Consider the following 123,486-nt stretch of genomic DNA (forward strand, 5'->3'; position numbering starts at 1 on the left):
CTGAGAACAAACTGAGGGTTGATGGGGGTGGGAGGGAGGGGAAGGTAGGTGATGGGTATTGAGGAAGGCACCTGTTGGGATGAGCACTGGGTGTTGTATGGAAACCAATTTGACAATAAATTTCATATTAAAAAAAATAAAGTGATCGGGAGCACTTGGAGGTTATTTAAGTCATTGGATCATGATATATATAAAACCTGGTTAGAAAAATAAAGCAAAATTCTTTTGGAGCTTGATTTACATACTTGTTTCCACACCATCTAAATAATTCTCTTTAACTACAATTTTGGATGAGCATAACACTATAAAAAACACTTTTATATATGGTATCTTGTTTGATCCCAAGAGCATTCCTGTGAATCATGAATATACACTCCATGACTTTCCTAAACACAGCAGTAGTATGTGGTAGAATCTCACATTCATTGCACCATGCCCTAATGCACCTTGAGAAAGCTCTGGAATTCCTGGATGCCTCCCAGACTTTTTTTTATTTTTTTATTTTTTTATTTTTAATTTTTTTGTTTTTCTGATAAATGTTTTTATTATTTTAAAACAACTTTTTCTTATTTGGCTTTTCTTTAACTAGAAGGCAAAGGTTTTCTTTCTTTTTTTTCAGTAATATAAGTAAAACAGTGGAATAATGTCACTATCAAAATAAAACGGTTTATGCACGGCACGTGGGTGGCTCGGTTGAGCATCTAACTCTTGATTTTGGCTCATGTCATGATCCCAGGGTCATGGGATCAAGTGCTGTGTTAGGCTCTGAGCTGAGCATGGAGCCTACTTTAAGATTCTCTTTCTTTGCCTGTCTTTAACTCTCCCCTGCTTGCACTTGCTCTCTCTCTCTCTCTCTCTCTCTCTCAAAAAAAAAAAAAAAATTATGCCTCCTAAATAAGTTAGATTTAGGCAACTCTAAGTGTAGCCTTTTTTTTTGGGGGGGGGGTGGCCCTGGAGACATAGCCTCAATAAATAAAGATGTAGTAACAAATGTAAAATTATATTTTTAAAAATTGATATTTCACTTCACCATATGATATGAACAGGTTTTGAAAATGAAAACAAACTTGGGATTTTAAAGACTTACAAAACTATAATCAATCAGTGGTGTGAATGAAGCTTTCTTCTTGATGAATCCCTCCCTTTTAGGATATTTGCTTTTGCTAAAATACCTGGACTTAAGACATGTCAATGCAAAACATAAGTGAAGAATTTAGAGAAACTTACTGTCACCAGTGGAAGAGATGAGGAATGGAGATTAAGGAAGCAAAGAAGTCTTTGACAAAGTTAGGCAGAGCTAGGGAGGGACTTAATGTAGGTTGAGGGTGATGGGCTTTTAAGAAAGGTCTGAGGTTTCCCTTTCTCCGCATCTTTGCCAACATCTCGTTTCCTGCGTTGTTAATGTCAGCTATTCTGACAGGTGTGAGGTGGTATCTCGTTGTGGTTTTGATTTGTATTTCCCTGATGATGAGCGATGTTGAGCATTTTTTTCATGTGTCTTTTAGCCATCTGTCTTCTTTAGAAAAATGTCTCCTCATGGCTGCTGCCCATTTCTTTGCTGGATTATTTGTTTTTTGGGTGTTGAGTTTGATAAGTTCTTTATAGATTTTGGATACTAACCCTTTATCAGATATGCTGTTTGCAAATATCTTCTCCCATCCCTTCAGCTGCCTTTTGGTTTTGTTCATTATGTCCTTTGCCGTGCAGCAGCCTTTGATCTTGATGAACTTTGATGAGTGGAAACAAAACATTTTACAAGAACTGTGAGGAAGGGTCAGCCATTACTTATTAAACTGTGTTCTTGCAAGACCCAGTGCTTGGTCTCATTAACTAGTAGAGGGAGTTCTCAGGAATCTTGAGGTTTGGAAGAACATGATTGCATTGTATAGGGAGATATGATGAGCTAGGAGGTAGAAAAGAGACCCTGACAGGTGGGGTAGAAACTTGAGATTCAGAACTGTTACTGTTAATGTCGGATTATGGGCAACCTTGTGAGGCTTATTAGGGTGAAAATAAACTTTTTAGCTTTTTAATAAAAATTACTATAAAGGAAAAAATAACTGACCGTAAACTGAGACCCAAGCGTAACTCTTGGTGTGCTATCCTCTTATCAGAACATAGATTGCAGAGAGGGGAGAGCAATGAAGCTACTCTTGTCAACTTCAAAATGCCACAGAGCTGGCAATCAGTGATAGTGACATGTATCAATATTTTAAGAAAACCATCTTAACTGTTTTACCAGTATAATCCCAGGATTTTCACTTTAAGGCAGCATTAATTCTTTGCCCTAGCAGGAGATCACACAAAGCGTTTATTTCTTCTTGATTTAAAAACAGTTGATTTTTTTTCAGGTAGATTTAGTTGAACATGTACTAAGTGAAAAAACAATATCTGGTCTGTCAATCCTAGAATTCTCCACACCGTAACCACTAGAGGCTGCTGTTTTAGTGCACCAACTAAGGCAGTCAATCTTGAGTAGCAAAATAATCCAGGGCAAAATGAATTAGTAAAAGATTTCTGGGACTAAGTTATTTTTTTTTTATTGCTGTATAATTTGTACCCAATGAAATGTACCATTGAGTACCCTCTTTATGAGTTTTTTTTTTCCCTTGAATTCCATGAAACCATATGTTGCTGGTCTTCCTTCTACATCTCTGATCTTCCTTCTACATCTCTGTTGTTACTCCTATGTCATCTGCCTGGTAATTTCTTCTCTTTTCAGGTTGCATGTTCTCTTTGTATTATGTTGGCCTTCAGTTAGCATTTGTATGCTCGTTTATCACTGCTTCCACATATCTAGACTCTTTCTCCCATCTGCCTCATTCCTACATATCCAATAAGCAATGGGACATTTTCACTTAGTGCTCCTATAAGAACTTTACATTTATCATGTGTACAACTGAACTTAATTGTCTTTTGCTACAAATATGCTTTTAATTATGTTTTCATTATTTTCACTAGTACAAGCTATTCAAAACAATTCAAGCAATTGAGCACCTTCATGTGACTAGAGATGTGCCAAACATTACAGATTGGGTGACCCTGCTTTTAAGGAACTAATAGATTAGCCATATATTCAAGACAAACATGCACATCATTCTGGAGTTTTGTTTTTTCCTCATTGCACCCATCCCAAATCTCCCCAAAATGCTACCTCCCTCCAAATCATCATGGACCCTTTATTCTTCCTCTGGAATTTCCTGATTCTGTGCTTTTCTTCAATCACTATGTTGTAAAAATCTTTTTCCTTTATTTCCAGGATTCCTGTGCAGAGAGTAGTGTTATAATAGATTCAGACTCTGTACTTTGGCCATAGAGGTAAGGAAAATATGAATTCTGATTGGAGGATCTTAGACTTTATTCATCAACCATGTATTGCTTTTTTACTAGGCATAAAGTAAATCTAATGAAGTAGCAGGACACAAATATAATTGAACAATAAAGTAGACAACTCATTATGGGAAAATCTTCTAAATAATGCCTATTTTTAATCCTTAGATTTTCCTTTTATCAGTTAATTCTCTGCTAATCTTCTAAATAGATTACTGTTTGAATACTCACTTCTGATTCACCTTGAATCCTGTCTCAGGCTTAGATTCTCCTGAGACTATTATTTTCTTGGTTTTAGGCTATTTTGGCAGAGACATTTTCTGGGCTGCCTTTTCCAGCTGCTATTGTCTTATCTCTGTCTTTCTGTCATGGTGCCTGCCTGCCCACAGGCCTAAATTGCTACACTTGAAAATCTGTTCACCCTATTTAGTTTAAATTAAAGGGATTGCTTTATTTATTGCTTTTCAAGCCCACTGCATCACAAAAATCTTAGTTAAAAGAAGGTTTGAGGACATCTAGTTAAATTTTCCAATCAGCACTGGAAATGCTCTGAGCTCTGAGTTGCTATCTTTCTGCTCACATGGCAAAAGAGGCAAAAATAGCTGAATGATACAGCTGAGAAACATGTGTACATCACCTAGCTATAAAAGGCACTCAGAATAAGCCTTATGCTTTCTCTGGCATTCTCTTTCCCTGTTTGTTCATTTCTGTTTCTCATCTCATATCACTGTGGGCAGTGATATGCCCAGAGCATCCATCCATGCATTTTCATGGAAAGGATAGAATTTTCACTCTTTCCCATTGGAGAGAAGACATCTGTCTCATCCCTGAATTCTACTCCTCGTAATTCTTTCCCTGGTGAAAGAGGAATGGATAATACTGCTACAGAACCATTCAGTGGTCTCTCTGAAGATACTTTCATTGGTTTCCTCTGTCTCTTGCCTTCACTCGTCTTGGTACCAAAGTACCTAAAGGTAGACTTGATTCAGCCTCATGTCTGTCTTCTAGCAGCCTTTAGATCCACTCCTCCACAAAGGAATACCAGGATTCTGGGTTTGAGGGTAAAGAAAAAGGATCAAGTTCAATTTAAATGCTCCAAGGATTCTCAAATCCAGCTTTACAAGTAATGAAGTTCCTGTTTTGGCAATGGGGCACTCTCTCTCCATAACTCATTGTTTCGCTAGTTTGGGATTTCATAAGCAAGTCAGCAAATGGGAGAGAAAGAGATAAAGAGAGAAGCAATTAATCAAGGTAAACATCCCTACATGCAACATCCTATCAAACACATTAACCAATTCCCAGTTTGGAGCCATGGATGACCTGTCATCAATGGTTTATATTGATTTAGTATGCATTTACCTGAGCCATAACTCTATGACAAGCATTGTGCTAGGCACCAGAGTTTCGACAGTGAACACAGGAATACATTCCTTAGTTTCATGGGACTTACACATTTACGATCTAAAAGGAAAGACAAATATAAAGCTTATTCCATATTACTTAAACGTCCAGACCTGAAATCAAATTCTGATAGTATAAAGTATTAACTGTGGTAAAATACCTTTGGTTGGTTATTTTCTTAACTATTTATTATAATAGGTAGCCATAGGTATTTTGTAAGTATCATTTCCTATTAGAGAGTCAGACAAGAAGTCGTAAAAAGAGAACTGGATTAGGACTCAAAAGACATGAGTGTTGGTGCACTTGGCTAGCTCAGTTGGTAGAGTGTGGGACTCTTGATCTCATGGTCATAAGGTTGAACCTCATATTGGGTGTAGAAATCATTTAAAAATAAAATCTTTAAAAAATCCTTAAAAAAATATTTGAGTGCCAATTCAGGCCCATGAACTACTTGTCTTTGCCCCTGCAAAAGTCATTAATTTTTCTGAAGCTCTCTTCCTTTGTCTGCATTGTAGAGAAATTCACAGTATTCTGGTGAAAACTACAGGAGATTGTGAAGTTAAGAACGAAACCGTGGTATACCCTAGGTGTGTAGTAATTGTCAGCTCCAGCTTGTACTGTTTAGGCATCTCCATTCTTACACAACTAGCCCTGGGACTTTTCAGGAGGTAGGAGTCAGCATAGAGATGTGATGCTTTGAAGTTTTATTATTTATTTTATTTTATTTTATTGTATTGTATTTAAAAAAATTAACATTTATTTATTTTTGAGAGACAGAGAGAGACAGAGCTTAAAGAGGAGAGGGAGGTACAGAATCCAAAGCAGGCTCTAGGCTCCAAGCTGTCAGCAGAGAGCCTGACGGGGGGCTTGAACTTAGAAATTGTGAGGTCATGACCTGAACTAAAGTTGGTCACCCAACTGACTGAGCCACCTGGGCGCCCCTGATGTTTTTTTAATTTTTAAATTTTTAATGTCTTTTATATAAGTTGCCACTAGAGAGGAAAATGAAACCATTCTTCCAGAGGGAAATGGATCTCATGACATCTTCTACTTGTATCCATATGCCTGACCATGTTTTCACATACACAGCTTCTACGGTTGAAAATATAAGCTTTCCCTAGATTATTTGGGTACTTTGCAAACTGTAATTTATATTTAAACTAAATATACTAAGTCTTTATAGAATGTGGGGACTATAATTTCATAACCAAACTATTTGATATTCTAAATAAGAGAAGATATTTCTAACATGCAAATTGCTGGCATTTGCCAATATATTTGCAAAATACCAGGGTAGCCAGAGGGAATTTTTCTATAAATGTTCCACACGCTGTTCAAGTAATGGATTCCTTGTTTTAAGCAAGTCTAAAACATAGTTAGTTCCTAGTTCTAGGATCCCAACGTTTTGCCTATCTGTTTTAACAAATACTTCTTGATCCCCAATGTGGAAAGAGGAAAGAATCTATTTCAGTTGGAATTATTCATGATGCTTACCCAATTCATAATTCCAAAAACCTATTGAGAAGCCTAAACTTTTGGATATAATAGAACATTATCCTAAGGTGTTTCATAGATTAAGTTATAAAGATATATATTTGTTCAGATCATCCCTAGCACTCTTAAAATCATACTTACTGAGAATATATTCCAGACCTTGTTGTAGGGTCTGTAACATAATTTAGTCCTTCCAAAAATCATATGTGTATAAAATAGCAAGCTCTTTCGGCCCACCATATCTTGTTGTTAGGTATTTACGGTAGTGGACCCCTGAGGTAAGTCAGTCCTAGAGGGCGGTTTAAGTGTAAAATTTCAATTTACCGAAACTATATATTATTATAATGGTCTCTTCTCTCCACTTTCCAGATTCTCACTGATATATTCTGAGAATTCTGTCAGTGCCCACTATGTGCCAGGGAGACAAAGAGTCCACTTGAGACAGAGGTAAGTAATCTTTATTACTTACAAATGTTTATTTACAAATGTCCCTGACTTAAAACAGTTAAACTTGGGATTTTTCAACTTTATGGTGGTGTGAAAGTAAATGTATTTAGTAGAACCAGAATTTGAATTTTTGACCTTTTCCTAGCCTAGTGATATACAACAGGATCCTCTCTCCTAATGCTGGACAGTGGCAATGAGCCACAGTTCCATCAGCCCTGCAGTCGCTAGGGTAAACAACTGATGTACTTAGAACTATTATATATCCCCAGAACATTATTTTCACTTTCAGTACAAGCAGTCAATAAATTACATGAGATATTCAACACTTTATTATAATATAGGTTTGTTAGATGATTTTTCCCAACTGTAGGCTAAAAAGAACATGTTTAAGGTAGCATAGGCTAAGCTATGGTGTTTCATAAGTTAAGTGTATTAAATGCATTTCCACCTTAGGGCATTTTCATCTTACGATGGGTTTGTTGAGATGTAACCCCATTGTAAGTCAAGGAAGATCTGTATTTTCTTATTTGCATAAGCAAGGTCTGAAATGTATGAACAATATTAGTAATTTTTTAAATAGAGGGTTTTTTTTTTACTTTTTTGTATTTTTGTGATTATAATTTTTTCCTTTAGTATTTTTACAAAATAAAGTTTTTTTAAAAAATACATAAAAATAAAGCTATATTTTAAAAAAGTAATGGTTCCAAAGTATATAGATGAACACTTCAAAGATAAAAAAAAAAAATCAATTTAAGGGCTCCATGCTAAAAATTAACTTAAGAGCCCATGCTGATAGCACAGAGCCTGCTTGTGATCCTCTCTCTCCCTCCCTCTCTCCCCTTCCCCACTCATTCTCTTTCTCTTTCTCAGAATAAATAAATAATCTTAAAAAATCAACTTAAAATGATTTCGAATCATTTAAAACTTTTAAAATTTAAAACTTTTTTGAATTAATGAAATGTATAGAATATGCATTTCACATATAAGAAAAAAAAATTCTCAAGACCTGAATGGATTACAAACCAGACTACATATAGATAGCATGTGTAAAATAAGAACAAATAAATGCAAAATATACAGTATAACTCATCCCAAGTAACACTACAGCTTTAGAATTTCTGTGTTGAGACACTATATGTTATAATGAGAAAGTATGTACCTAGTGGATCAAAATGAGGTTTTAATAAGTTATCAAAACTAAGCCAGTACACTATTAATGAGCAAGGCTTTTGCTTAAGAAAGAAATCCTAAATAATTCCAGATGACATTTTCCTCACTCAGAGCAACACATTATATAGATGTCAAATTATATAGATGTCAAAATAGATGTTATTATCAAGTAGAAAGATGTCTACATATTTGTTCTTAATAATTTCTACTATTTATTGAGCATTTACTATTAGGCACAATGCCTCACTCTTCATAAGAACTTTTTTCAGGTAATCTGTTCATCAACTGTTGCCATTTTCACTGGAGGAAAACAAGTTTTAAAAGTTGCAAGAAATTGATTCAAGTTTATACAAACTTGAAAATTGAAGAAGAGTGGTCTGAAGCCAGTGTTTGTCCTCTCTCTAATCTATTCCTGTTTCAAAAAATTATAATACCATCCTAAGGATATGTGTTGGTTACATTTTATGTGTCAACTTGCCTAGGCTATAGTGCTCAGTTGTTTGGTCAAACAAGAGTCTAGATGTTGTCAAGATATTTTGTAGATTTGATTGACATCTACAGTCATTTGTCTTTAAATAAACAGATTACCTTTTAGAATGTGAGTGGGCCTCATTCAATCAGTCAAAGGCCATAAGAACAAAAACTGAGGTTTCCAGAGAAAAAATTGTGTTTTAAGATTGTAACAGAAATCCTCACTGAATATCTTGCCAGCCAGCCCTACAGCCTTCAAACTCAAGACTATAATAGCAACTTCTCTCTGAGTATCTAGACTGTTGGCTTGCCCTATGTATTTTAGACTTGCCAGCTCCCACAATTGAATGAGCCAATTCCTTAAACTTTATAGTGTACACACACACACAAACACACACACACACCCTATTTGTTCTGTTTCTCTGGGAACCCCTAACTGTCATAGAGTCTATACAGTATCTTTTTATTAGGATAGCTTACTTTAACTTCCTCAAGGTATTATTTTACTAATTATTATTTATTTATTGATTTATTACAAAATTAATGATAACGTTACTTTTACTTTATGTTATAATGTTATAACATTTGTTATAATTAAATGTTATAATTACTTTTGTAATAAGTACATATAATCACTTGTAATTAACAAATAGAAGTATAAGAAACCTTACTCTCCCTCATCCAAAATATAAATATTCTGTTTATTTTGGGTGTATAGTTGAAGCTAGCTTCTGAACAGTTTTTCACTTCTATTTTGTTGCTAACTGACTTGTGTTACATATTATTTACATTGGAAATTGTTAAGACTGGGGCCAATAGAAATGTTTCTTACCCACCCCCAAAACCTGTAGAATACTATACTACACTTGGAGCTATTTGATTTCAGAATAAGCTAATCTACTTATAATCTACTTCAACATTTTCCAAACTTCACTATTTGAATACTACTTTATATTTTTTTTCTATAACTGTTGCCACTATACTCTCATTTACTTAATATTTTTAAGTCATTTCACATTTTATGCACATAAACTTATTTAAACAGTAAACTTTATATCCTATCATAAATGAAAATTTAAAATGATTTCCATAAATAAAAGGTAACGATGAAAATGAATATGAAGGTAACAAAACAACAAACAGGTACACCTTGTTTTGTTGTGCTTTGTAGAATATAGTGTTTTTTACAAATGGAAGCTTTGTGGCAACCCTGTATCAAGCAAGTATATTGGTGCCATTTTTCTAACAGCATTTACTCACTTCATATCTCTGTGTCACATTTTGGTAATTCTTGCAATATTTCAAACTGTTTTCATTATTATTATGGTCTGCTCTGTGTTCATTGCTATGACTTGCTGAAAGCTCAGATGATTATCAGCATTTTTAGCAGTATTTTTAAATTAAGGTATGTACATTGCTTTTTAGACCTAATGCTTTGGCACACTTAACGGATGACCATATAGAGTAAACATAAGTTTTATATGCACTAAGAAATCAAAATATTTATTTGTCTCACTTTATTGCAATATTTGCTTTCTTGCAGTAGTCTAGAACCGAACCATAGTAACTCTGAAGTATGCCTGTAATTATGTCCTAGTGAATTATAATTATCCCTTAAATACTCTGAGTCTGAGGCCTGCATTCTTCCAGTTAAAAATATTATGAATTGTTGGAGTCATACTAGCCCTAAATGGAATTTTTCTCTCCTTGGGACCTAGGAAGAGTGAAGAATAACTTTGTTATATAGTTAAAGTTTTTAATGCTACCAACTAAAATTATCTCATATTGTCTTCCCCATTGCTGACTTTCACTTGAACCTACTTGATAAGTGACTACCTATTCTAAGAACTTGATATTCCCAGAGTCAAAGGTTTCATGAGACATCACATTCCCTTTTACTAAATTAGTTTAGTTGTGAGAACACTTCTGCTAGCGAACTAACGTCTTTTCCTTTATCTATCAGTCTTAGATCAGCCATCTGTATCCAGAGCAAAGAGACTAATCTCTTATTCATAAAAGATTTTTTTCTTCATTATCACCTCCATTTTCTACCTTATAATTTCTCACATGCCGTGATTTCCCTCTTACTGAACTCATATGCACATGTACCACAGCATTCAAAATGGTTAAGAGGGCAGCTTCCTTGGCAAAGAGAAATTCTTTCAGGAGGTAAAAGTTAAAGAAGTTTCATTGTTGTTGTTGTTGTTGTTGTTGTTACTTTCCCCTAGAAGAGATACCATGTTTACTGTTTCATAGCATTATTTTTAAGGTTTTAATTTTAAGAAGATGCAAAATAATAAACACAAAAAGGTAAAAAATACATACTTATGCTACAAGTAAAGGTAAGATAGGTCAGCAGGTGATATGATGGTATTTGTTATTCTGGAGTAGACATATCTTTGCTGTGGTGAGTAAATTAGGCAAGATTTAGTGTTTAATCCTTGCCACATTGCCTAGTATAGAAAACATGCTCAGTAAATTATGCTCTAAAGCACTCATCAAATGAGTTTTCTTTTAATTTTTTTTAAAGTTTATTTATTTTTGAGACAGAGAGAGACAGAGCATGAACGGGGAGGGGCAGAGAGAAAGGGAGACACAGAATCTGAAACAGGCTCCAGGCTCTGAGTGGTCAGCACAGAGCCCGATGCGGGGCTCGAACTCACGGACCGTGAGATGATGACCCTAACCGAAGTTGGACACTTAACCGACCAAGCCACCCAGGCGCCCCTAAATGAGTTTTGTTTTATTTAATGAAGAATTTTACAATTTCCTTGTGTGAAATACTCTTAAATTTATCCTGTCAAACCCAAAGTCTAAGGTAAGTCATATATAGTTTTTTACTGTAGAAAACATGGCAACAGTGGACAGGTTTTCTCATGGATATAAGAAAAAAAAATTCACTGTGGAATCATTAGTCAAGAATTCTTGTAGTCTTATTAAGAGAGGAAGGAAAGAGTGAAGGAACGGCCTTAATATTAGTGGACACTAGGGAGTTGATACAGACGAACTTGAATATCTATTTGAAGATAATTTCTGAAACAAATCTCTAAGGTACAATTTGTTTATGTTTTCAAATGCTCTTGTCAAAATATGTAACTAATATAATTAGAATTATGGTGATGATTTTTAGATACAACACCAAAGGTGCAGTACAAAAAAGAAATAATTGATGAGCTAGATTTCATTAAAAAACAAAAACAAGGACACCTTGGTGGCTCAGTGGGTTAAGCTTCTGACTTTGGCTCAGGTCATGATGTGGTTTGTGGGTTCAGCCCCATGTTGGGCTCTGTGCTGACAGCTCAGAGCCTGGAGTCTGCTTTGGATTCTGTGTTTCCCTCTCTCTCTGCCCCTCCCCGACTCACGATCTGTCTCTTCTCTCTCTCTCTCTCTCTCAAAAATAAACTTAAAAGAAACAAAAACAATAACACCAAACTTCTGCTCTGCAAAAGACAATGTCAAGGAAGGAGAAGCCACTTATTAACAGGAGAGAATGTTTGCAAAAGACACAAAAAGGTGCTCCTATCATATGTCATCAGGGAAATGCAAATTAAAACAATAGTGAGATACTACTATACATCTGTTACAATGGCCAAAATCCAGAACACTGAAAACACAAAATGCTGATTAAGATGTGGAGCAATAAGAATTTTCATTCAGTGCTGGTGGGAATGCAAAATATCCTTCAGTAGGTGAATATGCAAGCTGTGGTCCATCTAGACAATGGAGTATAATTCAGTGCTAAAAAGAAATAAACTATCAAGCCATGAAAAGACATGGAAGAACCTAAAATGCATATTACTAAATTACTCAATGAAAGAAGCCAATCTGAAAGGCTACAAATTTTATGATATTCTGGAAAGCTTAAAACAGTCAAAAGAGACACTGAAATGATCAGTGGGTGCCAAGGGTGAGGGTGGGGAGAGGGATGAACAATTGGAGCACAGAGAATTTTTAGGGCAGTGGATATACTCTTTATGACCCTATAATGATGATGCATGTCAATGTATATTTCTCCAAACCCAAAGAAATTACAACACCCAAGTGAACTGTAATGTGGACTTGGAGGTGACAATGATATGTCAATATAGGTTCATCAGTTCCAACAATTGTACTACCCTATGAGAGGTTATTAATGGAGGATGCTGTGCCTTTGTGGAGGCAGATGTCAAAAGGATAATAAATTTTTCTCTCAATTTTTCTGTGAACCTAAGAATGCTCTAAATTTTTTTTCTTTAAAAAAATATAAGGGACCCTTACAATTTGAGTTACAACCTAATAGTTTTGTCTTGGTTTCAAGCTAATTATTTGCGTCAAATAAAAACTTGGTTTGTTGATCTATTTGTACCTAGTGAATACAGCAGTACTGACTTGAAGCAAAGTGTTTTGTCCTGGAATAGAGGATGTTAATCACTTACTCTGTGATCCCTTTGGGTCCTACAAGTGTGAAATCAACAAAAGGAGTCTTGAAAAGTGCAGTTGGTAGATGTAGCTTAAACAAGGCCTCTTACAACTCTTTTTGAGTTGAAGATGTCCAGGGCCCCAGGGAGCTCTCTGTACCACTCTATACAGGCACAAATAGTGACTAGCTGTGCTTTAAGACAGTCTCTAACACAGACCACTTTACTTCCCATTGGACAGGGGGCTCTTTCAATTGGACATGAGACCTCTTGTCTTAGTTTTTGTTAGTCACATTTCTAATGTCATGAAACCCCTCTTGTTTAATACCTATGCTCATGCACTATCACCCTGTCTTTGAAGTGAAATACAAACCCTGATCATAATAATTTACATAGTGTTTGTGATGTAGACATACAGGGAAAAAGTAGTTTTCTTAATAGCAAGGCTGGTTTCTTTCAAGGATACAAATTTTCCTTGATCAATGCCAAAGATTTTTCTAAAGGGTTTCTTATTTCTGTGACACCTTTAAAGAATCTTAGTAGGGCTTCACACGGGGGAGGTCAGCAGCAAATTTTGAAGGTTTTGATGTCTAGGTGCAAATAGTATAACACAAGTGTTTTAAGGTGGGAAACTAATTAGGACAGGACAAAGTTCCTAATATAGTAGTTTATCATGGGTGATCACAGCAAAGTGAGAGCCTTGAAGTGAATTTGACAAATGAGCTGTTTGCCCACATGAACAGTCTAATGTCCCAATAGGAAGTCTATTTGCCCAGGTGAGCAAAGTGTTTGTTCAAGTATATTGGTTTATAGGAATTTACAGAAGCAAACAAGGAAGGTATCTCTTGATTTACAGTCTTATCTTTCTGGGCAACATTGCCCTGGAACAAATAGTTATGCTGATGGAGGTCTCCTCATTTCTCAGGTTTGTTTGGTTAAACTGTGTAGATGCAGGTGGCCCCAGTTCTGTTACCTCTGCAATTTCTTCTCTGTCACTGCTCCCCATTCCAACAAAACATTTCTGCTGTTGGGCAGTGACTTTTTTTTTTTAGTAACAAGTTTCTTATCTTCTCTTACAGTTTGCTTATGTGTCAAGCATTAGGTACACTTAGATTGTGTCTTCTTAGAGGATAGGGATAACGATTATTATTATTTTTTTGATCTCCACCTTTTAGATCAAAGTTCAACCTAATTCACAGAAGATTCTTCAAAAATTTCCTATTGTATTTAAACTTGGTTACTTTTTTACTTCCTTATCAGTCCTTATCTTATGGTTGTCTCATATTCTTAAGCTAGGCTTTCGTTCATACAACAAATGCTTCTTGAGCATCTGTTTTATGCCAAATATTAGGTGAAGTCAGATTTTTTTCAACCTTGAATTCCATTTGAAATGTGCTAAAAGCTTTACAAATAAAATAGTAAGAAACTTTAAGTAAAAGCAAAAACAAAAACAACTGATAGCCAGATCAGCACTCCGGGTTTCTGATTTATTTCATCCTGGGGCATGGCCCAGACACCAGGATTTTAAAAGTCTCTCCAGGTTATTTTAATTCGTAGCCAAGAGTAAGTACCATGTGATGAAAAACACACATGTGGGTTCAGGGAACTTGATGGAGAAGAAACACATCACACAGATATTCACAGTTATAACTTTGAATAAAATTGTGGTAAGTGAGACGAAAGAAAACTTCAGAGTGCTATGAGAGCTTATAACATGGCTACCTGACTTGTTAGGGAAGTCAGAAGAGGATGCCCTGGAATAGAGACGTGTAGGGTAGACTTGAGGATGAGCTGGAATTAACTGGAAGACAAAGAAAAGGAAGGAACAACATGCTTTGAGACTGAAAAGGTCTTATGAGTTAAAGGATCACTATGAGTGAATACGGAGCTGGTTGTAGTATAATGATCATGATAAGATAAATCTTTCAGGGGATTGCAGTGCAGTGAATGATTTTTGACTTTATTCTAAGAGTAATGGGCAGCTGAAGGTGGATAGTTGATTCAGAATATACTTTATAAAACTCCCATAATCAATGAACGATATAAGTGGTAGGTTTCAGTGAGGGGAGATGGAACAGGAGGGGCTATGGAGCTAGAATTTGAAGATTGGAGGCTATTACGGACCGTGTGGAAACTGCCAGATTTGGGTAGGAGTGGTAGAAGTGGTTATTGAGACAAATGGAAAGATTTGAGCTATTCTTTGGTGATGTAATCATTAGGACTTTTCAATGTCTTGGATATGGCTTTTGTTAATAATTGTGTTAATAATGTGAACACCACTAATTCTAGCACTCCTTTCTATAATTACATCATTTTAATTTAGTCAAAAAAAATTTGAGTCCAACATACTAAGGCATGTTGAGCTAGGTATTTAGAAGTTCTTGAGGGGTGCCTGGGTGTCTCAGTCCGTTAAGCCTCCATCTCTTGATTTCAGCTCAGGTCATGATCTTGCCCTTTGTGAGTTCAAGCCCTGTACTGGGCTCTGTACTGACAGTATGGAGCCTGCTTAGGATTCTTTATCTCTCTTTCTCTGTCTCTGTCGCAAAATAAATAAATGAACTTAAAAAAATTAAAAAGTTCTTGAGCATTCCATATATTCCAAGCACTGGGTGAGTAAGTCAGTACAATTTTTTAGATGTATTAGGGGAAAAAAAGGAGCTTGAGAAATTAAAACTCCTTATAAATATCTGATAAAATTCTAAACTGTTCTTTTTAAAGCAAGCCAGTATCAAGAAAGTTGTCTTTTTTGGTACATTCATATATTCAAAGTGAGCTCACCAGTGTGAGCTAGATTGCTTAGGTGCGTAAGTGGCGTAGCACAAGAGATTTTAAAATAATAAAGATCATTTTGCTACAAATTAATCTCCTTAGTTGAATAATAAGAATGAAAAGGTCATTCTTCCATTTGGAATAAATACAAAATTTGATCTTTACCTTGCTACATTAATGTTCATAGGTCTGTAGTAAACAAGGTAATAATTACAAAAAAAATTAAAACTTAGCATAGAAACAATAGAAACAATTTAGACTCACTCTGGACTCCCATGAAAAATTCATTATTTGTATGTTTAAGTATGTGTACTTAATACTGGAACATCATATACATTTCCTGAAGCAGATTTTAAGACAGTATTTAGAAATGTTGTGAAGGTTGTCAAAGCTACACTGTTGCCTAGTACCTACTGCTTTTATGCCTTTTTATGAATTCCTACTCAAACATTTCATTAACTGTATGGTGGCCCAAGATTTCTATAGCATGTGAAGATGCTTTGTTTTCTAAAACAAACTCTAGTTTGATTTGCAATTGCTATCAAAATCTGACTCCGAGTCAGATTTGCAATTGGTAACTCAGAATCTAGATGCAGGCAGTAACTATAATGATAGATATGTGCCATTATATATTTGTGAAAAGTCACAAAAATATATAATAACAGTGAGCTCTAATGAAAACTATGGACTTTGGGTGATAATGATGTGTCACTGTTGGCCCATCAGTCATAACATATGTACCATTCTGGTGGGGGATAGTAGGGGAGGCCGTGGGGGTGATAGGTTGAGTATACAGAAAATCTCTATACTCTCTGCTCAGTTTTGTCATGAACCTAAAACTTCTCTAAAAAGTAAAATCTATTAAAAATGCAGGAAATATTCAAATTCAAGTGCTCTATTGAAAAGAACAAACTGTATACAATGTATGTTACCTAACTTGATAATAAATTATATTAACAAAAAAAAAAAAAAAAAAGAAAAGAAAAATTTGCTTAATGAAGCAGAAGTCAAGACTAGAAAACACGTAACAGAATGCGGGTATCCCAGTCAAGAAGTTACAGGCTAACCTTGGTGTTATTTTATGGTATTGAAGCCTCATATAAATCTGTGTGAGAATGGTGCTCCTAGCCTATCCCTAGTTGTTTATTTTTTGTCTTTGCACTGGATTTGTATTTAAAACTCTGCAAATTAATAAAAAAGATGAATCTTGCCATTTGCAACATGGATGGGCTAGAGAGTATAACAGTAAGCGAAATAAGCTAGTCACAAAAAGACAAATACCATATGATTTTTTTTAAATTTTTTTTTTTTTCAACGTTTTTTATTTATTTTTGGGACAGAGAGAGACAGAGCATGAACGGGGGAGGGGCAGAGAGAGAGGGAGACACAGAATCGGAAACAGGCTCCAGGCTCCGAGCCATCGGCCCAGAGCCTGACGCGGGGCTCGAACTCACGGACCGCGAGATCGTGACCTGGCTGAAGTCGGAGGCTTAACCGACTGCGCCACCCAGGCGCCCCAGAATACCATATGATTTAAATGTAGAACTTAAGAAACAAAACAAATGAGGAAAAAAGAGTGAAACAAATAAACAGACTCTTAACTATAGAGAACAAACTGATGGTTACCAGAAGGGAGGTGAGTGGTGGGAATGTGTGAAATAGGTGAAGGAGATTAAGAGCACACTTATGATCAGAACTGAGTAATGTATAGAATTGTTGAATCACCTTTCATACTGTTACAGAACCAGGCTGGAACGCTGGCAGAAAAACCAAGCGGCACTCGGAGATCTTGGTGGATTGGAGATTTATTTAACATCTGTGGGCTCAGAGGAGACCATTTCTCCAAATATCTGGGCCCCGAATGAAGCAGGGGGAGGGTAATTTATAGCTGTCAGCTTCCATATCTGTGGCAGGTTTTCATGCGTGCGGCAAACAGGGCAAGAAGAACCTGGAGGAGGGGTCTCTAAGCTAGAGACCAGAGCTTGTTTTAGTCCTGTTGGCCATCTTTGGCACAGTACTTTATTCATTTTTCCAACATTCCCCCCTTTGATGCCTTTTAAAAAAACTTTTAGTAGGCATCACCTTTCAATTTTAAAGGTTGGTACTCTCGGAGGGCTAATATATGTGCTGTAGTTTGGTGAGAAACAGTGTTTTCAATACAACGTACCAGGGTATTTAGTATACAGGGGCCAATGGTCACAAGTAAAATTATGGAAAGGAGGGGCCCTGCCAGGTCAGGGAGCCAGGATGCCCAGTCTGTGAGATCCCATCCTCTCCATTGACTGATATTTTCCTGTTGTCTACGTTGAATTCTTTCCTTGAGTTCCTTAACCTTAGTCCTGACTATTCCTGATTGGTTTACAAAATAGTAACATTCCTCCCCCAGAAAGATACAAGTCCCTCCTTTTTCTGAAGTGAGGAGCTTGAGAGCTTGCCTATTTTGGAGGAACACTGCTGCCAGGGAGTTTATTTGGCTTTGTCAGGTTAACAGGGAGTCTGCCATCCATTCCATGTCCTAGTTTGTTGGTGCAGTCTCTATTAGCCCAACAGCAAGAAGTGAGATCAGGGCTATGACACCAGTGAGGGGTAAGGGCTGGCAGAGTTGCATCTGAACCTCTGACGGAAGTTGATTCTTCATGTTGATTCCTCAAGCTTCTGCCATGCACAGGCCAGCCAACTTCCAGGTTCTGGCTGGAGCAGGTCTGGAGATCTCAGGGGCTACTGTCTTTTTGAGGGTCAGTTTAAGTGGGTTGACTGGATCTGGGTCACTTCGCCAGGTTGAGGGTTCCTCTGAGTTGGCCTTCTTAACTCTGGAGTGATGGACCCATAGGGTGATACCTGAAACTGAGTCCTCTATTTGGTTGTATATCTGTAAAGTCCACCTCCAAGTCTTCGAAAGGGGTGGGTTTCTGGTAACTGTCAGATTAGGTTTAGGGAAGACATGGTTTGCATATATGGAGATCCATCCTATTTTCCAGTTGTTTAAATAACCATATGCCCATGGGGTCTTAATATTATCCCCACAGAATAACAAGCACAGAAGATTGTCTATACATGAAATACTGTGACAATTTTTCTGAAATTTACCTCAAGTTGTCTAGTTGAGGTAAACAAGAAACATTTAAAGACAATCATAACTAGAATTTAACATCCATCATGGTGGATTGTTGAAACATAGTTTTTTTTTTCCCTCTAAAAACTCTCCTTTCTTGAGATAGCCAAATTGAGACCAGTGCATTTGTAGAACAAGTCCAGTGTTAATAAACCTTGCCTAATTTACATAAGCTCAGCAAGAATCGTGATTGATCATGAGGATCTTTTAAAGTTTGCTTTGCTGGAACCTTTTATAAGGAATCTCCGGGTTGAACTTATAGTAGCCTTTCCAGGCCAGAAGCCAAGCCAAATACTTGCCATCAGACAGGCCTGCAATACCTGTAGAATTGGGCAAATTCCTCTTCATGAGGTCCCCAAGATATCCTGAGGTTCCTGCACCTGCCAGGAAGTGACCTTGTTTACTCACCTGGTGAGGCTGCTGGGAACTCTGTAAGCAAGACATCAGGCCAACATTTACAAGGGGCTTTATGGCTCCACATTTTATAAAGCCAACCCTAGTTCCTTAAAGCTGTCTGGTCATATCTGAGTCTATGAATATCACTCTCACATATGACATTCCAGTCAAAGCATTGGTAACATAACCAGTATTTCCAACAGGTGACCTGTTACAAGATGAACAGATTCTTATTGAATTTATGCAAACAATTATAATTGCCATGAAAGAAAGAATACTCACTGAGAGTTTTGGAATTTCAAGGGAGTTGTGTAGAGAAAAAAGATAAGTGCTTCAGTTTACAAATGAATACTTTGTGACATTTCTGTATATCATAGATGTCTTAAGAGAAAGTTTCCTTAATTTGGAAGAGCAAACATTAGAGAGCCAGCAATAGTTTCAATAAGAATCACAAAACTGTAATCTTCCTCGGTTCATTTAATCCCATGTTCCTAATTCTTGTTCAATTTGAATGCAGCTTTTTAGTACCAGAAATTCTTACCCATTTTAGTATTAATTTTAAAGATGTCGAATACCTGTATTTGTCCTCAAAGTCCTTTTTATAAATCTTCTTGAAGAAGAAACATGTTTTGTGAGAGAATAAGAACAATTATAAATGACAAAATCTCACAAATAGACATTGTTAAAGATCTGATGAGAGTTCATTATGATGCAATTGACAAAGAAATTCAGTTATTTCTGTGACACATAACACTTCAAGTAATCAGAATACTAAGTGATGACCTTATCCCAAAACATTAAAACTTCAGGAATTGCATATATATTTGGGCAGTTACAGCATTTACCTTTGCAGTACAACCTAAGGTTTACCACTGTACAACAATGCTTTTCTAAGTAACTTAGCATCCCAAATAAAAGGGCCTAATTGGTCAAAAAGACTTCATTTACCATTTAAATCCTGGGAAGTTTGTTAAAACCTGAGGAAGTTATAAGTACATCCTAAATAGGATTACAGATCATTACAAATCTTAAAACTTTATTTATTCAACCAAGGTGGCAATGAAAAATCCTAAAGGTGAATGTATAGCATTATATAGTTGTTACCAAAACCTAGCTCCTTTAACATTGAGAAGTTTTAACTAAGTAATCAAAGACCTGATAAAGATGAAACCTAAGACTTTGGTTTTCCCAGAAGACAAAGCTTTGTTTGCATTGTTTTATCAAGAGCAGATCAACAGTCCAAGAAAACTTTGTCATTTGAGGGAGAAAAGCAGAATTTCAACCTTATACCAGTGTACTTTAAAATTCCATTCATCTCAACCTTAGTCCGTCCTGAGCACACATAAAATTCCTTTCCAAAGATTTCCCTTCATGAACCTTTTACAACTTTACTTTGCCTTCAAACTTTGTCCCCAAACCATTTCTCTCTAAATAACCAGTCTCATTTAGTATAAAATTACTTTCTTCTACCCTCAACAAAAATGTATTTCCATTCCTTCTATCTTTCTTACATACCTCCTATTTTCCTACATACAGGGTTGCTTTCCTTATTTCCATCAGTCTTAAGTACACTTAACAGAATTTTAACTCTTAGGAAACCTTAGTCTCCAATTGAGGACCTAGTAACCAACTGAGAGGTGTTTACACCAGAATTTTTTAGATGGTAAATTCATGAACCAATTAAGTACAAATCATGTTTTCCAATAGGTCCATATTGCCTTAATTTCTCTGCAATAAGAAGTTAAAAACACAAACTTATGTTCAGTAATCAAAGCTTTAGCAATTTATTCTATTTGGAAAAGACTTAGATGTCCAAGGGGGTGCACTTTACTCCTTGACCTTGAGGATGGGAGGAGGAGCCAATGGTGCCTGAGGCACTGAGGAAGGTAGAGGAACCAGTTATATAGACCACACCCAAGTTGGTGCAGAAACAGTAGGGGGAAGGGAAGGCAGAAGAGGCAAGGTGCCAGTAGAAGGCAGAGAAGGAAAACCTAATTCAAAACCTTAACTCAGACAGAAGAACAGACACCATGTTTTTTTCCTGCAAAGTGGAAATATGGAGTCCACATTATGCCAGAGAAGACCGGGAATTTCCCCAAAACAAATGAGTTTCAGCAACTGCTTGGGAGCACACCTTAAAGTCCCCATCCTGAGGTAGACTAACCACAGTTGGCTCCAATTATAGCTGTTAACCTGGGAAATGAGGGAGAATCCCTCACATCTATTAGGCAGAGGAACAGGGAGAGATAGTCAGTGTCCCCTTCAGTCTGATTCTATCTCGGCCAGACCAATAAGGTCCCCTTCTCGAGGTTCCTCCTGATATCATCTGGGTTTCTGGGACTTTCCCTGGTTGGGATATTTATTCTTTTAATGTCCTTTTTCCTTGCAGTAGGCTCATTGACCCCTTGCTAAGGAGGTTCTGGGCCTCCTCCCTTTTGGTGGCTAGACCTTCCCTGTCCTTTTGTCATGGCTCTCTTATACCTCTGGAGCAAATAGGGTGTAAGCCTTGCATCTCATAATAATCATCGGGGGTATCCCTTGCTGCTGGTCATATTCATGGGCTTCTCAGTCCCTGCTCTGATCCCCTGGAGGAGAGCCTCTTGGTACGGGCGGATGTGGACTGGCATCTGGAGAGTACCTGCGCCTGGCCGAGGGTGCAATCTGGCTGCTGGTTCTTGTGGGGGAGGGTTCTCTGGGTCCAAGAGGGGAGGAGAGATGGCGGTGGTGGTGGCAGTAGTGGTGGAGGAGAAACAGACGGGGGAGGAGTTTCAAGCTCAGGGGCAGGGGTGAGGGAGCTCCGTGAGTCATAAAGTGGTAGAAAGAAGGGATCTTCCTCCGGGTCTGCTGCAAACACTAGGGGAGCGGTGGGTTGCTTCTTTGGCTCCCTGGGTGAGTCTCTGGATAAAGTGGCTAAAACCTTTGCCTGGCTCTGCTTGCTATGGATGAATTGCACCCAAGTCGGTGGGTTTCGGGCAATTTCAAGCCAGGAGTCGATGTATGAAAATTGATCAGGGTGACCTGGGTCTCTGGAGACAACATGCCAGATGCAGCAGACCATTGGGACATCCACGGTTCCCTCAGAGAGCTCTCCTACACCAAAAGTGGGTCATTCTGACTCACATAGGGTCCTTAACGTGCTGGGGGTTATCTTAATTCCATAGTCTCCCCCAAAACCCTTCTTTGCTCTGTCTTGACCCCATAATGTTCCCATGAGGCAGAGTTGCAAAGACAGACAGAAGGATAGGGATGCCCCCTCTCATGAGGAGACCAGTCAGATGCCCATCTGGCCGTGTCCCAAAGGAATATTGGTGATGCTTAGCCATAGCAGTCTCAGCTTTGTGACTTACGATTGGAAACTATTCCAATGCCACCATAGACTGTGTGCCATTCACCTTGGAATCACAGACGGGCCCACTCAGACTCTGTAGGCTTTTGGGGACCTTAAGGGTGCCTGCCTGTGGAGCCACAGAACTGAACTTGGCAGGCAAGCTAGACCGAGTGGCACATTCACACTCACATACACACCAGAGGTTATTACATTCCCTCCCACAGAATTCCTATCTCTGAGACCTCTGAGGTCTCCAGGGAGTGACCAGGTCCGTCTTCCACTTTTGCTAGTAGGCCTGACTAGATTGTGCCCTAGCCTTACTGGTTCCGATGTCAGGTCCAGGTCCTCACCTGCCAAGTCTTCTCGATTCCAGCAGGAACAGTGGAGCAGGGCTGGCCCAACATAACCGAGAGGGAGACTGCCAAAATTCAGTCAGGGCACACCTTCTCCCTTGCGATTCTTTGTTCTGTCACTGCCTTGCAATTCTCCCAAGCTGGTGGCAACAATGGGCCAGCGTAGTTGGGTTTCCCAGTCAGGGAACCAAATATGTTACAGAACTAGGCTGGAATGCTGGTGGAAAAATCAAGTGCTCGGAGATCTTGGTGAGTCTGAGATTTATTTAACACTGGGGGGCTCAGAGGAGACCGTTTCTCCAAAGATCTGAGCCCTGAATGAAGGGTGGGAGGGTAATTTATAGTTGTCAGCTTCCATATCTGTGGCGGGTTTTCGCGTTTGTGAAACAGGGCAAGAAGAACCCGGAGGAGGGGTCTCCAAGCTAGAGACCAGAGCTTGTTTTAGTCCCATCAGCCATCTTTGGCACAGTACTTTATTCGTTTCTCCAACAATACTGGAATTAAAATTTAAAAGCTTAAAAAAAATAATGCTCAACTGAAAAGAAATCCATAGTTCTTTTAACCCCTTCAGTGATACATTATGTAGTAGAACTATTTTATGTTCATGGGGAGTTTGATATCGGGTGTGTGTGTGGCATATGCATGTGTACATGCATTCACATGTGTGCATATGTTTCTGTGTGTATGGTATGTGTATGCATGTATGTGTGTGTATGTGTAAGACAGAGAGATTTTGAAAAAATTAAGAGAGAATGGACTCAGAATTCAGAGAGTTTCATTTCAAATCATACCTGTGCTATTTTCTACTCTGCTTCCTCAAGCAAAATTAGTTCACTTCACTTAGACACTTCTCTTACATATAAGATTGTGATAATAACATGACCTACCGGGGTTGTGTTGAGGAATTAGTGATAAGTGCTTTTATTTGACTAAGCACAGTGGGTGGTGCAGAATCAGTGTCATTCACTGTGTGACCTTTGATAAGCCCCCTAACTACTTGGGGTCTCCATTTCTACATCTGAAAAGAAGGTCATTGTATGAAATTATGGTTTGATCCCTTTCAGATGTAAAATGTCATGATTCTTTTCATTGCTAACTGGACCTTCAGGGAAACAATCCCGTGACCTACTTTCTCATTAATATCATTTGGTGAACAACAGGACTAAATATTCTACTAGGCTGGAAAAATCAAAACATCATTATTTTACGGGTAGGTTTTCATTCTCCTTCTGAAAGTCTGGCAGATATTGGAATACTGGGAATATAGAGAAGGCAATTTCTGTTACATTTCCTGTGTGGTAGTAGGAGAGCTTATTTTACTCTCAGATAATTGTGCAGGTATAGCTTCCCAAATCCCAAAACCAGACATGGTCCAAGACTTGGGCTTCTGGATTAAATTCAGTATGCTCAGTTAAATTTGAATTTCAGATAAACAACACATCATTTTTTAGTATAAATACTTTCCACATAGTGCATGGGACATAAGTTAAATTTATAATTTGCTTATCTGAAATGAAAATATAACTAGGAATTCTTATTTTTATTTGCTAAATCTGACAGCCTTATAACAAGAAAATTCACATGACTATTTTATTAAACTTCTGCCAGAAGTAAAAAATTTACAACTACCCTCAAATCTGTCCCCTTCTCAGTATCTCTACTATGCCTCCTGGTTGAGACTTTTTGGATTGAATGTTTGTACTCCACTCCCATTCATATGTTGAAGCAATACCTGCCCCCACAGTTGTGATGGTATTTAGAGATGGGGCCTTTTAGAGATAATTAGGGTTAGATTAGGTCACGAAGTTGGGCTCTTCAGATGAAATTAGTACTTTAGAAAAAGAGTCCAAAGAGCTAGCTCTCTCTCTTTCCTGTTTGTGAAGCTCCAAGAAAGGAGGTTACTGCAAAACAGAAGGAGGGTACTCACCAGGAACTTAATCAACTCACATACTCATCTTGGACTTCCAGCTTTCAGAACCATGAAAAATAAATGTCTGTTGTTGAAGCCACACAGTTATGGTATTTTGTTATAGCAGCCTGAGCAGACTAAAGCTCACAGTATCATCTCTGAGGCTAAAATAGCCAGTGGCTTCCTAATCTCTTTACTTTCATTTTGTCTTCTGTTTGCTTTGATGGAAGTTTCTAATAAAAAAATGCTAAGAGGATGAATTTTTTCACACCTCAGTAAAGCCATATGTTTTTGCGGTTTGGTATCCTCCAGTTCTTCATTGTCCTCTGGATTCATTAACATAGCCTAAAGGTAGTAAATGGTTATGGGAGACAATCACATTTTGCAGTTTTATAAGATAGTCTCTGAAATGACAAGGTTTTTTTCCAGGGTCTGCCACTTCCTACCTCTGGGGACTCTTTAATTTTTCTGAGCCTCAGTTTCCTTATTTGTAAAATAAAAACAACTGATACTGTCTGACATATATTCCTGTTACAGTGGTTGAATACATGAAATACATTGGTAGGTTGGAAATACTGAACACAGGGCTTGATAGAGAGTGAAGCGTTAGAAAATATTAGCTGTGATGTCATTTTCTTGATGCCCCTTCCTTTTCTCCCACCACATGACTGTACTCTCCAAGTTTATCTGTCATCTTATCTCCACTCCTGGAACAATTATACTTCTGCTATTCCTCTCATCCTTTTCACATGTTCTTCTTTCTGTCTGACATGCTCCTTCTTGTAGAATTCACTTTTCTAGGCTGGTAAAATATAATTTATTTGGGAGATCTTTCCTTGATCTTAATGAATATTAGTCTCTGTCTAGAAGTACACTACTCAAAATGTCTTATTGATCTCTAAAATCATACATGAGAGGAATAATTTGTTAAGTCTTTCCTCTAAAATGCTCATTCTGGCAAATCATCAGCAAGGTATAGCATCCTCATTTGAGTTCCTTAGGAGCAGAGCTAGAGGCAGCCAGAGGCTGAGATTTGGGTGCATTATTACTATTGAGGAAGTGCTTTCCAGGAAGTGAGGAGTGAAGGAAGCAGGACAGGGAAGAAGTAAATCCAAAAAATTATGTGGACTCAAAGTGTGGGTTTAGTGTGATACTGTGGGAGTGAGGGGGTATACTGGGACATAATTTGTACCAGAGTTGTCCCTCCATCTGGTAAGAGGCTAGCTTGTTGTGTGCGACCATCACAGGCTGCCTCAATAGGTGAGGATCAGGACTTGTATACAATGGGACTTGTATAACCTCTCAAGGAGTGTCTCCCTTTCTTGGCCAAGGGTGATTTTCCAAAGAAGGTCACAGAATTACCTGCAGGTCATCTGGAGGATGAGTACATTGGTCTGAAAAGAGGATCTGGGCAAGGCACCAGACATCTACTAGAGTCTCTTAACTGGAGAGAACTTAAGACCCTCCAATTTAATACCTTTATTTTACTACCAAAGAAGTGAAAAACTAGAAAATGATTTGTCCAGGTCCATTGTATATTAAATCTGAGCTGGGACTAGAATTTGGGTCCTCTGTTTTCTAAATTAGAGTTCTTTCCACTACAAAAAAGAACATTTATTTCTACAGTATTTTCTATTAATGAACGGGACTTCATATCCACTTACTTATTGCCATACTTTTACCCAGACTCTAGGTCCTCAAGGCATGCTAGCTGACCTATTTGAAAGGTATAACCTTTGATCAAGGCAAGGAAACTAACCTGCCTGCCTTGAATGAGTCAAGTTCACAATGCTCATGGAGGATAGTTTCAACTTGTTGTTATTCCAAGGTTAATACCAACCAGGTTAATGAGGTCAAAATTGCATTTGTTGGGCCAGAGAATGAAGTGGTGTTTAGATGAAAAGAAAATTGTTAAAACTGACAAAGAGAGCTAGTGATAATGAGATGCTTAATGGTGTGATGGAGGAGAGAGACAGCTGTAATGCTCTCCTAATGGAAGTTCAACTGATTTTTGCTGAACTTTCTCTTAATTCCTTTGCTCTTGCATAATGTATGATTTATCACAACTAAAACTGAGCAAGTGGATAAGTCAGGATTTTGAGATATGCCTTCAGACAGTCTTTAATCAGTTTCAAGGTTTTGTGATGTATAAGCTCCTTTTCCTCTTGAAAGTAAACTTAGGTAGTACTTATAAGCAAGTACTGAGGAAATGTATTTGTGGAAGATATAGTGGAAAATGACCAATCCTGATTGTGATTATTAGATTCGTTGAAAAAAATTACTTTTCTAAATTATTGCATTGGTGGGCAGAAATATCCAAAACCAAACAATATAATATTTATTGGGAATTAATTTGTCTTGCAGTGTCTCCTTTCTTCATAAAATGGCACAAACTGTCACTTATTTCCATTAATTACCACCTCAGTCTTATAAATTTATTCTTCTGTGTGCTTTCTAGGAAGCCAGCATCTTAATGCATTTAAGTACTCCAGAATTAAAGGTAGGCTATGTTCATGGCTCTGCCACATTGCTGCTTAATAACTCTTTGACCTTATAGCAGTTACTTACCTTCTCTGACCCTCAATTTCCATTTTTACAATGAACATATATATAATCTGCACCTTGGTATTGTAGTGAGGACTAAATGGGTTGTTCACATACAGTTCTTTGTACATAGTAAATTTGCATTATCATGCAAGAACATAATTGTTAGTATTGGTTTAAATGTGAAATATAAAATAATACTAGTATTAGGAAAAATGGGTAAATTCTACTATAATCTTGGAGGGGGAAAATTGTCTAACTGTGACCCAAAGTCAAAAATAAGAAAAAGGAGGGGCACCTGGGTCGCTTAGTTGGTTAGGCATCTGACTCTTCATCTCAGCCCAGGTCTTGGTCTCAGGTTGTGAGTTCAAGTTCTGTGTAGGATTCTGTGCTGAGCATGTAGCCCACTTAAACAAAACACCACCACCACCAACAACAACAAAACAAAAACAACAAGAAGAGATAAGTTGAACTTAAAAAAACAAACAAACTGGGGTGCCTGGGTGGCTCAGTCAGTTAAGCATATGACTGGGTCTGATGATCTGGCTTGGTCAGATGAAAGCATCTGATAATTTCAGCTGTGGTCATGGTCTCACACTTCGAGAGTTCGAGCTCCTTGTAAGGCTCTTTGCTGACAATGCAGAGCCTGCTTGGGATTCTTTCTCTTTCCCTCTCTCTCTCCTTCTCTCTCTGCCCCTCTCTTCCTTATACTCTCTTTCTCTCTCTCTCTAAAAATAAATAAATAAGCTCAAAAACAAACAAAACAAGCCAGCCTTTGCTTTGCTTAGCAATAATCAGCATAACTAAAGTTAAAACAAACAAACACCAATATCCCTGATGAGTATGGATGCAAAAATTCTCAATAAGATACTAGCAAATCAAATTCAACAGCATATAAAAAGAACTATTCACCATGATCAAGTGGGATTCATTCCTGGGCTGCAGGGCTGGTTCAACATTCACAAATCAATCAATGTGATACATGACATTAATAAAAGAAAAGATAAGAACCTGATATGATCCTGTCAATCGATGCAGAAAAAGCATTTGACAAAATTCAGCATCCTTAATAAAAACCCTCGAGAAAGTTGGGATAGGAGGAACATACTTAAACATCCTAAAAGCCATTTATGAAAAGCCCACAGCTAACATCATCCTCAATGGGGAAAAACTGAGAGCTTTTTCCCTGAGATCAGGAACACGACAGGGATGTCCACTCTTACCGCTGTTGTTTAACATAGTGTTGGAAGTTCTAGCATCAACAATCAGACAGCAAAAGGAAATCAAAGGCATCAAAATTGGCAAAGATGAAGTCAAGCTTTCACTTTTTGCAGATGACATGATATTATACATGGAAAACCCAACAGACTCCACTGAAAGTCTGCTAGAACTGATACATGAATTCAGCAAAGTCGCAGGATACAAAATCAATGTACAGAAATCAGTTGCACTCTTATACACTAACAATGAAGCAACAGAAAGACAAAGAAACTGATCCCATTCACAACTGCACCAAGAAGCATAAAATACCTAGGGATAAATCTAACCAAAGATGTACAAGATCTGTATGCTGAAAAGTATAGAAAGCTTATGAAGGTAATTGAAGGAGATACAAAGAAATGGAAAAACATTCTGTGCCCATGGATTGGAAGAATAAATATTGTTAAAATGTCAGTACTACCCAAACCAATCTACACATTCAATGCAATCCCAATCAAAATTGCACCAACATTCTTCTCGAAGCTAGAACAAGCAATCCTAAAATTTGTATGGAACCACAAAAGACCCTGAATAGTCAAAGTAATTTTGAAGAAGAAGACCAAAGCAGGAGGCATCACTGTCCCAGACTTTAGCCTCTACTACAAAGCTGTCATCATCAAGACAGCATGGTATTGGCACAAAAAGAGACACATAGACCAATGGAATAGAATAGAAACCCCAGAATTAGACCCACAAAAGTATGGCCAACTAATCCTTGACAAAGCAGCAAAGAATATCCAATGGGAAAAAGACAGTCTCTTTAACAAATGGTGCTAGGAGAGCTGGACCACAACATGCAGAAGAATGAAACTAGACCACTTTCTTATACCATTCACAAAAATAAACTCAAAATGGATAAAGGACCTGAATGTGAGACAGGAAACCATCAAAACCCTAGAGGAGAAAGCAGGAAAAAACCTCTCTGACCTCAGCCGCAGCAGTTTCTTACTTGACACATCCTCAAAGGCAAGGGAGTTAAAAGCAAAAATGAACTATTGGGACCTCATGGAGGTAAAAAGCTTCTGCACTGTAAAGGAAACAGTCAACAAAACTAAAAGGCAATCAATGGAAAGGGAAAAAGATATTTGCAAGTGACATATTGGAACAAGGGCTAGTATGCAAAATCTATAAAGAACTCACCAAACTCCACACCCAAAAAACAAATAATGCAGTGAAGAAATGGGCAGAAGACATGAATAGACACTTTTCCAAAGAAGACATCCACATGGCCAACAGACACATGAAAAGATGCTCAATGTCACTCGTCATCAGGGACATGCAAATCAAAACCACACTGAGATATTCCCTCACATCAGTCAGAGTGGCTAAAATGAACAAATTAGGAGACTATAGATGCTGGCGAGGATGTGGAGAAATAGGAACCCTCTTGCACTGTTGGTGGGAATGCAAATTGGTGCAACCACTCTGGAAAACAGTGTGGAGGTTCCTCAAAAAATTAAAAATAGATCTACCCTATGACCCAGCAATAGCACTGCTAGGAATTGACCGAAGAGATACAGGAGTGCTGATGCATAGGGGCACTTGTACCCTAATGTTTATAGCAGCACTTTCAACAATGGCCATATTATGGAAACAGCCTAAATGTCCATCAACTGATGAATGGATAAAGAAATTGTGGTTTAGATACACAATGGAATACTACATGGCGATGAGAATGAAATATGGCCTTTTGTAGCAACGTGGATGGAACTGGAGAGTGTTGTGCTAAGTGAAATAAGTCATACAGAGAAAGACAGATACCATATGTTTTCACTCCTGTGTGGATTCTGAGAAACTTAACAGAAAACCATGGGGGAGGGGAAGGAGAAAAAAAAAGTTAGAGGGAGGAAGCCAAACCATAAGAGACTCTTAAAAACTGAAAACAAACTGAGGGTTGTTGGGGAGTGGGAGGGAGGGGAGGGTGGGTGATGGGTACTGAGGAGGGTACGTGTTGGGATGAGCGCTGGGTGTTGTATGGAAACCAATTTGACAATCAATTTCATATTAAAAAACAAACAAACAAATGAAAAACTGTCAAACTAGAAAAAATTTGAGTTCTGCTGAGCGAATACCTCTAGGTAGGCACATGCTTCACTTTCCTCTACTTCAGGCTTCTTCCTAACATCCGCATGATTCCCTCTTTCTTGTTCTGTCTACCTAGAGCAGTCCTGTACATTATATCCTTCTCTTTCTAGAAGATACTTGTATCCACCCCTGCTTTTTCTCTTTCTAAACCTCACCAGAATGCATCTCCCAGCTCCCCAAAAAAGAAAAACCTAAATGGGAGGTATGTATTTTATAAATAGCATACCCTTTGTCCTTGGCTCAGTAAATTTCCAAGAATATGACCACTCTGTGTCAGAACCTATTATCAGGGGTTGTGTGTCTTTCTTCTCATCCTGAGCATATTTACAGAGAAGTAAGAAAATGGTTAGAGGAAACGGGAGACAGACCCTAAGAATCCTCCTCCTTCCAGAAGTGGAATTTCCTGAAATGAAAGAGTAGTGAGCTCCCTGGGTGGATTCTAGCAACTATCTCCTTAATCTCAGTTGCTCATGGGTTGTCTTTCTGACTCACAGGATAATAAAAATTGGGGGCTCAGCTTAAATACTGATCAGATAGCATTTGTATCTATCCCATTTTAACTTTTTGTAAGTTGACCTCCCCATGTAACAGTTGCATTTACATTCATATTCCAGCATGACTATCCTGTGAAGTAATCATGCTGACTATTTCCAAGAACTAGTACCTACCCTTCACCCAGTCATGTGGGATTTTGTTTGCCCAAACATCAAAGATGGACAATGGTTTTAAATCAGTTAGGTACATTCTCCATGTCACATGGCAAGAAAGTAGAAAGATTGGAATTTAAATAAAAATTTCTTGACTCCCTAAAGGAAGCTCTTTCTACAAAGTTGAATCCTAAATATAATGTTACTCTTTTGTGTCAAGGAATTTGTTGATTCTAGGTTAGTGTTTGAGTGGGAAAAAGATGGAAATACTCTCACCAGACTGAACCTACCTTCAGATTCCTTTTATCTTGCTGCCACCCTCTCCTTTTCTCTGACTTGATTCAAAGACAGAGCCATTGATATCTCTGGAGTTGCTTCTAAATGGATATAAAATTACACTGTAAGTGAGATCTTGAGTTCAATTATCTTAGTCTTTTCCATTTCAGTCTGTGCTTTGGATGGCTATCAAAAACTTCCCAACCTGGCTGTATGTAATTACGATTTATATTCAAGTATTGAACTTTCTATCAATTCAATTGATTTTGTGGAGCCAAATCTATAGATCATTCCCAATGAGAGAAAAGTGGTCTGACTGGTATCAGGGTCACTTCCTTTGCTGTTATCCTTAGTGTTATGAAATAATTTAAAGAGAAATGTAAATGAAGCTCAGAGGAAAACATGGAACGTTTCAGCAGAACATCTCTAATTAAAGCATTAATTGTAATGAAGCTTTGACTCAGTTCTACTATAGCTTAGATGTGGGAGTTTGCTAATAGGATATATTCAGTAGAGGAAGTCACAGAACTCACAGGTGGTTAACATAGTATATGGTTCTTAACCTCCTTGGTGACTCATGGGCCCATGGACCACAAATTAAGAACCAGTTCTAGGAGAGCAGTCATGGAGAGATCATAAATGTCCTGTGAAGTTTGTTTATTACCTCCTTGAAATTATGTGAAAATTGCATACATGTGTATAGTCAGTATTTGGGGGGATAAGGTCCAAGGATTTTATCAGTTTCTTGACCTCGAAGCAAGTATCACAGATCAAATAGTTTCCTTAAACTCACAGTTTTATGAAAAATAGCATTTTAGATTTTGCAGTTTACAGTTTATTATTTAGAAAATAAATAAAGAGATATATTTATTTACCTCAGTGTTCAAAGAACCCTTTTCAGACACCATATGCATATTGTTTTGGAGTGGGATAAATTATGAGTAGTAGAGGAAAGCCATGCAATACATGGCTACTTAGAGGTTTTCTTGAGACTGAAATGTTTGTTACTATGCTTAGGCTTCCCAAAATAGAAAACCAGACTCAAAGTAGTTTTAAAAATGTAGAGAATTCGTTCATACAACTGAAAAGTACAGGGATAAGGTTTCACTGAGGTATAACGTTATCCAAAAGTTTATTTTGTGATTAGGGCTTTAGCTCAGCTACAATTAGTGGATCAGCTTTGTCCTCAAGCTGGCTTCTGTGTATGGACACAAATGGACATGGCAGGTCTATGTATCATGTTGTGTCAGCACAGTGAAGAGAAAGAGACCTCTTGATTGTAGCATTCCCTGGATAGTCCCAAGACTGTCTCTTTTGGGCTAGCTCATTAGTTCACATCCCAACCACAGAACTCACTCATTATGGACAGAGGTACCAAATATGCTCATTGTTTTAGCTTAGTCTGGAGGAGCTGAGAGTAGAGTCACCCTCCCTGGGGCCTCCTGGACATCAAAATGGAAAACTGGTGGTCTTAGAAGAGGAAGGGAAATGTATGAATGGTAGAGAAGCAGGAAGGTGATCATGACACTGAGACCATAGGCACATGGAAGAGACAAAGGCGTTGACAACAAGAACAAGGAAAAAAATCTGGTGACATAAGTGGTAACAAGGCTATTTAAAATGAAGATGCAGAGGCTGAGAGTATTGGAATAGTAGCCAAAATGCATGCATCTGGTCAGTGGAGGATCTGGGGCTCAAACCCAGAACTTCTAACTCCAAATCTATTGTACTCTCTACCATATACTGTTACTTTTACAGAGAACCTTTGAGTAATAATTTGCAAAGCCACTTTGGCTGTACCCCTGGCAATAAGGTGTGGAGTAATGTATTGTATAGACAAATGGCAGCTGCTAATTTTAGTTTCAGTTCCAAATCCAGAGAGTTCGGGGAGTGGCATGATTTTCACTTGCAGGGCACAGTAATGCTTTGCACTTCTCAGAGGCTTTTCAGCTGAGACTGTCAAAGGTCTCTGTAGAGATGAATCATCTCCTACTCGGTAATTGAGGAGCCAGAGGCAAAGGGTGGTGAATTAGCCAAGCCACCCCTCGAGCTACCCAGATGGCCTTGGTCTCCAATGAACGGTTTATGGTTGTTTTCTACTATAAATAAGTACACGCACTCAGGAGCCTTGAGAGTCCAAAGACCAAGGGTGACCCAGAGAACCTGTGATTAACTTTTCCCTGGCTGGAGAGAGAAAATGGAAAAATTAAGTAGGAAAGTATATCTTTGCTAACATGAAAGTGCCATGACTCAAGGCAGCAGATTGAATTCTGCTCCTGGCTCAGGAAGAACATGACCTTGGGCATATTACTATTCCCCTCACTTTAAGATGATGTGGCTGGGCTAGACCACCAGGGAGGGCCATTTTAGCTTTAATAACCTCTGTTCTTCATTTTGGATCTCTTTTCCTATCTCAGCAGCTGGGGTATGGAACAAAGTATCATTCAAAGCGAAGCAGACAGTGCTTAGATCAGTGCTGCTCATACCTAATGTGAAAATGGATCACTCAGAAATCTTGTAAAAATGCAGACTCTGATTGATCAGGGTGCAGAGGGAGCCCAAGAGTCTGCATTCCTAAGAAACTTCTGGTTGATACCACTGTGGCCCATTCCCAGCCCATATTTTGCACACTAGGAATAAAAAGTCTTTAGAGTTTAGTATGCTTACAGCATATCCATCCAGAGAAAAAAACAGAAGATGAGAAAGGGGATAGAAGAAGTGGTGACTATCAACACAAAATTAAAGCATGTATAAGTCAAATAAGAGTTTGAGACCTATAGATGAAAAAACAAAACTATACTTTGATAAAAGTATTAATCCAAACCAAAAAACTCCATCGGAAGAAGTTAAATGAATTATTAATGTCTTCAGGGTTGCTTGTAGTGATAGCTGATGAGGAGAACTGCATTTGGTTCTCTCTTCTTTATTTTTTATTTTTTATTTTTTTAATTTTTTTTTTCAACGTTTTTTATTTATTTTTGGGACAGAGAGAGACAGAGCATGAACGGGGGAGGGGCAGAGAGAGAGGGAGACACAGAATCGGAAACAGGCTCCAGGCTCCGAGCCATCAGCCCAGAGCCTGACGCCGGGCTCGAACTCACAGACCGCGAGATCGTGACCTGGCTGAAGTCGGACGCTTAACCGACTGCGCCACCCAGGCGCCCCGGTTCTCTCTTCTTTAATTGGCATGACACTGAGAAATATGAAATAGGTTTTATTTTTTTTTATTTTTAAAAAAAATTTTAATGTTTATTTTTGAGACAGAGAGAGACAGAGCATGAATGGGGGAGGGTCAGAGAGAGAGGGAGACACAGAATCCAAAGAAGGCTCCAGGCTCTGAGCTGTCAGCAAAGAGCCTGACGCGGGGCTCGAACTTACAGACCGTGAGATCATGGCCTGAGCCGAAGTCGGAAGCTCAACTGACTGAGCCACCCAGGTGCCCCTGAAATAGGTTTTAAAGGCTGCCTGCACTGAGCAGATGAGGGCATTCCCCATTATAGAGGTTTTATTTTATTTCTTAAGTGGCCTGGGGTTGTACTGCCAGGTAGACATGTATGGAAACTCCTACCAGGATCTCTAATTCCTGGTCCAGGATGATTCCTATTACATGGCACTGTTCCACAAGCCGAGTCATTTCCTCTATGCCCTACATTCTTTTTTTCTTTTTGTGTTAATGGAATTATTATATCCCTGCAATGAAATGCAAATCATTTTTTTTAAGTAATGACCGTGGTGATCTTGAAGCTTTTTGTGTGGACACCCTTCATTTATCTTTCACTGTAATTTCACTAATGAGCAGAAAAGGATCTGGACAAAAATTTGTGTGAAAATACCCAACATAAGATCTCGCAGTGACTCATTTCACAAGCTATCTTTTATTTCTCCTATTCTTGCTCCCTGGGTCATTGATGATCTCACAATGAGCCTAGTTGCAGGCCTTGCTTCATATGCTCCCTCTTGCATGTCTTTCAATAATAATAATTAGAGCTTCAAATAAATGCATATCCTAGAATGAATGGACTGTCCTTTATTCACCAAACCAAATGTAATTCAAGATTCTCAATTTTTTCATCACCATTTTTATTCTGCACATCCTCTTTGTTCTCTGCAGTGCTTTATCGACCCCTGTCAGGTTGAAAAGAAGCAGATAAGACAGGCAGCCAATCAGGATTTGGGAAGCATGTGCTGTGTGAATGCCACCTGGCTCTGAAGGAGCAGTAGGCTGCAAGCCTGGGCATTGCTTTCTCCCTGGTTTCAGTAGATTGCACAAGTACATTAGGTTATGTATTTACTGATAATAATATCACACTCACGCCCTTAATTTAGAAGGACACTGGGAAGAACATCATTCTGTTGGCCATTTTTGGGTATCCTGGTTACCTATTTCAAGTAAGTTTGATTCCAGGAGAATATTTTTGGTTATTAAAACCATAACATTTATAAGTCATAGGAAGATGGTTGGTAGTTCTCAAATACAACTCAACTCCTTAAGCATACACATGTTATTAAATCCAGTCCCTAACAATAAAAGTATTACCTCATTTAGTATTCTTGGTGAAAGTATAAAGCAGTTACTAATCATTCATCATCATATAATAATAGCAATAATAATTATTATTATTGTTATTATTATCAGCAGCAACAACAGCATCCCTTGTCTATAGGTGAAAAATTTATAGCCTGAGGAAGAGTAAGTAACTCATCAAAAAGTCAGGCACTTATTGGTTCTAAAGCCAGTACTGAAACTCAGCTCCAGAAATTTTGCTCTTAACTCCTATAGTTGGGCTTCCCTGGCTAAAGCCTAGTATTGCTTTTTCTGTTAAACGTTCTTCCTCATTAGAGGGACTCCCTGAGAACAGAGGTCCTGACTATCCTATTCCTGTAGTGATACCAGCAGTTAGAATTGTGCTTACCACATAGCAAGGACTTAATGACTAACTGGAGAGACTGAGTTAAGAGGGTGAGATGAAGAGGAGGAGAAGGAAGGGGAAGAAGAAGAAACCAAACAAGAAAACATGTGAAGCCTTGAAAGACTTCACTGTTTTCTGTTTAATCTGCATCTCTCAGGAAGCCACTGAAGGAAGGGCAGAAAGAGGACATGATAATGATGTTTGAGGAAAATTAAATCAACCTGGCAATACTGTAGGTAAAACTTTCTGCAATATTAGGTTTAATGCAAAATAGTATTTTATAAAATATTCATTTAAAATCTGTCACACAGGGGCACCTGAGTGTCTCAGTCAGTTGAGCGTCTGACTTGGGCTCAGGTCATTATCTCACGGTCCATGAGTTTGAGCCCTGCATGGGGCTCTGTGCTGACAGCTCAGAGCCTGGAGCCTGCTTCAGATTCTGTCTCCTTCTCTCTGTGCCCCTCCCTGCTTGCCTTCTCTCTCTCTCTCTCTCTCTCTCTCTCTCTGTCTATTTCTCTAACATAAATAAACCTCAAAATGGGGCGCCTGGGTGGCGCAGTCGGTTAAGCGTCCGACTTCAGCCAGGTCACGATCTCGCGGTCTGTGAGTTCGAGCCCCGCGTCAGGCTCTGGGCTGATGGCTCGGAGCCTGGAGCCTGTTTCCGATTCTGTGTCTCCCTCTCTCTCTGCCCCTCCCCCGTTCATGCTCTGTCTCTCTCTGTCCCAAAAATAAATAAAAAAATTTAAAAAAAAAAAAAAAAAAAATAAACCTCAAAAAAAAATCTGTCACAAAAATTGGGAAGATACTTCAAAATGCTTTATGTGGTATAAATATATTTATAAGTAGTATAAATATATTTGCAGATATATGTATATACACACACACAGATATATATTATATACATATATATACAGATATATATGTATATACAGATATATATAATATATGATATATATATTATATATATCATATATATATATAATATATATATATATCTCACCAAGAAATTTTGATTAATTGATATTTTAGAAGGGCAGATGAGTCAGTTTATGTCATCAGTAGTTGCAGTTGTTCTTTTAAAAATATAATTAAGGGGCACCTGGGTAGCTCAGTTGGTTAAGCATCCTATTTCAGCTCAGGTCATGAGCTCACTGGTTGTTAGCTCGAGCATCGCGTCGGGCTCTGTGCTGACAGCTCAGAGCCTGGAGCCTGCTTCGGGTTCTGTGTCTCCCTCTCTGTCCCCTCTCCCCTGCTCATGCTCTGTCTCTCTCTCTCTCAAAACTAAAATAAACATTAAAAAAATTTAAAAATAAAGATGGTAACTAAGTAAAGTTATTTTATGTGACATAAAAGTACTTTTATTATTTGATTATAATGGTTTATACAAATGTTTTTTTTAACTTATTTTCTCTCGCTCTCTCTTCATAAATTTTAGTGTCAATATAAAAGATGCTGAAGAAAATATACCATTTGACAATACATATTGTATTTCATTAAGTTATAATTGCTTCTTACCTCCCTGTTCCTCTTCCCCTTTACCTCCAAAATTCCAATAACCAGTGTTGGCATAAAGATTTGGATTTATCATCACCTAAAGCAAAGTGCAGTGAGATTGCCTACAATGATCCAGGAGCTTGGAAAAAGGAAAGGGGGAGAAGCATGCATATTTATATATTAAACCCTTCCCTTCTTTATGCCATTAAAATGTAATCTTTTATGTTTGTAAATTCACCAGAGAGGGTGATATTAACTTAGCTCCTCTCCCTGGGAATGTGATATCCAGCTGTGTTTTCATGATGAACTTCCATCACAGTAAACACTCCAGATGCCCTAAAGGTTTAGATGTAATGGGATTTGATCCATATCAATTTTTCATAATGTATTCCATGTTGAATTTTTAATCCTTCCCTCTTCAAAAACATTGGGATGTACTCCACCCTATATGGCTCCCTTCTGAGCCACTCTTTTGATAATTATAGAAAAAATTACTCATCATGTTTTCATTAACATAAATCTATCTCTGTTTTCATTACCACAACCAAGTGAAATTTGTCAGCAGTAAGAATATAGGTAAATAGAAACTTTTAAAGTCCTCCCAAAACCATATACATTGTAATTTTGAGTTAAAGCCACATACAAAGTCAGTTTGAGATAATTCGATATAAAAAATAAAGAACTAGATTTAGCTGGAGAGCTTGAACTCAAAAGACACCTAGTCCTGCTAACTCAGAATGAATATATTATAATAGTCTGTATTTTTATTCAATTTAACCTTTCATTGTTCAACAAATATACATTGTTCCAAGTGCTGGGAACCTAGGAGTGAACAAGAAAACAAAAAACAAAAAAAAAACACAAAAAACAAAAACAAAAGACAACTTGTGCCTGCATAGAACTTATATTAATATTTGATATTATCTAAGAAGGGTGTGTGTGCATATAGATGGTCAGTAATGTTTGCACTCACTCTGCCCATGCACACACACACAAATCCATTTGATGTAAAAATCTCCTTTGTATCTTCAGATGATATTTAAAGTATAATTCATAGTAGAAATATGGTTTCCAAAATTAACTCCAGAAAATATATTTTTTTCCCTCATATTTGTCAGGCAGAAAAGCAATAGGGTTATAAGAAAGGGAATGAAAAGGAAGTTTTGATAAAATTGTATCAGGTAACATAATTTGAGGAAAACTTATTTGGAGGCTTTATTAGTTTTTTTATTAGTGCTACAACAAATTACCACAAATTTAGGGCTTGAAACAAGATAAATCTAGTAACTTAACATTTCTGGAGGTCAGATGTTTTAAAATCAAGGTGTTGGCAAGGCTGTGTTCCTCCTAGGGACTGTAGGGGAAAATCTATTTCTTTGCCTTTCCAGCTTCTAGAGGCTGCCTGCTTTCCTTCGCTTGTGATCTCTCCCTCATATAACACCAGTCCTACTTCTGTCATTATCTTTTGTGACCCTGCCTGAGAAGCTAGGCTAATTTCTATATTTTAAGATCTTTAACATAATAATGTGTACAAAGTCCCTTTTGCCATAAAATAATATACAGATTTGTGGGTGAGGATACAGACATCTTTTGGGACCCATCATTCAACCTGGTACAGAATCTGATGCATTCTATGAAATATTCAGGTTCTGGCTTGAATATTTGTTCCTACGGTGCAAGTTTCTGGGGTCATAGATGCTACCTCTGAATCCTCAGGCTCCCTGGGTGTTATATATCATCTTTTAAACCACCTTCTGTTTGCATTGCTGCAGATAACATGACAATCAGAATTTCCTTGTTTCATCATTAGCAGGAATGCCATGACATTCATCAGTTAAAATCAACAGATGCCTGCTATTCCTTTAAATTTACTATTGGGAGTTGTATCTCTATAAACACACACATGCACATGCACACATTTTATTTTCTTAAATTTTTTTTCTATATAGTCCTTTCTGGTAGTGCTCTCAAATGAAATTTCTTAGGTTGCTTAGCTATGGCTATCTTTTAGAGTTAGTTAGAATTGTCAGTAATATAGGAATTAGTTGCATTTTATTTTGTATGTCACATTAACTTGTTACACACATTCATGTGTTTTCTTCTTTTATCTGAATTATTCTTTTAGCATCACTCATCTGAGACAATGCAATGCATATAGAGTTACATAATGACAGCGTTAAGTGCTTTTTGTAAAGAACTTAAAGATTCTGAATTGTGAAGTTAATTAAATAAATGGCCCTTTCTCTTGACAGCCCTAAATTATGATGGAAATGACTGAGAAAAATGATGCTATATAGTTTTTCCTATCCAACTTACATATCATGTTTATTGACATTCAATTTTAAATACTGAGAACAGTTTTCAGACTGGAAAAAGTAGTTTTGAAAAACATATTATAGATTTGTTAAGGTCAGGACAAGATGGTATAGAACCATGTCTTCCTGCTCATCCCCTAAATTAAAGAAAAAATAGGTGCAACTAAATATAATTATCAACTCTCAATGTAGCACAAGGGACAACCATCAAAGACCTATGAAATGTGGTAAGAAGGTAAACTAAAATTAGGGACCTTAGGACTAGAGAATAAACACAGCTGCAGAGTATTTTATGACCCCCATTCAACAGGAGGAGGGTACTTAGATTGAATGTTTCCTGACACCCAAACCAGGAACAGAAAGTAGCCCAGATAGCCCTATCCCCCATTCAAACTGAGCCAGAACCCCATGGAAAATACAGAACTTGCAGGATTGGAAAGAGGATCAATTTGGAGGTCCACTAACAATAAGCCAGAGAAACACTCTCCTTTTCATCAGACCCGAGGTGAGACTCACTCTTCCAAAGAGAGATGCTAAAGCTGCTGTTGGCATTTGAAAGAGAAACATAAGAGATTTTACTCGGAGAGGGACCAACATGGCAGAGAAGTAGGGGTATCTGTACTTCCTGCATCTCTCAAACAAAGAAGGGCTAAAGCCAAAGGACTTTGAACCCCAAGAGTCTGGGAGGAAAAGAGACTGAGTCTATCAGGGAGAAACTGGGACAACCTTAAGGGGCATAGGGTTACTTCAAGGAACAAATCAAAGCACACCTGGTGGAGGGTCCAAAACATCACTAGGAGTAGGGAAATAAAATAACCAAAGTCACAACAACAGAGAGCAAGTAACACTCTCCAAAAAAACACCTCCTGAAGGTGCAGGCCTTAGACAGTGTACGATCCCCCCTTTAATATAGCAGTGCTAGCAGGTTCAGAGTATACAACAAGTTTTTAAAACTCATAAAGGACAGAAAACTAGCCAAAATGACAAACGGAAGAATTCTCCTCAAAAGAAATTCCAGGAAAAAGTGACAGCTAAAATATTGATCAAAACAGATATAAGCAACATAACTGAACAAGAATTTAGAATAATAGTCACAAAATTAATCACTGGGCTTGAAAAAAGCATAGAAGACAGCAGATAATCAATTGCTACAGAGATCAAGGGGCTAAAAAATAGTCATGATGAATTAAAAAGTGCTATAAATGACGTGCAACATAAAATGGAGGTGGCCACAGTGCAGATTGAAGAAGCAGAAGGGAGAGTAGGTGAATTAGAAGATAAAATAATGGAAACAGAGGAAGCTGAGAAAAATAAAGATAAAAAAATTCCAGGATCACGAGGGTAGAATTAGCGAACTAAGTAATTCAATCAAATGGAACAATGTCTGTATCATAGAAATTCCAGAAGAAGAGAGAGAGAAACGGGCTGAAGGTGTACTTGAACAAATCATAGCTGAGAACTTCCTCAATGTGGGGAAGGAAACAGGCATTGAAATCGAAGAGGCAGAGAGAACTCCTGCAGACATAACTTGAATTGATCTTATGCACAACATATCATAGTGAAACTGGCAAATACAAGGATAAGGAGAGAATTCTGAAAGCAACTAGGGATAAACAAGCATTAACACACAAAGGTAGACACATAAGGGTACTACAGACCTATCTATGGAAACTTGGCAGGCCAGAAAGGAATGGCAGGAAATCTTTGATGTGATGAACAGGAAAAGTATGCAGCCAAGAATCCTTCATCCAACAAGCCTGTCATTCAGAATAGAAGGAGAGATAAAGGTTTTCCCAAACAGAAAAACCGAAGGAATTCATCACCACTAAACCACCCCTACAAGACATCCTAAGGGGGAGTCTGTGAGTGAAACGTTGCAAGGACCACAAAGGACCAGAGACATCACTATAAGCATGAAACCTACAGACATCTCAATGACTCTAAACCCATATCTTTCAGTAATAACACTGAATGTAATGGACTAAACGCTCCAATCAGAGGACGTAGGGTATCAGAATGGATTAAAAAAAACAAGACCCATCTACTTGCTGTCTATGAGAGACTCATTTTAGACCTGAGGACACCTTCAGATTGAAAGTGAGGGGATGGAGAACTATCTATCATGCTACTGGAAGTTAAAAGAAAGCTGGAGTAGACATACTTATATCAGACAAACTAGACTTTAAAAACTGTAACAAGAAATGATTACAGGGTCTATTCATCATGAAGAGCTAACAATTATAAATGTCTATGCACCGAATTCGGAGCACCCAAATATATAAAACAATCACAAACATAAGCAGTCTTATTGATAAGAATGTGGTGATTGCAGGGGACTTTAATACTCCACGTACAACAATGGACAGATCATCTAGACAGAGAATGTGCAAAGAAACAATGGCCCTGAACTATACATTGGACCAGATGAACTTGACAGATATATTTAGAACTCTACATCCCAAAGCAGCAGAATATACCTTCTTCTTGAGTACACACAGAACATTCTTCAAGATAGACCACATACGGGGCCACAAAACAGCCCTCAATAAATATAAAAGAATTGAGATCATACCATGCACACTTTGAGATCACAGTGCTATGAAACTTGAAATCAACCACAGAAAAAGTCTGGAAAACCTCCAAAAGCATGGAAGTTAAAGAAAATCCTGCTAAGGAATGAACAGGTCAACCAAGCAATTAGAGAAGAAATTTAAAAAAAATACGGAAACATACAGAAATGAAAATACAACAATCCAGACCCTTTGAGATGCAGCAAAGGCAGTCTTAAGTGGAAAATACATTGCAATCCAAGCCTATCTCAAAAAACAAGAAAAATCCAAAATGCAAAATCTAACAGTACATGTAAAGGAACTAGAAGCAGAACAGCAGAGACACCCCAAACCCAGCAGAAGAAGAGACGTAATAATGATCAGAGCACTAATAAACAACATAGAATCCGAAAACAAAACAAAACAAAACAGAACAGATCAATGAGACCAAGAATTGTTTTTTTTTTTGAAAAAATAAACAAAATTGATAAACCTCTAGCCAGGCTTCTTGAAAATAAAAGAGAGAGGACCCACACAGATAAAATCATGAATTAAAATTGATTTATTACAACAAATCCCTCAGAAATACAAGCAATTATCAGGGAATCCTATGAAAAATTATATGCCAACAAACTGGACAACCTCAAAGAAATGGACATATTCCTAAACCCACACAGTACCAAAACTCAAATGGGAAGAAATAGAAAAATTGAACATTCAGACCCATAACTAATGAAGAAATTGAATCAGTTATCAAAAATTTCCCCAAAAATAAGAGTCTTGGACCAGACCACATGGCTTCCCTGGGGAATTCTACCAGACATTTAAAGCAGAGTTAATACCTATCCTTCTCATGCTGTTCCAAGAAATAGAAATGGAAGGAAGACTCCTGGACTTATTCTTTGAATCCAGCATTACTTTGATTCCCAAACCAGACAGAGGCCCAGCAAAAAAAGAGAGCTACAGGCCAATATCCCGGATGAATATGCATGTAAAAATTCTGAACAAGATACTAGCAAATCGAATTCAACATCATATAAAAAGAATTACTCACCATGATCAAGTGGGATTCATTCCTGGGCTGCAGGGCTGGTTCAGTATTCACAAAGAAATCAATGTGATTCATCACATTAATAAAAGAAAAGATAAAAACCATATGATCCTGTCAATAGATACAGGAAAAGCATTTGACAAAATACAGCATCTTTCTTAATAAAAACCCCCAAGAAAGTCAGTATAGAAGGAACATACTTAAACATCATGAAAGCCATTTATGAAAAGCCCACAGCTAATATCATCCTCAATGGGGAAAAACTGAGAGTGTTTCCTGTGAGATCAGGAACACAACAGGGATGTCCACTCTCACTTCTGTTGCTTAACATAGTGTTGGAAGTCCTAGCATCAGTAATCAGACAAGAAAAGGAAATCAAAAGCATCAAAATTGGCAAAGATGAAGTCAAACTTTCACTTTTTGCAGACAACCTGATACTCTACATGGAAAACCTGACAGACTCCACCAAAAGTCTGCCAGAATTGATACATGATTTCAACAAAGTCACAGGGTACAAAATCAATGTACAGAAATCTGTTGCATTTGTGTGCACCAATACTGAAGCAACAGAAAGATAAATAAAGAAACTGATCCCCTTCACAATTGCACCAAGAACCATAAAATACCTAGGAATAAACCTAGCCAAAGATGTAAAAAATCTGTATGCTATAGAAAGCTTATGAAGGAAATGGAAGAAGACACAAAGAAATGGAAAACATTCCATGCTCATGGATTGGAAGAATAATTATTGTTGAAATGTCAATACTACCCAAAGTAATCTACACATTCAATGCAATCCCAATCAAAATTGCACCAACATTCTTCTCGAAGCTAGAACAAACAATCCTAAAATTTGTATGGAACCACAAAAGACCCCAAATAGCCAAGGTAATATTGAAGAAGAAAACCAAAGCAGGAGACATCACAATCCCAGACTTTAGCCTCTACTACAAAGCTTTCATCATCAAGACAGTATGGTATTGGCACAAAAACAGACACTTAGACCAATGGAATAGAATATAGAACCCAGAATTGGACTTGCAAATGTATGGCCAAGTAATCTTTGACAAAGCAGGAAAGAATATCCAGTGGAAAAAAGACAGTCTCTTTAACAAATGGTGCTGTGAGAGCCAGACTGCAACATGCAGAAGAATGAAACTAGACCACTTTCTTACACTATTCACAAATATAAACTTAAAATGGATGAAGGACCTGAATGTGAGATAGGAAACCATCATAACCCTAGAGGAGAAATCAGAAAAAAACCTCTCTGACCGCAACCACAGCAATTTCTTACTTGACACATCTGCAAAGGCAAGGGAATTAAAAGCAAAAATGGACTATTGGGACCTCATGAAGATAAAAAGCTTCTGCACTGCAAAGGAAACAATCAACAAAACTAAAAGGCAACCGATGGAATGGGAAAAGATATTTACAAATGACATATCAGACAAAGGGCTAGTATCCAAAATCTATAAAGAACTCACCAAACTCCACACCTGAAAAATAATGCGGTGAAGAAATGGGTAGAAGACATGAATAGACACTTTTCCAAAGAAGACATCCACATGGCCAACAGACACATGAAAAGATGCTAAACGTCACTCATCATCAGGGAAATAAAAACCACACTCAGATACCACCTCACGCCGGTAAGAGTGACTAAAATGAACATATCAGGAGACTATAGATGCTGTCGAGGATGTGGAGAAATAGGCACCCTCTTGCACTGTTGGTGGGAATGCAAATGGTGCAGCCGCTCTGGAAAACAGTGTGGAGGTTCCTCAAAAAATTAAAAATAGATCTACCCTATGACCCAGCAATAGCACTGCTAGGAATTGACCCAAGAGATACAGGAGTGCTGATGCATAGGGGCACTTGTACCCTAATGTTTATAGCAGCACTTTCAACAATAGCCAAATTATGGAAACAGCCTAAATGTCCTCAACTGACAAATGGATAAAGAAATTGTGGTTTATATATACAATGGAATATAACTTGGCAATAAGAAAGAATGAAGTCTGGCCATTTTGCAGCAACATGGATGGAACTGGAGGGTATTATGCTAAGTGAAATAAGTCAGTCAGAGAATGACAGATACCATATGTTTTCACTCATATGTGGATCTTGAGAAACTTAACAGAAGACCATGGGGGAGAGGAAGGGGGAAAAAAGCTACAGAGAAGGATGGAGGCAAACCCTGAGACTCTTGGGTATTGAGAACAAACTGAGGGTTGATGGGGGGTGGAGGAGAGCAGAAAGTGGGTGATGAGCATTGGAGGAGGGCACCTGTTGGGATGAGCACTGGGTGTTGCATGGAAACCAATTTGACAATAAATTATATTAAAGAAAATAGAAATATTGAGAGACATAACCAGCTCACTAGTTAGAAGAGCCTTCTTGTTACCATGGGCCTGAGATACCTTCTTCCAGTGACATCAGAGCATCACACCACCTGTTCTAGGAAGCTCTCTCCAGATCCCTGCAGGCAGGGGGTCCTTGCTATATAGCAAATCCCAAAAGAATGCCCCCTGCAGGCCTAAGAATGCCTACCTGTCCTGGGAAACACCAGTGCAGGCAGATAGACTGAGAGGAGAGACCCAGCCATGGAAGGTGTCCTGACCTACAAGGTCTTCTTTTCTATCCACAACAGAGACACTGGAGCATTTGGAGGTAGAGAAGCACAGATAGAGTGATCCAATCACAAATGGGCATCTGGCCACGGAACATCTCCCTGCTAGATCTGGCAATTCTTTCTTCACTAAGGGGATACCCAGTTCTCCCACCTGAGTAATTATCCTAAATTCCTCCTGAGGCAGCACCATTAAGAGCCAGTGGGACCCCTAGGGGCATCAGACCAAAACAACAATAAAAGTAAAATAGTAACACCACAATGGCTATGAAAATTAAACTATTAAGGAACTCCAGTCCTCAAAATAGACTAGGATTAACATGTTACAGTGAGACAGGGTGACTGCCTGCTCAAATGAAACACTTAAATAGGCTCCAGCATCTCCTAACCCAATAGACATTATGTCTAGGATACAACTGAAAATTACCCATCATACTAGGAACCAAGAAAATGAAAACTTGAATGAGAAAAATACAGTCAAATGACAGATGTCATCATTGAGATGAATCAGATGTTAAAATTATCTGATGAGAACTTTAAAGTAGCTGTCATAAAAATCCTCAGCAATCAATTACAAAGTCTCTGGAAACAAATGAAAAAAAGAAAACAAAAATTTCATGTAAAATACAGAAGTTGTTTAAAAAAAAGGAAAAAAAATACAATGCTAGAAATAAATAATTCAATGGGCAGGTTCAATAGTAGAGTGGATATAATAAGGGTTAGAATCAGTGAACCTGAAGATAAATCAATATAGTTCACCCCTTGAAAAATAGAAAGAGATGAAGAAGCAAAAGCAGAGAAGAAGGAAGAGGAAGAAGAATAAAAGGAGGAGGAGAAGAGTTAATCAGTATAACCCACCATATTGACACACCATATTGAAGAAGAAAAATTACATGATCCTATTTGTTGGCACAGAAAAAAGAAATTGACAAAATTCTACACCCCATTCATGTTAAGGAGACAAGCAAGTCAAAGGTAGAGGGGAATTACCTCAATTAATTCCCTATAACAAATTACTTACAGCTCATGTCATATTTAATGGTAAAAGGCTGAATGTTTTCCCCTTAAGATTGGGAATGAGGCTAGCATGTTCACTATCACCATTCTTACTCAATATAGTACTGGAGTCTTTAGGTATTATAGTGAGGCATACAGATGAAAAAGGAATACATAAAAATGTCCCTGGTTGTAAATGACATAACTGTTTACATAGAAGATCCCAAATAATCTACGAAAAAAAAAACCCATCCCACACCTCCTATAATTAATATGTGAGTTCAGCAAGGTTTCAGGATATAAGATCAACACATTAAAGGAATCATTTCTGTATACTAACAGTGAATGTGCAGAAACTGAAATAAAAGGAAATACCATTTACAGCCACTCAAAGATAAGAAAATAGGTATACCCTAAAACAGGTTCAGGTTCTGTTTGTTGGTTTTTACAAAATGTTGCTAAAAGAAATTAAAGAAGACCTAAACAAATGGAGAAACACTTTCTGTTTAAGGATTGGAAGATTCAACATAGTAAAGACAAGTTATTCCCAAGTTTAGGTACAGGCTTAATGCAATCCCAACAAGTTTTGTTTTGTTTTGTTTTGTTTTGTTTTGTTTTGTTTTGTTTTGTTTTGTTTTTACAGGCATAGAGAAGTTTGTTCTAAAACGTATATGGAAAGGTAAAATTCCTAGAATACCTAAAACAGTCTTAGCAAAGAAGAAAGTGGGAGAAATCACTTTACCTGATATGTAGGGTTATTACATAACTACAATATTCAAGGCAGTTTGCTACTGGCAGAGGGATTGATGTATAGATCAATATAAGAGAATAGAGAATCCAGAAATAGCTCCTCACAAATATGCCCAACTGATTTTTTACACAAGTGCAAAAGCAAATCAATGGAGGATAGATGAGTTTTTAAACAAATGGTGTTAGTGTAATTAGACATCCATAGACAAAATAATAATCCTCAACTTAAGTGTCACATCTTATACAAAAGTTAAAAAATGGATTGTGTACTTAAATATAAAACATAAAATACAAACCTTTTTAGAAAAAATATAGGAGAAAATATTCAGGATTTGAATTCAGGCAAAAAGTTCATGGTCTCGGTAATAAAATTATAATCCATCAAAGGAAAAATTCACACATATGACTCGATAAAAATTAAAAGCTTTTGTGCTATGAAGATTCATATGAAGAGGATGAAAAAACAAGCTACAGACAAGGGGAATATATTTGTAAAACTCATATTTGAAAGAGAACTAGTATCTAGAATGTGTAAAAAACCCTTAAAACTCAACATTAAGACACAACAAAACCACTACAACAGAACAGTCTAATTAAAAAAAAAATACTGAGACATTTCACTGAAGAGAACATATAGGGGCCAAATAAGAACATAAAAAAATTGTCAACACCACTAGCCATCAAATAAATGCATACTGAAACATTAATGAGATATCAGTACAGACCTAAGGAGATAGCTAATTTTTTTTTTTTTTTAGATGACAATAATGTTGGCAAGAATGCAAGGAAACTGGATCACTCTATATTGCTAGTGGGAAAGCAAAATGGTACAGCCATTTTGGAAAACAGTTTCTAAGTTTGTTACAAAAATAAACATATAACCATACAATCCAATAATTGTACTCTTGGCATTTATTATAGAGAAGTAAAAACTTGCCTTCACACCAAAGCTTATACACAAATATTCACAGCAGTTTAATTTTTAATAGCCTCAAACTGGAAACAGCCCCGATGTCCTTCAGCATGTGAGTGGTTTAAAACAATATGGTACAGGGGCGCCTGGGTGGCTCAGTCGGTTAGGCGTCCGACTTCGGCTCAGGTCATGATCTCACAGTCCGTGAGTTCGAGCCTCACGTCGGGCTCTGTACTGACAGCTCAGAGCCTGGAGACTGCTTCACATTCTGTGTCTCCCTCTCTCTCTGCCCCTTCCCTGCTCATGCTCTGTCTCTCTCTGTCTCAAAAATAAATAAACATTAAAAAAAATGTATGGTACGTACATTCCATGCAGTACTACTCAGCAGTGAGCAAGTGAGTTGTTTAACAACGTAGATGATTCTCCAGGGAATTGCACTGAATGGAAAAGGCCAATCCCAGAAGATTGGAAAAGTATGGTTTTATTTATATAAGATTTTTGAAATGACAAAATTTTTTTTAAATGGATAGAAAATGAGTAGTTTCCAGGAGTTGAAAATATTGGGGGGAGGGTGAATAAGGAGGGTAGTATTATACATACAAGATATTTGGTGGTGATGGAACTCTTCATTGTCTTGACGTTGGTTGTGGATAGACCTTCGTTAGTGATGAAGTTGTATAGAATTAAACATATACATGACGATAAGTAGAACTGTGGAAATCTGAATAAGATTGGTGAGTTATATTAATGCCGATGATCTGGTTGTAATATTATAGTATGGTTTTGCAAAATGTTATCATTGGGGAACATCAGGTTTAGTAGGCATAAAAATGTCCCCTGCCCATATCTGTGTCCTAATCCTGGAACCTGAATATGTCCCCTGAATGACAAAAGGGACTTTGCTTATGTGATTAAGGCTGTAGGAGAGGGATATTTTACTGAATTAATTACCTAGGCCCAATGTAATCACAGTGTTCCTTATAAGGGAAAGAAGGAGATGGAAGAAGCAGAGATTAGAGTGATGTAATTACTCTCTGGGGGTCCCTAAGCTAAGGAACGTGTACAGTCTCTAGAAGCTAGAAAAAGCAAACAGATTGTGCCCCAGAGTCTTCAGGAGGAATGCAGTTATACCATTATTTTGTTTTTTATCCCAATGAATCTTCTTTTAGACTTCTGACCCCCAGAATGATCAGGTAATGTTTGTGCTGTCTTTAAGCCACTAAGTATGTGGTCATTTGTTACAAGAGCAATAGGAAATTCATATACTGGGTGCAGTGCATATATTCTCATGTTATTCCTCTGTACTATTCCTTATAACTTCATGTTAATCTATAATTATCTGAGTACAATTTTCAGTGAAGATAGTATGAATCAGATCCCTCTATTTTGAGCAATGCCACTTTGAGTTGTCTTCAACTTATGAAGGTTGGTTGTCATAAAACCAGGACAAAAAGATAATGAAGAGGCAGAAAAGAAATTTCTCCTGTTGTTTGATAAGATTTATAATATTTAAGCTTTTTTGGGGGGGGTATGTATTATTGGCAGTTGAATAGCTCCCTTTCTATAACACTTCCTGCCTTCTTCCGTCCAGTACAATAATTATGTTGATAAAATAAGGGTTTTGGGGTTCAAATGCCTCTGTTCATACTTCAGCATCACCCAAAGGCTGTGACTTCTTGGACGAATTCCAGGTTTGTTCATTGTAAATTGGAAATGATAGGAGTATCTCTTTCAAAGGACAGTTTTAAGCAAATATTTCTCGGAATGTGATTGTGGTATGTTGGTGGCCAGTTCTGTGTATTTTCCTAAATTCTCCACCAAGACTCCACAACCATTCTTCTCCCTCTAGGTCCATATCCTGCAAAAGGTAACCATTTCTGTAGTAGAAGGCTCTGAAATGGCTTTCAGTGATACTCTCTCCTAATATCCATGCCTTTTTTGTAGTCCACTCCACCAGAGTGTATGTCAGAGTTACTAAATTTTGTTGAATAGAATATAGCAAAATAGCAGGATGTCACTTGAAATATTAAGTTACAAAACAAACAAACAACAACAAAAAAAACCCTGGTGGCTTAAAACTTCGGTGCCCTCTCTCTGGATCTTCTCACCTGCTTGGTCTGGTAATTCAGGCTGCCATGATATGAGCTGCTGAGACATGCATCTAAGAGCAGTCTTCAGCCAGAAGCCAGCATGCACCTGAAGCCCTCAGTCCAAAAGTCCATAGGGAACTGAATCCTGCCAAAAATGACATAAGTGAGCTTGGAAGGAGACCTTTTGCAGTGGAACATTAGGATGAGGTGATTGCCATGGCCACCTCCTTGACTGCAGCCTTGCAAATGATCCTGAGCCAAAAGACCCAGCTGAACCACATCAAGATTGCTGATGTACACAAACTATAAGATAATACCTATTGTTGTTTTAGGTTTCAACAGTTTGGGGTAATTGGTTATGCAGCAATAGATAGCTAATACAATCTCCATCTCTGTATTATTCACAGGCATTAAAAAAACAAATAATGACAAAACCAGTTATTTTCCTCATGGAGTAGAGAGAAGAGTAGCAGTCTGAATGAGTCACTTCTTGTCCTGTGTAGAAGCTGGAGGTTTCAGAAGTCTACATAAGCATTTATGGTAAGTAGCATGAATATGTGAACAAATGCCTGACAAAACTGCTGAAAGTGTTGTTTTTATTTTAAGAAACTCTTATTAACCCTTATTAAGTCTATTTTTGGTGGGTGTTTATTAAGAGTAACACAATAAAATATTTGAGGCAAGTTTGATGATTGGGAAGGATTGAAGGATAACTAAGAACTGGCACATATTTACAGATCTGCCCAGAATAAGCCTCTTTATTCCAGCTTTCTTCACATTCTCAACTCTTTTTTTTAAACTTAATAAATTATAGATATTTTCAAAAGGATAAGTTACTTTTCCTTGTGTATGGTAGTGGTATCTGTATTGGGTGTGGGGTATGGTATGTTCCTGAAGCAAGAACATTGGCTGCCTTGTGTGTAAAATGCATGCTGAAGTTAAATATGAGAGAGATTAAAATGTGCATTTTTTCATCTCCTTTGCTGTGTAACAAGATTTGCCACTGAAATACATAATGGCATTTGCTATAGGTATGTTCTCCTTTATCATGGGGGGAGAAAACAAGGTGATGTTTTTAGATGTCTAAACTACGGTAATTCTGATAGACCATTATTTTCTACCTAGGATCCCACAGACCTAAGTCTGAGAGCTGGACAGGAACTCACTTCATTCACAGTTCATAGTGGTATCTACCTCCTTCAGGAAAAAAAATTTACAAAAAGAAAAAGAAGGTTATTCACCCAAGATCCTTCTTTCTTTATTTGTTTTCTTTATGTTGTTAATATATCACTGATACCACTCAACAAGATGTCTTCTGAAAATAATAATGCCTACCAGTGCAGCAAACACTGATTGCCCTGACTACAAATACAAAGATGAAGATTTTGAAATAGGCTTAAATGTTAACCATAATTTGAGTTAACATCCAAATGTGGCTCTCTGCCAATGGCAAGAAATATACAATCAATCAAAGACATCCATTGGATGGAAAATAAGCTGATTTCGTTCTTCATCTGTTCTCAGTATTTTTTCCTGATAGCCCGGTCAGGTCCCCAGCCTCTCACTGATTCCATGCTTGGGGTAGTGCATCTGTAGCCTTATGTTAGTGGATGCCATCATGAAATTTTGTGGCTGAAAGAAGAGTGTCTGAGGGGAGACAGGCTATTCCTTAGTATTCGTAGGACTGTCCCAAAGACCTGCATATGAACAATGTGAATTAGCAAACTGGGCAATTGCTAAGTGAATTTAGTAATAAAAGATCTCTGTAAAATACCTCCTATGGCTGAGGCTTGGAATTGACATTCTATCTTTTCTGGCACCATTGGCCAAACCAGATCCATAGGTAGAAGACAGTCTGAGCAATGAATCTGGAGAATAGCTGAAACCTCTTTCCTTCCTGTTTGATGGTTGGGTTTATAGGAATTTGAAATAGTTCTACAGCTATCAGCTATTCACCACTTACTTACAGGAACCATAGGGAAAGAAAAAGAAAATTAACAGTAGTAGCCAAAATGACATTTGAAATTATCTACCAGTTTTATTTACACCGTGTCACAAATAAGTGAGAGTGCTTCTTCAAGTTCCCAAATTTGATAGCAGCCTAATAGGGTAGAGAACATTTTTTAAATTGCCTAATTAATTTACTTTCATTGCATAGTCTGTATACAGGAGAATCTGAGGCCTTATTTGAACAACATTCTTATTAAATGTGTTACATCACACAAATAAAATGGTGTGCTGATGATATAAAATATACTGCAACCTAAAGCTAAACTTTGTGTAGACATTTTGTCAATAAAGTTAATGAAAATGAAAACAGATCCAATGTAAGTTAATTGAAAATTATAAAAACAATTTTAGTTTCTTCTAATTTATTGTTACTATTATCAGATTTACCTTAATGATGAAATTGTATATAAAGTGTTTAGAGAATAAAGTGAACTTAGTGACATGTATTATGAGGCAGTAAAAGATCTTTTTCCATTTACACCAAAGGACTGGTGAATTTTATAGCCCCTACAAAATATTTTATAAATTGACTTTTGTCACCATCTTAATACCATATTAACATGATGTAATTATGTTAATCCCCTAATACCACATTAGTATATAATGTATGAGACACTTCCTGTCATTATCACAGATCTACAAGTTAATCTTAGAACCATCCATTTCTCCCTTTCCAGCCAGCCAGGACACAGTGTAGGCCCCCTTGAAATGAATGAATGGACATTCATTATCATGACCATTCTAGATCATCAGAGCGGGAGAAAAGAGAGGGAAATGTTATTCCATTTCCTTCTCAATTCTCTTCTTTAAATCTCATTTTATAAATTTGAATAAGCACGCCTCTGAAAGCCAGGCAGTTATGCTGAAACATGTTATTCCCAGATTACTTTCTGTGTGTGCAAAGGCATAGATATTCTATTTCCTATGTGTTTTCTTACGTACTCCTCTTTAAATATGAAGCACCCATCTTCAACATTCTCAGATGGCCAGGTTCTATCTGCCCATCATTTAAAGCAAAAACACCTGCAATACCCTCCCAAGGTGGGTGTAACTGTTTTCTAAATTTTCTAATTTTTTTGTGTGTTGCATTGGTTAAATTTTGTAAAAATAATATACATAACAAACTTCTCCAATACTCAGGAAATTAAAACAATAATCATGTATTATTGCTAATGTGTTTATGGGTAGGTTGGGCTTCAGATGGTGTAGGTAGCATTTCTTTTACTGCAAGTCTACAGGTCAGCACATGTGGCTGTCCTCTTTCCCCTTCTGGGACTATAGGATTAACTATTGTGTGTATTCCTTGTGATGATGACTGAGTTGCCACCCAAATGTGGTTCTAAATGTGGCATAAAAGGCCAAGTAGAAACATAAAAGACCTCTTAAAGCCTTTTCTCAGAAATGTCACACTGTCATTTCTGCCCATATATCTTTGGCCAAAGCTGGTCATAGACCAAGTGCAAAGTGAAGAGCCCAAAGTCACATGGCTCCAAGGCTATGATGAGGTAATGGCAAGGCTGTGGATTCAGGAACAAGTGACATTTTAATATATAATATAACCTATCGCTTGCCTCTCTTAAGCAATATCACTGATTATATGTTATGATAGTTATCTGAATGCCTGTTTTTCTCTGCTATGTTAGTACCTAATTTCATTGATTATTTTATTTGCATGGTGTGTGCTCTCCATACCAAAGAAATATAAAAGAAAGAATGACTTTATTCTCTCTACACATAAACTCATATAACCTGTTGTTTCTACAAAGACAGTAATGGGAGAGCTTAAACTTTTTGCGTAGAGTTGATGTTCAGTCTCACTTCATGGAATCATTGTGTACAACTCAGTAGAATTAAAATATAAGCAATTGTAATAAATGTAATAAATATTTATTTTCTTTCTTTTAAGTTTATTTATTTTGAGAATGAGAGAGCGAGACAGACAAACGGACAGAGTAAGCGTGAGTGAGGAGGGGCAGAGGGGGAGGAAAAGAGAGAATCCCAAGCAGACTTCGCATTGCCAGTGTAGAGCTGGATGCAGGGCTTGAACCCACGAACCATGAGATCATGACTTAAGCCAAAATCAAGAGTCAGAGGCTTAACTGACTGAGCCACCCAGGCAATCCTAAATATGTATTTTCTGAGTTAATAAAGTTACACCATAAAGCTTGTTAAAATTTTTTAATTTAGTTATGACTAATGTCTACCTCGTATGGATATTTTAGCTCAGTTACTGTATACTTATGAATTTTGGTGGTGGACAGTGGAAGAACAACTATAAACACTGAACTCGTGTAGAGTAAATGGTTCATGGCCATACTCTGGACTTTACTCTCATTAACATTTACCTATCTGTTTCCATTTACATACCTCTTACTTTTAGCTCTCTTTTTCCCTTAATAGGTTGGTCATGGCTCCACGTAAAAATTGATTTATAATTTCATATATATATATATATATATATATTTCATATATATATTTCATATATATATATATACACGTTATGTGTATACGTATAAATATATATGATACGTATGTGTGTATATATATCGTATATATATGTACATATATATGTGTGTGTGTGTGTGTGTGTGTGTGTATATATATATATATATTTTTTGTTGTTTGTTTGTTTAATTTATTGTCAAGTTAGGTAACATACAGTGTAGTCTTGGCTTCAGGAGAAGATTCCCATGATTCATCACTTACATACAATGCCTGGTGCTCATCTCAACAAGTGCCCCCCTCAATGTCCATCACCCTCCACCCTCCTCCCCTCCACCCCCCATTCCCATTAACCCTGATTTTCTCCGTGTATTTAAGTCTCTTATGGTTTTCCTCCCTCTCTGTTTGTAACTTATTTTTCCCTCCCTTCCCCTATAGTCTTCTGTTAAGTTTCTCAAATTCCACATATGAGTGAAATTATATGATATCTGTCTTTCTCTGACTGACCTATTTCACTTAGCATAATACCCTCCAGTTCTGTTCACATTGTTGCAAATGTCAAGATTTCATTCTTTTTCATTGCTGAGTAGTATTTCATTATATATATACCACATCTTCTTATCCACTCATCAGTTGATGAATGTTTGGGCTCTTTCCGTAATTTGGCTCTTGTTGATATTGCTGCTATAAACATTGGGGTACATGTGCCCTTACAAATCAGCACTCCAGTGTCCTTTGGATAAATTCCCAGTAGTGACATTGTTGGGTCATAGGGTAATTCTATTTTTAATTTTTTGAGGAAACTCCAGACTGTTTTCCAGAGTGGCTGCACCTGTTTGCATTCCTACCAACTATGCAAGAGGTTCCCCTTTCTACACATCCTTGCCAACATCTGTTGTTTCCTGAATTGTTACTTTTAACCACTCTGACCGGTGGTATCTCAAAGTGGTTTTGATTTGTATTTCCCTGATGATGAGCTATGTTGAGCATTTTTCCATGTGTCTGTTTGCCATCTAGATGTCCTTTTGGAAAAGTGTCTATTCATGTCTTCTGCCCGTTTCTTCACCTCATTATTTGTTTTCCAGGTAAGTTCTTCTAGTTTGGTAAGTTATTTATAGATGTTTTATACTAATCCTTTATCTGATATATATTTGCAAGTATCTTCTCCCATTCTGTCAGTTGCCTTTTAGTTTTGTTGATTGTTTCCTTTGCTGTGCAGAAACTTTTTATCTTGATGAGGTCCCAGTAGTTCATTTTTTGCTTTTATTTCCATTGACTTCAGAGACCTGTCAAGTAAAAAGTTGCTGCAGTCAAGGTCAAAGAGGTAGTTGCCTGTTTTCTCCTATAGGATTTTGATGGTTTCCTGTCTCACATTTAGGTCTTGCATCCATTTTGAATTTATTGTTGTGTATGATGTAAGAAAGTAGTCCAGTTTCATTTTTCTGCATGTTGCTGTCCAGTTCTCCTAGCACCATTTGTTGAAGAGACTATCTTTTTTTCATCAAATTCTCTTCCCTGCTTTATCAAAGATTAGTTGGCCATATATTTGTGGATCAATTTTTTAAAATATATTTCTTTATTTTGAGAGAAAAAGAGAGAGAAAGTGCAAGCACAAGCAGGAAAGGGTCAGAGAGGGAGAGAAAGAATCCCAAGCATCCTCCATGCTGTCAGCACAGAGCCCAACATGGGCTCAGTCCCATAAACCACGATCATGACCTGAGCTGAAATCGGGAGTTGGACACTTAACTTGCTGAGCCACCCACATGCCTCATGATTTATAATTTCTTTACTGGACTCATAGAGATGTATCTGAGTGAAATCTCCAATTAGAGAATCTACAGCTAATCTTCTATGTACTCATCCAACAATAGGAGAAAAATTTAAAAAAAAAAAAACAACATTATGAATGTTGAGGTCAGGATTTTTTTACTTCATTTTTTCCCAAAAAGAAGTCTACATTATCTTTCATTTGTCTAATATTTTATCTTTGGCACACTTATAAAAGTTGACAAATTTGAGTGGCTATGCTAATGTATTGGAAAGCTTTAAGATGAAAAAAAATAAGTAGATAGAATGTTAAATTTAGAGAAAAAACAGGCCATTTGTTCTTTGTACTGGGTGGTTTGCAGTAATGGGAATAATTTTTTTAAATATTTTTAATGTTTATTTATTTTTGAGACAGAGTGAGCGAGCATGAGTGAGAGAGGGATAGAGAGATACACAGAATCCCAAACAGGCTCCAGGCTTTGAGCTGTTAGTACAGAGCCCGATGCAGGGCTTTAACCCACGAACCATGAGATCATGACCTGAGCTGAAGTAGGACGCTTAACTGACTGAGCCACCCAGGTGCCTGTTATTTTTTAAGTTAATAGGAGGAGATTAAAAATGAAGTTTTGTCCATAAAGTATTTGTTAGTTTAATGAACAAACAATGAATATTATGAGGCCAAATAAAACTTTAACAACACAGAATATCCTAAGCTGTGAATTTTGATTCTTTTTTCAATTTTAGTGTCATAGTGGTGTATACTTATAAACATAGATGTAGATGTGTAAGTGCTTAAGAACTGCACAGTGCCTCGATCTTCAAATTCTTTCCTTTTTCTCTCCTGTAAACCTATGTCCCTATTACCCTACTTGCCATAAGATCAGACTCAATATGATATTCATTAATAAAAACTGATTATTAAACTAAAATAAACTTTGTAGCATTTACAGGTATAAATCCTCAAATTAAGTTGCACTGTCTACAAATAGTATACCTGGCCAGTAATATGATCAAAGAGAAAGTTCCACCTGATTTTACTTTCTCCCAAATCAAAAATATAAAAGTTTGTCTTGCTGGATAAGATAATGTTCTCAAATTGTATTTGAGCAAATTCATTTCTGTGGAAATTGGTTTGTGGTATAATATCCTTGATAAAATAAACAGGTTGGGCCTCTACTACTTGGTCCTCAGTCTCATCATTGTCCTGCACACTTCTCTATCAACCATAGGCACCTAAATGGCAAGGACTCTGCCTTACTTATCTTTATATTCCACACATTCAACAGTGCCTGGTTTATAAAAGAAATGCCAGATAACACCTGTTTAAGGAATATGTTCAGTGGTCTCTTGTTACTTTCTAATTCTTTTGACTCTTGTGTATCATTTAATCCTAAGCATTTTAGGAGGCACTCTTAGTTCTTACCTAAAACCTTCCTTTGCTCCCACCTTACTTGTGGCAGAATCTAATTTATGGTTCATTTCTGCCAGACTGTGTGACCAGGAAAGGATCTTTATCAAGTTTAAGTGAATCATAGGTGAAATCTGTTCTCCTTACCATTGATTCATTTGGGAATAATCATAGCCTATGAACATGAACAATGAGCAGTGAAACAAGGTGAGCCATTGAACCTGGGCAGTTGTCAGGGGATGATTGTGTGGGGAAGATTTTCTGTGAATAAAAGGAGGTATAAATGAAACATTCCTGTTGTTCCACTGGGCTTCATGATGTACACATGTTATATCTGGAACTGGGGCATCTGAAAGGCACTCACATGCTAAAGATGGTGGAGCAGAAATTTTGCAGAACTTCAATCTTTGCCACTTTTAAGCTATTTAAATGCAATCTATTGAAGAACTGACCTATGTGAAATTTCTGTAAAATTCCCTATGATTAAACTAATTTAAAGTTGAATTTCCATTTTCTTACAGTCTGATATATAACCATCACTTGCCCAAACTCTTTATTCTTCAGGTTTATATGATACTGAGATTGACTGCTCTTTCTAATTCTTTAATTGAAGATTTTCTCTGTGTGTTTAATATTTTGTTTGTAGTCTTATTCCAAGATTTTCTTCTTGGTCCCCTTCTCTGCTGGGTGTTCTTGGTGACTTCATCCCACAGCTTTATTTATCAACTGTATTTTGATAACTACTAAATCTTTTCTAAAGTTTGACCTCTAAGCTTCAGGGCAAATTTGCTTGAGGTTTTATAGATTTCCTCATATTCCTGAGTTCATTTAAGAACTCAAGAACTTAAGATCTTCCCAATCTCATGCTGGTTCTGCTCTTGTCTTAGAGAACAGCTTCCTGAGTATATTTGCTTAAAATTTGGCAGTCATTTTTGGTACCGTGTTATCTCTGTCTTCACTCTCTTTTAGGTAATGAACCTCTAAACCCTGGTATTTCATCTGAATTGTTTTCTGAATCACTCTCTTCATTTTCATTGCTACTGGTACCATCCAGTAGGTGTTTCAGACTTACCTTGTCTGGGATAGATGTATGAAATAATCTAAGATGAGTTTAGTTTTCTTGCCTTTCAAATTCAACTCTTATTTTCTCTGTACAATCCACAAGGTATTCTGAAGTCTCTCTATAATACAGAGCTTAGATTTGAATTACATTTTATTTTTCCTGCTTGGAATGTGTTTTACATCTGAATCATAAAATACATATTTTCACATCCATATGACTCTTTAATATTTGCTCTTCAGATTCTGCTTACCCTTCATTCTTTCTATTATCTTCTTTTTGAACAAGATAGTACTTGACAGTTTTTCATTTCTACATACCACTCTGAGTGTCCTTTTAACATTTTTCTCACAATAATTGTATTTCACTTAACTGAAGTAACTTTATAAAAGACTACCACAAATGGAAATGCAGTGTCAGGAGCCAAAAAACCATTAACTGTACCAGGTACTGCTCTAAGTATTTATGTAAGTTAACACATTTTATTGTCACAACAGCTCTTGTAACACTGTTATTATAATCCCTGTTTTATAAATTAAGGAAATACGGCACAGAGGAGTGAAATGACTTTAATTTGGTCATAAACCTCATAAGTAGTAGAATTTGTATTTGGGAATAGGCTTCAGAATTTATTGTTTTAAATATTACATTCATTAGTGGCATGTTTCACTATCCCAGTGTGTTTCTCCTTCAGGGTTCTAAGATATTTCATTGTGAACTAAAAGAAATAATTTAGTAACCAGAATTCAGTGTCACTTAATTAAAAAATATAAATTGAATGCATAGCAATGAACTAATGAAGAGTTTTAAGATAAATTGTATCAGTATAAATAAATAAAAATAACATCTAAAGTGAGGAAAAGAGGTACATGCAGGTAATATATAGTTTTAGGAAGTGTTTTAGGAAATTTTAACAGTGTCTCAGGAAGTTTCATACTATGGTGTCACTAGCACCCAGGCACTTAGAACAATAAGTTATTTCCTGCCCCTCTCAGCTGCATGATACAACTCAGTCAAGTAAGAAATATATTTTAGCATCTTTATATCTAAATTTTAAACATCACTGTGAAGTACAAATGAAGTGTTCTTTTAAGCTTATAAAAAGTAATGATCATTACTGAATCTGTTATGTGATGTTAACATGCTGCATCTACTGTAAAAATACAAAATTTTTTTCCTCCTTGGAGAAGATGCATTCAGAGCCCTGGGTTGTCTTTTATGTAATTTTTAGAAGATTGGGCACTTCTGCTTCTCCCATTCATGATAAGAGAGGTGGTAAGCTGACAGAAACAATTTCTTTTTATTTACTGGCCATTAAAGTTATAAAATACTGCAGACATGAGCCTACCATAAATCAGTTCCCCGCAGATGAATGTGCCTTCAGAGAGTCTTTCTGCCAAGGTTTCTCACCTTGGCCATATCTCTCTGGAGTACTCTTGGTCTGTCTTTGGCAGCCCTTTTGAATTTATTTTGCTTTTAATTCTGAATAATCCTCAATCAGGAGACAAATAAACAGAGGCTCAGGACTTGAGAGTTGAAAGGGACTTTAGAGGTTATACCAGTTAGATCATCTCTATCAGGACTCTTTCCCCTCAAGCAACCGAATACATGACTTAAACTCACTTAAGGAAAAAGGAAGTAATGGTCTCTGTAAATTAGTAGTCTGAATATAAGTCAAGCTTCAAGAAAGGCTTGATCTAGTGGCTCAAAATCTCATAAGAACTGTATCACTTCCCATTACTCCACTCTTCATTTACAAAATGTATTTCCTTCTCAGTTTTCATATGGTTCCCATCACAAGGAGATGGAATGCATTGCTTTACCTTAGTGATTCAGAGCCCACCCCTTCATTTGGAAGTACAGCCAATACAACCCAAATGAGAACCCAAATGGCTTCTCTACAAATGGAAATTCACAATGCTAAAAGAAGAGGGGAAGATGGATGCTGGGGAGGAAGTCAAAAGATATCTATGTTATCAACCCCATTATCTTGCAGATGAGAAAGAGAGGTCTCCGAGCTACCAAATAGGAAAAGGAAAGTATCTGTTCTATAAACTAAAGTCACATGACCAGAAATAAATATTGATTTTATTAAGCTAGTGAGATGTCGAAGTTATCCCCTAATAGTAAGGAAATGCAGATTTTGTCCATTTAGTTATCTTTTCAGCATTCATTTTGAGTTTCAGTCATTGAGCTAGGTACTGAGGTTGAACATGCTCTCCAGCTGTTACTCATCCAGAACATATACTTTGAATCTTAATCACTTTAGACTCCTGAGTGATTGAGTTTTCTCACTTAGCAAAACAGGGACAATGAGCAATTTATGTAGTGATGAAATAAAACATTCAGTGATTAGTTGGATAGCACATAAAGACAGTTCCAGCTGCATTTCCTCCTGTGTTGGGCACATTACTTGGCACCTACTCCTTGAGGTAGTACAAAGAAGGCTTTTTGTTTGTTTGTTTCTACAGATGAGCAGTAGACTGATACGCCTTTTCAGATGTTAGGTCATCCTCCCAGGAGATGTTGATCTAGTGTCTGACACTGCCAGATCTTTTGTATGGGACTCATTTACTCCATAATATTTATTGAGGGTCTTTTATATGTCAGGCAGTCCTCTGGATAATTGGAGATATGTATGAACAAAATGGAGATAAATTCCTGCTCTCATTGTATTCATGTTACATTATCATGGCACAGAAAGAAAATAAGCAAATAAGTAAAATACATTTACATTAAATGGTATGAGTGCTGTGGAAATAAGTAAAGTCAGAGAGGGGGATAAGATGGGTGGTATGTGATTGATTTTGCCATGGTTAAAAAGCTAACTGATAGACGTTTTCAGATTAATGCCTGGTTTTATTGTACGGTTCTATAATCGTAGGACATTGTCTCCATTGTTATAGGAATTGAGTACAAAGAATTAAGACCTTAAGTATTGGTATGTCTCTAGGTAGCGCTGGTTTTTAAGAAGATGTATTCAGGGGTGCCTGGGTGGCTCAGTCAGTTAAGTGTCCGACTTCAGCTTAGGTCGCGATCTCTCGCTCCGTGAGTTCGAGCCCCGTGTCGGGCTCTGGGCTGACGGCTCAGAGCCTGGAGCCTGCTTCCGATTCTGTGTCTCCCTCTCTCTCTGCCCCTCCCCCGTTCATGCTCTGTCTCTCTCTGTCTCAAAAATAAATAAAACGTTAAAAAAAATTTTTTTAAATAAAAAAAAAAAGATGTATTCATGACCTCTCTCCCTCTTCAAGTCTTTTTAAGATGTCATTATTTCAATATGTGTATGCTGACCGATTATTTAGAATGGTATTACCTGCTTTCATACTCCTCATTCCCCTCCCCTTCTCCAAATTTATTCCATAGTGATTATTACCTCCTAACATACTATATAACATATATACCTGTTATGTTTCATGGGTATTTTCTGTCTTTTCACATAAGAATTTAAGTTCCACTGGGACACATGGGTGGCGCAGTCGGTTAAGCCTCTGACTTTTGATCTCAGCTCAGGTCATGATATCACAGTTTGTGAGTTCAAGTCCCACATCAAGCTCTGCACTGATGGTGCAGAACCTGCTTAGGATTCTGTCTCTCCTTCTCTCTGCCCCTCCCCTACTTGTGCTTGCTCACTCTCTCAAAATAAATAAATAAACTTAAAAAAATTTAAAAAAAAAAGAATTTAAGTTCCACAAGATAGGGATAGTATGTCCCTTTTTATTGCTGTATCCCTGTACCTAGAACAGGTACACTAACAATAAATACTTGTGGAAGGAAGACTAGGAGAAACAGAGGCCATGGAGTATAATAGTTAGAGTGCATGTTTTGGAGATTCACATTCTTGGTTCAAGCATGCCCTGAGTCAATACAACCTCTTTAAGCCTTAGTTTATTGACACTATGAAATGAAAGTCAGTAATATTATTGTCTGGAAAAAAAAAATCTTTGTAGGAATGACACAAAATAAATATGTAAAGCTTTAAACCTATTTCTTACCCAAAATAAATAATACATGTGGCTGTTGCTCTTGATCATATTGTGCTAATGTTATTGTTTCATGATTTGACAGATATCTGTTGGATACCTAATAATGTTCTAGGCACAGTGCTAGGCAAATGCTGAGATCAGAAAATTGTGAGATTCTCTCCTCTGGCCCTGTAGTGCTGAAGCTCACCCCATTCCAGAGTTCTGTTTCCAGTCATGGAATCTTCTGGTTATGAATTTCATCTGGTTATGAATCTCAAGACTTCAAAGGATTTGCTAAATACACAGGTCCATGGGGATGGAGAGGCTCACTTGGGTATTATAGCTCAGGTTCAGAATGGAGAAGGCTCAAAGTGTGTTTTCAACAGTTTTGAGATGATCTGTTTTTAAAAAAAAAAAAAACAGTTGCTCTTTAAAATGAAGTTTTAGGAAACCAAAACCTACCCTGCAATATACCTACTAATTGTTTTAAAAATTATTTCAGGAAGATATATTTTTACTGTGACCAATAACTTCTAGATCTTGATGCTAATTATTAGAAGCAGGGAATCAGTCTTTAAGAAGATAAGTAGTAGTAATAGGGTGAGGTTTATAAGAAGGTTTGGAGTAGGGAGAAGTTTGGAGTAGGGAGAATCTTTCAAGTAATATTTGATAAAAGATCATCTCATGGGTAGTTAAGAGTTTCCAATGTTGGGGATTTTTGAGCAAAGGGGAAAAAGAGAAAGAGGGAGGCAAACCAAGAAACAGACTCTAAACTATAGACAACATACTGATGGTTACCAGAGAAGTGGGTGAGGGTATTGTGAAATAGGTGATGGGAAATGTACTTGTTGTGATGAGCACTGGGTGTTGTATGGAAGTATTGAATCACTATATGGCATACCTGCAACTAATATTATACTGTGTTAAGTAATTAAATTTAAATAAAAACTTATAAAAATCTCTGGTTCATTTGAAAATTTGCAAAGAATTTGAAAAAAGCAAACCTTCGTGTTATGACAAATGGGAATCTTTTCATGCTTAAGCACTTTGGCTCTAGGTCTGCAGAACATTCTGGGTCTTTCTAGAAACTGCTAAGATCCAGAGAAATGAGTGGTATAGTCTTTACTTTTCATATCTTGGACCTGGCACAATGCAGCCTTGGGGCAAAATACACCACAGTCAAGTTAGACGTTTTGGCCTTAACTTGGGCATCTTCTGAAATTCTGTATCAAAAGAGACTCAACTGGATATTTCTACTTAATTAAAGCTTTTATCTAGGAAAACTATGTGGAAGGAAATGTCAGCTCATAATTCTTTTTTTAAAATTATTTTAAGAATAAATTACCTTTGCATCTTTGTATCTGTGTGTGTATGTGTGTGTATATTATGTATATACCTATAGATATAGATATGAGGATGAGTTATTACATAATGAGGGAAGGTAGAAATTGGGCCTTTAGCTTTTTCAGAGGCAGGAAAGAGGTAATTTATTGATAGGGCAGGTACCTATGAACAGACAAAAAAATGAATATGGGAATTCTTTCTCCACACAAAAAGAATCACAGCTTTACAAAGAAAGAAGAAGATGATGCAGGTGATGAAGAAATTAGGGAAGTTGACTTCTAATGCAGTTACAGAACCAAGAGAAATCCCATAATTGAGATAAAGAAGAATTTATGGAACAAAAATCTGGCTAACATTTAGAAGATTAAAAAAATTCCAGGAAGATAACGAAAAATCTAATTATCATCATTGTGCTAGAAGGATTTAATAATGATAAAGAAACTTGATGCCAGTTTGGAAAATGCCACTTACTCTGGGAGATTATTATGCTGTGGAGATCCAGCTATAATGTTGTGCTGTATATCCAGAGATGAAATTACAGACCCACCATCTGTTTTACTGGTGATGGGGATTCATTTGGACATTTTAGTTTGTACCAATGCTACACATTTGCAAGGCAAGAGCCACTGGCTTCTGTCTGTTTCCATGGCCCATGCCAAGTTATACTTGAGAACAGAACTCATTTGCACTAGCTGGTTTTACCAGTAAGAGATAATGCATCATGTGATAAAGATGATGGCTTCTTAGCAAGGGGTTAGCAATTAATGATAAGTGATAGGTCTTGAGCTATAAAGGCATTAAATTTGAGAAGCAGCTAAGTGTCTAGACAGAAAATTGAAAATACTGACTTCTGGCGTTTCATTTGCTATGTGGGTTTCAACCAGTGGTTCTCAACTAACAGGGCACTTTCATCCCATTTAGAATATTTGGCAATGTGTGTAGATATTTTGATTTTCACAGCTTGGGGGAGATACATGCTACTGTGATATAGTATGTAGAGGCCATGGGTGCTGCTTAACATCTTAGAAAACACAAATTAGCCCTTCATACAGCAAAGAATTATCTGGCCAAAAAATATCGGTAGTGTCAAGGTCAAGAACCCTAGTTCAGACTAATATTTTACTTTTTCTGAGTCTTTCCCCTGCTGCTTTCCTGGTTATAGGATAATTTCTTACAGGTTAATGTAAAGAATTAATGAGATGACATATATACAAATGCTTGAAAAGTGGTAGATGTTTACTGAATTTTGAATATGAACATTTAAGATTGTCTAATTTTTTTAAATGTTTATTTTTGAGAGAGAGAGAGAGAGAGCACAAGCAGGGGGTAGGGCAGAGAGAGAGGGTGACAGAGGATCCAAAGAGGCCTTCGCAATGATAGCAGTGAACCCGATGCGGGGCTCGAACCCATGAACTATGAGATCATGACCTGAGCTGAAGTCAGATGCTCAATCAACTGAACCACCCAGGTGCCCCCAAAACTGTCTAATATAAATTCATTCTAAAACTTATAAAGTAGGTTAGGCTAGGATTTTGAGTGTAGAAAATGGGTTTCACATTGTAAGTGACCCTGAACTGCACCATTTGGGACAGGAGAAGTACATAAGATATTTATTTTATGTATCTTATATAATTATAATTATGTAATTATTTCCTATCCTGTACAGGATTTTTTATAAGAACTGTGCATCCCTCTCCTATCATACTCCAAAATATTTTTTATCATATGTGAATGGACAATTTAATATGAATAGAATTATATAGTTTGAGAATATCATGTTTTTTTTTTAATAAGCTAACTTGTTTTGCAAATGTTCGCAGGAGGATATGATATTTCCTAAAAGACCAAGGCAGCACTATTTTTCAAAATCTTTTAACATCTCGCATTAAAGTAAGTTATTTAAAAATAGTTTGGGAAACGCTGAAGTGAAGGAAAGAAGAAGAGAAAGAAGAAGGGAGTGGTAGAAGGGGAGAGGGAGGGCAAGAGAGAAATTGAGAGGATAGAAAATATATATATTTGTGTCACCAGACAAATGATCAGTATTAAATAAAACCCTGGAACAGAAATTATTGAGGTATAAACACACATCATCAAGATGTCAATAGCCTCCCTTTGGAATAGGAAATAATGACAAGGTTAGAGAGTCAGTCATTTGATCTGGAAGAACTGATGGGACAGATGTGAAGGTGAAGTTGTCCTCACCTTAACTATGTTGTGCTATTGGAATTAAACACAGTTCTGAGAATTGGATTTGGAAACATGTTTATAGTCAGGGAAAGTTACTCATCACAGCTATAATATTCATTTTCTGTGACTCATGTGCACATTCAGCCAAGCTGTTCTTTTTGGTCATAATGTGACGTCTTAAAGTCTTTTCTCAAGTGTGAGTCAGAGAAATCTGAAGGAGTTGGAATAGAGAAGGAACCCTCACCCTCTGTTTAGTGGTTCTTCAACTTGGCTCCACATTGAACTCACCTGGGGATAATTACACAGTATGGAAGCCAGTTTCTCTGCCCCACCACCACCATCAGAGATTCTAATCTCTGGCTGCCTATTAGGCATCAGAGGTTTTCTATCACCCCAAGTGATTCTGGGGGCAGTGACCTAGTCAGTGTCTAACCTAGAATGCGTTAAAATTAAAAAGCAAAAACAGAAGACTTTGTCTTTGTAAAGCATGTTAAGAAGCTGTAGGGACATCATTGACAAACTGGATTGGAATACCTCCTGAATAAAGGGAGCAATAATGAAAACAATGCAATAATGGCTGATATTTACTAAATACCTACTCCTTTTCAACTTTGTCATTGTCCTTTACTTCCATTAATCCATTTAAGACCTCAAACCACACTGAAGCAGGTGTTGAAATGCTCAGTGAGGGGATACTTCTGGACAGAGAAGTTAGCTGACTTGGCAGTGTCATTCAGTAAGAAACACAGCATTCTTCTAGATTCTGAGCTAAAAAGCAAGCAGACACAAAACACTAAAACTAAGCTCTTGGATTCACCAGAACCTGACCTTGACAGAAAGTCTAGTTCTTGATTCTGGGTGCACACTAGAATCTCCTGGTGAGCTTTAAAAAACTTCATTCTAATTTTTAAAGTGGTAGAAATATTCTATATAATATTTTAATGGTGGACACTTCACACTGTGCATTTGTCAAAACCCACAAAATTAAAGTGCAAACTTAAAGTGTCGATTAAGAGATCAGAGAATCCCAAGATAGAATGCTGACTGTAAACAAAGAATCTAACTATGTAATAAATACATAACCTTACTGAATAAGGTGGAGGGAAAAGGTGTTGCACTAAGTAACTTTAGAATTGAGTAGAGACTAAAGACTAAAGGTAACATAAACTCTCCAGAAACACTGTACTCTAGTTGGTAAAGTTAGTGTCTACAGAGGCACAGGTTAATAATCCTGAAGCTGCTATACACATATAGATAGAGTTGAATTGAACCATTAAGTAAATAGATGGTGAATAATTGAAGCTAGGTTTCTCATTACTGGAGGGAAGGTTTTAGATAAGGAAGGGCAGAAGGCTAGAATCATCCATGGGGCAATGGGTTAGAGCTGTCGACATCAGCATGAACTCATATTTAGTTTATTATAGATACATGCTTATTTATGGGTTAGTAATGCACACATGTAATTTCTAACTCTATTCTTTGACAGAGTTAGAAGCAACAGTACCTCAGAAGCAGTGGGCACACCATACTCCCAGATATTGGCTTCTAATATCATGCTCCAATAAAAGGAACCAAGCAGGGCTTCTTGGAGAAATGGTTTACTGTAAGGCAGGGGCAGGGAATATGCAGATAAGTCTAGAGCTCAGAAAACATAATGATAGGGGTATGTAAAGGGGATAGAGAAGCCACATAAAAGAGCTCTCAATAGTCTATTTTGCAACAATTGGAATTACAAAATAAATAACATAATATTGGAATATAACCTAAAGTATAAACTAAATACCCATGAGTCAATACTAATATAAATAATATATAATATAATATAAATAATGAAATAAATGACTACATGAATAAATGAATAAGTAAGTACATACATAAATAAAAACACTCAAGTCTCCTGAGCAGAAGAATTCCAAGTAATTTATGTAATCATTCCACTTTCCAGAAGGATATAACATAACTACCTTCTCTGTAAGTGTATATAATGACTTCCTTCTGAAGAATGTAGTAACAAAGGTGGAAGAAGTTGTACTTTTACAATGAGAAGCCTGATAAATAGCTATTTTAGCCAAATTATCAAGGTTGTTTTCAACAGTAATATCGTGTTGATGACATGTACTCTCAATGTGATATGATGAGAATGGTACTTTATCTCTGTTTTTTTTTTTTTTCCTCAAAAACCCCTAACTTCAGTTCATTCTTGGAAAAAAAAATCAGGCAGATCTCAGTTGTTAGATGTTCTACAAAATTCCTGATCAGTATTCCTCAAAACTGTCAAAGTCATAAAACCCAGGAAAGTCTGAGAAATTGTCATGGCCAAGAGAAGCCTAAGGAAACATGAGGACTAAATGTAATGTGCCCTGGCTGGGATCCTGGAACAGAAAAAAGGGCATTAGGTAAAAACTAAGACATGCTGACTCAAGTATGGGCTTTATTTTTTTCTCTTAATGTTTGTTTGTTTGTTTATTTTTGGGAGGGAGTGCATACCTGAGAGAGACAGCCCATGCATGCACAAGACGGGGAGAGCCAGAAAGAGAGGGAGAGAGAATGCCAAGCAGGCTCTGGAACTGTTAGTGTGGAGCCCAACACAGGGCTCCTTCCCCTCAAACTGTGAGATCATGACCTGAGCTGAAATCAGGATCCAGATGCTTAACTGATTGAGCCACCCAGGCGCCCCTCAAGTATGGCCTTTAATTAATAACCACGCATCACTTTTGGTATAATCATTATAACAAATGTATCATATTAGTGTGAAATGATAATAATAAGGGAAATTGGGTGTGGGGTATAGGGCGACTCTAAATTATCTTTGAAATTTTTCAGTTATCTTTTGCAAATGTGCAACTATTCCACAGGTAAAAGTTATGTAAACAAAACAAAATATGTCTTAGGACACCTCTAGAGACTCAGATTTAATTTGCCGGGATGGAGTTTGAACACATGTATGTTTTAAAAGAGCCTCAGGTGATTCTAATAAGCATCAAATGAGGATTAAAATCCATCAAAAATTTAAAAATCCATCAAATTAGACAGTAACATGGCACAGCTTTTCCTTTCCAACAGGTCCTAAAATTATCCTTTTCAGTTCAGGGATCTGCCCTCTTCCCTACAGATTTTTTCATAAGTGATCAGTAAAATCATCTCTTTTGAGTGCTTTGAGAAAACTCCAATATTTCTAAATTTAGTAGTATGTCCTGATGTCACTTAACAAAAAAATCATGTAGCCTGTTAAATTAGAAAAAAAAAAGACTTAAAATTTATTAACTGAGGTCATGGTCCAGAAAGATGATGCATTCCCAGAATTATGGTGCCTCAAAAGTGGCAAAAGAATGACCAGCTGTTTTAGTATATATGTTACATGTGGCAGATTTATTTTTTTCTGTGCACAAGTTTGGTTTTGAAATCACAGCAGATCAGTATAATAAACATCACTTAAAGGGACACAATCATAAACCTTTGAGATTATCCAGTCTAGTGGTTTTCCTCTGTGCCACATATTTCTTTGGAAGGTTCCTTGGTGTTTAGGTGGGGTGAGTTCCAACCTCCACTCTGTCTCGGTCAGACCAGCTCTAATGTAACTGGTGTTTTCTACATAGTGTCCCATTTTAAAAAAGACTTCTGATGCCAAAAAAAAAGAAATTAATTCACCAAACTAGTCCAGGTACTTGCAGGTAAGTTATGTAAGACCCAAAACTGCCAAGGGCACATAGTTCTGATGCCCAGTTATGTCTCCAGTATACATGAAATTATGTGTAACCTTAATCTCAACTTGAACGTCAATGATGGCAACAAACCAGACTTTGTAAGGTCTTGTATGTATGTATTTCTGATAACCAGGTGAGCTCAGTTCGTGAGCTCAAAAATAGTCAAGCATTAGGGGCACTTGGGTGGCCCAGTCAGTTGAGTATCTGACTCTTGATTTCAGCTCAGGTCATGATCCCCTGGTTGTGATATTGAGCCCTGAATCTGGACCCATGCACAGCGTGGAACCTGCTTGAGATATTCTCTCTCTCTCTCTTTCTCTCTCTCTCTTTCTGGCCCTCACCCCAACTCATGTTCTCTCTCCCCCTCTCTCTAAAATAAAAAACAAAATTAAAAAAAATCAAGCAGTAATAATAAATAATGTTATTTATGACCTTTTATCTTCCTTCTAAGGTATCAGGTGATGTAGGTGTTCCTTTTAAAGGGCAGGTTCCATCATATTTGTTTGTTTTTAATTTTTTATTTGAGAGAGAGAAAGAGAGAGGGAACATGAGCGGGAGAGAGGGGAAGAAGAAGAGAGAGAGAGAGAGAGAGAGAGAGAGAGAGAGAGAGAGAGAGAGAATCCCACGCAGGCTCCACGTTCAGTGTGGAACCCAATGTGGGGCTTGATACCACAATGCCAAGATCATAACCTGAGCCAAAATCAAGAGTTGGACGCTCAACTAACTCAGCTACCCAGGTGCCCCACCTTCCATTATTATTTGTTCAGCTGTAGATACCTGTTTCAATTGGATCTTGAGCCCAGATGAAGTAAGACATATCTGTCTATGTGTGACTCCTGCATATCTGACTTTGCTGATTCCCCCAGTAAAACATGGCTTAAAGTCTTCCCAGGCACTACTGGGAACTCCCAGGCCACTATTGGTGGGGAGTACTGAGCTCAGGTTCTGTTCTCTCTAAGGGAAAGTCTTTGTAGCACCAATGGTTTTTAAGACACTTAGACTAGACCTAGGCCAGTTGGCTCCAAAACTGTCAGAATACATTGCAGGAAACTCTGGGCAAATGGCATCCTAGTAATATTACCTATTCAGCACAATAAAGTTTGAAGCTAATCAACTCCAACAAGATGATTCAACAGTTTACACTTAAGTGTCACCTTGGCTTAACTTTCAACAAACATACCATTGCACAAAGAGCTTTGGCCTCTCTAGTGGGTACACTTCAAAAAGCTTTAGTGCTTGGGAAACTCAACTGCACAAACACAGGCATGCTTTTTATTAATACTAGTTTCTGAATATGGCTCAAGAAAGCAAATACCACTGTTATTTTCTCTTAAAAGCCCGTAATAAGGTAGAACTAGCAGATAGGATATGGCCCCTAGGTGACTTAACTGTATAACTCTTTTGAAAGTTCTCAAGACTAAATTACCCTTAGTGTTTGACTCAGCATTTTACAAGCTAATACAAGAACATCTATTTAGCCTTTATTAAACACCCTGGAGAGAACTGTTATCCTGTTTCTGGAAAATTTTAAAAGAATTTAAAGTGTTTTGAAAGAAAAATACTGTGTTCTGTAAGTACACTTTGTTGAAAATCTTATTTAATTTTATTCAAAGTGAATTGTGTTTTAACTTAGAAGTAAAAATTAGTGAGTGGAGAGAAACACCAGCGTTTCATTGATTAGAAAACGTGTACCCATGTGTGTAGGTTTTCTGGATAACTGAACCTTATGTCCTTATGCATTACTTCTTTTTAACACAAGTCATTTTGTAAGGATCATTGCATACTTTATTACACAAAGTGTATTGATCACAGTTATACCATTAATATGTGGAAGGAGTGGATGTTTTGGTTTGACTTCCACTTCTGTAACTTGCTAGCTCTGTGACTTTGGACACATTACCTCCTCCCAGCCTTAGAGTCATCATGTAAAAAAGGGTAATAATTATTATACATATCTTACAGAGTTGTTTTGAGAACCAGAATAAAATAATCCATGCAAATCCTTAGTGACTTGCATATAGTGAAAAGGTATATAGTATAAAAGAAAGATGTAGTAAATATTGGATATTGTTGTTGTTGCTATTTTTTATGGTGATGATATAATACACAGCTCATTTCTGTTTTTACCTGTCTGCCAGACTGTCAGCTATTGCTTTTATTGCATTTTCACCATTTCCCTCCTCCACCTCATATTCCTTCCCCAAATCCTTCTTTTATCTATTTTTAATCTGCCATGGGTTGGAAAACTAGGTATGAAAGTTTATACAGTATAGTAAGCTACCAAAGAGTTAATAGGCTGTAAAGTAATAGAGTTAAACCTTTGGCTTTAGAATGGGAATTCAGAGCAAGATTTGGATGTTAGTCAGTTTTTTATTTCAGAGTGTGGGGATCTGTTATATGGAAGTTTCTAGAAATCTGATAAATTGTTAAATATGGTTAAATTATACACATATGACTTAATTCTGCATGCTTTCTAATATACATAGCTCACATATTTTATTTTAGTAATATAAAACAGCTTGTCATTTTCTTCTAGTATATAATAATTACTTAATTACAGTTTTTAAAAATGTTTATTTATTTTTGAGAGAGAGAGAGATGGTGCTAGCAGGCGGGGGGGCAGAAAGAGGGAGACACAGAATCTGAAACAGGCTCCAGGCTCTGAGCTGTCAGCATAGAACCTGATGCAGGGCTGAAACCCATGAGATCATGACCTGAGCCGAAGTTGGATGTTTAACCAACTTAGCCACCCAGGCACCCCACTTAATTATATTTTTAAGACAATTGTATTATAAATTTACATAAAATTACACCTAAGTGTTCAGCATTGAACATTTTTAGATATTTGAGTAATTACAAATAGTTTATTTTTCGTATCAATCAATATTCCAACAACTTTTAAAATGACTTGACAAAAGAGAAGGAAGACCTCTCACTAATTTCACCATTCAGACACATGTATTATTTCTAATTTTGTGCATTCTCCTTTAGCTCTTAATCATAAACACATAAATTCATATCATTCTGATAAAAGAACATAAATTTATAAAGACTAAGAATATCATGTTTTAATTATCAGGTCTGCAAAATTTTAACCTGGGCATAATAGATCTGAAAGTACAGGATTCTCATCAATCATGAACATTTAACCAGCAAAGAAACCAAGATATTCCCTTCACAGTAGATGTGTTAGTCAATTTCAGAGAACAAAGTAAGAAAGATATATATTAATTTACAGATGATTATGATGATGGTAAGTATTTCAAATGAAAGCATGTTCAGAGTCTTTTTCTCTCCAATCATCTCGTCTATGCTTATGCATATTTTAATCACATACTGACACCCATTTTTGATAAAAGACCAGGAAATCATTTTTCTTGAAGGTTATCAGCATCAAACAGTGTTTAACCAGATGATGAAATAAATTAAGATTCTGGAAAGTGATTATAGTCAGCACATATACACACATGGATTGGAACAGTAAAATTTTAAATTATATAAAGATTTTATTTTTTATTAAAAATTAAAAAAAAATCTTTATTTTTGAGAGAGAGACAGAGACAGAGACAGACAGAATGTGAGTTGGAGAGGAACAGAGAGAGAGAGAGAGAGAGAGAATCGGAAGCAGGCTCCAGGTTCCAAGCTAACAGCACAAAGCCCTATGTGGGGCTTGAACTCATGTAACTGTGAGGTTATGACCTGCTGAGCAACTCAGGTGCCCCAAGATTTTTTTTAATCTAATGGAATTTTTCCATGGCTTGCTGAAAACTTTTTCCCCCCAGTAGTCATAGTTTATTGTCACTGAGTTGGGAATGGGTTTGGCTTGAGTGATCATGTTAATAATATCCTTTCTGAAATACTAAATATTCTAGAAGGACAAGATCCTAAGCTAGAAATTCTCATATATGTATAAAGTGGAAAGAGATTGGGGCATACTGCTATCTTAGTGTTACAAATATGTGTTTGTGAGAACAGGCAATGGAGGAAGTCTCATTTCTCTTCAGATCTTGAAGCTTTCTTAGATAGTTTGTGGTTATTAAATGAAAAAAGAGTATGATAACTTTATATAAAAACTATGAAGGATTTAGAAGAGTTGTTAGGTAAAGATTGCATCATATTACAGTTGGCTGTGTTTAAAATAAATACTCAACATTTTTACACATTATATTATCTATACTTGGAATATCATTTGTTCTTGATTTAAATATATCTGTACGTTTAACAGTTGATATTTAGGTGGTAAGTATGGATCACCAGTGAGATCTGTAATTATATAAATTGTGAATGTCCCCACCATTAGTGTTAAAAGTTTCAGGGTAGCACTTTGTATACCCTGACTCTTAGTGACCACAGAGGGTTTGGGACTGAGAAGTGCTTGTTTGTACTAGAAGTCTTAATGACACTTTTCCCCTGGCCTCTCCTTCCAGTTTCTGCTTTCTGCCCTTTTCCCACTTGTCCTCCATCTGTCTGACTCTGGCTAGACTGCATTGTCTTGACCATCTTGATTCCTGACTGGGTCTTCAGTTAGTAGTTTTACTTTTCTGTTTCTGACTCTGAATTATTACCAAGTTACCCAGTCATCACCATTCAAAGAGAACAACTGCAGCCCCTGTCTTTAGCAAATTTCTTCTTTAAATTGTTGGCATCAATCTATTTTCTTCTTTGGATAATAAATGCCATAACATTCACTTGTATCCCTGAAGGTCACATCAGTGATTTGTTAGTCCAGTTGAAAACGACTCTCTAGTTCACCATGATAAATCCATTAAGCAGGCCAATTTCAGGTCACAAGTTTCTGGTAAAGTGAATTCACGCTGAACATATAATTAGTTCTAAATTGTTCAGACTCCTGAGCCATGCATAAATATAAAACAGCTGCTTTTCACAGCTCCCAGTCCTCTACCTTTCTATATTGGAATTGATGGCCTCCATACAATCTACAAATGAAATGTCCAGTTCTTGGTAACATGTGTTATTTGAATCTTGTCCTAAGAAAGACTCCATTAAGCATTATCATTGGCTTGGCACTTACAACGGCTAATTTGATTCCTTTTTCCAGGTTATTTTCAGAATAACCAGGTATTTGCAGAATAATCATCTCGTCTCATCTTTGACTTGGGGTTTACTAAAGGGAGCCAACTACAAGGTTCCTTCCCCCTTACATCTTATTTTAGAAATTGTGGTTGGCAGTGGTGCCATCAGCACACCTATCTCATGATTTCTTTCCATCCTCTGGACTTAATGCAGATTCTACTGGATTTTACTCTGTTGTCACTATTGAGCCATTAGTTTTATTTTCTGTCTGACTTCTCTGCCTACCACTTCCCTGCATTCTTCATATTAAGAGCCATTTTAGAATCATTTATTGTATATATGATTTAGTGAGTGTCAAGATAGAGGCTTATCCAGTGATAGAAAGGGCAATGCAAGATATGACTGAAATGGAGAATAATGAGAAGGTCATTTGACCTGGCTCATTCAGGCTTAGAGACCAGTAAGTGTGTGGAGCACAGTTAGAGGAGAATGCAGGAGTGTAAAATAATCAGGTGAAAATCTGACATCAAAAAGGTCTGGGGGCACCTGGATGGCCCAGTTGGTTAAGCATCTGACTCTTGATCTCAGCTCAGGTCATGATCTCTTGGTTCGTGAGATCAAGCCCCAAGTTGGATTCTACGCTGACAGTGCAGAGCCGACTTGGGATTCCCCCCATCCCTCCCTCTCTCAAAATAAATAAATAAACCTGGGGGAAAAAAAGGTCTGACATAAGTTACTAAAAGCAGAACATGGAGATTGTATTTGGAGGGTAGACTTTTGTATTTCGATTGAGCAACAAAACTTTGAAGGAGAAAATAGTCTCTCAGAATACAGTGTCAAGATAGGATCTTAGGCATGAAGTAAAATAAGGAAGTGTCATGTGGGAATTGGTTGAAAAAATGACCACAGTTGTTTCTGTCTCTCTGTATATATGCTTGTCTCCTCAAGAAGTAGAGTTCTATCTCTGTCTTTTGTAGCTGGTCTGGCTTTGTGGGTTGGGACCTGCTTTGGGCAATAGAATATGTCTGATGTGACAGGGGGAGTTTTAAGCCTAAGCATCGGAAGACCTTGCATGTTTCCTCTTAATTTCTTGGATCTCTGCATGCTGTCAGGTGAATAAACTAGAGGGTGAGACACCATGTGGAACAAGGGAAGCTGTGCCTATTGATGTCATAGACCAGCCAATCTTCGGCTGACCTGTAAGCTGATAATATACCCATCAGTGAATATAACCAAGAGTAGAAGAACCACCTATTCCAAATTGCCAACCTGCAAAATTATATGCTTAATTAATAAATGGTGCTTTTTCATATACTTAATAAATGGCCAGTAAATCACTTAATATAAGGATGGCTTGATAATACACAGGTAACTAACCACTGAAACTACATTTACTAAAATGGGTTTTACAGAGTTTGGATTTCGTGTAAGAAGAAAAGATACATTCAACATCACTATGTGACAAAATTAGTATTGACCAACAACGATACTAGTCCAGAAGTTTGTTTATTTTTGCATAGCATGGGAGTTGTTCTAAATTTAGAATGGGATTAAGTAAGAGCCATAGATCTAAATTCTAAAGTGTGGAAGCAAATATAGAGATTGTTACTGGAGGAAATATTTTGAAAATATCAAGTCAAACTACCTTCATTTATTAAACACTATTAAAAAGGAAGGTGGCCTAAAAGAAGTTAAATAGTGAAATTTTTTCCCCAAAATTTTAAAATTAATTAAAGATCTTGCTGATCAAAAATTCTTAGAAAACAAAAGAGTGAGTTTTGGCAAGGATGTGGAGAAATTGGAATACTTGTACACTGTTGTTGGGAGTTTAAGTGGTGCATCCAGTATGGAAAACAGTATGGAGATTCATCAGAAAAGTAGAAATGGAATTACCACATGATTTAGCAATTCCACTTCTGGGTATATAACCAAAAGAATTGATACCAGCATCTTAAAGAGATATCTGCCCTCCCAGTTCATTGCATTATTATTGACAATAGCCAAGATATGGAAATGACCTAAATGTCCATTGACAGATGAATGGATAAATAAAATGGGACATAAACATATAGTGGAATATTATTTAGCCTTAAAAGAAGGGAATTCTGCTATACACAATGACATGGATGAACCAGGAGAACATTGTGCTGAAGTAAATAAGCCAGTCACAGAAAGACAAATATAGCATGATTCTGCTTATATTAGATATGAGATAGTCAAGCTTATAGAAACAGAACAGGATGGTGGTTGTCAGAGATTGAGGAGAGGGGGAAATGGGGAGTTGCTCTTCAGTGGATATATAGTTTCATTTATGCAAGATGAATAAGGTCTAGAGATCTCCTGTACAACATTATGATACTTAACAGTACTGCATTGTGCACTTAAAAATTTGTCAAGAGGATAAAGCTCATATTAAATGTTCTTACCACAATAAAAAAATTACAGAAGATCAATAGGAACTAATATGATTTGCAGATTATTTTTTCCATATAAGCATAGATACATGAGATTTAACAGTTGGAACTACTTCATTAAATTTAGAAGAGAAAGGAGTCATAGAGATTATATAGTGCAGTTCTGTCATTTTTTAATTGTTATCAAGGGTCCTTGTTAGGTCCTATAAATAGTAAATGACAGAATATACTGTAACATTCATTGATTTCTTCTCATCTGGTGCTTTGCCTATATAATCTAATGAATTCTTTCAAAAGTTATATTGTATAAAATATTTATCTCCAGGGCCAAACTAAAAACAGATGTGAGTTTAATTTTATAAAAACTGTCTACCTTGACTTTTTGTTTTCATTCTTCCTTAAGCACTATTATTATTGCTATTCTGGTAGCATATTCCATTGCTAAGATACTGTTTCCCTGCAATAAATTTAAGAGCCAAAGGATCTAGTAACTACTAGTGTGGTAGGAAAGCCACACTTAGATTGATCTTGGGTAGAAAAAAATTAGGTAGAAATGTCATCAGACTTTTTGTTTTCAACCTAAAGAAGAGAAAGCTGATGGAGTCATTTAATAATGTTCCTCCAAATCACAAAGAGTTTCTGCATAAGCATTGGTGACCAAGTTTTGCTCTTTTTTGTGTGGACATAAACACAGTCTTAAGCACAAAGAGCCTAGAAAAGAACAGAAGTGTGAGACTTATTCACTGTTCTCTGGTAGCTTGTAAGTCAGTTACTGGCAGCATGAAGACATACACACAGGAAAAATGTGCTATTGTCATCAGTTCAGGCTGTTATAAAAGAATATCATAGACAATAAACATTATTTCTCACTGTTGCAGGGGCTGTGATGTCAAAGATCAAAGTGCCGGCAGATTTGGTGTCTGGTGAAGGCCTGCCTCCTGATTTCAGGTGGCCACAAACAATGGAGAGCAGAGAGGAAGCAACCTCTCTTGCCTCCTTTTTAGGGTGCTAATCCCGTTCATAGAGGTTCCACTCAAGACCTAATCATATCCCAATGAGCCCACCTCCTAAATGGGGGAGGAGGGTTGCTATTTCAACGTGTGAATTTTGAGGGAGACTCCTATAACAGCTACGCCATACAGCTTTATGTATGGTACATCTAAAATACTTTATACAGACAAAAAATGCCATAGACAACATGAGATTGATGTAGTCTAGAGGCGCTTAGGAAATGCTTTTTAAAAATGTGAGATTTGAGCTTGAAGGAAGGATGGAGAGGAACTGTAAGGAAGAAGAACCAGAATGAAATTCCAGGAGAAGGGAAAAATAAATGCAAAAATTTTAGTTTGTCACTGCTGAAAATTTAGTGAGGTAATCTGGAGATCTATGTGATTAGAGCAGTATAAAAAGAAATAAAGTCAAATTAGCTAGAATAGCCAAGATTAATGGGACTATTTCTATGCTAGCATGAAGAAATTAGAATATTATTCTGTAAGCAAATCTAATTGGACCAAATGGGCCCTGTAAACCAAATGAATCCAGTCCTTGGCAGGCTACCATCGTCTCACCACCTCTTTTCATCAATAACTGTGGAAGACTATAGCAGCTGATTTTTCCATTCTCATCAAATCTTATCAGTCGAAATATATTGACTCAGTCAGAGGGTCAGGGCTCCAAGGATAACTGGCATTTTGACTAGCTTCCCATTTCCCACAGTGGACCATGATACTTGCTGAGAAGGAGACTATTCCCCGATTTCTAACAGGTCCCTGGTGAAATTCCCTTAACTTGGATAGGCTCTTAGCTTTGTCAGCCTAGGGAAGCAGAAATCTCACTTTCGACTTTCCAGGTATTTCATTGGCTCTTCCAGATATTTCACTGACCTGTCATTTCTTTTTTAAACTCTAGTTTTGCTTTAAACTGTAGCATTGCATTTGGTACAAAGGAGATGCGTACTGTTAAATGAATGAGTAAATGAATGGACTTTGGTGATGATACTTTACTAAGAGTAGCTGTTAGTAGTAACAGTGTTCTAATATGAGCTTCTTGAGGCAGGCATGATGTCTGATTTTACTCCTGCATTTTTCCTGGACACTTAGCATACCGCTGCATAAATGGTGGGAGTTTAATCTGATACTTGTTGAACTGAATTGGTTCAGTGACCATAGGATGTTAAAATTGGAAACCAAATAAAATTCTGACCTTTCCCTTATTGAGCTTTTTTTTTTTTTTTAACGTTTATTTATTTTTGAGACAGAGACAGAGCATGAACGGGGGAGGGTCACAGAGAGAGGGAGACACAGAATCTGAAACAGGCTCCAGGCTCTGAGCTGTCAGCACAGAGCCCGACGTGGGGCTCGAACCCACGGACCATGAGATCATGACCTGAGCCGAAGTCGGATGCTTAACCGACCGAGCCACCCAGGCGCCCCTCCCTTATTGAGCTTTAAGAATAATGTGACACACAGCAGCATCATTATATATTTAAATTAAGTAAACACTTATTAAATAAGTGCTGGTGAAATTTGGTTTATGATGGATATTTATTTCCTGACCTTCTTTATCTTAGCTCTTTGGAACTCTTGATTAATTCATAAAGCTACAGGAACAACTTACTGGGGGAAAAATGCAGGTTTTATTGTGGTAAAGACAAAGAAGTGTTCTGTTGATTGTTGGTTTTCCTTGAACGTCTCTTCCCTTTGTGCTCTGCACCTCTTATTGCTCTCTCTAGACTCATGATTCAAATGTTCTAGATGATTTAGGCTACCTAGTGACTCTCAGTTTCTGAGACTGCTTAGGGGCAGCTGAGCCATCTTGTCACATTATGTCTTAGCATTATGTCCCATAAACTATAGGTGCCAGCCTACAAGTAACAACTCAAAGCTAGGTTCACTGTGCACTTGGCAGTTAATGCTCACTCTTGATCTCAGAAGAGCAGTCAAATTATACAAACAAAGCTTTCCCTGATAGTGCTGTGTGGCTACTGCAATGATATACAGTTATTACATTGCTCGTTTTGTGTTAGACTTTCTTGGAAGCCGCATCATAAGTAATATCTTCTAGTGGGGGCAGTATCATGTCACAGTTAAAAATGGCAGCTCAAGAGTTAGACCATCATTAAAAATTGCTTCCAAAATATATTGGTTGTGTGACCTTGAGCCAGTTGTTCAAATTTTCAGTTTCTTCATCTCTAGGATGGGTACAGTAATAATTGTTGTAAACACTAAATGAAGTGATTGGCATATATTACAGCTACTCCATAAATGACAGCTAGTCCTGTTTTTTAATCTAATCTTTAATTAGAATTAATATGACTTAGAAATCAAAGAGGCCCAGATTGGAATCCTGCTGCTACTTTCAAACTTTATGATCATTTTTGCACTAATGGCAAAGGCAAAGGTGAACAGAGGATGATTTGTATAATGTTACCAGCTCTGATTTAGACATATATATATATTACATGGAGCTATCAGGGTGAATATTTTAGGCCACTGGATGTATGAGTAAATGTATTTACATTTAGCATACATTCATTCGGGTTGCTAACTGATTATTTAATAGTTTGAATATTACACCAAGACATGAAGCATCAAATTATTTGTTATTGTTTCTGTTGATGTATGGATTTAAACAGACATTCAAGAATCTTCAGAAGAAGAATAAGGTTACTGTGAGATACCCATAGATGAAAAGCTTTAGAAACTGCCAATTCTGTGAATCAGCTATTCTCATTTTTCTCTTGGAACACATGTGGATCCTTCCCATGGAGTTTCTCTATCATCTTGACACACTACCTTTGTGTCACAGCTTCCTTATAATTTTTCTTTCTTTTCTGTTTTTTTTTTTTTTATTTAGTTTTCAGGAGTTTATTTTCTGTTCTCCCTTCTCCTTTTATGCATTTATGTTACTATTAATTGTTCCTATTACTTTGTGTTTCCTAGTTCAAATTCCTAAGGAATGATCAGATTACCCTACCTCATTTCTTTTAGGTACTGACTGATTTATAGATAGCAGGTCTTTTGTTAACTACTCACCTGAGCTCTATAGCTGAGGCCAAGGAGTGGACTGTGACACAAGGTATAAAACATGGCTCAGATATGACAAGGGTAAGCAGAACAGTTTCCCTTAAAATCTGTGTGGCTCAAGCAAGCATGATGACTCCTGTAGATTGGTAATAACATCAAGGCATGCCATGACTTACTTTTGTTTGACATTTAAGTCAAACTGCTTATTGGAGCAGTTCTGTTGAAGACAATGACTTCTGATTCTTTTTAAGGCTTGGATATTAGAATCTAAAATAAAATGAATCAGGCATAGTATAAATGGTGCAAAGGAAACATCTAAAGAGGATTTTGGGGGCGCCTGGGTGGCTCATTCAGTTGAATGCCAACTTCGGCTCAGGTCATGGTCTCATGGTTCGTGGGTTCAAGCCCTGCATTGGGCCCTGTGCTGACAGCTCAGAGCCTGGAGCCTGCTTTGGATCCTGTGTCTCCCTCTCTCTCTGCCCCTCCCCACTCGTGCTCTGTCTCTTTATCTCTCAAAAATAAACATTAAATTAAATATAAATAAATAAATAAATAAATAAATAAATAAATAAATAAATAAATAAATAAATAAAATAAAGAGGATTTTGGCCACTTTAAAAAAACTGTTATATTTAATTAAAAGGAAACAGTAGTCTAAGAATGGGCCTTTTAAGCCAAAATGGTATAATGTTAGTATTGTTCATGGTACGGTAAATAAAACAAAATAGAATGAACATACAAAAGATTATTAGGATACACCATCAGATACTACAATTTTTACCACACATATTTATTTACTGATCATTAAAGAACATTTTCAGCTGTCCAGAAAGATTTAGCTGTATTTTATTTTAGCATGTCTGGAGGATTACTTTTCTTTAACCATGAGCAAGAAATGCTGCTAGAGTCATATGCTAATGTACCACAGGATAATTAGTAGTTAGAAATATTTAATAATGAATACTAATAAAAGAAATTTTGTTTGAGCTGTGGAAGAATGAGAATCAATTATTTCATTTCTGTATAATTCCTTGGGCAAGGCATGCTAATTTGTTAACAAATTTACCCCTATCTTTTTTAGCTTTAAATAAACATTAGTCACCAAAGTAGGTTTTGGGGAATCATCAGAATACTAAACATCCCTGCTTAACTTCTCCAAATTCAGCAAAGCCCCCAAGAAAGGCTCATATTGTTTGTTAATAAATGAATAAGTAGTTGGGGTGCCTGGGTTTTCAGTAGGTAAAGCATCTGACTTTGGCTCAGGTCATGATCTCATGGTTTGTGACTTTGAGTCCCACACTGGGCTGTATGCTGACAGCTCAGAGCCTGGAGCCTGCTTTGGATTCTGTGTCTCCCTCTCTGTCTGCCCCTCCCCCCGCTCATGCTCTGTCTGTCTCTCAAAAATAAACACATGGTAAAAAAAATAATAATAAATGAATAAATAGCTCCATGGTTTTCGAATCTGAACTTAACCATGTATCGATTTCTTGCATGTTTAAAAACTACAGCTAAAGCCTAATGCTCCTAAAGCAGATGGAAGAAAATAGTCGGTTCTGTTCGCTATGTCAAATTGTATAGGTCTTGGCCATCAATGATCCTGTTTTAAAGGTTTTTTTTTTCCTTCTTAGAATTTAATTTTCACTTATTCTAATTACAGTACTAATTACTTCATAACATCAGTATTTATGATGAGCTTCCTTAGTGTGAGGGACTGACGTGAGTTTTGTCAGACTCAGCAGACAGCCTTGGAAAACAGCACACTTGAGTAGAATCGCTTTTCCCATTTAGATCGTAGCTGACTGTAGGTAACACTCGATTGGTTAGTAATTTTTGTGCTCCCCACACTGATCTACAGAAACGTAGGTTTTCTTATACATGTTAATTTTAAGAAAAATTAAAATTAAAAACAAAATGCCTTCAGCTAGTCTTGTTTGTACATCTTAAAAACAAAGCTTTATGTACTTTTATTTCACCATAAGTCACTTGCCTTCATTCATATGCACTTGACACCTTGCCTGTTTAACTTTTTGAAAACATTATTTTGATACTGTTTTTGTTACCCAAACAAAAAAATAATATATAAATCATTCTTACTCTTTATATATCTGCTGTTGAAATAGGAGATATTTAAGTTTTCAAATGTTTTAAGCAAAGAAAGCATCTGGCCTGTGCCATAAGGATCACATGAGATTGCTGTGTGTTAATAGTCTAGGGCATAGCATGGGTATCGTTCAGTGGAGTTACGGAAGACTGGAAGCATGAAATACAACCAAGAGGCTTTTTCAGACATGATTTATTTGCGGTTTGGAATAGAGTGAAGACACATGAATCGGGAAGAAATGAATCCTTTTAGAATCCTCTAAGTCTCTCTGTAGAAAATTTAGCATCATTTGCTGATGGGTAGCATGACCAAAGGATGTGTAAAGACTGCTGTATTTCCAAGATTCCAGGGTAGGAAAAATCTCAACCAGTACCCACTTACCACTTAGCGGTAAATGCGTGGTGTGTGTGTGTCTGTGTGTTTTTGTCTGTGTGTTTTATAAGATGTGATAACTGATGAAAAATAGCACCCTAGATATATCTTAGTTCTGTCTTATTTAGATTCTGGTGTTTGGCAATCAAAAGAGAGTCATGCTCCTGTGAGATCCTTTCCCTTGAGTGTGAGCAGACCTGTGACTCACTTGCTTCTAACCCCACACATATATATGTATGCTGCATCTGAGCACAGCAGAGTGAGGTAAGGTAAGTGTCCTCCCTTGCTGATTCTGAAGAAGTGAGTTGCTGTGTTGTGAAAGGAACTGTGAGTGCCCTTGAGGAATGGAGAGCAGCCTCCAGCCCATACACAGCAAGAACACAGAGGCCTCAGTTCCATACCTGCAAGGAACTGAATTCCACCACCAACCACATGAGCCTGGAAGAAGACCCAGAGAAGGAGTGCAGCCCAACTGACACTCTATTTGTTGCCTTGTGAAACCCTGAGCAGAGGATTCAGCTCAGCTATGCTTGGACTTCTGGCTCATGGAAACTGAGATAATGCCTGAGTGTTGCTTTAAGCCTCTAAATTTGTGAAATGTGTTAAGTAGCAACGGAAAGGAATATGGATGGGTAAGAAAAAAGATAAGTATGTTCTAGATGTGTAGAGCCACACGCACTAAGATGCAGAGATCAAAATAAGATTGGTATATCCTTCATCTACTCGTAGACTGAACGAGCATTTCCTCAGTGCTCACTGCGTGCTACAGCCCTATCAGGAAATGAATAGGGGAACTGAAGTTAAGAGATTCAATGACTTGCCCAAGGTGACACGGAGAAATGTGTAAGAATATAAGAATTCTGTGGGGGAAAATGAAAGCATGTTCATGTAGCATCACGACTAGTAGGGTCTCTGAGCACTTACTTTCCATCTTTGGGTATATCTTGTTTTGAGTTATTTCCTTTGCACTGTAGTTGAAATTTTGCATGCAATCAGCCTCAAAGCACTCATTTTCCCTAGTGTCCAGGGAAGCATTAGGATAATTAAACAATAAATAACTGGGATTATCTCTGTGAAATATTTAGAGTTTTCTAAAACAAACTTACATTATTTGTTTACTAAGTTTCCCAGACGGTAGAATAGAATGCTGACAATTGAAAAAATAAATAGATCCTGAAGAAAAAGTAGAAACAGGAGCTACTGTTTCAAAACAGTAGAAACTGTTTTGATCTTAGAACTGGAAAGCTTAAGTCCATGAAATATTAAGAACTTTGAACTTTGGTCTGACTAAATTTGAAGCTGTTAAATTGTTTGCCTTTCTGGGAATTCTTAGAAACCTCCCTAAATTAGAACTGCTTAATTAATTGGTAGTTTTGAAAAAAAAATTTTTTTTTGGCCTGTTGTGCAATAACAGGAAAAAAGTCTTTTGTTTAACTCGATATTTTGGACAAATGAAGTATTTTTAAATAAAATAAAATTCTTTCTGAAATGGGTACCCCTGTGCTCTGCCCAGATGTCCTTGGATCTCTTTCTCTCTTTAGGTGCATCCCTCTCCTGCCTTAGGGCTTTGGAATCCTTTACCCACATGCTGCCTAGTTTATTTCCCACCTACCCCCAGCTTCAGCAGTGACCCTTAGTCAACTAATAACTGAAACCCAACCACTTTGTCTGGAGCTGGATAACTGAATTTAGTTAAAGCTCCTAAGATCTCTTGCTGGAATAGACTTAGAAACTCCAGAGAGACATTGTCTGAAACCCCCTCTTTATTGGGCTTTCTTCCCTTTCCTGTTCCTCTTCTCCCCACAGTCCCTTACTGATATCCTGTGGGAGCACTTAATAAATAAATCACTTTCACCCAAATCAAACCCTGATCTCAGGGTCTCCTAGGGGACTCGGCCTAAGACGGGTACTTTCTTAAGTGTTTGCTGAAGTAACAAATTAAGTCATCAATTCAAAATTGCCTAAGGATTAGGTACAAAAAGAGATATTTTAAAATAGGTAGGTGACTTGAATTTTTGTCATTTTAATAGCATTTTTTTTCTGGATAATAAAAGTAGTCACATCAGTGTTGAGTTAGAAGTAAGATTAAGTAAACTAAATTATCCATAGCAGTTATTCGTATGTTGGTCAATTCCCCCCCTCCCAACTGCAATCAAGACTAAATCTTTGAGTGTGTTTACTAACTTTCTTAAACAAAATTGTGATTCTAATCAGCATACAGGATTACACCCTGCTTTGTTATACAAAGATGGTTTAGTCATTTAACATGTTATAAAATAAATAGCAGCCCTTTTCATGTTTTAAATTATGAAGAAAAGGAAGGGAAAGAAAAGGAAAGGAGTATGGAAGGAAGGGAAGGAAGAAAAATAAAAAAAGTAAACTGAAAAGAATGAAGAAGGCATAATTAAAATAGCAATTTCTCCTTTCCATTTTTACTTCCTAAATGTAAACACCGTTAAAAGTTTGGTGAAGATCATTCTAGATTTTATATGCATATACAAAACACAATCACAAATATATATATATATATATATATATATATATATATATATATATATAAAATGGGTTTTTGTATTGTCACTTCTTATGAAACTATTTTATACTACATGTACATTTCTACAGTTTACTTCCTTTAATCTGGGAACATGTTACTGAACTTTGTCCACATTAGACCATGGAAATCTACGTCAGTTTTACTCAGTAATAGGTAACTGCTATTTTTCCTGTTAAACAGTACTTCACTTCTTATCCTTGTGCATATCTGTATGCATTTGTAGAGACATTTATTCCATGTGACAAAAACCTAATAATGTACCTACTGATTACTAGTAGGAAATATTTATTCATTTATATTAGTTTTGTTTTGTTTTGTTTATATTCATGTTAGTGAACATATACTGTAGTCTTGGCTTCAATGGTAGAACCCAGTGATTCATCTCTTACATGTAATACCCAGTACTCATCCTGAAAAGTGCCCTCCTTAATGCCCATCACCCACTTAACCCATCCCTCCCCCCATCTCCCCTCCAGCAATCCTCAGTTTTTTCTCTATTTAGGAGTCTCTTACAGTTTGCCTCCCCCTCTGTTTTTGTCTTATTTTTCCTTCCCTTACCCTATGTTTGTGTTGAGTTTCTTAATTTCCACATGAGCGAAATTGTACAATATCTGTCTTGCTCTGACTGACTTATTTTGCTTAGCATAACACCCTCTAGTTCCGTCCGTTGTTGCAAATGGCAAGATTTCATTATTTTTCATTGCCGACTAGTATTCAAGTGTGTGTGTGTGTGTGTGTGTGTGTGTGTGTGTACATGTGCCACATCTTCTTTATCCATTCATCAGTTGATGGACATTTGGACTCTTTCCATAATTTGGCTATTGTTGATAGTGCTGCTATAAACATTGGGATACATGTGCCCCTAAAAAACAGCATTATTATATTCTTTGGATAAATTCTCAGTAGTGTAATTACTGGGTCATATGGTAGCTGTATTTTTAATTTTTTGAAGAACCTGCATACTGTTTTCCAGAGTGATTGCAGTGGTTTGCATTCCCACCAACAGTGCAAAAGTGTTCCCCATCACAAAACACAAAAGTGTTCTCCACATCCTCGCCAACACGTGTTGTTTCCTGAGTTGTTAATTTTAGCCATTCTGACAGTTGTGAGGTGGTATCTCATTGTGGTTTTGATTTGTATTTCCCTGATGATGAGTGATATTGAGCATCTTTTCATGTGTCTCTTAGCCATTTGGATCAACAAAACCAAAAGGCAACCAATGGAATGGGAGAAGATATTTGCAAATGACGTATCAGATATAGGGTTAGTATTCAAAATCTATAAACAACTTACCAAACTCAACACCCAAAAACCAATAATCTAAGGAATAAATGAGCAGAAGACATGAAGAGATAGTTTTCCAAAGAAGACATCCAGATGGCTAACAGTAAGAAATATTTAAATCAGCATGTAATTCAGTGCATTTAGGAAAAATGTCTCTTTTGAGTGTAAATCCCTAGTTTCTCACAAATACCTCCCTCCCTAACATCGTCCCTTCTTTCTCAAAGTATTGTCTTGGTGTAAGTGAATGGGGCAGTTTATGTATCCTCAATTAAAATGTTAACTATTATAACCAAATTGTCCTACAGCAAATTACACTAATAAATACTCTATCTAATAGTTTTTATCTGAGTACATCAGTCTTTATATTTGTAAATAATTTGCTGATTCATCTGTGAGTTTAAAGTTATTTATAGTGTTATTTTCCATATAGGAATTTAGTTTTTGTTTCTTAAAAATTATGTTTTAATTAAATTGAATATTAATTGTTCAATTAAAATGAAAATTATTTAATTCTTTTATAGCTTGTGGCTTTTATTTTATTCTTGAGGAAGTATGCTTTCTCCAAATATGTGTATGTGTGTGTGTGTGTTTGTATATATATTTTTTTCAGTATTTTTTAAATTTTTTTTTACTGTTTTTATTTTTGAGGCAGAGAGAGACAGAGCATGAGCGGGGGAGGGGCAGAGACAGAGGGAGACACAGAATTGGAAGCAGGCTCCCGTCTCTGAGCTGTCAGCACAGAGCCCGATGCGGGGCTCGAACTCACGGAGTGTGAGATCATGACCTGAGATGAAGTTGAACGCTCAACCGACTGAGCCACCCAGGCACCCCTTTTTTCAGTATTTTAAAATGTATTTTCTGTCATAAATTCCATTTGGAAGGTGTGTCTGTGGGGGAGGGGGATGCCAGGTAGTTATCTAACATTTTTTTCCACACAAGATGATAACCTATTATAGATACTCCTACTACTGAATGGTTCATCCTCCACTTACTAATTTGGAATTCTATATTTTCGTATAAGAATTTGTATATATGTGGAAATTCATATATATGTATGTCTATTCCAGACTCTACTCTGTTGTCCTGATGTCTCATGTCTACTTCAGCACTGTACTGATGTAATTGTTGCAGCTTTATAGTGTGTTCCCATATGTGGCAGAGCAAGATCTCAGTCTTATTCTTTCATTTCAAGATTATTATAACTAACCTCCCCCATTTATCTTTCTTTCCTGCTTCTCTTGTTTTATGTAGCCTCAGACCTCTTGGCAAAATCCACATTTTCTAGCTTGATAATCTGATTCTAAAGTCAATGTATTTGGAGGTGTTTTGTAAATTCTAGGAGACATGCAGATGTAAACTGCACAGCTCATGGGTAGTAGCATTTCTCAGATAATTCTTATTCATCTTAGCTATGGAGAGAAAAATGCAACTTTTGTCTGTGTTCTGTAACTATTTGTATTTGCCTCCTCCAACCTGATCTACAAGTTATTAATACAAATTTATTCAAGGTATTTGGAAATTGTTTAGATTATTTGAACATAATCCCTTACTCTGTCTCAAAGACTGCTCTACCCCAAATATCCCTGCTTCCTTCCTAAAGAAGATGTCTGGGTACAGGAGAGGGATTGCTTATGCTTCCTCTTGCCACTGTTCTGTTGCCCTGGCCTCCAGAGTGATGTCCTTTGTCCATTTTGGAACTGTTAGCCCTGTTGGCATTTAGGACTATAGCCATCATCCTTTCTCTGGGTATAGACAGGGCCCTGTTATACTTTCTGGCTACCTCAGAAACATGTGAGCTCTTGCTGGTGCTATCCATGCCCTTATTGTCTAACTGTCAATCCCAGTTGGTCTGCAGTCCTGGGAACAGAACCCCTAATCTGCTCAACATCCCACCTGTTCACCTGCTCTAGATATACCTTTCCATATCAGATCTGAGGGCCATCCGGGAACCCAACTCTCTACAGCGTTCTGTTTTTATGTGCCTGTCCTCCACATGGTTGTGGGAGCACTCTACAAGGCAGTCCCTTTCCAGATTAATAGGGCAATCATTCCTATCATTCATGATTTCCTGAACTATCAGATGCATTTTCCCATCTGGGACACCTGACCTATTCCCTTCATGAACAACTCTGCCCTGACCTTCTCCTTTGCATCACCTAAGTGGACAGCAGAAGTTGTTTTCCCTTCATTTCCCGTCCATCTTCTTGACTCTGGTCTAAATCCATCTGACTTTATGTGGGATAGAAGTATCTCCTTGCATTTTATGTTTTCTATGTAATGGCATTCTTTGGAGAAAACCATTGACTACTGTGAGGATGGTACCTTTTGTAGTTCAGCAACTAAGAGGTCTTGATCTCTGCACAATGAATACAGTGAGGATGGTACCTTCTGTAGTCAAGCAATTTGGAAGGTCTTGGTCTCTACACAGTGGGTGAATTTTGCAGTGAGTCTGACTAGGTCAGTCACGTGAAATGAAAAGACAGAAAATAATGTAGCAGATCTGTTATGAGGACGGTAACATATTTTTCAAGGCTGTTGTCCTACTGAATTTTGACTGTCAGCGATAATGTCTCCTTTTGGCATTTCTTCTATAGTAAATTCTATCAGGCAGATAGATACCTAGAAATTCTGGCAATAAGATGAAAACCAGGTACTGTAAAAAGTGTAAGAAAAATTAAACAATTTTTAAACATTACCCTCATTCATAACAGAGCATGTAAGACAGTATTAGTATGAGAAGGAGAACATTAGTCTCAAAGTCATTGTCACCTACAGCCTCAGGTTTTGTGTATAGAAGATGGTATAATATTACGTTTTCTAACTGTTCATGAGATTTTGAGATGGGCCTGAAAAGCACCATGTAAACTATAGTCTGTACCATTAATCCATGTTTCTCATCACCTCCCCCTCCCTTTACATTTCATCTCAGAAACTGATTTTATCCTCAAATTAAAGACAACAGTTAAATTAAAATCAATTCATATTTTTGCAGCTTCTAGAGGTTTAAGTATGGCAGGAAAAAAGAGAAATTAACAGTTTGGGGAAGTTAACAGACATTGTGCTTATATTTTAGCTTGGTTAACATTCAGAAGACTTATCTCCATTTTACAGATAAGGAAACTGAGGCACAGGGGAGTCTGTAAATTGTTCCAGCTTACCAACCAGCAAGTAGCAAAGACAGAGCTGAAATCCAGCCATGACAAACTGCAAAGGTATTCTTCTTTCCAAGGCACTTTTTACTACCAAGGGAGTATGTTTCAAAAAAACTTTAAAAAATGCCTTTGTGCTTGTTAAAGAGTTATGTGAGTAAGTCAGAGGTCTTTGTGGGACAAATGTCATGCTGCTATGTGATTCATTGTCAGTAGTTTTTTGGCAATTTGAATTCCTCTGGGTTTTGCCATAATAATTTCAAGGTTAGGTGTAAGAGTAAGCCAGTAAGTCAGACTGTGTTTTGTAAGAATAAATATCTGTTGTTCTCTTAACCCTGTTTTACTGCTGCCAGTCACCCCATCTTGTCATCTTTCCCCTCAAATATACACAATGCCATCATTTAAATTTCATCATATCCATGTTCTCACTTTAGTTTTTATTTAACCTTGGCTTAGATCTTAGTTATTTCCAGGGAAAAAGTGGCACACATTTTAGGAATACCTAGATAGATTTAGGAATGATGTATGGTGTGTTCAACCTCATTTAATATTCCACTTTACTTGGTATTTAATTCCCCTGTCACTTCCAAATACTTTGTGTGACTAGGACTATGCAATTTGTGTGTTCATTTCACATTTTATATTGATCCTTCTGACCTTATGTATCATGCTTCATGTTTTTATTGCATCTTATCAGACTGGATCTTATCATCAGATGTTTCACTTTCTCCCATAACTAAGATTTACTGTGTCCAAAGGCTCTCAAATTTTAGAAGCTATTTCATTTTAATTTTGTGTCATTGTTTTGAAATTAGCTCCATAATGTATATGTACCTTTGACTTGCCTCAAATTGAAATTTATTATTAATATCCTTTTGAAATTGGGGACAGTTTATGTGACACCAGGTAAATGGTTACTTGAACAGTGAATTGGAACATCTTATTTGTGTCCTAAAAGCAAAACCATTGCTATAAAAAAAAATTGTAGGTACCAAAGGTCATAATGTTTTGGTATTATCTGGGGTCATGTTCCTTATGTACAATAGAGATTCTATTTTTTTAAGTTTTTTTTTTCTGTTTTTGAGAGAGTGAAAGAGAGAGAAAGAATCCCAAGCAGGCTCCACACTGTCAGTGCAGAGACTGAAGCAGGGCTTGAACTCACTAACCACGAGATCATGACCTGAAGCAAAATCAGAGTCATACACCTGACAGACTGAGCCACCCACACACCCCATGAGATTCTATTTTTATCTGCATTAATTTTTAACAGCTCTTTCATTGGCCTCTGAACTACCCTGAACCAGATCATGGCTGTTCCAAAGTTAAGCAGCTGCTGAAATAAGACTACTTATAAATTTAATAGATATATTTATAGGTCTATTTTAAGGTCCTAGTGAAAATAATTTCCACTGAAGGTTTTGCTTTTAGCTAGTCTCAGGAGCCCTAAGAGTCACCTGCTTTAAAAACAATGACAGGCTTTAAAAATAGATAAATCAAGAGGAGATATAGTCATGTTCAGAATGAACCTTTTGAGTTCAGAATGACCTCAGAATCTCATTTCTAGGAATTTAACTCAAGGGAATAATCAGACATTCAATGATGTATTAAGTATATTTCTGTGGTCTTTTTTATAGTAGCAAAAACATGAGAAACAAAGTATCCATTAATAAGAAATTGATAAATATGGATTTTCTATAGTAAGCTCCACAGTCCTTAAAAATTATGAGTTTGATGACAAGAAGTGACATGGGAAAAGTTGCACAAACTGACGTTAAAAAATAAAACAACAAAGTAAAATATGGAAAACTATTCACATTATGTACAGATATGATGTCAACGAAAACATCATTTTTATATACATATAAAAAGAGATTAAAGAGTTCACCTTAAAATTATAGTAGTGTGGTAGACAGATTGGAGAATTAGGGGCAACTTTTATTTACTTATTATAAATTTTGGCAGAAAGAATCTGTAATTTTTTTAGCATTAGAAGCATACTGTACACTTTCCAAAAAACAAGGATGATTTTATCTTTCAGAATGAGCTCAATTCTTCGTTTAAAATATGTATTATTTTTGAGTATACATGGAACTTTCTCCAGAATAGATCACATACTGGGTCACAAATTGGGCGTTGACAAGTACAAAAGGATTGAGATCATACCATGCATATTTTCATAGCACGATGCTATGAAACTTGAAGTCAACCACAAGAAGAAATTTGGAAAGACCACAAATACATGGAGGTTGAAGAACGTTCTACTAAAGAATGAATGGGTTACCTGCTTTCTTAGTGTAGTAGGCAGCACATTGGTCTCATCATAATCTGAAGAATGAATGGGTTAACCAGGAAATTAAAGAAGAAATTAAAAAAATATATGGAAGCAAATGAAAATGAAAACACAACAGTCCAAGCCATTTGGGATGCAGAAAAAGCAGTCCTAACAGGGAAGATATAGCAATACAGGCCTACATCAAGAAGCAAGAAAAGTCTCAAATATACAACCTAAGCTTACGCCTAGAGGAGCTAGAAAAGGAACAGAAAATAAAGCCTAAAGCCAACAGAAGAAGGGAATTAATAAATATTAGAGCAGAAATAAATGGTATGGAAACAAACAAAACAGTATAACAGATCAATGGATAGGAGGAAGAATTAATAAAATCGATAAACTTCTAGCCAGACTTATCAAAAAGAAAAGAGAAAGAACCCAAATAAATAAAATCATGAATGAAAGAAGAGAGATCACAACCAACACCACAGAAATACTAACAATTATAAGAGAATATTATGAAAAACTATATGCCAACAAACTGGGCTATCTGGAAGAAATAGATTAATTCCTAGAAACATGTAAACTACCAAAACTGAAACAGGAAGAAATTGAAAATTTTAACAGACCCATAACCAGAAAAAAACCTGAATCAATAATCAAAAATCTCCCAACAAACAAAAGTCCAGGGCCACATGGCTTCCCAGGGGAATTTTACCAAACATTTAAAGAAGAGTTAATACCTATTCTCAAACTGTTCCAAAAATAGAAATGAAAGGAAAATGTTCAAACTCCCTCTATGAGGCCAGCATTGCCTTGATTCCAAAACCAGACAAAGACCCCACTGGAAAAAAAAAATGCAGGCCAATATCCCTGATGAACATGGGTGCAAAAATTCTCAACAAGATACTGGCAAATTGAATCCAACAGTGCCTTAAAGGAATTATTCACCACTATCAAGTGGGTTTTATTCCTGGGCTATAGGGGATATTCGCAATCAATGTGATATACCACTTTAATAAAAGAAAGGATAAGAACCATATGATCCTGTCAATAGATGCAGAAAAAGCATTTGGCAAATTATAGCATACATTCTTGATAAAAACCCTCAACAAAGTAGGGCTAGATGGAACATACTTCAACATCATAAGGCTATATGTGAAAGACCCACAGCTAATATCATCCTCAATGGGGAAAAACTGAGAGCTTTTCCTCTAAGGGTCAGGAACCAGACCAGGATGTCCGATCCCACCATTGTTACTTAATACAGTACCAGAAGTCTTAGCCTCAGCAGTCAGACTATAAAGAGAAATAAAAGGCATCCAGACCAACAAGGAAAAGGTCAAACTTTAACTATTCATAGATGACATGATATCTATGTAGAAAACCTGAAAGACTACACCAAAAAATTGCTACAACTGATACACGAATTCAGCAAGCTTGCAGGATACAAAATCAACATACAGAAATCTGTTGCATTTCTATACACCCGTAATGAAACAGCAGAAAGAGAAATCAAGGAATAGATCCCATTTACAATTACACCAAAAACCATAAGATGCTAGGAATAAACCTAACCAAAGAGGTAAAAGATTTATACTCTGAAAACCATGGAACACTGATGAGAGAAATTAAGATGACACAAAGAAATGGAAAAACATTTCATGCTCATGGATTGGAAGACCAAATATTGTTAAAATGTTTGTACTACCCAAAGCAGTTTACACTTTTATTGCAATCCCTGTCAAAGAATTTTTCATAGAGCCAGAGCAAATGATCCTAAAATTTGTTTGGAATGACAAAGACCCCAAATAGCCAAAGCAATCTTGAAAAAGAAAAATAAAGCTGGAGACACCATGGTTCCAGACTTAAAGCTATATTACAAAGCTGTAGGCATCAAGACAATATGCTACTGGCACAAAAACAGACACTTAGATCAGTGAAACAGAATAGAAAACCCAGAAATGGACCCACAACTATATGGTCAACTAATCTTCAACAAAGCAGGAAAGAATATCCAATGGAAAAAAAGTCTCTTCAAAAAATGGTGTTGGGAAAACTGGACATTGACATGCAAAGAAAAACTGAACCACTTTTTTTAAGTGTTTATTTTTGAGAGAGAGACACACACAGAGTGTGAGCAGGGGAGGCACAGAGAGAAAGGGGAGCACGCAGAATCTGAAGCAGACTCCAAGCTCTGAGCTGTCAGCACAGAGCCTAACGCAGGGCTCGAACTCACGGAACTGTGAGATCATGACCTGAGCCAAAGTCAGATGCTTAACCTACTGAGCCACCCAGTTGCCCCAAACTGGACCACTTTCTTGGACCATACACAAAAGTAAATTCAAAATGGATGACATACCTAAATGTGAGACAGGAGTCCATTAAAATTCTAGAGGAGAGCACAGGCAGTAACCTTGTTGACCTTGGCTATAGCACATCTTACTAGCACATCTCTTTAGGCAAGGGAAACAAAAGCAAAAATGAACTATCAGGACTTCACCAAGGTAAAAAGCTTCTGCATCACTAAGGAAACAATCAACAAAACCGAAAGGCAACAGATGGAATGGGAAAAGATATTTGCAAATGGCATATCTGATAAAGGGTTAGTATCCAAAATCTATACAGAACTTACAAAATTCAACCCCCCCAAAAAATAATAAATAATCCATTGCAGAAATGGGCAGAAGTTGTGGATAGACATTTTTCCAAAGAAGACATCCAGATGGCTAACAGACACTTGAAAAGATGCTCAACATCGCTCCTCATCAGGGAAATACAGATCAAAACCACAATAAGATACCACCTCACATCTGTCTGAATGGCTAAAATTGAGACTACAAGAAACAACAGATGTTAGCGAGGATGTGGAGAAAGGGATACCTTGCACTTTTGGTGGGAATGCAAACTGGTGTAGCCATTCTGGAAAACAGTATGGAGATTCCTCAGAAAAACTAAAACTAGAACTATCCTATGACTCAGCAATTGTATTACTCAGTATTTACCCAAAGGATACAAAAATACAGATTCAAAATGTAGATGTTAATAGCAGAATTATCAACAATAGCCAAACTATGGAAAGAGCCCAAATGTCCATCGACTGATGAATGGATAAAGAATGGATAAAGTATATATCCATATACTTATGTAAATGTATACACACACACACACAATGTAATATTGCTCAGCCATCAAAAAGAATGAAATCTTGCCTTTTACAATGATGTGGATGGAGCTAAAATATATTATGCTAAGTGAAATAAGTCAGCCAGAGAAAGACAAATACCATATGATTTCACTTATACATGGAATTTAAGAAACAAAACAGATGAACATAGAGGAAGGGGGAAAAGAGAGGGAGGGAAACCATGAGAGACTCTTAACTAGAGAACAAACTGCAGTTGACCCAGGGGAGTGGGTTTGAGACGGGCTAAATGGGCAATGGTATATTAGGAGGGCACTTGTTGGGAGGTGCACCAGGTTATATGTAAGTTATGAATCACTAAATTCTACTCCTGAAACCAGTGTTACATTGTATGTTAACTAACTAGAATTTAAACAAAAACTTTAAAATAAAGGCAGGAAACAAAGGCTAAGAGAATACCAAAAGGTTGTTACATTATACCTTTGTTGTTTACTCAAAGTAATGCTTGTTTCATCCTCTGTGAGATTCCTTTACCACACACACATATCCTTTCTCCCCCCGCCCCCAACTCTGTCTCTCTCTCTGTCTCTGTCTCTGTCTCTCTCTCTCTCTCTCTCTCTCTCTCTCTGGTCTGAATCTCTCTTTGCCTAAGTAGAATCATATTTTGCTCACCATAATAGTCATTTGTGTCTGGGAGGGAATTTGGGACTTTTTAAAAATCATTCTGTGGGTTCATAGATAAGTGGTCATGGCATTCAACATTAGTCCATTTAAGGTGGCTCCACTAGGCAGGTTCTTCTCTGTTCCTTGTTACCATTATTTAAACTGTAAAGTGACAGTGTTTGTGAACCCAGAATTCTCCCAGAAGCCTGGAAAGGTTTATTCCTCATTGCATTTGTTGCATAAAGGGGAATTTATGTGTGTAAGAGAAGTATGCACCATTCCTGATGCAACTTCCTTGAGTAAATTCGTAAGTTGTAAGCTGTTAATACTGTTTTTCAGATCCAATCTTCCACACCTCTATAGCCCCATGGTCCTTCCCCTGTGCCCATTGGCACTCACTATCTGTCATTGACAAACTTGCCTGTTTTGCCAGTCACATTTACTCCAACTGAAATTTGCTGTCCCTGGGTCTCTCTCCTTTCTCCGTAGTCCTCTAAGTGGAGCCTGTTTGTCCCCCTTGATGTTTCACAGCACAGGATCTAGAAGTGGGATGAATATCCAACTTGCCTCCAACTGATGGCTGGACCATGTCTCACCCTCTCAAAGCCATTGCTGGTTCTTTTTTGTTTTTTGTTTTTCTGTTGTTGTTTTGTTGTTGCTGTTGTTGGTTAAGGGCAGTAATCTGTCTACGGTACCTGCTCCACCAGCAAAATGTTTCATCAGAGGTTTTATCAGTTGCTTCTCATACTTTTCTTGCCCCTTTCCTTTCCAGTACAGATTTCATGGTCTTTCAGATAAACATTTGTTTGTACACACCCACAGTTCCCTTGTACCCCTCTTTCTCTGTTGTATTCACTCAGCAAGATTTCAACCCTCACTGCTTCTAGATTTCTGCTTGCGCTGCTAAACATCTGAGGGAGCGAATGACTTGGCTGATTGATGCCATTTACATTTCTACCCACAGATCTCAACTGGGTCTTTAGCTAACATTTTTCTGATGATCTCCTGCTCTCTCAGAGGACAATTTTGTATCTTCTTTCTCCTTCTCTGACTCATTTTTATAGAAAAATAGTCATTTTATTCCATCTTCTTTGTCCCTTCCTCCACTTCTTCCTCGCCATCCCTTTCCCAGATCTGCTCCTGAACCTGTCTCCCCTCCTGTTATAATGAATGGATTTTGCTTTGTCCCCAAGTACAGCCAACATTAATACATTGCTCCAGTCCATTGTGCTTATTCACAGAAAGCTTTAGACTCTCATTCTTTATTCCCTTTTCACTCCCATCAACATAGAATCATACAAAACTACCTCTCATATTTAAAAATAAATCCCATCTTAAACCCTGAAACTTCTTTCAACTGTTACCCCTTTTCTTTGTTTTGATGTGTAATAAAAATGTTTGAAAATGTTTTCTATACCTGCTATGTATGCTCATCTCTCCCCTTTTATTTTTCAGCGCCCTCCAGCTGAAACTACTTTTGACAAGGCTAATAAATTAGTTTTTTAAAGGGAAGTCTTTCAGATGGTCTTCAGGAACAATCTTTTTTTTCCCCCTCATTATTGAAAAGAGAGATTCAAGGTATTAAAAATTAATATTTTCCTTGACCTACTGAAGGCAAAATAAATATGGGTACCTGGTGCTGATTCATTGTATGCTTTGAGTTTGGTGGTAACAATCCAGAGAGGACCACAGTGTTACAATGTAAAAGTCACTAGAATTTAAAGTTTTCTATCAATTACAATTTGTAGGCCACAATTTTTTTTTGTCATTGTTTTTGTTTTTTGAGAGAGAGAGACAGAAAAAGAGCATGCACAAGCAAGGGAGGGTCAGAGGGAAGGGCAGAGAGAGAATCTTAAGAAGCAAATCTCCATGTTGGGCCCATGGAGCCCGACCAGGGGCTCTATCTCAAGACCATGAGATCATGACTTGAGCTGAAATCAACAGTCCAAGAGTCAGACGCTCAAGATAATGAGCCACCTAGGTGCCCCTTGTAGGCAGGAATTTCTAAGTTTCAGTTTTATTTATAAGTTGTAAAATCTTTTTCCTGATTTCTGGATTGTTTCATTTTTAATTTTAGTGATATTCCATTTTTTAGAAGTTCTATATTGGCAAATAAGATGCTTTACTTAAATTTTATCCAGATTAGAAGATTTTATAAGCTGAGAGATGTTTCTTGAATCATGAAATTATAAGCGTACACAACCTTTAGACATAACATTATGATTTTTAGTCTTTTTAGTTTTCACTAAATCTTACAAATATAATTTTAATATTTTGATGAGTATTAATATATAATTTATTATTTCAGTTCTTTTAGTATGAGCTCCTCATCCCCCAACCCCTCGTAGTCAGGTTCAGTGCACCCACTGGATTTGGGCAGTTTGACTATTTTCAGTGGATGATGTAATCCAGTATGACCCTTATCCATCTTTAAATAACTGTCTGTTTTAAAAAGTTTGTAGGAATTAGTAGTGCTGAAGAAATATCCTGAAGCAATGTGTGTACACACATTTGTATAAATAACCTATTTCCCAGTTGATTTTAGTGTTTTGTTGTGTATTTTTCTATTGATGGTTGTTCAGCAATTTTTAATCTTCATGTTAAGATTACTTATTTGTGAATGACATCTATGAGTTTTTATTTAAAATATCAAATGCTATTGGGGTACCTGAGTGGCTCAGTTGATTAACCATCCGATTTCGAATCAGGTCATGATCTCACTGTTTGTGAGTTCGAGGCCTGTGTTGGGCTCTGTGCTGACAGCTCGGAGCCTGGAGCCTCCTTCAGATTCTTTTTTTTCCCTTCTCTCTCTGCCCCTCCCCCGTTCATGTTCTCTCTCTCTCTCTCTCTCTCTCTCTCTCTCTGAAAAATAAACATTAAAATTTTTTTTAAATACCAACTGCTGTGGTATTTCAGTACATTTTTATTTCATCATTTATAACTTCTTTATTTATATTTTGAATTCTATGATTTTGAAACTAAGCCATCTTTAACTGCCAACTTAAGTTTTGACCAAAACAACCTGGGTGTAGAACTCATGTAATTTAGTTGCAATTTAAGTGTGTGTGAAAATTCTTGGAAACTCGTGTGTGAGTTACATTTGAAACTATTTTCTCTTGTGCATTATCATAGAAGCTTTATACAGCTTTGATTGATTTTCAGTTGATTATAATAATTAAATACTTAATGTTTTTCATTGCTAACATTTGGAGAATGAAAGCTTTTTTGAAGTCAGTTCTTTTGTTCCTCTACCACGATTTCCACATATATTTTAATTTGCTTTTGTTTACTGCACTAGGTCTATCTTGAATTTTCCTATATCCCCCAAATTTCCCACAGCCCTACTTACTTTGACTGGTTATTAATACACAGATATTGATCTACGTGTTAGATATGTATATTACATAATTTCCTATGAGCACTATATGTAAGTTAGGTAACACAGACTCCTAACAAATTTATGGCAGAACAGAAAAATTACATTTTTGTTGTTTGTTTTTGACAGTGTGAGCATCTGTTGATATTTTTAATTTATCTGAATTTTACCAAGTGCCTTTATATTCTTATATCTTTTTTTTTCTAGCAGACTCATCTCTTTTTTGTGTGGTCATCTTTGTCTGTGTTATATACATTGTCACATATGACACAAAGTCATACTGTAACATAAAACATACTACAAGATAAATAACACAAAATACTTAAAATTTGAGAAACAATTTTCTACTACACAATTGAACTTTGCTTAAGCTAGATGAAATAATGTCACTAATGAATAATTCATATACCTTTAGTTTTTAAATTTCAGGAAAAATAATCATGTATGTAAAAATCCATAAACAAAATACACATGGGAATCATCTAATAACTAAACTTCATAGTCTTTTAAATATTTTGTCTGCCCTAATGACTAGAAATTATTTTTGTAGTACATATACCCAGATAATTTACATTAAGCTGTTAATGTAATTACCATGTATATGGTAAACATGGTGCTTTTAAGCAGTGATTGTAGCAATGTAAATTAGTAAAGTATTTGTCGTAAGCAATTAAGAAAACTATATCAAATCCTTAAACTTTGGTTTATCAATTTTATTTCTGGCAACATATATATATTTTCCATGTGGAAAAAGTTAAACAGTAAGTTGACCTCCATTTTGTGGTTATGTTGTAGAACATTATCTCCCAGCTTCAAAAGTAGGCATGGGACCAAGTTACATGAATCATAAAACTTTACTTTTACTGATTATGCCAGCTGGTGTAAGAGATGGACACCTGACCCAAGACAAAGGCCAAAATAGGTTTCCATATCAAAATAAGCACAGGAAATTTCTGTTTTGAGCATTGAGCTCTTAAGATGGGAGCCTGTAGTTCTGACCACATGGAAATCATGGGAATAGGAAGTCTGAGAGGCAAATTCAAAACATAGCAAGAAGCAGTGTGAGAAAAATTCAGGGGGAAGAGAAAATAACGAAAAACAAAGACAGCAAATCTGATGGTGTTTTGTCACTGAATCAGTTTCACTCTGTTCTTTCTGTGGTACAGTACATTAACCAATAAATTCTCACTTTTATAAAAACCAATTCCAATTGGATTCATGTTTTCTTAACAACTAGAAAACCCTGACGCAAGCTTTATAAGGACCATAGTTATCATACAACTACTTATACTACAACATTAAATACAGAAATCAAAAATGTCTTATCTAGAACATTATTGTAGATGGCATGAAAGAAACAATAAAAAATATATACTTATACCTAAAAAGAAGAAAACATATCAAAATATGAAAAATAGCTGTCTTTGAGTGGTGAGGTTAAAGGGAATATTTTTTTTGAGATTTTTAAAATTTGTCCTGTCTTATATTTTAAAGACTATTTTAAACTTAGTTGAAAAATGAACTCATGTGTAGAAACAATATGAAACTTTTTAAATTATAGTGTTTAGTTCAATAAAGATATTTCCTAAAGCAGTGATACAGAAGAGAATTACGTGGAGGTCACAGACAAATGGGCTCCCTCCCCATCCTGCCAAGTCAGAAATGCTAGAAATGGGGCCCAAGCATTCATATGCCTCCCCAGTTTCCAGAGTGACAATGTCTGGGACTAGAACAGAGGTGGTATAAGGTAAAGGTTGGGAGTGTGGGGTTGGGTATTTGACAAACCTGGATTTGGACTTTGGTTCTGCCATTACTAACTGTAACTATACAACTTTGAATAAGTTATTTGTTTCCTGTAAGCTGTGACTTTTTTTAATCTCTAAAATGAGGTTATTTTCATTGTGAGACTGGATGAAACAATGTTTTTATGGCATGTAATATGATAATTAGTGTTAGCACTGAAAATAGTAAAATCTTATTTAAAAACATGAAATAACATAAATAAAAATTTTAAATGAAATAAAAAAATAAACCCCACCACCATTATTATTAGCCTCCTGTTAGCCTAGCATGATGATAATGCAAGTCAACAGAAAAAAAAATTAAATTGCCTGAAGTTAATTTATGTAAAAATTTCAGGTTTAGTGTGGGGGAAATTTTCTATCATCTTCTCTCCAGGGCATACTTCCAAATAGCTTCATTCTCTGTCAAAAATAACTTCCATGCATTTTTCTTTTTTTTAATTTTATTAGAAAAGGAATTGAATTTTAAGAATCACTAGTGCTGTACTAGTTTCAAAAATAAAAGCAAACAAACAAAAGTCACCTCCAGTGTTCTTTAAAAGGAGAAAAGCAGAGGGACATTACTAAGGTTGAATTACCAGAGACATTTACTTGCATCCCAGGTGGTTGATTCAGGCTTGATCCCCATGAAAGCCAATGGCAAAACCGAGTTCATGGAACTACAAGGAAATTTCTAGATGAGGCCAGGTAGTTCAACTCACAATCTGAATTCCAGCCAGCCCTTTAACTGGCAGTAAAATTAAAATAATAGGCAAACAAACATTTCTGAAGTCATGATAGGGAAATCTAAACTAGGGTTTTGTATCCTGGAGCTTTTACAGGTGACACATCAATAAAGTCCATTAATACATGGTATGAGAAAAACTAGAAGATACATATTACAACCATTTAAATATAAGATGCTTGAATATATTTCTTTTTAAAAAAAACATTATTTATTCCTCAACTTCTATTTTATTATTCTTCCTCAGGAAGAAATAACACAGTTTTGATAATTATTTTAAATGTATTTTACACAGATAAACAAGCTGTATGATAATATATTTCTGGCTGTTATTTCAACGATGGATTGGGGGGGGGGTGAAATTAGACTCAAGGACATTAATTTGAAAGTTATTAATGTATTTTTGATAGAATAGTCATTGTATGGGTGTGTTTGCAAATCTTTCTCCACTGAAATTATATTTTATGCAAGCCAAATGAAATACATGCAGGGCAGAGGGCACTATGTAATTAAATGATTGATTTATTTGTATTAATTAGTTATTCTTAGTTCATTGGGGCAGGGATAAGGGATATGTGTCAGTTGTGTTCATTTGTTGGTTTTGTTTTTTTCCTACTGCTCTGCTATCAGCAGCGAAGGTACTCAGTAATATGTGTTGGGCATTTGACATAGAACATCAATAAGATAATGTATAGGGTGGCAGAATGAGGATACCTCTATTCTTTTTTATCTGGAACAACTCTGAAAACAAAAGACACTAACAAAAAACAAACTAATAGATACCTGAACACTTCAAATCACAAAAATCATAAATGGTTAGGAAGGAGTGCCATGGGAAGAAAGGATCTGATGGGGTGCCAGGAGAGGGTCACTCTTGGAGCAGAATGCAGCAAAAGTTAAGAAGATACAGAGGGGCCCAAATAGCAATACTTTGTAACAAATGACTGAAATGCACAGGTTGCTACTAAGACTCATCTAATTAAAAGTAAGCAATATTGTAAAAGGAATATCTGTATAAAGATATTATAAGGAGCAGGTGTAGGTTGTGGGGGAGGTTAGAGAAAAGGAGGAATGGATATAGAAAAGCAAAAGGCAAAAAGAGAACATACTTCAGAAAAATGTTGCCATTGGGATGGCAAAATCCCATGAGTTGCAAAATATTGCAACCAAAGTTATTGCTATGAACCCAGAAAAATTTAAAGAAACAATCCTAGATTAAAAGTAAGTTGATGCATAGATGATTTCTAGGAAGAAATTATAATTATGCCCAACAGAAACAGGTGAAAACTGAGTTGGCAGAGCTCAGGAAATAAGTGAAAAATAAAACTATCTCAGAAATTAAGACACTATCTGAAAGCAAAACAAAATCAAACTAATAAGACTTCAGGGACTTTTTAAAACACAATACAAATATAGAAGACAAGACACGCTAACGAAAGTAAACACATAGAGTAGAAATTGATAATGGATTTAATAAGGAAAAAAAAAAAAGGATACCAAAAACAGATAAAGGAGTGTCAGTATACATTTTGTATCCTTGAATAAAAACCTCCTATCAAGGTGGAAACTGAAAACCTATTCTAAAATACCATTTAAGAATACAGTCTAGAAGTAAAGATTGGAAAGCACATGATGACTAAAGAAAAACGAGTTTAAGGTATGTTTAAAATTGAAATACAACCTAGTAAAGTTATGACTTTTAAAGATAAGTATATAATTCTTTGAGCATTCTGGCAAAAGTCAGATAATTTATAAGGGAAAAATATCAGGCTATCCTTAAAGTTCCCAACAATATACATCATTAAAAAACAGTGTTTGGATAAATGCACAATCATCCAGGAAATAAAGTTGAGAAAAACGTTATATCTAGACAAATTGTTTCAATAGAAAGGCAAGAGTAGATACTTACAGGTACTATGAGAATTTATTTCCTATAAATCTACCCTGAAAAGACTGTTAAAGGATTAAACCTCAGCTGGACATCAACTGAATAGAGATATGTAGCAAAAATAAACAAAAGAAAACAAAAAACCAGAAGTGAGCATAAAAATGCAATTAACTTTAAAACTAAGTAAAGAATAACCCTTTGAATCAGTTTCAGTATATAATGTGAATAGAATGACAACAAAGAAACAACGTGACTGGTAAAAGTTCGGACGGAAATTAGACAGTTATGTAAGAATATTGATTTTTTCATCTTTTGTAAACAGAAGTTTAAAAATATCATTTAGCAGATTCTCTTCTATTGACCACCTGAGTCTTGCTGTAAGAAGCAACCACCTCTCCTCTTTCTGTCCACCATCTGCTTGGCAGCTCCAAAGCAGCAACCAGATTGGCAACGCCTCCTGGGAGCTCTGTTGCCTGGAACATGGATGGCATCCAGCCCAAGGGTCAGTTGCCAAGTGACAAGACCATTGGGGGAGATGACTCCTTCAACACCTTATTCAGTGAGACAGGTGCTAGCAATCATGTGCTCAGTGCAGTGTTTGTAGACCTGGAACCCACAGCTATTGATGAAGTTTGCACTGCCACTTACTGTCAGCTTTTCCACCCTGAGCAGCTCATCACAGGTGAAGAAGATGCTGCCGGCAACTATGTCCAAGGGTGCTACACCATTGGCAAGGAGATCACTGACCTTGTCTGGGTGTGAATTTGGAAACTAGCTGACCAGTGCACAGGTCTTCAGGGCTTCTTGGTTTTCCACAGCTTTAGAGGGGGCGCTGGTTCAAGGTTCACCTCCTTGCTGATGGAATTTTTCTTTGTTGATTATGGCAAGAAGTCCAAGCTGGAGTTCTCCATTTACCCAGCGCTCCCCCACCCCCAGATTTCCACAGCTGTTGTTGAGCCCTATTACTCTGTCCTCACTACCCACACCACCCTGAAGCACTCTGTGGCTTCATGGTAGACAACAAGGTCATCTAGGACATCTGTGATAGAAACCTCAGTATTGAATGCCTAACCTATACTAACCGAATTAGGTTGATATGTCAAATTGTGTTCTTCATCACTGCTTCCCTCAGATTTGATGGAGCCCTGAATGCTGATCAGACAGGATTCCAGACTACCCTGGTACCCTATCACTGTATCCATTCCCTCTGGCCACATATGCTCCTGTCATCTCTGCTGAGAAAGCCTACCGTGAACAGTTTTCTGTACCATGAAAAGCCTACCAGTACATGCTTTGACTCAGCCAACCAGATGGCAAAATTTGACTCTTGCCATGGTAAATACATGGCTTGCTGCCTGTTGTACCATGGCAGTGTGGTTCCCAGAGGTGTCAGTGCTGCCACTGTCACCATCAAGACCATGCATACCATCCAGTTTGTAGGCTTGTGCTCCACTGGCTTCAAAGTCAGCATTAAATAACAGCCTCCCACTGTGGTACTTAGAGACCTGAAGGTCTGGAGAGTGAGCTGTGTGCATGCTGGGCAAAGCCATAGCCATTGCTGAGGCCTGGGCTCACCTAGACCACAGATTTGGCCTGATGTATGCTAAATGTGCCTTTGCTCATTGGTATGTGGTTGAGAGCATGGAGGAAGGAGTTTTTTGAGGCTCGTGAAGACATGGCTGCCATTGACAAAGGATTCTGAAGAGTTTGATGTGGATTCTGTTGAAAGAGAGAGTGAAGAGGAAGAGGAATACTAAGGTTAAGAATGTCAGCAAGGTACTGCTTTTGCTGGGAAGTTTATTCTGTTTTGAACGTTGAAAAGTTGTACTTTGATCATTTAATTTGTGTATAGCAGTGTATACTCTCATATACAATTACTGACATGTGCTTTAAAACACAGCACTTTGTTACAGACCCAAATTGTCCATTTCTCTAATGGGTTTATAGCTGGTAACACTTGGTATTTGAGTATAGTTTAAGGCATAGAGTAAGCATTAGAAGAACTAATGATTATAGCAATACCTACTAAACTGGTGTTGGAAAAAAGGAATTAGATATATCAATCCATCATTGTTTCTAGTGTCTACAAAATAGGAGATCAAGTGTACAAAATAATGTTTTAGATATAAAATAAAACATTAAAATGACCCAAAAGAGAAAAGAAAATTTCCAAAACATAGTATGCTACCCAAGTCACGCACAACAAAGCAAAGAAATATACAGAACACAGAAAAAATAAAGCAATAAAAGAGGAAACATATCATAAAATATGATGCTGGAATGAGTATAAATAATATATTATAATATAAATGGGATACACTTATTGAAAGGAAAGAGTCTTAGTCTGTATTACAAAGCACAAGCAAAACAGTACTGTATGTGTGTGATAAATCCAAAGCAGAAAGATTAAAAATAAAAGGACTGTAACAGCATACTGAGCCCACACATATAATACAATATTTATGCTCTTAATACAGACAAATATAAATCACAACTTTGAAAAGCATTGCATAATAAAGATGATGTAGGTTGAACTGTGTTCCTATGGAAGACGTTAAAGTCCTAATCCCTGTACCTGTGAATGTGACCTTACTCATGGGAAATAAGGTCTTTTAAATGTAATCAAGTTAGGATGAGGTCCTACTGGATTAGGATGAGCTCTAATCCCATGACTGGGTTCTTAAAAGAGAGAAGTTTGGACAGAGCTATACAGAGGGAAGATGGATATGTGAAGATGGAGGGCAGAGGTTGGAGTTAAACTGTCACAAACCAAACCACAAACAAAAATTACCAGCAACCGTGAGAAGTTGGAAAGAATCAAGGAAGCACCCTCTCCTAGAGTCTTCAGAGAAAGAGTGGCTCTGTTGACACCTTGATTTTGGACTTCTAAACTCCCAAACTTAAAGGCAATACAGTCATTTTGTTCTAAATGACCACATTGTGGTCCTTTGTTACGGCAGCCCTAGGAATACACCGGGGAAACAAAATTCTGATTAATACAATTCATAAAAAGTACAGCAGTTCAGTGGAAAATTAGGAAAAACACATTGGTCATAGGAAACAATCAATTATTTATCTCAGGCCAAGTAAGATCAAGTATACCAAAGGTGAGTTCACAGAAAAATAAATGACAAATTTAAGTAGATGAAGTAGATGTAATTTAAATATATCAACATCTATACCCTGAAAGAGATAGTACCTAGTATCCTAGTGCCAATTAAATTACTTACTAAAAGAATAAATGACAAAATATTACAGACAACTGTAATTCCAATGCAACAAAACTAGAAATTAAGATCAAAATTGTAAATCATGCCTGACAACCTGGTAAAATAAATGAAAGAGCGAGGGGGAGAGAGAGGAAAAAAAAATCAAGGATAACTGGCAAGAATATGATAGAGATGAATGAAGAGAAAGAGATCAGGTGAGCATATTACCTTAATGTTGGTTTAGCAAAGAAATCAAAGTAAAAAATTCAGTATATATAAAAAATGATAAGGAAAGTAATACATATAGAATGTATGAGATGCAACTAAAAGAGTGCTCAGAGAAAAATATATAATCTTAAACATTTACATTGTATACAGGTGGAATGAAAATCAAAATGCTTTGAATATGCAAGTCAAAAGATAGAATTAGTATTTGCAACTGTATATTCCCCCAAAGTCTATATTTAGCCTAATTGGAAAATACTGTAACTTTTTCTGGAACTTAAGATATAAACAAGGATGGTTCTGTTTAGAAGTATCATTGTGGTATTAAAAATTGGAAAGAAGAGGACAAGAAATACAGCATGCCTGAAAAACATAAGAAAATCAGCTGGGAACTTATACCAAATGAGAGAATACAGAAAATTACAAAATTAATATTAAAAAATCAGTAGACTTGCTGTATGCAAACAGCTGTATTTTAAAGTGGCAGAAGAGATCCTACTTCTAATAAAAATTGAAAGATGAAATAACTATGGATAAACCAAAAACTATTGAAGGTATATTTTTTGAAGAAACTATAAATGTTAGTGATACCTAAAAGGAAACTTGAGTGGAGGGAAAAGCATACTGATCCTGAGTAGGTGGACTCTATGCAGTGAGGATTTCAATTTGCCCTAAATTAATCTATACATTTAATGCAAATCCAGTAAAAATAACAACAGGATGTTTTTCCCTTTGGAATTAAACAGATTCTGTAGATCATATTGGAAAATAGTCATTAGATAATAGAAAAGTTCTAAAAAAAAAAAAAGACTAGAAAGATATGAGAATCAACTCTCCAAATCATACTATAGACATTATCCACCTGAAGTAATGTCAGATGAATTATTGGAACAGAATAGAGTTCACATATAAACCCATATAAATAGGGATTTTTTTGTATTTCAAAAATGGAGCATATATCAAGGAAGAAAAGATAGATCATTTGATAAATACCATGGAGAATACTGGGTGAAATATAAAAAAGATATAAATGAAAATGTGGTTATACTTGATGCAAACACGGAAGTGTTATTGTTTTGGAGTGAGGCAGACTTTTCTTAGAATGGCTTAAGTGGTAAAAACCATACCCCAAAATTGATACATTCAACTATATCAACATTTTGCCTAGAAAAACAGAAGAAACTCCATTAGCAGTGTTAAAAGGCAAGAGTACAAACTAGGAAAAGATATTTCCAACAAATAGCATAAATACAGATAACATTCATTTTTACTACATAAAGATTTTTTTATGTATTGGGAAACAAACCAATGGGAAAAAAATAGGTGTAGGATGAAAAAATGTTTACAGAAAAATAAATTATGGCTTTTGAATACTTGAAAAGATGCCAAGCTCTACTTACAACATAGAAACATAGAAAGCTGCATTGACCGCCTTTTTCCATTCATCCATGAGAGGCATAGAAAAAGAAACATTCTCTTTCATTGTTACAATAGTAAATTGTGAAACTACTGGGGCACCTGGGTGGCTCAGTCAGTTGAGCTTCCAACTTCAGCTCAGGTCATGACCTCATGGTTTGTGAGTTCGAGCCTTGTGTCAGCTTGCTGCTGTCAGCACAGTCTATTTCAGATCTTCTTTCCCTTTCTCTCTCTGCTCCTCCCCAGTTCATGCTGTGTCTCTCAAAAATAAATAAATAAATATATATATATATATATATATATATATATATATATATATATATACACATATATATAAAATTAAAAATAAATTGTAAAACTTCTGCAAGAGGTCAGCTTGATAATAAATTTAATAATAGTTACCAACATTTAAAATGTACCTATGTTTTGATTTAATAAATTCTATTTTTTCTTCAAGCACTCTAAAATTTAAAACTTAATAGGTAATACAGAAAGACATATGTATAAGAATTATTACTCAAACATTTGTTGCAATAGTTAGAACTACTTTCAATGTTGAATAAGATCCTGGATTCAGTCTTGTGGTATAGCTTGATTATATCACTATTTGTGGTGGTATAGGCTTAGATTATATCTGGAAGAATTCACACAAAAAGGGTAATAGTGCTTATATATAAGAAAGCTAACAGGAGAACAAAGAAAGAAGGCATGTTACTTTTCCTGGATGTTATGTTTGTAAGTTTACTTTTTATTTTTAAACATTTATTCATTTATGAGAGACAGCACGAGCAGGGTAGGGGCAGTGAGACACAGAATTTGAAGGAGGCTCTAGGCCCTGAGCTATCAGCATAGAGCCCCACGTGGGGCTTGAGCGCACAAGCTGTGAGATCATGACCTGAGCTGAAGTGGGACGCTTAACTGACAGAGCCACCCAGATGCCTCGTGTTTGTAAGTTTTGATGGTATACTATGTGCATGTGTTAGTCATTCAAAAAAGAAATGGAAGAAAACATAAAGGAGTGCAAGGGCTGTAGGAGGCCCTTCATAAGTAGTGTTTATACTGACTTACTTACAGTATGAGATTTTCCTTTAAAACTTTAATGTTCTATGATTTTGTTTATTGGAATAGTTCTATTTAATTTTTGGAGGCTAATATACATATTCAATTGTTTGACTACACACAAACTTCCAAAATAGTTAACAAATCAAAAAGGTATCAGTTTTTCCAGCATTGATTTGGTGGCCTATTTATACTTAGTAAGATAGGAAAAAATTGAAGATGATTTTTTCCCCCAAACTACAGTTATCAAATCACCATTTGCTGCAGGCTTACCTGTTTATATTTGACTCAGAATTGTTGAATGCAGCCCATTTGCATAGGCCAGTTAATAAATTCTCCAAATATTTAATTTGTATGCAAGATATATCTAACCCACAGGCTCTCATCTATCTGGATTTAATTTGATACTCTATTTCTTTATTTTAGAATAGTCTGAATATTTACTACAAAGATTTTAGTTTCCACTAAAATTCTATCATGAACCTTTTCATTCACTTCACAAATATTTACTTAAGCTCTGGGTGTATGCACTATAGAAGATAGTGGAACAGAGAATTACAGGTAAATATCATATTCTGAAGTGCCTTACAAGCCTTTGATTTTTTTGCTGTAATGTGAAATATTTATTTACACTGACATTCAACTTACATTTATTAGGTGGCACACACTGGGTTATAAAAATAAATGAGCCATGGTCTCTGATAATCTAGAAGTATAGAGAGATACATGAATGATTAGTTATAATACAGTGTGGCAAATGCAGTATAGAAAGCAAAAGAATATATATATGGCAAAGAAAAAGACTATTTACCCCCACGTGGAGAGTGAAAAAGGGGAAATCTTGCTGGAGTTGGTGACTCTGAGTCTGAAGAGATGGGTTGTGCTTAAGGGAAAATAGAAAGAATATTGCCTAGTGGTGAAGCACTAGTTTTGAATCTCGGTTTCTAAAACTAACTACCTGCATGACCATGGGCAAGTTATTTAACTTGTTTAAAATAGTAATTATAATAGCCCATACCTGTCATTGTTGATTGAGAATTAAGTGAAATAATTAGAATAATACCTGGAGTGTAGTGAGTACACTATAAATATAAGCTAATATCTTATTATTAATTGGGGTAGAGCGGTAGGAAGAAGAAAAGAACCTCGTGGGTAAACAAGTTTACTGAGGCAGGAAAAGAAAAAGAGCTCTGTTACTGGGTGAAGTTCAAGAGAAGAATGACAAGTGATGATCTGGCAGGGACCAGATCACTGTGACCTTGAATGTCATCTTTAGGCACCTGGCAATCATGCTGATGTGGGGATATTCTTTGCAGGGGAATATTGCAGAGATGTGATCCATGGGTCATGTGGATTCCAGCTTGAGACCAGGTTATCAGCAAAGAAGAGAGCGTCCGAGGTAGGGAGATGGTAAGTGAGCAAACAAGTCATTATTCACGACGCTTTTACCCATTTTTTGAAATCCAGAACCTCTCTTTAAACAGTTAAGCCTTTCAATTTGCTAAAATGTCAGTTCACTTGAACATTATGGAGAATAAGGAAGTAAGTAAGAGTCTCCCCTGACAAATTATGCCCTCTCTCTGTCGATGTAAATGCTCCTTTAAATCACCCTTAAATTTCTCCTGTATTCCTGAGGAACTGGTTGGGAACCGAAGCAGGCTGTAATAATTTAATCTCCACATAAATTCATAAAATGGAAGTGACAGGACAGAGTTTCCCCCTACTATATTCTGAATGTTCACATCTCATTTCTGGATGCCATTGAATCTTTGCCCATTAAAGGAACATCAGATTCTTACAAATCTGGTAACTTTCTTCTTATTTGATTTGATGTGGCATTCTGAAGAAATTCAGGACATTTTCCTTCTTTGCTTTTACACATTTGAATTCCATATAGATGCTTTCAAGGTCTTAGTTGCTGAATCTGCATTGTTGGGATGAAATCATGAGCCTTTTGATTTAATGTAAGAGCTTCATTATTCTCAGCTGTGTCATTTGGTGCCTGAAAATGCCATTAGGATTCATCTAAATAAACAAAACTCTCCTAAAATTTACTTTCTGTCTGAGAACAATAGGAAAAGTAGTGGGAAGGGTAAAGGAAGTTTAAAGAGGATGCACAGTGTAAGTGGGGGAATTGAATGAGAATAAAATATGTACATATTTTCTTGCCTGAAAACTTTGTCTCATGCCAACATTTTGAAAATTTCTGATAAGTTCAGAGAGAAACCCCCCTTTCCTTCCCAAAAAGGAAAAGTTAATATTAAAGATGTTAAGATATTTTCTCTTTTAGCTTGTGTTTACCTTGTATTTCATAAAGTTGAAATGGATGCTGATTCCTGTGATATTCATATTTTTATTTATTATGTACTCTTTATGGATCAAATTTAATGTATCAGAGAAGGTGGAACAAGTATCACGTACAGTCTTACCTGTGAAATCAGGCTTTGAGATAAAAAAACAATTACCTTTTCCAAAGAAAGATCTTACTATTAAAGTGCCTCAATGTAAATAAATAAATAAATAAATAAATAAATAAATAAATAAAATAATTGAGAAGTAGAGCCTGGGAGGTTACCTAAGACTTCTGTTTTCTAAAGCGGTGATATATAGCAGAGCACTAAATATGATCTTGGGTATAATACTACAATGGAATTCAATTAAATGGAAACAAATAATCAGGAAAATGTTACTGTTTTAATTCTCTTTTTGGTTCTTCTGATTATTTGAGGGCAGCGTTGTGTTAAAGCTGCCTTGTTGATGTCTTGAGAGCTGATGCTTTGCTTCTCTCCTTCAGTTCAGTGATGTCACCTTGAGACCTTAAAATTATCCATAGTAGGAGTATTTACACCACAGAAATCATAAAATACTGTAAGTCACCCTCCTTCCTCCAGTTGTTGTTAAGCATTGACCCCTACATCTCTGGTGAAAGGGGATGGTTAATCCTTTAAAGACCCAGACCTGAGGCTCAGAGCCTTCTGTCCACATGTAGACTCTCTGAGCACCATTTTCCTTTCTTTGCCTTTAATTTTAGAGGTGTATTCAATTTATACCAGAATGATGGTGGTTTTGCCTTTAAAGTAATGAAATGTATGAAGATATGAAGTATCTTTCTATAAATATATTTATTTAAATCAATCTAGTAAGAAGGCTCAGCCCAGATTTTAGAAATGGTAATAATATAGGGGCACCTGGATGGCTCAGTCGGTTAAGTGTCTGACTCCGGCTCAGGTCATGATCTCTTGGTTTGTGAGTTCAAGCCCCGTGTCAGGCTCTGTGCTGACAGCTCAAAGCCTGGAGTCTGCTTTGGATTCTGTGTCTCCCTCTCTCTCTGCACTTCCCCCGCTCGTGCTCTATTCTATCTCTCTCTAAAATATATAATCATTAAAAAAATTTAAAAATTAAAAAAATGGTTATAATAGAAATTGTATGTAAGTAAAGCCAAATCAAGAAAGTAGTACTGGTAAATCTAAATTTGGAGGCACACTGTTCTGGAAAGATTTCCAGTATTTATTACTATACAGCCAATGAGTCTTAGTCACAATTTTTACCCTGATAAACTAGCTTGGAGGAGTAAGGCCCAAGTATCAAAGAAGTATGCTTGCTTTCTCTCTCTCTTTCATTTTCTCTTTTTCTTCACCCAGTTCATGTTTCTGTGAAAACTAAAATGAGAATTTCTCTTTGTCTGAGCTTCGCCCTCTCTTGAATGGTTAGTCCTGTTTTAACGTTTGTAGTGGTCCTGTAGTTTTCTGCCTTATACATAAAACTTTCTCCTCCCGGTTCTTCTGTTAGGTCTCAGATGTCTTCCCAGGGCTCATGATGTGAATGTTGGGAAAAGAATTGATGGCTGGGGCAGGGAGCAGAGCAGGGCTGAGACGCATGTTGGAAACTTTGTAGTTTCAGAGGCTTTATTTGTGGCTTGTTTTCCTCTGTGTTTGTGAGGAAAGGGGAACAGATAACATAGGTGCTGGAACAAACTGTGGCAAGTATATTATCACTGTAATGTTGACTTTGATTGCCTCCTTTTGACCATTTTATTGATATCTAAGATATATAAACAAGACCAACTCCTTCCCATAACTCAAACCAACAGCTGATTTATACAGCACTATATAGTCTCTTCCTGACATGAGCATCAGCATTCGGAAAGAAATGTGCTATTTAATCCCTTTTCTGACTGTCATTCTCTTCAAAGACAGTATTTCTGGGAAGATATAAAGGTGAAAATATAAAGTGATGTGGAAAATAGTTTTAAAATTTGCCAATGTTCAATATTTAGAAATCAGGAATTAGTTACTTCTCCTTGCTGGGGATTTTCCCCCCTTCAGTGTTCAGTCTTCTAGACAAGCCCAGGATGGAGACAAAATATTTTAGAAGATTTGAAATAGAGGATAAGATTAGACCATCGTTCAAGTGATTTTTCAGTATGGTTTGCTCAAACATTTCATCTTGATTTCCATTTGCTCTTTATATAAAAATAAATCTAGGTAGATAGAAGCTGAGTCACCACTCAGGCATAAGACATTTTACATTGTCTTTCAAATACAAATGCTATTGTAACGACAATTGTGCACATAGAAAATGTCCACGTTTCCTTTTGTTCTCACACAACAGCTGCTATGTGCGTGCATTTGGATGTGTGTGTCTCTGCTCATGTTTGTATGGCACAGAATTATAGCATCCATTTGCTTTTCTGTTATATGACCTTCTATGATCCTCTGTCTTCAAACAGAGCAACTTCTATTTCAAAATAAATATTTTGTTGAAGGAAACTTCGTGGACTGGAGAGCCTGTGGGGTTTCTCTGGAGAAACTTGTACAGGAGGCTGCCATGGTAAATCTATACTGTAGGTTCATTTACCAGCAAAATAATATGCCAGTCTCAGTGAGAGAAACATCTGGGCCTGTTGGAAAAGGAGGTTGACAGGTGGCAGGAGGCAGGCTCAGACCTGTGAGTACAAGACTGTTATTTGATGCTGAGGACAACTATGGGTGAGACAGACCAGGCTTGCTGGGAGAAAGACCTATGCCCCTTATGAGGCAGGCCCTTCTTCACATACTGACACAGGTAGCATATACACAGATAAAAAAACATAATTGAAAGGCCCTTGGCTTTGTCAACAGCATAGCCTCAGAGACTCACTGCTGTATGAATGAATGAATGAATGAATGAATGAATGAAGTATATATGTATATATATATATATATATATATATATAATCAAAATATGTTATAAATGAATGTGCAGAAGTTCTGAGTGGGCATAATTTTCAGACACCCAATATTTTTTTCTAAAGCATTATCTAAAAATTCATACGCTGGGATGAAAATGTTATTTAGGAAAAGGGGAATGGAGACTGAACAAGAGGGAAGAAAAGAGGAATTAACTCTCTGTTTCTAGGATCATTACATGTTGCATCTGACTCCATGCATAATAACATGTTGCTAAAGAATATCAAGTCATAGGTTCCTCTTTTTATAGAAGAAAACATCGGAACCCAGAGCAGGACACCCAGTTTTGATTGGCCTTAGACTGGAATCCAGTTTCCCCATATGCTCTCCCTGTGGACATTTTGCTATTCCTATATGTAAAACAAAAATGTGACCATAGCAAACATTAGTTATATATATTATGTAGTCATCACCAAAATATATTCACTGTATTTATCTAAGGCAGAAATTTACTCGATTTTGTTTTATAAACCTTTGCACAAAGGAGTATCAGTTGGAACATGAATTCAAAGCTTTCTCTCATGCATAAACTATTAGATGGTTAAAAGAATTCACACATTAGGGTGGCCTTTCTGCTCTTTTCTTTCTGGAGATTGTGGTAAGTGTGAACTTGAAGGGGCATTTCCAAACTGTGCAAGTTTGGACCCATATTCTCCTTCTGTACATCTTGGAGAAGTGGACAGAAAAGCACTGAAGATAAGGTGAGGCTAAACAGAATCTGTCTCCAGCGAAACACACTTCATCCTGTAACTACCTCTTTCCCAGCTTCAACTGTAACTCCCTTGGAACACTGTTTCTTGCCAGATCAACACTTTCAGGCAGGTTAGATGACCCCTCCCTGTTCCCACAGCATCTTGTGCCAGACTCTGTGTTGAACGAGACTCCAAATTCTTTGAGTATGGCCCAGTAGCCACTGTAGTTCCAGACACAAGGTGAAGCTCAGGTAGTGTTGGTAAAATAATTGTATCTAAACAATTTCCCCCAATATGAAATTCCCCATTCTCTGCCATCGTTTGTCATTGCCTTAGAGAGAGCCACTTGCATTTTCTAGCTTGATTGCCCAATATCCATTCTTTAATTACATGAGTTACTTGACATTGAAATCTTCATTTGAATAATTATGGTGAATATTTGTTTGAGCCTGACAACTTAGACTAGAAGTCAAAGCCTTGAGGTTACCAAGCCCCAGGGTCTAGAGCCACAAAAGCCTGTTTTGTTATCCAGGATCAGCTGCTTATTCTCTCAGAGCTTTGGTTTCTTTGCATGTGTAAAAGAAAAATCCATTATTTCCTCATAGCATTGGGGTGAAATATATCCACACAAGTGTTTCATTAAAAATACTTAGGATGTATTTAGCTGTTACTGTGACTTACCAGTCACAAGTTAGTTTCTTTACACCTATTATCTTCTTACAACAACTCATATTCCCAAGTTACATAGAACCGTGATTCAAACTGGGCATTTTGATTCTCATTCTCACTCTCCTCAACTAACGTCCAATACTCTTTGCCATCAATTGAGATAAAATATCTAAGTATTTTGAAATATAGCAAGATTACTTATAAGGCTACAATAGTACAGACACTTAGTGTTCCTAAAATAGATGCGTAGCCTGAATCTTTAATTAATAAGCAAGACAAGAGTGACATGGGGAAATCCAAAGGTATATTCTCCCCATGGAAGAAGGAAGAAAAGTGGCCCAGAGACATATGTCAAAGGGATGGGGAGAGAAGTTGGGATTGGCTAACAGTTAGAATTACACCCTTTCCTACTTACCTGGCTTTACTTCAGGTGGTTTTCTCAACCTAGAATTCCCATTCCAACCTCCCATTCTTCCACTCTCCCCACATTCACCTCCCACTACATTCTCTTAGCTGGTAGAAATCTGCTCCTTTAAGGTTCTGTATTAAGATCCACCTTCCCCTGATTTATCCTTGGGTTTCTCAATTACTGCCTAACAAATTAATCATTTCTTCTTCTCTGCTCCCACAACTCTCTTGTACTTCTATTTCAGGGTTTCTTAGTTTGGCATTCTTGATATTTTGGACTAGATAATTACTTTTTTAGGGCTGCTCTGCATTAAAAGATGTTTAGCAGCATCTCTGGCCTTTACTCCTTGGATGCGGTAGCACTCCTTCCCCAGTAGTGACAATCAGAAATGTCTGCAGACATAGTCAAACATCCCCTATCGACCAAAACCACCTCTGGTTGTAAGTTACTGGTCTTTTATCTATTGTAACCCAGTTTTATGGTAGTCTTATACCTGAGCACATGGTTCCAGTTTTTACTTTGGAAAATATTCTTCTGTATCTCAGTGTTTCTTAGGTTTTATGAGCATTGTAGTCATCTGTATGTGAGGGGGTGCTTATTAAAACCCCAGTCACTGGCCCCCTCCCACTTTTCCTCAAGTTTCTAACTCAGTTAGTCTGGGTTAGATCCCAATGCATCACCTTTCTAACACATTTCGTAACGTGCCACCAGTGATGTGTCTACTGCTGTTCTGGCGACCACACTTTGAGAATAATTGTCAATGTCACGGCTCAGCACTTCTGCTTCAGCTTTTGCTAGTTAGATCCCTGTTAAGCAGGACCATAATTTCTTTGTTGTTTCTCTCTGCGCCCAGCCCTGTGCTTTGCACATAGTAAGCCTACATTGAATTGAACAAATAAATCAATGAATCTGAAAGTACTTTGCTAAAGATTAAAGGGATTTACAGATATAAAGTGTCATTAGTAAGGTACTGGGATATGTGAGAATTTGGGGTCAGGTGAAGACACTTCTGTTTCCAGAAGTGTTTTGACAGAGTGTTAAATCAAATGCCTCCACTGAATTTGAATTCATTGTGAGTCAGACAAAGGATTGCTGTAAATTATTCTGTTGTCATGGCATATCAAGGAAGTTGATGGATAAAGGGACATGCTAATGAGACTCTAAGTGACAATGCGAAATGAAATCAATGGTCTCTGAGAGACTTCTTTTCAACAGCATTGGGAAAGCATCTATTCTCATCATTGCCAATTATCAGGATCACTAAGCTTTTTAAAGATGTGCATTAACTTGCAAAGATCTTGTTCTTCTGGACCATATCTGCCCAGATATTGGGAGGAAAAGTGGTGAGGGACCATTTTGGGAGTGTAAAAAGGGAGAACGTTTTCACTTCTATGCATGCTATAGCCATGCTTATATTTTCTAAAAGAATTCACACCTAATACCTTCTGCAATCCCTGTATAACCCCTTGAAGGTAAGTAAGACAATATTTTTTTACATGTTTAGAAAGAGAAACGGAGGCACACAATCTTTACTGACACAGAAACTCTTATAGATGAAAAAGAGAAACAGAGGCATAGAATCTCTAATGAAGACCAAAAGTAAACCTTTAAATGAAATACAGTGTTTAAAATAGAGCTAATGTGAGAAGATAAGTACAGTAAGACCTTGGTTTGTGAGCATAATTTATTCTGAAAATGCTTGTAATCCAGAGCATTTGTATATCAAAGTGAATAAGAAATAATGGAAACTCAGATGATTCGTTCCACAACCCAAAAATATTCCTATAAAAATGATTACAATACTGAAATAAAATAAAAAATAATAAAGAAAATACAAAATATAGTAAGAAGAAAAATAAACAAATTAACCTGCACTTACCTTTGACTTGTTTTATTTTTATTTTTTTAAATTTACATCCAAATTAGTTAGCATATAGTGCAACAATGATTTCAGGAGTAGATTCCTTAGTTCCCCTTACCCATTTACCCCATCCCCCCTCCCATAACCCCTCCAGTACCCTCAGTTTGTTCTCCATGTTTATGAGTCTCTTTTGTCCCCCTCCCTGTTTTTATATTATTTTTGTTTCCCTTCCCTTATGTTCATCTGTTTTGTCTCTTAAAGTCCTCATATGAGTGAAGTCATATGATTTTTGTCTTTCTCTGACTAATTTCACTTAATACCCTCCAGTTCCATCCACATAGTTGCAAATGGCAAGATTTCATTCTTTTTGATTGCTGAGTAATACTCCATTGTGTGTGTGTGTGTGTGTGTGTGTGTGTGTATATATATATATATATATATATATATATATATATATATATACACACATTCATACATACTGGAAGTCTTAGCCTCTGCAAGACTTGCATATATATATATATATACATATATATATATATATATATATATGTATATATATATATATATATGTGTGTGTGTGTGTGTGTATATATATATATATATATATATATATATATATATACACACACACCGCATGTTCTTTATCCATTCTCCATCAGATGGACATTTGGGCTCTTTCCATACTTTGGCTACATATAGTGCTGCTATAAACATGGGGGTGCATGTGTCTCTTTGAAACAGGACACCTATATCCTGTGGATAAATGCCTAGTAGTGCAATTGCTGCATCTTAGGGTAGTTCTATTTTTAGTTTTTTGAGGAACATCCATACTGTTTTCCAGAGTGGCTACACCACCATGCATTCCCACCAACAATGCAAAAGAGATCCTCTTTCTCCGCATCCTCACCAACATCTGTTGTTGCCTGAGTTGTTAATGTTAGCCATTCTGACAGGTATAAGGTGGTATCTCATTGTGGCTTTGATTTGTATTTCCCTGATGATGAGTGATGTGGAGCATTTTCTCATGTGTCAGTTGGCCATCTGGATATCTTCTTTGGGGAAGTGTCTATTCATTTCTTTTACCCATTTCTTCACTGGATTATTTGTTTTTTGGGTGTTGAGTTTGATAAGTTCTTTATGGATTTTAGATACTAAACCTTTATCTGATATGCCATTTGCAAATATCTTCTCCCATTCTGTCAGTTGCCTTTTAGTTTTGCTGATTGTTTCCTTCGCTGGTAAGAAGTTGCTGTGGACAAGATCAAAGAGGTTTTTGCCTGCTTTCTCCTCTAAGATTTTGATGGCTTCCTGTCTTACATTGAGGTCTTTCATCCATTTTGAGTTTATTTTTGTGTATGCTGTAAGAAAGTGGTCCAGGTTCATTCTTCTGTATGTCGCTGTCCAGTTTTCCCAGCACGACTTGCTGAAGAGACTGCCTTTATTCCATTGGATATTCTTTCCTGCTTTGTCAAAGATTAGTTGGCCATACGTTTGTGGGTCCATTTCTGGGTTCTCTATTCTGTTCCGTTGATCTGAGTGTCTGTTCTTGTGCCAGTACCATACTATCTTGATGATTACAGCTTTGTAGTATAGCTTGAAGTCTGGGATTGTGATGCCTCCTGCTTTGGTTTTCTTTTTCAAGATCGCTTTGGCTATTCCAGGTTTTTTCTGGTTCCATATAAATTTTAGGATTATTTGTTCTAGCCCTATGAAGAATGCTGGTGTTACTTTGATAGGGATTGCATTGTATATGTGGATTGCTTTGGGTATTATCGACATTTTAACAATATTTGTTCTTCCTATCCGGGACCATGGAATCTTTTTCCATTTTTTTGTGTCTTTTTCAATTTCTTTCATAAGCTTTCTGTAGCTTTCAGTGTATAAATTTTTCACCTGTTTGGTTAGATTTATTCCTAGGTATTTTATGGTTTTTTGTGCGACTGTAAATGGGATCAATTCCTTGATTTCTCTTTCTGTTGCTTCATTGTTGGTGTATAGGAATGCAACCGATTTCTGTGCATTGATTTTATATCCTGCAACTTTGCTGAATTCATGAATCAATTCTAGCAGTTTTTTGGTGGAATCTTTTGGGTTTTCCATATAGAGTATCATATCATCTGCAAAGAGTGAAAGTTTGACCTCCTGGCTGATTGGATGCCTTTTATTTCTTTGTGTTGTCTGATTGCAGAGGCTAAGACTTCCAGTACTATGTTGAATAACAGTGGCGAGAGTGGACATCCCTGTCTTGTTCCTGACCTTAGGGGGAAAGCTGTCAGTTTTTCCCCATTCAGGATGATATTAGCATTGTTCATATACGGCTTTTATGATCTCGAGGTATGCTCCTTCCATCCCTACTTTCTTGAGGGTTTTTATCAAGAAAGATGCTGTATTTTGTCAAATGCTTTCTCTGCATTTTTTGAGAGGATCATATGGTTCTTGTCCTTTCTTTTATTGATGTGATGAATGACATTAATTGTTTTATAGCTATTGAACCAGCCCTGCATTCCAGGTATAAATCCCAATTGGTCGTGGCGAATAATTTTTTTATGTATTGTTGGATCTGGTTGGCTAATATCTTATTGAGGATTTTTGCATCCATGTTCATCAGGGAAACTGGTCTATAGTTCTCCTTTTTAGTGGGGTCTCTGTCTGATTTTGGAATCAAGGTAATGCTGGCTTCATAGAAAGAGTTTGGAAGTTTTCCTTCCATTTCTGTTTTTTTGGAACACCTTCAAGAGAATAGGTGTTAACTCTTCCTTAAATGTTTGGTAGAATTCCCCTGGACAGCCATCTGGCCCTGGACTCTTAATTTTTGGCAGATTTTTTATTACTATTTCGATTTCTTTACTGGTTATGGGTCTGTTCAAATTTTCTATTTCTTTCTCTTTCAGTTTTGGTAGTATATATGTTTCTAGGAATTTGTCCATTTCTTCCAAATTACCCATTTT

At 36.8% G+C, this 123,486-nt stretch overlaps 1 pseudogene; it reads left to right on the top strand.

Annotated features, from left to right (window-relative positions):
• Positions 1-22,644: 22,644 nt before the first annotated feature.
• Positions 22,645-107,527, top strand: LOC122213132 (annotated as a pseudogene).
• The last annotated feature ends 15,959 nt before the right edge of the window (positions 107,528-123,486 follow it).

This window comes from Panthera leo, chromosome A2, assembly GCF_018350215.1.
Source record: "Panthera leo isolate Ple1 chromosome A2, P.leo_Ple1_pat1.1, whole genome shotgun sequence".
Classification (NCBI taxonomy): Eukaryota; Metazoa; Chordata; class Mammalia; order Carnivora; family Felidae; genus Panthera; species Panthera leo.